Source organism: Saccostrea cucullata, unplaced genomic scaffold (assembly GCF_032062105.1).
Source record: "Saccostrea cucullata isolate Sc308-1 unplaced genomic scaffold, CSIRO_AGI_Scuc_v1 ctg616, whole genome shotgun sequence".
In the NCBI taxonomy this organism is placed as follows: Eukaryota; Metazoa; Mollusca; class Bivalvia; order Ostreida; family Ostreidae; genus Saccostrea; species Saccostrea cuccullata.
Genome location: NW_026929709.1, coordinates 1 through 127,076, shown reverse-complemented (window position 1 = coordinate 127,076; position 127,076 = coordinate 1). Strand labels below are relative to the sequence as shown.

General features: G+C 33.7%; 10 protein-coding genes and 4 long non-coding RNA genes across 15 annotated transcripts; 7 read left to right on the top strand and 7 right to left on the bottom strand.

Annotated features, from left to right (window-relative positions):
* The first annotated feature begins 3,691 nt into the window (after positions 1–3,691).
* LOC134281906 (uncharacterized) lies at positions 3,692–10,071 on the top strand. 2 transcript variants are annotated; one of them, XR_009995190.1, is made up of 4 exons: positions 3,692–3,778; positions 4,765–4,818; positions 5,113–5,223; positions 9,708–10,071. It is a non-coding gene; the product is annotated as an uncharacterized LOC134281906 (long non-coding RNA). The 2 variants fall into 2 exon arrangements; XR_009995189.1 differs by having other exon boundaries at positions 5,033–5,223.
* Positions 10,072–11,518: 1,447 nt separating this feature from the next.
* Positions 11,519–12,570, top strand: LOC134281915 (uncharacterized). The gene has a single exon (XM_062764340.1). It carries the CDS (start codon positions 11,519–11,521, stop codon positions 12,521–12,523), a length of 1,005 nt encoding a protein of 334 aa, XP_062620324.1. The 3' UTR covers positions 12,524–12,570.
* A 9,038-nt stretch (positions 12,571–21,608) lies between these two features.
* On the bottom strand, positions 21,609–27,804 carry LOC134281905 (uncharacterized). The gene is made up of 8 exons (XM_062764332.1): positions 27,635–27,804; positions 27,442–27,483; positions 26,833–26,898; positions 26,319–26,396; positions 25,861–26,162; positions 23,022–23,252; positions 22,611–22,779; positions 21,609–22,321 (listed from the first exon to the last, which is right to left on the bottom strand). Exons 2-8 carry the CDS (start codon positions 27,473–27,475, stop codon positions 21,639–21,641), a joined length of 1,563 nt encoding a protein of 520 aa, XP_062620316.1. The 5' UTR covers positions 27,476–27,483; positions 27,635–27,804; the 3' UTR covers positions 21,609–21,638.
* Positions 27,805–28,502: 698 nt separating this feature from the next.
* LOC134281914 (uncharacterized) lies at positions 28,503–29,672 on the bottom strand. Its single transcript, XM_062764339.1, has 5 exons — positions 29,654–29,672; positions 29,480–29,538; positions 29,135–29,372; positions 28,744–28,863; positions 28,503–28,648 (listed from the first exon to the last, which is right to left on the bottom strand). The coding sequence occupies exons 1-5, from the start codon at positions 29,670–29,672 to the stop codon at positions 28,533–28,535; spliced, it is 552 nt and encodes a 183-aa protein (XP_062620323.1). The 3' UTR covers positions 28,503–28,532.
* Positions 29,673–30,636: 964 nt separating this feature from the next.
* LOC134281904 (zinc finger protein 813-like) lies at positions 30,637–32,126 on the top strand. Its single transcript, XM_062764331.1, has 3 exons — positions 30,637–31,156; positions 31,773–31,826; positions 31,977–32,126. The coding sequence occupies exons 1-3, from the start codon at positions 30,833–30,835 to the stop codon at positions 32,061–32,063; spliced, it is 465 nt and encodes a 154-aa protein (XP_062620315.1). The 5' UTR covers positions 30,637–30,832; the 3' UTR covers positions 32,064–32,126.
* A 7,429-nt stretch (positions 32,127–39,555) lies between these two features.
* Positions 39,556–40,803, bottom strand: LOC134281913 (uncharacterized protein F54H12.2-like). The gene has a single exon (XM_062764338.1). It carries the CDS (start codon positions 40,801–40,803, stop codon positions 39,556–39,558), a length of 1,248 nt encoding a protein of 415 aa, XP_062620322.1.
* A 16,842-nt stretch (positions 40,804–57,645) lies between these two features.
* On the bottom strand, positions 57,646–59,315 carry LOC134281903 (prostaglandin E2 receptor EP4 subtype-like). The gene is made up of 2 exons (XM_062764330.1): positions 58,545–59,315; positions 57,646–57,948 (listed from the first exon to the last, which is right to left on the bottom strand). Exons 1-2 carry the CDS (start codon positions 59,301–59,303, stop codon positions 57,727–57,729), a joined length of 981 nt encoding a protein of 326 aa, XP_062620314.1. The 5' UTR covers positions 59,304–59,315; the 3' UTR covers positions 57,646–57,726.
* A 7,552-nt stretch (positions 59,316–66,867) lies between these two features.
* Positions 66,868–70,054, top strand: LOC134281902 (ashwin-like). The gene is made up of 4 exons (XM_062764329.1): positions 66,868–67,008; positions 68,454–68,647; positions 68,924–69,338; positions 69,557–70,054. The coding sequence occupies exons 1-4, from the start codon at positions 66,883–66,885 to the stop codon at positions 69,617–69,619; spliced, it is 798 nt and encodes a 265-aa protein (XP_062620313.1). The 5' UTR covers positions 66,868–66,882; the 3' UTR covers positions 69,620–70,054.
* Positions 70,055–72,239: 2,185 nt separating this feature from the next.
* LOC134281901 (uncharacterized) lies at positions 72,240–73,203 on the top strand. Its single transcript, XR_009995188.1, has 3 exons — positions 72,240–72,339; positions 72,637–72,723; positions 72,994–73,203. It is a non-coding gene; the product is annotated as an uncharacterized LOC134281901 (long non-coding RNA).
* A 2,418-nt stretch (positions 73,204–75,621) lies between these two features.
* Positions 75,622–83,187, bottom strand: LOC134281922 (snRNA-activating protein complex subunit 1-like). The gene is made up of 2 exons (XM_062764347.1): positions 82,103–83,187; positions 75,622–76,128 (listed from the first exon to the last, which is right to left on the bottom strand). Exons 1-2 carry the CDS (start codon positions 83,112–83,114, stop codon positions 75,830–75,832), a joined length of 1,311 nt encoding a protein of 436 aa, XP_062620331.1. The 5' UTR covers positions 83,115–83,187; the 3' UTR covers positions 75,622–75,829.
* A 2,778-nt stretch (positions 83,188–85,965) lies between these two features.
* Positions 85,966–87,134, top strand: LOC134281900 (uncharacterized). The gene is made up of 4 exons (XR_009995187.1): positions 85,966–86,183; positions 86,294–86,349; positions 86,778–86,929; positions 87,061–87,134. It is a non-coding gene; the product is annotated as an uncharacterized LOC134281900 (long non-coding RNA).
* A 468-nt stretch (positions 87,135–87,602) lies between these two features.
* Positions 87,603–89,937, bottom strand: LOC134281899 (uncharacterized). The gene is made up of 2 exons (XM_062764327.1): positions 89,471–89,937; positions 87,603–89,361 (listed from the first exon to the last, which is right to left on the bottom strand). Exons 1-2 carry the CDS (start codon positions 89,591–89,593, stop codon positions 88,480–88,482), a joined length of 1,005 nt encoding a protein of 334 aa, XP_062620311.1. The 5' UTR covers positions 89,594–89,937; the 3' UTR covers positions 87,603–88,479.
* Positions 89,938–96,723: 6,786 nt separating this feature from the next.
* On the top strand, positions 96,724–101,632 carry LOC134281921 (uncharacterized). Its single transcript, XR_009995192.1, has 3 exons — positions 96,724–96,836; positions 97,579–97,653; positions 101,429–101,632. It is a non-coding gene; the product is annotated as an uncharacterized LOC134281921 (long non-coding RNA).
* Positions 101,633–109,178: 7,546 nt separating this feature from the next.
* Positions 109,179–123,075, bottom strand: LOC134281929 (replication protein A 70 kDa DNA-binding subunit-like). Its single transcript, XM_062764366.1, has 10 exons — positions 122,883–123,075; positions 120,556–120,736; positions 119,730–120,057; positions 119,516–119,655; positions 118,632–118,707; positions 117,810–117,944; positions 116,731–116,820; positions 111,084–111,146; positions 110,182–110,406; positions 109,179–109,234 (listed from the first exon to the last, which is right to left on the bottom strand). Exons 1-10 carry the CDS (start codon positions 122,954–122,956, stop codon positions 109,179–109,181), a joined length of 1,368 nt encoding a protein of 455 aa, XP_062620350.1. The 5' UTR covers positions 122,957–123,075.
* Positions 123,076–127,076: the final 4,001 nt, after the last annotated feature.

The following is a 127,076-nucleotide window of genomic DNA, read 5'->3' as shown; positions in this document are numbered from 1 at the left end:
CTACTCCTTCTACAGTTTTGTTTGATTTCAATTTGAATTGGCATACAGATAGACTTCCTTGAGATACACAGTAGGGGATCATACTTTGATTCTGACGAACGGTGTTGTCATTATTATTAAAAATTAACATTTCTGTGAAATTCATTTAAAATGCATTTCCTACAGTTTTGGTCTGATTTCAATATAACTTGGCACACAAATAGACTAAGATATACCATGTAATGCATCGGAATTTGACTTTATTCTGGTCTTTGCCATAGACATTGGAAATGTAATATATATATGCAAAGTGTAAGATTTTCATGATTCCAATAGTATTTCACATACACACCTGTTTTAGTTATAATGCAAAAGAGCCAATCATTATACTATATATATATAAAGTAATGTAATATTGTAATGAAATAAACTTTATTTATCCTAACCCATTTAAACTTATTTATTTAATAAAAAATTATCGAAACTTAAACAGCATCTCTATTTTAAAAAGAGCCTTTGTGCATTTTAAAATTATCGCTTTTATCGGAAAAATATTCCGGATTTTCTTGGACACTGCTATTCATTCTATACTATTGGGAGCAAGCAAAAAGAAAGGTAAAATAGGAAGTAGAGACGTAAGGAAACGAAAATATTGTAAGAGAATTAGCAATTACTATTTTCTTAATGTGAAACGCATGCAATTATCTGTCGGATCAAAACGTAATACAACAGGGTACACTTTGTAAAGAATGAAATTCAGATCCACTTATCAAGTGGGGTTATACTATTATCCCTTTTTTATTCGCAAGAACATTTATTTCGCATTATTACATAACCAAGAAAGTTTTATTAGCAATAATCATCATACTTAAAAGATATTAATTTAAATTAATAATACTCATAATCAACAATATCCAGACGTGCAGCATAACCAGAATTTTTGAAAATTTTTTGCCACTTAAGATACTTCATACCTTTCTGGCAGAAATAAGGTGTTGCGATAATTTGGTGATCTTTAGCTATCAGGGACTATATATGGCCTTTACAATACCTCACTACAGTTACTCACTAAAAATAAGTTCTAACGACACAACACAGACTGATCATCGCAGGGTATATGTGCTGTTAGGTCTATATAAAACATATTTATTGTTCCCGCTTTTGGTAGTTTTAAGAATAAAAAGAGTCCAAAATAACTTTTATATTTTTTTATACTGCTCACAAAACACAAATAAGTTAGGAACAAAAAGGAATATAAAATTAATGGTATAATATACATGTATAACTATTGATGACATTATTTCATCACATATTATGGACCCTTTAACAAACAATATTGTAAATATTGTAAAATATTGTAAATGCACGAAAATCACTGCATTAAGGAAGCACTAATCACTACACACTAAAGAGTTCTATTTGTAGGGTAGTTTTATGCCATTATAGTTATCTACCCTTAGAACTAAGATAGAAAAAATTATTATTTACTAGGGATGGCAATTGATTACAGAAATGCTAATCGGTTAACCGCAAGACGTTCCGACCGATTAACCGGTTAGTTGTATTATTTACAGTTAAGGTAATTCCACCCTCTTATGATGTCAAAGGTTTTTGCAAAAACTGTAATTAGCTTAAATTAATACCTAATAGAACAATATCCTTTGAAAGAATGTTTTACAATAGGTGTAATATTGTTAAGCAAAAGAATGTAAAAATGCATATTTTCTTCTTTTTTTTTTTAATCAATTATTTGATCTATGAAAATGTTGACAAGGGCAGTAACTCCTTCTAAGGTTTCTTCATTAAGGCATTTGCTTTATTGTACTTCTAATGTAAAATAATTTCCCTGATATTCACAATTCAAAAGTATCTTATAAGTAGGAAGTATTTAGGAACATTCAGCATCAGAATATGCATTTTAACCAGTTTTTACATATTTTTCATAATACTGTTTACAAAAAAATGTGCGATTTTTTTATGTTGACATACACTTCTGTTTATTTATGTTTCGCATCTTAAATAATATGGTGACCTATACATTTTTCCAATAATTAGAAAATTTAGAGTATGTTAAATGAAAATAAATGCAGTTTTTATACTTTGAACAATTAAAAATTGTGAGGGTGGAAACATCTTAATTACACAATTTATGTTGGACTAAAATGTTCTTAACATTATTAATATGTGATCAAGAATACGTAATTAAATTCATTATTTCCATTAATTTATCCATTGGGAGCAAGCAACAGTGATTTCTGTTTACAATTTGAACATTTTAGGACGATTTCCACCTTTGTTTGGACTATCATGGCATTCTCGGCGCTATATATACTAAAGTGTCTGTCAAATGGTGAATAGATTCTTATTGGTGAAGAAATTAAAAACATCAGGAATTTAAAATTGTTGTCGAGAACGATGAGACGACTTTAGCGGCACCTCTTTGCAGGAGGAGACAATGTTATTAGTTATTTATGGCACGTCAAATTCACAAAAATGAGCCAAACATAATTTCACAGTCAATAATTAAACTAGGTTTATCGGTTGTAAACTATAGTTTACGGACTGTAAACTATAGTTAACAACGTTAATCTACATTTTACATCTGTAAACCGTAGTTAACGCAATAATCTATGTTTCATAACCGAAAACTATACGTAACACCGAAAACAATCATTCGAGATTGCAAAACATAGATTATCTGATAAATACATTTTCACGATTTGTAAACTATGGTGTACAACTCTTAATTATGGCTAACAATCTGATAAGTATAGTTTCACGATTTGTGAAACTATGATTAACAACTCATAACTATAGTTTACGATTGTAAATGTAACGCTTCGGAACGCCTGCCTTGTGTTGAGAACAAAAACTTCGATGTAAAGTTTTATAATTTTATTCAGTAATACATGAACAGCGAAAATAAATAACAATGTTTGAAATTCACACAAGTCTCAACCCTCGGGACATAGATCTAAGACCAAAATCAGTACAACTACTGATATAGAACTGGGCAACTGGCACTATTTCCAGTAAATTTATGATTTAAATAGAAATTCCCCCGACCAAAATAAAACGTAAAGGCTCTCTATAAATGACTTATAATTAATTTACAAATAAATATTCCCGCTACTAGTTCAACTACTAGCACGCAGCAGAAATATTTCCTAACTCCTAAACTGGGCTAAAGAAGATAAAAATAACTAGTTCACAACTAGTAATTATAAATAAAACTAGTACAATTACTAGTAATAATTAATTTAGCCTAACCTAACATTACACATTATGTACTTCAGTCACACAGATACTGAAATAGTACACACCTTAAATTACTCTGGATAAAACTGGCAACCTTTCTCTAGGTCACAAAGAAAACGAGAGAGCAAACGATATTCAGCATCTGGGTATTTATAGAATTAACAAAACCCGCAATAATTCATAACCAATCATAACTAATAATTCCATCCCGTAAATAATAATCAGCCAATCAAATATAACTATCGTCCCGTAACGAAATCTCACTCTCGTACATCGTATGTAAAATTATTAAAATACGTAAATAAATTAAATACATTCATAAAACATAAAGTTACACTTTTAAAAGCTCTTTTAACACTGTTTAACATTTAATTTAAAAGAATTTACAATCAAATCTTCCGCCGAAATAACTCCAGTAAAAATAGAACACCGTGAAGCATCACGGGAAAATACACAAGTAAACAAAGTATGGCGGCGGCAGAAGTTTCAGTGAAACGTGTGTACTCGAAGACCATAAAACATCGATCACACAAGAAATAAGGTAACTTTAAGATAATCCTGAATTACAGCGCAACTCTACAATTACGTATGAACAATTAAGCCAACAAAAAGCGTGTAATTAAATAACAAGACGAAGTCTGACATTCAACACATCGAAACACAAGAAAAATGGCATAGATCTTCGCTACATTTAAGCAGTTGTCAACCAACATTTAAGACATAACTCTCGCTGGACATTTCAACATTCCATACAAGAATTGATGAATGAATTGAAAGTATGCATGCTTTAGAAAAATGCCAAGATAAAAAAAATGAGATTCAAGAAAAATGGGGGAGGGATCGTTACATTTTGCCCCTCTCTAAGAGTCCAAGTCCCTTTGGACTCAAAATACAAACAATAAAATTCAAATACAACAATTAATTAAGATAATTAATGACATGTTACTACTATTATACACTCGATACACATATACTTAACTTCCATGAACAGTACAGCTAATCAATACACACAAGGGAGACTACTCCAAATAAATGCTGTACTTCACAAAAATTACCTCATAAAATTTTTGTCAACTTCTCAAAAATTCACATTTGTAGTAGTGATGAAGAAATAAAAAATCATAGAAATTTTACAGAATATAAAATTACAATGCCAGCCTTCATGCATATCACAAATCAATATGATAGAAACTTTATACATAAACACAAAATGCCAAATCAAAACATGGAATTCACCATAATCTTGAAGACAAATGAGCAGAGCATTGTATACAGTGTGATAAGGTAAGTAAGTTAAAATGTACATGAATGATAATAATTCAATTAATATTCATTAACTGCCATTTAAAGAATGAGTTTATCTTACAAAAACAATGGATGTACAAGATATTAGCAGCCTCTCTGTTAAATTCATCATAAATACTTGCAAATATACAGCGTCCTGATAACACTAATGCTAATACTTTAAACACTTAAGTTCTATAAGTATAACTAATAATGTATAATCTTTCTTATTTTCATTCACAGGATCACAGAAAAGAGAAATGGACACTAAGGTCTCAGCAAGCAAAAATATCAAAGGTAAATAATATTACAGAAATGAATCTCATTATCATCAGACTTAATGCTTGAAATATCAAAAAAAAAAAAAAAAATTACACATAAAGTCCACAAATCAATCTCATTCCCAACCTTATCTCCAAATTTACAACAAATATTGACAATGCATGAAATGAATACTTTCTTAACTTACTTATACTTATTACTCAAAATTACCAATTTAATTTTGTCCTAGAATCACATCCTATGCTGTCTCCTGCTGCGGAACGGAACGTCTGGTTGCTGGAGAGTATTTGACCACTTCCTCTTTTGTAGGTTTACTTCCTGCCAGTTTCCACTTAAGCACTGGACCAATACCATTATCTTCCATCTGGAGACATTGTAGACTTGATGAGTTGTACTTTGACATCCATTGTGTCCCTTCAGGTAAATTTTTAGAGCTGTCATGCTTTCTTGTCATCACACGAATAGCACCCCCCTGATTAAGGTTTTCTTGAGTTTCCATAGTCTCAGCTCTCTTTCTGCACTTAATACAAGGTCCACATTTCAGGCTTTCTAAACTGTCACCTTCTGAGCAGCTACAGTCGGCTGGGTTCGGACATCTTGATAGACCGTCGGCATTACCATGCTGTGTACCAGGCCTATACTCAATTTCAAAATTGTAGGCTGACAATATTTCAATCCAGCGAGCCACTCTTCCTTTAGGTTCTTTCAGTTTATATAGCCAGACTAATGCTTGGTGATCAGTCCTAAGGATAAATCTTTGTCCCAAAAGATATTGTTTGAAGTATTCCACGAAATAACGAACAGCTAGGAGCTCTTTATCAGTTACACAATAGTTCCTTTCAGCATGGTTTAGGGTTCGACTCCCATAGGCTAACACTTTCTCACGTCCATCTTGTACTTGGCTCAATACAGCACCAATGCCTACATCACAGGCATCTGTGTCAAGAATAAAATGGCCTTGGTTTGGGTCAGGATATCCCATTATATCGGGCCCAGTAAGGATCTTCTTTAGTTGCAGAAATGCTTTCTCGCATAAGTCTGTCCAGCGGAAAGAATGGTTCTTTTGTGTAAGTTCAGTAAGAGGTTTAGCTATCACCGAAAACCCTTTTATAAATCTCCTGTAGTAAGAGGCAGTTCCAAGGAATTGTCGTACTTCAGTAACATTATTTGGTCTGGTCCAATTCAAAATTTTCTCTACATTCTGCTTATCTGGTAAGACTCCATCTTTAGTGACTTTATGTCCAAGAAAAATAACTTCATCTTGAAAAAGGCTACATTTCTCAGGTTTCAATTTTAAACCTGCATCTGTTATTCTTTGAACCACCTGGCTAAGTCTGGACATGTGTTCATCAAAATTTCTGCTAAATATCACTACATCGTCCAAATAAATAAGACAAATGTCCCACTGGAGGCCATTTAATGCCATCTCCATAAGTCTCTGGAATGTACCTGGTGCATTAGTCAATCCAAAAGGCATGGTTTTATACTCGAAATGACCATATTTTGTAACAAATGCTGTTTTTGGTATATCTTCAGCCTTGACTCTGACTTGGTGATACCCAGCTGTCAAATCCAGAGTGGAAAACATTGAAGCTCCTGCAACGGAATCTAGACAGTCTTGAATTCGTGGGAGTGGGAATGCATCCTTAACTGTTAAATTATTTACAGCTCGATAATCTACACAGACCCTTATTTTTCCATTTTTCTTTTTAGCTAAGACCAGTGGAGAGGACCAAGGTGATGTAGAAGGTTGTATTATGCCCCTCTCTCTAAGGTTCAGAATGGCATCTCTCTCCTCATTGGCTAGTGCTATTGGAACTCTACGAGGTGGCTGTTTTACAGGTTTACTGTCACCAGTATTAATCTCATGTTCAACTAAATTGGTTTGTCCTAGGTCCCATTCATCTTTTGAAAATGCATCCTGATGGTCGAGCAAGAATTTCCGAAAAGCTTCTTTTTCTGACTTATTTAAGGACTGGGAAGAGCCTTCATAAAGCTCACGCAAATGATCTGGAACCTCACATGCCTCTCCAGGCGAGAATTCAGTAGATCGACAAAGGCTTCTTAGGTCACTATAAACCGGTCCAATTACATCTACTATTCCCCCATATCCTTCAACAGTACCCACCACTGTGTCTGGATAAAGTGTTTTTCCTTCATCAAAAGGGTTCATAACTCTCAGGGGTACACTCAGTTTCCCTCTGATGTTCAGAACTGCTGGGGCTAACAGTAAGGAGGTCTCCATAAGATCTCCACTTGGCACAAACATAAGGTCCTCTTCAACATCAACCTCACATTCACGCTATACAAAAGCCGGTATTATTACTTCTGTATTCCCAGGTATATCACACCTCTCCACACAATGGAGGGTAATATCTTTATGCACACCACGTTGTATGCATGGAATATCATGACCTTTGAACCTTATCAGTCCTTTACTCAGGAGAATATCTGCTTGACCAATATCACTATTCTGCAGGATGTCCACTCCAAGTAACACTTCATCTTGGATATCAGCTACTAAAAGGATTTTCTTGAGGGCCAAGGAACCAAGTTGCAATTCGAACACTCCTTTCCCATAAACATGAATGGTACTTCCGTCAGCTCCTCGCAAGTGCGACTTTCCTTGAAGTCTGGGTCTGTTCACGTCTTTGAGTTGTTCATACACTTTGTATGAAAGTATAGTATTGAATGCACCAGTATCTGTTGTAATGTGGACATCTAAACCATTTACGTTTCCCTCTATGTACACACCATCTGCATCTGGTATTCGATTAGAAATAAAACAAAAATCTTCTGATTCATCAAAATTATCTGGTTGTCGGTCTGTTGGTGGGTCTAAACTGTTCGTCTGTCTGTCAGTTTCTTCTGTAGCCGGTCCTTGACCCACAGGAACGGCTAATGCCTGTTTAAAGGTGCCTTTGAGACTTGCAGGTCATTAATTCTCTTTGGGCAGTCCCTTATGAAATGACCTTCACCTTTGCAGTAAAAACAGCTACGTTTGTGTGGTCTGTCCAGAGGAGCTGTCTGACTGGTAGACATGTCTGGTTGAGATGTACCAATAATAGGCCTACTTGGCTGTGTCCCAGTGTTGCTCTGCTTAGTCAGGTTGTCGAGAACCTTTGCCATCTCATCGATTTGTTTCTGCAAGGCTTCGATAGTGCCACCTGACCCTTGTTTGTTTCCTTGGCTGTACTTTATATTTCTGACACTTTTCTTTTTCAACGACTTGGCTTTAGTGACTGTCTTAGGCGTGGCTTCTGATTCAGAATCACTGTACAGCGACTTCACCTCTCTGACATGTTTCTTAGTTGAAGGCCGACCTGCTTCTTCATAATTTATAACCTGTCGTACAGCTTCATGTATATCTGAGGGGTCCTTGACGTATTCCACATGAAACTGGGCTTCTGTATCAGCCAGACCATCTAAAAATTTCCTGAGCAAGTCTTCCTCTCTAGTCTTTGAGTCTCGCTCCGGGTGGGCTTTGACATACAGGCGCTTTAGATCAGCCGCAAAGTCCTCGACTCGCTCACCAGGCTTCTGAACTCTATTATTAAATTTTGCCAAATATGTTCGACTGGTTTCGATTGCACGGAAACGATTGGTCAGTTCCTTCATAAGTCTCTTATAACTGCTTCTCGACTCTTTCGATAATTGGCCATACACAAAGTCAGCTGCATCTTCATGTAGTCTGGGCAGTAATTGGTCCAGTTTGTCATCTGTTGTCCAGTGGTATCTGTCTGCAACTTCCTCAAAACGACAAAACCAGACAGACCAGTCTTCTTTCCCTGTGTACAGAGGAATCTTTACATTGTGATGCTTGGCCTTTTTCCGGTACACAAAGTCAGACTCTTGCGATGTTTCTCTGTCGCTACTCAAACACTCATGAAATGCACTACACGTATCTGATTGTCTGTTGTCAGGGTTGGTCCTTTGGTGGTCTTGTTCAGAGAGCTGTTTAATTTTCTCTTGTAAATGCTCTACCATCTCCGTGAGCTGGATAAGTGCAGTTTGCTCGTTACTCGTACTGGATAAGGCTCTTGCACTTCTCATGGGAGCAGAGAGGGTCCGATTCTGCATCACAGGTACAGAACCTGTACACAAACTCACAGGTACAGAACCTGTACTTAGACCAACAGGCACAGAACCTGTACATGTACATAAGCTTACAGGTACATTACCTGTACAAGAACTTACAGGCACAGAACCTGTACACAAACTTAGAGGTAAATGAGTTCTCATGCAAACGCTGTGAGCTGATGTTGTAATTGTGGGGAATGGGGTAAACATATGGGCGCTCTGGTTTTGATGACCATAAACAGGACCTTGAAAACTCGCAGTATAAGGAACTGCATATGAGCTTACAGGTAAGGTATTGTAATAATTTGTACCTGTACATGAACTCAAAGAAGTGCTGTGTGTATGAGAGTTCACAGGTAACCCAGATACTGGACTTGCTGTCTGTGTAATGGAGGGGCTCATGAGAGTACCGGTACTGGAGACTGCAGGTATATACATACCAGGGACAGCTGTCGGCTCTCTAGGAAAACCTGTACATAAATTCTCAGCAAAATGTGAGCAAACAGGTACAAAAGGCATCTGAGTTGTGGGACCACAGGTGTGAAGATGGCTCATTTTAGGTGTAACTACACTGTGTGCTGTCTGTGGCTGCTCTGTAGTAGAACTCACAGTTACAGACACTGTATCTGAGTTTCCAGTAAAAAGTGTAGATTCTCCGTCTCTCACAACGTCTGCCTGAGAACTCACAAGCATTAAACTTGTATCTGAGTCATGTAAATTTGCTGACTGGGAGGCTTCTTTATTTGAATGAACAAATGGCTTAGTTCTGTGCATGTCAGCTCCTTCACACGGAAATTCACATTCGCTTTCATTTTCTCTTGCAGTTTCTACGGAGGAGCACGAAATCCGTGAGGTAGATCTAGATTCTTGAAGACCACGACGCCTCCGTCGACTTTTACGACCTGCCATTGTGATTTATTTTTATTCGATGTTTGCTTAATAAAATTTTTGTTTCTCAAACACAGACAAAGCGTTGTTATGATTCGATCACAGGACCCGTAAACTTAAACGGATCATTCGATCACAGGACCCGTAAACTTAAACGGATCCCGCCGTGGATGCCAAAATTGTAACGCTTCGGAACGCCTGCCTTGTGTTGAGAACAAAAACTTCGATGTAAAGTTTTATAATTTTATTCAGTAATACATGAACAGCGAAAATAAATAACAATGTTTGAAATTCACACAAGTCTCAACCCTCGGGACATAGATCTAAGACCAAAATCAGTACAACTACTGATATAGAACTGGGCAACTGGCACTATTTCCAGTAAATTTATGATTTAAATAGAAATTCCCCCGACCAAAATAAAACGTAAAGGCTCTCTATAAATGACTTATAATTAATTTACAAATAAATATTCCCGCTACTAGTTCAACTACTAGCACGCAGCAGAAATATTTCCTAACTCCTAAACTGGGCTAAAGAAGATAAAAATAACTAGTTCACAACTAGTAATTATAAATAAAACTAGTACAATTACTAGTAATAATTAATTTAGCCTAACCTAACATTACACATTATGTACTTCAGTCACACAGATACTGAAATAGTACACACCTTAAATTACTCTGGATAAAACTGGCAACCTTTCTCTAGGTCACAAAGAAAACGAGAGAGCAAACGATATTCAGCATCTGGGTATTTATAGAATTAACAAAACCCGCAATAATTCATAACCAATCATAACTAATAATTCCATCCCGTAAATAATAATCAGCCAATCAAATATAACTATCGTCCCGTAACGAAATCTCACTCTCGTACATCGTATGTAAAATTATTAAAATACGTAAATAAATTAAATACATTCATAAAACATAAAGTTACACTTTTAAAAGCTCTTTTAACACTGTTTAACATTTAATTTAAAAGAATTTACAATCAAATCTTCCGCCGAAATAACTCCAGTAAAAATAGAACACCGTGAAGCATCACGGGAAAATACACAAGTAAACAAAGTATGGCGGCGGCAGAAGTTTCAGTGAAACGTGTGTACTCGAAGACCATAAAACATCGATCACACAAGAAATAAGGTAACTTTAAGATAATCTTGAATTACAGCGCAACTTTACAATTACGTATGTACAATTAAGCCAACAAAAAGCGTGTAATTAAATAGCAAGACGATGAGTGACATTCAACACATCGAAACACAAGAAAAATGGCATAGATCTTCGCTACATTTAAGCAGTTGTCAACCAACATTTAAGACATAACTCTCGCTGGACATTTCAACATTCCATACAAGAATTGATGAATGAATTGAAAGTATGCATGCTTTAGAAAAATGCCAAGATAAAAAAAATGAGATTCAAGAAAAATGGGGGAGGGATCGTTACATAAACTATAGTTTTCAATCGTGAATCTATATTTATCAACAAAATCTATTGTTAACGCTTTATTACAGACAGATAAACTTAGATCAGCATTTGTAACTATAGTTAGCAACCGTTAAATATAGCTTTACAGAGGAAAACTATAATAGTTAACGAATTGTTAACTATATAACTATCATCGTATAATATGCCATAGTTTCTTATAATAGTGATTTTGAAGCTGTTCATCAAATATAGACAAAATTTTAATTAATTGTGTCGTTTGGTCCAATGAACTCTACTCACGATACCAACCAATGTCGGACTCTAGATGTGCCAAGGACACCAAACGTAAAAGGTCTTCTGAATTAAGTTTCACTGAACACTTATCATCTCGAAGACGTATCACGTCTTCCTCATCCTTGCCAGACATTTCTAATCTGTCAGCCGAGATGGCCACTAACTTTGAGCCCAGTCAATCAAAAATCCCATCATCCTCTCCTTTGACCCCAACATCTACAGTCTTAAGTTCATCACCTGACCCAAACAAAAGTAATGGCTCTTCAACAGCTATAGTTGACTCCAACGGGGAGATACAAACATCCGCCATAAATGAACTAATTGTTAAGGCCGTTCATAGTCAGGCTTTCATGGGGGCATTTGCTCCACTTATTGCATCTGCTATCACTCCCCACATCCAACTTATCGTTCAAAGTTGTCTCCAGCCCATCCTAAGTTCAATTAAGGAACAGCAAAAAGATATAGAAGAGCAAAATGAGGAAATAAAAACCTTAAAAGAGAGTAATGATGAATTAAAACGTAGAGTAGATGATTTAGAGTATGGGCTAGACAACCTAGAGCAGTATGGTCGCAGACCTTCTCTACGCTTCCATAATGTCCCGTTACCTGAGCCAGGCGAGGATGGGAAAAGAGAGCCACTCGACACTGAATCCGCAGTTATCCAGATCTGTGCAGGAATGGGTGTTACTATCACTCCTGATGATATAGATAGATCTCATCCTATTGGTAGCCCAAAACAAAATAAAATTCAAATCATTTGCAGATTTAGAAATTGGAAGGTCAAAAACAGAGTTTACAGCGCAAAAAAAGAATTGAAAAACAATGTCAATAAAATTTTTGTGACGGAAGACTTGACCAAGTATAGACAAGCCTTAGTTTCTAAAATCATACAAGCAAAAAAATCAGAAATCGTCCATAGTTTCTGGACCTACGACGGGAGAATTTTCATTAATTTTGAAAAGAAGGGACACCGTTACGAAGTACGTTCATTCGAGGATCTTGAAAATCTCCTTAACGGGTAAATGAATTATAAATAACCAAAACATGTGAGACATTCATCAAGACTGCCACTTACAATCCCAAGGATACAAAATATCAAAATATCAATTTACGTATCATATTATATTATATGTAGCTATTAAGCACTACATTTATGTAAATATAGCACTATTCACCCACTTGCTCTCCTTTGATTATGTCATTTGGTTTCTTTTTGTTCATGGTGATCGGTCGTTCTTTTGTACATATGTCATTTATGACTGAATCACATAGATTTCCATTTTTGTTTTGTACTTTATTTTTTTGTCTTTTTACCCCCATTTTATTTTGTTTTTGTTTGTTTTTCTCCATTTTCATGTGTTCACAGTCTTGTATGTATGCTCCGCCCAATTTGCGATATTGCTGTCACAAATTATACCTTGCGGCTTTACGATCTATTTTTAAAGAAAAATGTATCAATATTTTAATCAAAGATAGGTAATTCTATCGAGCAATATCGAGCCGCTATTGGTAACTTTTACTGCAATAGCAGATGTACGATCCAAAAGGTGTTCTTTACTTTTTTAGATGTCAAAAATCTACATTTATATTTGATAAACTCTAGCAAGAAATGGTTTAAACTACAAAAAATGTGTGGTATTTTTCAAAACGTTTTGCATCTGCAATTTTGGTTTCAAATTATTTTTTTCTTGCATCTTTTGTCAGGGGACATTGAAATAAATCCGGGACCTACAAATGATCAAATACACAGTCACATTGGATATATTTCATTTAAACATCAGAAGTTTACGACATAAGATTGAAAATGTAACAGCATTAATCACGGATTTTGATATTTTACGTTTCACGGAAACACACTTGGACTCAAGTATTTGTAATAGTGACATTATGATTGAAGGTTATGATACAATTTTTCGCAAAGATAGAAATTCTAATGGTGGAGGTATCATTATCTATGTTTCTTCATGTTTTCGTGCTATTCGTCGCATTGACCTTGAACCCATGTCAATCGAATGCGTCTGGATTGAAATAAGTGAACCTACCTGTAATCTTTTCCTTTGTTGTATATATCGTCCACCCAATAGCGAAAAATCCTTTTGGGACAAATTTTTATGGTCAGTTGAAAAAGTATCAGATATATCCAACAAATTTATAATTGTAGGTGACTTGAACGTTGATTTCCTTGACAATACTCGCACACTTCCTATTAAAGACATCATGCTGAATTATCACTTGACAAACACAATCAGCGAACCGACACGATCTACATACACTTCGAATACTCTTATTGACCCAGTTTTGATCAGCTCAGACCTTGTAGCACTCCACTCAGGCGTGATAAACACAGAGAGTACACTAACTGATCATAAAGCAACTTATGTTTTTTTAAAATCTAGTATCATCAAAAGGCAACCTTATGTTAGGAAAATATGGGATTACAAAAATGCTAATATAGAAAAACTTAATAACCTTATAGAAAATGCTGACTGGGAAAATCTTATTTGTAATGCAGAATCAACTGACGAAGCTACCGAAAATTTTTCAACCAAATATTTAGATCTCGTTAGGGAATGTGTACCGGAAAAATCAGTATTAATAAGACCTAAAGACAAACCTTGGTTTGATTCACTATTAAGGAAAACCCATCGGGAAAAACATAGATTGAGACGAAAAGCACAAAAAAGTGATAAACAAAGTGACTGGGATAATTTTAAGCATATAAGAAATAAATTTAATAACATGAAAAAACATGCTATTGAAAATTATCAAAATACTCTTGAATTACAACTTATTGATTCAAGTAAAAACAACTCTAAGCTTTACTGGAAACTTCTAAGAGAAACTTTTAAAAGTAAATCAACCACAGACATCCCCCCTTTACAGTACACATCTGCATCAGGTGATGTTAATTTTGCTTTTTCTGATGAAAATAAGATACAGGTACTCAACACTTATTTTGCTTCAATTACATGTGTTGATGATGAAACGACTGAATTACCTAAAGAAAACATTGAGTGTAATAGTGCTTTTGATAATATCTTTATTTGTGAACAAGAAATTATTGATATTTTATCTATATTACCTGTCAATAAAGCCATTGGAGAAGACTGTATTAGCCATAAAATGTTAAAATCAACAAAATTATCTGTTGTTAAACCTCTGTGCTTATTGTTTAACCGTTCATTGAAAGACTGTGTTTTTCCAAAAAAATGGAAATTAGCTAATGTAATCCCTTTGTTTAAAAAAGATGATCCTGCAGTTTTATCTAACTATAGACCTGTTTCATTGTTAAGCTGTGTCAGTAAAGTGATGGAACGTATTGTATTTAAACACTTGTACAACTATTTTCACTCTAACAATATTTTTTATAAATACCAGGCCGGTTTCTTACCTGGTCACTCTACTGTATATCAGTTGTTAGAAACATATGAACATTGTTAGAAACATTGATGAAGGCAAATCCTGCTGTTTGATTTTTTGTGACTTATCTAAGGCCTTTGACCGTGTTTGGCACAAAGGACTCTTATTTAAATTAAAAATGTATGGTGTAAAGAAAGATATGTATAGTTGGTTAAAAAGCTATTTAGAGAATAGAACGCAAAGAGTGATATACAAAAACCTGGTATCCCCTACTGATTCCCTTTATGCAGGTGTTCCACAAGGCTCTGTATTAGGTCCATTGTTATTTTTAATTTATGTGAACGATGTAGCTGACAAGATGTCAAGCTTTTGTAGACTTTTTGCTGATGATAACAGTTTGCAGTATGCATCTAAATGTGTCAAATCTATAGAAGGTCATCTGAATAATGATCTTTTATCTCTTGAAGAGTGGTCTAAAAAATGGTTGCTAAAATTTAATCCCTCTAAAACTAAGGTTGTATTTTTTAACACAAGAAAAAACAAAGAATTTCCAAAACTCCTTTTCCAGGAAGCCAATTAGAATATGTTCAAACTCATAAGCATCTAGGGGTAACGTTTTCATACAACTTAAGTTGGTCATCACACATTGAAATCTTGCTGTCTAATCCATACAAAAAATTAGGTCTTTTGAAAAAACTTAAGTTTAAAATAAATCGAAAAAGCCTTTCACTTATGTATACTTCATTTATCCGTCCCCAACTTGAGTACGCTTCAGTTGTATGGGGTGGTTGTCTATCCATCGATTCTGAAAAATTAGAGAAATTGCAACTACACGCAGCTCGTATTGTTACTGGACTAACTATGATTGCCTCTAGAGACTCTTTGTATTTTGAAACAGGCTGGGAACCACTCAGCGACAGACGCAAGATCCAAAGATTAAATACCATGTACAAAATTCACAATGATTTAGTACCAGATTACCTATTTGAGATTATACCTGATATGCGATGTAATGCTTCTGCATATACAACAAGAAACTCACAAAATTATAGTATACCTGTATGTAAATTGCAAACCTACAAATCATCATTTGTACCAACTGTAATAAATGAGTGGAATTCCTTACCGCTAAATACCAGACTTTCGAGCTCTTTGTCTGTTTTCAAAAGTAAAATTAAACAAAAAATAACAGAAGCTCCGCCATATTTTAATTTTGGTAAAAGACGCAACAATATACTGCATACACGGCTTCGGCACAATTGCGTGCTAAACGCTGATCTTTATAGATGTAATATAATATCTAGTCCATTATGTTCCTGCGGTAAGGTAGAAAATACACATCATTATTTTTTCTCGTGCCCTAACTACAACGAGGCTAGGAAAGAGTTTTTCGATAAGTTTTTGAGATTTAATAAAGTCCATATTGTTGACATTCAGACTTTACTCTGGGGGGATACATCACTCAGTATTGCTGAAAATGAGTATCTATTTTCTATTGTACATTCTTATATTCAGCATTCTGGTAGATTTAACTGATTGTACACTTTATTTTTTTTAAAACTATTTGTATAAACAATAATGTAGCAGTCTATATATGTCCACAATGAGAGTTTATTTAATTTACTTGTTATTTATTTTGTACAAACTGTTGAACACTTCTAATTCATCCTGTTATAATATCTCACGTAGGGAGAGGGCGATTTAAGTTTTTAGAACTTGTGCCCAATCCCATTGTATATATTTTGTGCAATAAAATATGTTCAAACCAAACCATAGCTTTACAGAGGAAAACTATAATAGTTAACGAATTGTTAACTATATAACTCACGGTTTGTAAACTATAGTTTACAGTCGATATACCTAGTTTATCAACTGTGAAACTATGTTTGGCTCATTTTGTGAATTTGGCGTGCCATAGTTATTGGATACACTAATTGGCATTTGCCCGAAATTCTATCCCATGTATATTTCAACAGTGAGGGAAAGCAGTGTAAAGAACTTTACCCCACCTCTGTTGATTTTTCCGTGAAATCCTGGCTTACGATTGGTTGAAGTCTGTCACGTGAAGGCAGTGGATAACTTATACCCGGTCAGTTGTAAATCCATACCCGGTCGATGTATTACGTCACAAACACAAACGTGACGTCATAATAGGCACAGTATAAGCGCGATGAAGCATTTAGCAGAGAAAACCATTTATAAACCACAGATAAAACGTAAATGTTTCATCGGTGGGGTAAATTCGTTACATAGTCTTTTAGTGACAGGGTATGGGATGATACCTGGTTAGTAAATTTCATACCTGACTCGGCTCCGCCTCGCCAGGTATGAAATTTACTAATCAGGTATCATCCCATACCCTGTCACTAAAAGACTATGTAACTAATAATATAGGGTTTCTATTATAGTTTGGCCCCCGTTTTTTATACAATTTAAACGCCAATAAACCTCAATGAAATTGATAATTTTTGAAAGATTAGAATTTATACTTTTCTTTTATGGTTAAATTGATATGTTGATTTATGTAATATGCAGAGAATTAAAGGCTTAAAGTGACTAAGTTTACAAGAAAACACCTAAAAGTGGCATTTTTAGCATCGTTATCGGCGATTTTAGGTATGTGCGACGCCTTGAACAAGAAAGATATTTACACACGTAAAAGATATTTTCAAAGAAAGTCTTCATTCAAAAAATTAATCTTGTTCATAAAGTCGCACACACTTTAAAAAATTAAAAAAAACCTTGAGAAAAATAGCACTTTCTGACTCGCGTGACGTCACAAGCATGTACGGAGAAAGACGACGACGTTTTTGACATGTGTTAAATTTTTTTTATTTCGAAGGTAGCATCATCTATCGATTGCTTCATGTATATTTTCGACATAAAGTTCGAGACATATCTATTTTAGAAACATATTTGTGATTAAAGAATATATTTTATCGGGATCGACATATTGATCTGTTGATGTGTGGATCACAAGGAAAACGATGATCGAGTTTGATCTTCGAATCGCTTGAACTTCGTCTACTGTACATCAAATCAGTTCACAGAAGAAATATATACACAGTATACATTTTGTAAAATTATTTTTTCATGTTAAAATACGTTCATTGTGTGTGCATATTTCCATATCTACTTTATACGTTATCATTTCTTCCCATATCCGATATCGTTCATTGTTTACCTGTTTACAAGGCAACAAATGTACGGCCAACCAGACGTGTAAAAAATTCAACGTTATTCTAAGAAGTTCGGAGCATTAGTAATTTTAATAAAACCAACTAAAATAATTTTTTTCTATAAATGTTGAGTACAAATACACAAATAGAAATAATATTAATATTTCTATAATTTAATTTTATTGCATAATTAACTTATTTATATGTACAAAAAAAAAATAATAAATAGGCCTAAATGAAAATAAATAGTAAGAAAGTTTTGAATCAACATTTTATTTATACGATAGTCAAAACAAAACAATAAAAACGCATCACATTTTTAATTATAAAAATTCATTCTAATTCAATTTCTGAATTTTAGGGTAAATGTGTTATTATAAAAACTATCATAGTGTGAATTATTAAATTAAATAGGTTTATACTTAGTTGTATAACGAAGGACCCATTATACATGTACATATACATAAGGTCATATATACCCTTTCTCTAAACATTTTTTTTACTGATTACTGCAGTAACACTCAACATGATATTGGTTTTTTTTTTACCTCAACTATTTTTTTTAAATATTATAATAATTATTTCCTTTTTATTTTAATTAACTAGTTAAAACATTGTGATTTCTCTTCCGGACTGTACAAATAGGGAGTTTTAAAATGCATTTTTTTTAGTGTTGAGAAAGTGGCGTGTGTCATTGCTACCTTCGTAGTTTGTAATACAGTCAAGGTTCTTACCCGTGTAGTTGTATTTCTTCTCGGAAAAATCTCAAAAAAGTACACTGTACCAGTTGAAATTAATTTTTTTATCGAAAAGGCAAAAGACTAGAAAGTTATTGATTACTCAGTATATTTTATCGATTGCACCCTTCCCCCTCTATGATATCAAAACAAGATTCCGATATTTCACCAGGTCTATTGGTGCACCTGTGTGGCGCAGTGGTTAGATCATTTGCCCATGAGTCGCAGAGTATAGCGCAGAATATCCTTAAGTACAGGGTTCAAATCTCACTTCGGAATCGAGACATAATTAGATTTTGAATATAAAAAATAGTTCTCGAAAGCGAAGGGTAGATAAAAAAAAATCAAACAAACAAACCTGTTCATTGAGTTTGTGTATCTCCTCAATGGCCAGTTACATGAATTCGTATTGTTTTCTTTAACAATTTTATGTTTAATTTTAAAAACCTTATATCATTATGCCTTTTGAATTTTTTAACAATGTATTTTAGGCAGTATTTACACGATCTTCCCTTTCTGATACTAGAATTTGTGTACATGTTAATAGGAAAAGGCCATCGATTTCAATGGAGAGAAAAATAAAAATGATTGATAGATTGTTTTCAATGTCCCTGTTGAGAATTTTTCTTTATATTGAGAAACCACCACTTGCAGATGAAGGGCAACAGATTCTAACCTATATTCGGCACTTAGGACAATTGACCAGCGAGAAATCTTTTTTTGTGCCATCTCCAACTACACACGGGACCTCAGTTTAAACGAAGGAACGGCCTCCACGTCCCTTGGTGGGATTCTATCCCTCGACGTAAGGATTGACTCCTTACTTCGCGACTCTATAGAAAGATGTTTAACTACTGCGCCACGCAGGCGAAATTTTGGCAATAGAATCATAAATTAAAAATTCATAAATATGAAAAAAATATAAGTCAATATGTCGTTTCACTACTTATTTCTGCACTTCAGATATGATCATGCGGTGCAACATTTTTATGTTCATATTGCAAAATTATGCTGAATGATACAGATGTTTTTTTTTTTTTAATAAATTCCTCCGTGAAATGATAATTGATAAAATCCAATTAATGCTTAGCATTTTTCATATTTTCATCTGCCAGTGATTTGAATTTTATAAATGATTATGGTAGAACAATTTTTGACAAGACTTTGAATTAGAGATTTAATCAAATTATAAATCATATGTATACATGTACTAGAATATAAACTTCTATTTTTTCTAAGTTACAAAGTTATTATCGGAAAGAACTGCATTAACGGACAGACTTATTGTAAGAGAGGCAAGTTGATTCCTGTCAACAATCACGTCCCTCAAGTCAATACCAAGTTTTTGTTAATATGTTAAATATTTATGCGCCCGAATTTATTTGGGGCGTATATTTTTTTTTGTTCTATCTGTCTCTTTGTCTGTTTATCTGTTTGACTGTCTGTTTTTCTGTTTGTCTGTCTGTTGTCAACTTTAACCTTCGCCATAACTTTTGAACCGTTCGAGATAGAGACTTCATATTTAGAATGCATACTCCACTAACTAAACACTTTCAACTGACACCAAGGTCAATGACCTTGTGACCTTGACTGTGAACTTTATGCTAAAAATAGTTTTTTCCCTCGAACTTTTGCTCTAACTTTTGAACCATAGGAGATAGACTTTATGCATACTTCACTAGACTTTATATTTGGTATGCATACTTCATTAGTTAAGTGCTTTCAAATGACACCAAGGTCAAAGACCTTGTGACCTTGACTGTAACCTATATGCTAAAAATAGCTTTTTCGAACTTTCTTGCCGCTGGGCGCATAGAGTTTAACAAACATATCTTGTTTTCTTTATTCCTAAAAATATAAAGTTTAACAAAAAAAAAAAAAAGCGGAAAACAATGTTTAAAAAAATTAACGATTGCTTTTGTTTGGTAAACAACAACAAAAACTGATCTAAAGGAATACGTTTGTAAAAAATGGTTGCTATGGCAACGGAATTGCCTATCAATTTAATATAATTCTAAGTACAAAATCATCTAAGGGTATCCAAAATATAAATATATATGGAAGATTTTATAGATGCTACCAAAATTACAGATCTTTTAATTGTCAATAAAGCCATAATTTTAGATATAATGGAATAAGTTTAAATATAGTTTCCATGGTAACGGAATACCTATATAATTTAAAATATATTTTCTTTGTAAAATAGTCACTATGTCATATCCCAAAGTATACATACTATCATTAACTTAAGACAATATAGTTGGTATCAAAATTAAAGATTGGTTAAATGACAATAGATGTCATTAGATGCCAGATTTAGAGGTCTGAAGGTGTATGAATTTGACGACGGTTTCCATGGCAACGGAACGCCTGATCAAATTAAATTATATATTTTTAGTAAAATCCTTGCCTTATCCCTCTCCATAGTAAAGATAAACATTTTCTGAGTGGGGGCCTTAAATGGCCCTTACTCTATATACTTCTTTCAGAAGCTAATTATGTAACGTCGAGAATGCCACGCCTTATACTGAAAGTCAAAGCTATACTTAAAATTGTCCTACATGTAACTGCAGAAATAGACTGGTACCCTATGTTGAAAATGAACAAAATAGTCTCAAGATCCAAATCTCAATAGTTTTGATATACCGTATTTTCATCCAATTAAAAAAAAATGTTTGCTAGTGTTTAGAACTTCCTTAACATTCTTCTCTTCTTTAAATGTAAAATACTTGTTTACGAGCACAAATAATATGTCAAATACACAAGAGTATTACCGTGACATATATATGCAGTGATATATTTAGAGAGGTTTCCAAAATACTTTATACGTGTTTGCTGCCTTTGTAAATATTCATTCTTTGCTAATAGGTAAGGCTTTTCAATTTTTCTTCAAACTGACATCTGAACCAGTGTAAATGTCCAGCATATATAGCACCTTTTAAAATGACAAGTTCTGCTTCATCTGGTACTACAACAGCTAAATTGTTTAAATCACAAAAACGTTTGACTTCATTTTGGAATAATTTGTTGTTTGAATAACCTCCAACCATACAGAGAAAAGAAATCTCACTTAAATTTTTATCTTTTTCGAAAAATTCCTTTAAATGCTGGCTTAATAACATTAGAGCTGGTTTAAAAATAACGACACGAAAAACTTCTGCATCAATGTGAAGTTTGTGGTTTTCAAAGGTAACTCCCCTACTGTATTTCTGTCTTGATTTTGATTCCACGTGCTCCTTAACAGAACACTGACTAGTATGTTCTTTTACAAGATCCTCCAACTGGGTCGGGATCGGTAAGTAAATTTTCTGTGTATTGCTGCTGATTTTGTGCTTTTCTGTCTCGAAGTTATGCAAAAGCAAAGAGTAATCTTCCACATAATTTGTATGGAGGTCTGATATGATATATTCCCCAAACAAAGATTTCATGAACCGAATAAATCTCTCCCCCGGACCGTCTGCTTCCCAGTCAAAGTATCTCATTTCTATGTTCTGGGACCGTTCTTGTCCTTCTCTCCCTCTCAGTTTTGTTATCTCACATCTCTCTATGAAAATAAAGTAATAAAAAAGACATTTATATTTCACCATTATTGTTCATGTGCCTTTTTTCAAAATTTTACACTTTATCGCTTGAAAACAAAGACATGATTGTATTCTTTAATTATTTCTTCTTGGATTCATTTTGTTTTACAAATTCAAAAACAAATTTAAAATCAATCGAATAGAATTCAACTGAAAAAATTCTGAATGAAAATAAATTACTTAGCATAATGAGTAACAAATTAAGCAGGTGAAATGCAGCAATAACACGCTTTCATGAATAACAATTCATACCCCCGCCTACATCCAAAATGATGAAGTCTTTGTTGTAGATGTCCTGAAATACTTTACGTCCGGTCTCTCGTTTAGCTAAAGGCAGCAAATGTTTTGGCATGACTTGAAGAAAGGGTAAAACGGTCTGCACTTCACTTACCATGTAGAGCGATCGCTCAGAAATTCCAGCCTATCGGAGGTGAAAATAAAATTATATAGTAAATTTGGTTACTTCTGACGAAGAATAAATCTGGTATATGCAAGGCGCACTGTACAATGCGTTGGGCCAAAATGACCAAATTACCAGAACATTTCTTATTATTTGACATAATCTAAACAAAACTATATTAGTAAACTAGTACATTTATTTTTACATCAGCTGACTATTGGAATTTTTGCAATATGGTACTTATAATCAATGACATTTCCTACAGCGTGTGCTGCACTCCGCAGTACAGAAACAAGGTCTTCGTCCCAGGATACAGGGTAAGTGACAACAGCGTTAACGTCTTCCAATCGAACGCCCTCAGTTGTGTCCTGAGTTCTGTTGAAAACCTCCTTGATGCGTTGTAGAATAAGATTTAGAAGGTATCTGATGAATATTGTCAATATGTCTTTCAGGGGTTTCTCTATCCCGTTCTCTGCTTTAACCACCATGTCTCCCTTTTTACAAAAGAAAATACTTAAAGTTTAACATCCATTTAGTTTACGTGTCTCTCGATACTGGACCTTCTCAAATGAAACCAATAACAATGTGGCTGACATAACGTCTTTTAATATAACTCTTTTAAACATCGACATTTGCGAGAAATGTTGAAAGCATAAGAAAGGGCTTGTCACAAGGGATACAATGTGAAATATGAAAGCCCTACATCACCAACCATTCAAAAGTTATGAACAAGATTAAAGTTTTCCAAAAAGTAGACAGACAATATTTAATTAAAGTCAATATGTTCATGATGTTATAAAGAGAAAAAATGGTTGGTATCCAAAAGAAAGATCTTATTACAAGAAATACTCAAGTAATGAATTAATCCCTATAAGCTAGACAGTTCATAGACCAATATAAAAGTTTTCTAAAGTTTCAAGATTTGAAATGTCTTCTACATGCAATATACTTTGGTAAAAGTTTAATTTCACATGCAATACTTTCGTTTAAGTTTAATTTCACATGCAATTTTTATTACAAACTCCACTTGAAAAGCAGACTGGTATATAGTGATCGGGATGTCGTCCGTCCATCTGTCTGTTACTCACTGGGGTACCCATTTCTTATCCGCAACTCCGATTCTACCACTGAATGACTAGATTTAACTAGACTTCACAGATTCTTTGTTACATGGTGCCATTTTGACCTCGGTCCTATTTTTCTTTTTGATCCGACACATATATCATATATTTTGGGTTTCATATAGCAAAGCATGGATACTTTATATTCTTTCTAAAATATTAAAGGGTACCCATATCTTATCTTCAACTTCTCTTATACCACTGAAAAAAATAATACTTTCACAGATTATTTATTACATAAAGTGATTGTGCACGTCTGATTTTACTTTTTGACCTGACACTTATCTGGGGTCTCCCAGAGCAAAACCGGCGTTTATAATCACATGGAAGGCTGGGGTATCATTTAGTGAGCTCAGTGCTCACAGTACCTACAGTCTTTTTTATTGCAATAGGTCTAACTTCTAAGATATGACCATGCAGGCAATAAATATTAGCATCTAAAGAAATTTCACAAGGAATAAACATTAAAATTTTGATATATGAAAGCCCAGAGCCATCAATCATGCAAAAATTATGTTAACGACCACACAAAATTTATTCGGAAAACAGACATTTGCGGATGGACAGATGAATACCCCAAAAGCTACTTACAAACATGTATGCATTCGAATCTATGATCAAATAAACACATTGTTCAATATATCTGGTGATGACGACAGAGATAACTAAATTTGGGACATCTGATTTTAAAAATATGATAAATCAATCCTCTTTCAGAGTTATAAAATTCAAAATAAAATTAGTATATTGTTAGTGTTTTGTATATGAATAAAACTTGCTTGAGATATGTATACAGAATTCAAAAGTATGCAAAATTCTTATCAATTCTTTGTAAAATTTTACGGTTATAACGAACTCTGATACCCAGAATAACAAATTTACTAATACAGCGAACTGATTTTGTGTCCCCTAGAGATTTTAAAATATAATGAAATTTACATCTTTTATAACGAATTTTCAAAGATATTATAATTTGACAAATTATCTGTCTTTATTTTTAGTAAAGCAACATGAGCTGCAGATTTGATGTCGGAATTTTTGTTGCAAAATTGGAAATAACTATTTACATGTATAAGCTTCGATTAAATCAAAATTATATTATTATCGTCCTGTACAATAATGATTTCTTATTTAAAACTATATATTGGATTGTATAAGCCTTTTGTCTGCTTTGTTTTAGTCCAATCGATCATAAAGGTTAAAGTTACATACAGATTTATCTAGATAACACATTTTAACAGCAAAATATTTTTTTCAAAAATGCAGCTCATATTGCTTTAGTGTTTGTATATAAAATTCACATTAAAATAAAACCTTATTTATCCAAGGTATATTTTGTAATAATTGCTTTTGTAACAAATTCGATGGTAATACTTGAAGGAAAACGTGCATATTGCAAATTCGCTATATAAAGTAATACAAATTCGATATAACGAATTTTGCGAATTAAATTCACAGGTCCCCAGGATTATAACCGAGTTTTACTTTAGTCATATCTATATCATGTGAATTTTAAAAAGATTAATAATTAGATGGAGAACAATATGCTGTTAACTCATTGCTAAGTCTGTGTGGATTGCCATTCCTATTTTAAATATATTTGTTTTCTGAATGCTATTAATATGTAAATCACACTTTAAACATGGGTAAAAAAAAACACAAGTCCCCGCATATTAACAAAACATTAAATTAAACAAAAAATAAAAAACTTGAAAAATTTAAATATCCTCTTTTTATGAAAGTTACACAAGAGCTTTGGCCATAAATTAGCCTAAGGCTAAAATAGCTGCTGCTGATAGAAAACAGACCTATTGGATAGATCCTTTAAAAAATACTTATTTAAGTGTCCAATTTAGTTTTCTTAGCAATTCTAAAATAGTATTTAATACGCTGTAATTATAAAACTAATAATACATGTACACATGTATGAGTATTTATAATTATAAGTAGTGTGCTTTTTACTGGGGGTTATATTTTGTACCTTTTTTTCGTAAAATTGGTGAAAATGGCAGAAGAACAATAACTTTTCTCTATCCCCTGGCAAGGCCTCTTCATATGTTTTTCTGGCATCATATCCATATAAATCTTCATTATTTTCAGTGCGTTGTAATACAGCAGTCAGGATCTTTGTAGTTAGCGCATTATCATTAGTAGTAGAGAAGTTCTTCTCGATGTCAAACGGGTTAAATATTGAAGAAAACCCATATCCTGAGTAGGTTGCTCCGATGTCTATTGCAGCTATGAACAAAACTCGGCTCCTTGTTCCTTCGTATTCAGGTATGGCTGAATAATAATAATTTTATAGTTATAGTAAATTTGAACGATTCATGCTTTAAGGAACTCTTTCACATTTTGAATACTTATGTAAATGTTTGAAGATTTTTTGCTCACATTAAAAGACTACCAAAAAAGTTATGAAAGTACATAATTAAGACTAACGTTCTTCGAGTTGAATTTGTATGTCTTTATGACGAATGCCCTCTGTCTTTGGTGTCGCCATCTGGGAAGAATCTAAGCCTAAAAATAATTTACATTTAAATAATTTTACGTTTTTTATTTACATGTAAAATTATGGAATGAAATCTGTGGAGATAAGGAACAGTATTCAAGTTACATTAATATTTTTCATAACATTTTATGGATTGTTAATTTTAAACTTTTCCTATTATTTTATGTTGCAGAGAAGTGCCCATCAACTACATGCAGTAAAAGTATTTTAATTTAATTAGGTGTACATGTATATTATACCACAACATCATAGAAAAAATTGATAAATTACAACTTGTACTTGAATAATAAAAATATTAAAATTTTCTTAAATTGTTTTCTGTATCATCATTTTTAGTTTGTTTTCTTGATTTCATACAACTGTACATTGTATTTCTCGATCTGTTTGCATTTTTCTCTAGTGTCTTTATCAGAAAATATCTTTAAAACATTTTATAACTCTTACTTGAACATCCTGAAAAATTTCTTGTGAGAATCTTTGGCGACTCCATTAATGACACTTTCTCAGGATCTATTTATAACATATTTACATGCATTTATTTAACAATGTATAAAATTTATTTTCTGACTACTGGGATAATACCAAGTTTACTCTTCCCCAAAAAGGCAACTATTTCCACCGGATGCCCCCCGGGAAAAGTTGTTGAGGGGACGTTTTACTTTCTATTGTCCCAAAAGTCAGTAGATTACTAAGTAAATTACTAGTACCTGTCTCGCACTATCCGGATAAAACACGAGGGAAATTGAATGCTGTTGATGATTAATTTATTTCATCATAGACAATGAGCAAAAGAAATTATTTCACAGTAAAAAAAGATTATTCATCACATTTTAAATACCTGGTAAGAAAATACACAGAGGTATAATAAAATGATATAAATACTGAATGCATAAAAAAGAAAAAGAAAAAAATTAAATTAAAAAAAAAGTCCTGGCCTTTTGAGATCTTTACATGACAAAAATGTTCATGATTAGTATTTGTCCAAATATTTAATTGTCACAGAAGATGAAAAACATTTATAAATAAGGCACTTCTATTTCTACAGAACAATACCTTTGCGATTTTTTTCATCTGTATCAGTTTGCATTTGTCTATCTATGGAATAATTGTTTAAAACATATGTTAATTCAGAAATTAATAATGCTATATACCGGCATATTTTGTTTAATTCAGCAAGGAAAGAAATAATACATTTCTTACTTATAAATACAGCAGATGATTATTAAGGTAAAATTTTATGATATACTTAAACATGGTATACTCCTCAGAACTTGTGTTTTCCACAAGATTATACCAATTATAATTATTAGAAGTAGCAAGGCAACAGCACTGCTAAATATGATATCTTTGGTAATGCTAGAAGTATTTTCTTCTTCCTCATTAGATCTACAAGGAAAACAAACACGTTTTCATACAAAATTTCTCTTCTTTTTTCATTTCATCCTGAAAACCATTGAGGAGCAAATATCACTCAATTATCAATTCTTCCTTGCATTACATGTAAGTATTCAATCTTATTCTTGTACATATGTACCTGCTATCTACATTAAAATAACTAAGTTGTTGGTAGGGTTTATTTATACACATTGTTTACTATTTATAAATATAAAGAATATCATACCAATTTAACAATATAACATTTCGAATATACATTACATATACAATGAATTATACCAAGTGAAGTATTTCAAAGGTTTAATTAGGGCTGGGCAATAATATCGATATTTCAATATATTGCAATACAATGACAAAAAATATCGTATCGCAATACGATTTTGTAATATCGATATATTGGCAATATGCTTAGATTAAGTAATTTTATCATTAAATATAAAAATGGACTTATGAAAGTTTGTTATTAAGCCAAACAGTACGACAGAAGTTGCTTTGTGGGAACATTTGAGAGCATAACTTTAATGAAATTAACAATTTTTTTGTCATTGTTGGTTACTTATCATAGTTATGTACATTCTGCATGTAAATTAAAAGTAAATTTAGGAAGAAAATGCCATTTAAATTACATTTAAAATATTGCAATACATATCGCAATACAGTTACAAATATCGCAATATATCGCAATACGAAATCTCGGGCCAATACCCAGCCCTAGGTTTAATGATTATTCTTGGACTTGAAATAATTTGTTAAATAATCAGTTGTACATACTGTTTATCCAAAGAAGTTGATTGCTCAAATGTTGTTGGATAATTTCTTATAGGAGGTTTCACCTTAATTTTTGGTAAGGAAAAACATCCTGCAACTGAAAGATAAACATCATTTCATTACAAATCTATCTAACATTAATTTAACAACATTGCAATAAATAAACAACAACATCATCGCATAAAAACATACATTTGTAAGCATCAGTTGATGAATATGAAAAAGGACATTTCTCCTTAGCTGTAGAACAAGGTGCATTTGTATTCTCTTGAATTATATCGCCTTTTATATTAAATTCAGCACAGTTTCCCCCTAAAAGTAAATGACAAAATAAAGGAAATAATTGAAATTAGATGTAAAAAAAAATATATTTACAAATTCAAAGTACATGTAAATATATTGCCCTTATCATCTGTAAAAATGAAATACTGTTTCATGATACATGTAATTCTTAACTCAAAATATTAGCAATTTAACAATATTCTTTCTTAATAAACTTAAAAACGATGCTTCGTCAAACACATTTTAATAGCTTATGCAACATGTGCAAGGTTTTAATGAATAAAGAACATATAACACATACCAATAATGTTCACAGCTGGAGCACAGACCTCTAACAGCTCAGTTAAAAATGTATCGAGGACACAATGATATTCCCATTTCTTTTCGTCATATCCGGGACATCTAGGAGCATATTGAGAACAATTCATTGTTACAGATGATCTCTTCCATTCTTCTTCGGTTTCTGGGCACATTAGTGCATGCTTTACTGTAGAACTGGGTTTAAGGCATTTCTCTTTGCTCAAAGAATCAACAAAATGCTGAAATTTTAAACGAAAAAGAACATTCATTCAAGTTTAACATAGACAAAAAAGTATGTACATGTATGTTATAAAACTTTGAATTTAAGTTAAAACTTATAACTTACCAAAAATCCAATAAAATAGATCAAGATTTTCATGACTTGCCACTCCACTCCATACAGACCTGTAAATAATTTTCAAAAAAGTAATCGGCTATGAAAATTCAGAAATACATTTTTAATTGATTTGTTTTACTATTTGGCTTAATATAGTTAACTATGAAAGTGTTGTAATGATACTTTTTTCATTCTTGGGCATTTTGATTTAATTACTAAAAGTAGTATAGAGTGAGACTTTTTATGCTACTTTGAGGTGCAAACTGATTTGAGGTGGAGAGGTGGGCTTTAAAGGTGGAAGTATAAAGTAAATCCGGATGCTAATAATGACTATATGTAACTATAGGGAAGCAAACCCGGATGATTTTTTACTTATGATTACCTTATACACAAACGTTAAGTCCTATGAATATATTGTATTTCTTTAAATGTTATGACGAGTTGAAGCTTACTATGTCAGTTCAGTTCAGTTTTATTGAAGTCTGAGAGACATACATCTCATAGACATAACAATATGTCAATAGTGTATTAAGATCCTAAACTGTGTCTATTATTGAAATGAGACGTATATTTATTGCTTTGATTCATAAAAGTAGGTTTGATAAGAACGGTTTCGTGAATGTCCTGTACATACAAATGAAACGAAACATTTTAACTATATGAGGCCTAATTTTGAGTCAAGATACAAGTCTATAACCAGGCCTTAAAAGATGATAAACATGTATTAAGTGAAACCTCTATTTGCTTAAAAACTAGTCATTTAATAAATTTTAGAGAAGAAATATTCAAATAAAGAGATACGGAGAAATTGGAATTGGAGAGATATAAACTAATACTAAACAATATTCAATTCTGCCATCATGAGAGACACAAAAATTGACGAATTATATTTATTTATAAAAGTAAAATTCAAATAATCTAGGAAGATCGGTGGAGAAAGAACACTACGACCACCACCACCGAGATTATTAACATGATTGGAGAGCAATAAATACAAACAAATGCAACTGGACAAAGAAAAAAAATTGATTTGATTCACAATTTAGTCAAATTAAAAAAAAATTATTCAAAATTTGTTTAAGGATTTGTATTTACAAATAAATTTCCTTTACTCATATCCGTTGTTATTTTCCGAAATAAAGCTATTCCGGTACTGCATTATAACGTATTACACAAACAAGGATCAGTTAGTCGTCAGTTTCCGTTAATAACGATATATACATGAAATTTAAATTATTAATTGAACAGAAACACATAAGAAGAGAAACTAGTGATACGGAATTCATTTTGTTATATATATAACGAACGTTAAAATATGTTTGAACTAATTCGGAAAACAAATGTTATCGACAAATTTTAGCGATGGAGCATCCTTGTCCTCACTGCAACAAAAAATTTAGTAGTGAATTCGCAAGAAAACGCCATTTGGACATACATTTAAACAAAGTGAAATTGAAATGTAATTTTTGTGGAAAAGAAATAAATCGGAAAGACAATTTCGAACGTCATTTGAAGACATGTGAGAAGAGTAAAACGTGTTCCCATTGCGCGAAATGTTTCAAAACTTCCATTCAACGGCGTATCCATATACTTAAAGAACACAGGGATAAGTTGTTGAAATGTGAAAGGTGCAAAAAAGAATACTTGTGTGAAAAGGCTCATCAGCAACATATAGCCAGATGCAAGGTAAGAATTATTTACGAAAATTAAAACACGTAAGTGTGATCTTGCACTCATTTGGGTCTTGACTAAATAAATACGGGGTTCTCCAAATAATAGCTTCATATTTAATAAATGTGGTACTTCTAAACTTGCAAAGAATATTTTATGTTTCTTGCTTTTAGACATTAAAATCAAGATAATTATTTTATTCATTTGAAAAAGGCATATTACCCTCTTTATTTTGTTGTTCTTTTTTCTTTTACAATCAGAGAAAAAATTACTTTTAATCGACTTTAAATCTAGTAATACCGTACTTCAAAAAAGGAAGCAATAATGACAAAACAACGAGAGAGAAACTCAGACATTTTGACAAGTGTCAAGAACAATCTGACAATTGTGACTTTAAGTTCTATAAATAAATAATTTAGAAAAGTAAAATATTTTTTTACTAATATAACTTTTATATATTTAAGAATAAATATAATCAATTTACCAGTAAATGGAATCAGACAAACGATCGGAGAAAAATTGAAGTAAACACAATATTCTTAAACAGGTACATCTAAAATTTTAATTATATCCTCACCCGCTTTTATTTTCCAAAGTAAATTCTATTGATGTAATTTTTTTTGTTTAACAGAAATATCAAGATATTCCAGGACCTAGTTATAAATCTGATGAAATTCAACATGAGGTATTTACTAGGTTAAAATATCCTTCTATTTGAAATTAGAGAAAACAATTTTAAATAATCCTTTATACTTCTTTAAGAAGAAAACAAATTATGATATCTTTTCGAAACCAATCGAAATTTACAGTATTCATTGGGTTTTTTAAAAAACAGAATAATCAAGATATTCCAGCAGCTAGTTACAGATCTGATGAAAAGCAACATGAGATATTTATTAATAAAAACATGTTATTTAAGTAATTTAAGAAAGCGATTTTAAATAATTCTTTATGTTTATACACGAAGAAATCATTTATGATAATTTTTTTCCATTCGAAGTTAATCGAAATTTAGAGCATTCATTTGATATTTTTAACAGAATTATCAAGATATTCTGGGACCTAGTAACAGATATGATGAAATGCAGAATGAGGTATACCTATTAACATGAATTATTTACAGAGAATTTTTAAATGATTATTTTTATTACAAAAGAATTAAATGAAATCGGACCTATTCAAAGATTCACTGATAATCAAAAGTGCTTATTTCATTACAAAAATTATTTCAATAATGATTGAGTAGTTTTCTTTCATTTTCTAACTTTTTATCTAAAAATAAAAAAAAATAAAAGTTTTTTTTTGCTTGTATTTCAGGTGCCCATTGAACGATACACATGTAGAACTTGTCATCTCAGATTTGATTCGCGTCGTAATCTCTTTGTTCATCAGATGAATGAACATTTTCAAGTGGGAGAGGGAGGATTACAAGCCAGACCATGGGGAAATGGATCCCCTCCTTGGAAAGAAGGTGGAATAGTTGATCAAAGCCTGAAAGAAGTATATGAAAGTAATGCCCCAATTATATTACGGCGTCATCAAGAGGGGACTGTTTGTAGTATTTATAATTTTCCAATAGATAATCAGTTTTCTGTAGGGGAAATAATGCAAGCAGCCAACGAAATTTATGATCGACAAAATAGAGCTTTCAGATTGAATCTAGAATTTGGTCTCATATTAGTTAATACAGAAACAAGAGAATATAGATATTTTAAACCCCATCATAACCATGAAGTTTTTCAAAGACCCATTTACGTGTCACAGCGCAATCACTTAAATCGACTGCAGCAGCGAATGCAACGACTTAATATTACGAATTACATATTACGCCAACGACCCGACACAAAATGGAAACCCTATTTAATAACCAATGTTCGCATTGTCATATACCATTTGAATTTTGTTTTGGGAAATGAGGAAGTCATGTTACCTCCTCACATTAGTCAATCAAAATCTATTATCAAGCTGACAAAGGACCGGAAAGGTCAAATATATACAGATAATTTGTGTGCGTTCCGCTGTTTAGCGGTTCATCAAGGGTACTATCCTTCGGGCTTAGAATCTCGTACACTTATTTTATTTCAACAATGGGTGTCATTTCAAAATGCTCACCAAAGAGAAGTGGATTCAAATCCTAAAACATTCCCGGGTATCACTTTGAACGAAATTGCTTATATTGAAAAATGCTTCAAAATCAATGTTAATGTCTTCTCATTGAATGAAAGTCAATCAGCACAGTCTATCTACAAATCCATGTGTAAATTTTCGGACACCATTTATTTAAATCTTTACGAGCACCATCTGTCTTACATCTCGAATTTTAATGCTTATGCCAAAAAATTTCAGTGCAAAACATGTCGTCGTCATTTCAATCATCTCAAAAATATGAAACGACATCAGCGTGTTTGTTCGGGAAAAACAAAGAGAAGATTTCAGGGAGGGTTTCATTATTCTCCAAATACCGTGTTTGATAAATTGGATCAATTCGGTATAAGCGTTCCCGAAAAAGAAAGAATATACGAGTGGTTCTTAGTGTATGACTTTGAGTCTATGCTGGTTCCAATGTATACAGAAAGTTCTGATTCTCAGCAATACACAGAAAATCACGTACCTATCTCTGTTAGCATCTGTTCTAACGTAGATGAGTACACAAAACCACATTGTATCATTGAACCAGATATCAACACTCTGGTCAAGAACATGGTTCAGTGCATGACAATGATTGCTAATAGGGCTGCTGAACTAGCAAAAGAAAAATTTGCCTACGTGTTCGAGGCTCTCAGTGACCTTGTTTTCGACAATGTAGACGAGGACATGGCCGAGTACCTCGAACACGAAGACGATGTCAATAAAATGATTGAAGATGAAAAGAAAAGCATAGAAAAGTTGAAGGTGGAAATGGAAGAATATTGCGAACAGATCATTTGTATCGGTTTCAATTCCGCCAAATACGACATCAATTTGATCAAAAGTTATCTCATCAAACATCTTGAGCTAGGTTCGACAAATGGCACATTCACCGTCAAGCGAAATAATGCTTATGCCTGCATAAGTACTCGTAGGTTTAAATTTTTAGATATTACACAGTATCTGAGTCCCGGCATCAATTATTCAGGGTTCTTGCGTGCTTTCGATGTACAAGAATGTAAAGGGTTTTTTCCCTACCAATTTCTAGACTCTGTTGAAAAATTAAATCACCCCGAACTTCCTCCACATGAAGCTTTTTATTCGTCTTTGAAAGATTCAAATATTACAAACGAAGAATACGCCTTTTGTCAAAAAGTGTGGGAGGAAAAAAATATGACATCATTTCGCGATTTTCTGGTGTGGTATAACAACCTCGACGTCAAACCTTTCGTGCAGGCTGTGACAAATCTACAGAAGTACTATTTCGAACGTCAAATTGATATTTTCAAATGTAGTATTTCGGTTCCCGGTCTAGCGCGCCGAATGTTGTTTGACAGTGGGAGAAAAGAGGGGGCCAGTTTTGCATTGATCGATCAAGCCAACGAAGACTTGTATGATACCATTAAGCAAAACATTATTGGCGGACCGAGTATCATATTTAATCGCCATCACGAGGTTGGAAAAACTTATATTCGAGGGAATTCCCAGAAACCTTGTGGTAAGATTATTGGCTTCGATGCTAATGCCCTGTATCTACACTGTATAGGGAAAGAAATGCCCGTGGGTTCTTTTGTGCGCCGTAAGGTAGACGACGGATTTAAACCACAGAAACGCGATCGATACTCTCTAGCTTATGATTGGTTAGAGTGGCTGAACCACAGTGGTCAGTACAAGATTACACACAAATTGAATTCCGGAAAGGAAAAGAAAATAGGTCGCTTTCCGGTCGACGGTTATGATGAAGCTTCCAACACTGTGTTTCAGTTTCAAGGCTGCTACTGGCACGGCCACCGTTGTTGGTTAACGCGTCATGTTCAAGACGACAAGCTGATGAATGGTCGCGAAAAGAAAACTCGCAAAACAACACTTTATCTTCAAAGGAAAGGTTATAAAGTAGTAGAAATGCGCGAATGCACTTTCCGAAATAACGTTCGGTCTAATTTGAAATTGAAAAAATTCTCAAATTCGCGTAAACCTAATATGAGTCAAGGTTCTTTGTCTTCGGAAGACGTAATAGTTGCCGTGATGAGTAATAAGTTGTTTGGCATGGTCGAGTGCGACATTCGCGTACCGGATACCTGGCCTGCTCACTTCAGCCACCCCACTATGACCCCTTATGAGTTTTTTTCAGAAATGAGTCCCCTCTTTTGTACCACCGACATTCCCTTTGACGTGATAGGTCATCACATGCAAAATCATGTAAAGCGCTTTCACCTTTCTACAAAACCTAGGCGATTACTAGTCGGGGGAATGCGCGCACGCCAATTATTAATTGCTACTCCATTACTGAAGTGGTATATAAGTCATGGTCTGGAAATCACAAAAATTTATCAAACCGTGGAATTCACGCCACAACGATGTTTTCGATCATTCGTAAGCGATGTCAGTAATGCTAGGCGTGAAGGTGACGTAGATCCTTCTAAAGCAATTATCGCAGACACGCGAAAATTAGAAGGTAATAGTGCTTTTGGATCCACCATCATGGATCAAGAAAAATTTCAGGTCGTCAAATATGTTAGAGGAGAAGGGAATGCCATGATGGAAATAAATGAGCCTCACTTTAAAAAATTAACAACTTTGATAGAAGACGAGGAATTGTATGAAATAGAAAGAAGTAAAAAGAAATTGAATTTGAACTTGCCCATTCAGATCGGTTACTTCATCTTGCAGTATGCAAAACTGCACATGTTGCAATTCTACTATGATTTCATGGATAGATTTGTAGACCGTGCAGACTTTGAATACTGCGAGATGGACACCGACTCTGCCTACATGGCGATATCGGGTTCCACCTTTGAGTCCGTGATTAAACCTGAACTACGACAGCTTTACGATCACGGTCTCAACGGATATTGTACAAGCACCCTAGAGATCGAGGCGGACTGCGACCGACATTGGTTTCCTCGCACTTTCTGTAAGGAACACGCAAAGTACGATCGTAGAACGCCTGGTCTCTTTAAAATTGAATATGAAGGGGACGAGATCATTGGTCTTTGTTCCAAGACTTATATCGTTTCAGCTCGAAAGCAAGTGTCGCTTTCAAGCGCCGTGATAACGGCTGGGCGCTTACTTAAACGAGCTAAGAAATGTAAATCAGTGAACAGGCGGAAAAATATCAAACAAAGAGATATCACCCATTGTAAATTTTCATGCAAAGGTGTTTCCAAGAAAAGAGTAAAAGCACCCCTAACCACTTTTAGAAATGTTTTAAAGACTCAAAAACAAGCTTTTGGGATAAATATGGGTTTTAAACTTCACAATAACAAAATCTGCACTTATCGTCAAGTGAGGAATGGTTTTTCCTACTTTTACTGTAAAAGAAAAGTACTAGCTGACGGTGTGATTACAAAACCATTAGATATAGAACTGTGTCCCTTAAAACCTAAAAAGATCGATGATATCGAAATTGACGACTTCGATTTAAATCTTATTCATCTTCTAGAAGAAGTCGAATAATAGAAGTCGATATACAATTAACTATCAAACATGAGTGAATAAATTTGAAGTTTTAGGCAATGGTATAGGGAGGACTTCATTAATAGGTTTTATTGTTGTTTATTATTTTGTTAATTTTTTTTTTAATTTTTTTTTTCAAATTACTCATAGATATATCATTCTATTATTAAAAGTATATAGCGTTACTTGTTGTATATAATTAAAAGTTGCTCTCAATATTGTTTATAAAATTGTGCCCTTCTTTCATCAGGCGTGAGTCAGGCATAGACCAAATACATTGTACATATTGTATATAGATTTATGAGAACATATGTTACATCCTATAGTTGTTATTTACATATACATAATCATATAAAAATAAATGTTGACAAACAGATTTTGTATTGTCGTGTTTTTGTAGTTTATAAGTCATCTTTTATATTATTCAGTAAGAGTTTATAAGAAGCATTAATGTAATGGTGTTGTTTTTTTTTAATTATGGAAAGACCTAATAGCACTTCAACAGAATCTTGGAGGTTTCTAGGGAGTAAACTCCCGAAATCGGAAATAGTATATTTCTGTCAAATGACAGTGGTATATATCATCATAATCACTTCTATAGTTAATCTGTCATTAAAAAACGGCTCCTCTGAATTATGGATATCTTTGCTGAGTAGTGCCATAGGTTATGTCTTACCCAACCCGTCTTTAAAGGCTGATAAGATATAAGAACCCTGCTCTATCGCAGAGGGATTAGAAGAATAATCAAGATGAGTATTCCTTTTCAACCTTGTTCGAGCATGTGTATTAGCGGGCAAACAGGAAGCGGAAAAACAAGATTTGTATATCGGTTACTGACTCAATTAGATGAAATGTATGTTAAGGAACCTCCCAAAAGAATTTTATATTGTTGCGGAATTCATCAGCCTTTATTTGACGAAATAGAGCAACATATTTCTAACTTGAAATTACATCACGGGATACCTTCTAATGAAACAATTCAAGATTTGACTTCCGATCGCCAGCATACATTAATAGTGTTAGATGATTTAATGCATAGAGTCGTACAGGATGTAGACATGGAACTTTTGTTTACACAGGGCTGTCATCACCGACGTCTCAGCGTCATTTTCATAACCCAAAATATTTTTCCAAGAGGCTCTAAATCTCGAACCCTAGCCTTAAATACCTATTATTTAGTACTCATGAAAAACATGAGAAACGCCTCGCAGATATCTATGCTAGGCCGACAACTATACCCAGGACGCTCTAAAGTATTAATAGAAGCATACACTGATGCAACTAAACAAGCTTTTGGGTACCTCGTAGTTGATACGTCACCACAAGGCAACGACAAATATAGACTCCGAACCAACATATTTCCGGAGGAAGAACCCGTAGTTTACACCAGTTTATAAGAATGCCCTTTCAAGTTTATCTTTAAAATGAGTTCCTTGGTTAGAGACCAGAAATCCTTTTTAGAACTTTTACTACAAACATCCCCCGCACAAAGAAAGTTGTTACTGAGTTCTGTGACGAAACCACAATTACAAGTGTTGGGAGAAATAGCTGCGAACGTCATACATAGTGTTATTGTACTTAACCAAAGTGAGAAAAATATACTTAAAAAGCACAAATTATTTCTTCTAGTTTTGGGGGATAAGACGGCGTCGCGAAAAAGCAAGTTACTTCTCTTAAAAAGAAAACATCGGATCGTTCCCGTTTTTCTAAAAATTGTAAAACCTTTCCTAAGAAGATGGTGGACGTAATGCAAAAATCTGTTTTGGTACCATACGACAAATACCAACGTCTGTTGTCTCTCCAAGAGTCGCATCAGGAAGTTTTTAAACAAAATTCTACAGAAACACCCAAAAACAAACCTGAAGATATGACTAAACCTGATGAGTTACAACAGGAGACAAACAACCAAAGCTCACAGACTGAGAATTTGGTGGATTCTGAAACTATAGAGGATTTTTTGCGTACATCTCCTGAGCCTTTAATGAAAATACAGCCAGCACTCCAAAAGACTTTAAAAATCGCAAAAAAGATTTTGAAATCCGCAAAGAAACCTTATTCTCGATACAGACTTAATAAAACTTGGATTCAATTTTAAACCATATTCACTGTTCTATTATTAATCACCAATGCTGCATACTAATAAAGAATTATATATAATTTTTCATTCTTTTGTTATTTATTCGTCTGGATTTACAAGTAACACTCTATTGTAGAAGATTATTCTAAAGAAATAACCCAATTTCGTATGTGAATTTCATTAAATGATAATTACTAATAATTTTTAGTCAACTCTGTGTTTTTTTCCCGAAATAGTTACTTAGTATGAACTCAACTTGAAGGTTTCTGTTAGCAGCAATTAAGACACAAAATAATTCTATTCATGTTTCATTTTTATTAACATATTAAATACCTAGTATTATTTTCAAATTAAAAAATCAACGTAAAAGGAAAATTGTTCGTATAATTTTATTGATGTAATTGTTTTACATAGTCAGAGACCAAACGGTCGTTTTCATGCAAATGTGATACACTAAAATCATGCATAATATTTTTCATAGAAAATCCCACATTTCTTTTAGCAATGAAATAAATACAATAATGTCCACACACACTAGACGTTTCTGATTGGATTCTAGAATTGGAGTATTGATATTTAGGGCCATTAATTGTCAAAATGTATCTGAATCTGGTGTTGTAAAATTCCGGAGAGTTTCCTAGAGAATCAAAAAAATCTGCTGGGCCTCTTAAAGGAAAATGGATAGCGACCCAATGCTTTCCTCTTCCTCCGCAACTGTCATATCTCGACAAATAAGATTTCAATTCAAAGTTATTCATTTGAATATGATGCTTCGAGATTGGTCGATGTGGAGAACTTGTGGAAACTTTCCATATAAAATTAATGTTACGCTCTCTGGTAATGGAAATGCGAATTTGAGTTCTAGGCGACAATGCCCTTTTCTTCTTGTGTTAAAATCTATGTAGGGATTGATGTCCAATACGTAAAGGGCATTGCCTTTTGGGTATTCTTCACGTTCAACATAAACGTTTTCTCTACCCGAAACTAAGGTTTGGTAAGCTTCCAAGTAAGTATCGGCATTATAGTTGGGTTGTAAAGGTTTGGCGGGAAAAGACTGTCCGTCCACGTAGAAAGCTACAAAATTACAATCAAAATGTTGAAAGTTAAAGGGTGACTTCTTATAACTTCCACTAAAGGCACTGCTAGAAACCAGTCCCAGAATGAGGGTGGAGGGAATTTCTCCCTGAAATACGTCGTCCATGGTAAAACCGAATTCTCCTTTAGCGATGGAAGCTATTTTCAGATTAGAAAATACGTAAGGATATATTGCAGGAGACTTTTCTAGCATTTTGACATGGGCCATGGTCAGGGCAGGATTCGGTCTCTGGATACATAGCTTAAAACTCGCATCGACAATCTGAACTTTGTAATCTAAACCAGACACTGACATCAGTTTAAAGGCATCTTTACTGGGCCACAATTTTAGCGAAAGTGATACTCCGTTTAAAATTAAACGTTCCTGCTGGAAGAGGTCAATCTGCAGGGGGCCTTCCAAATCTAGTATTTTGCCTTCTTGAGTAAATACATAACGTAGGTACAATCCTGAATTCAGGCCCTTGATAGGATCGGCATCGTCGGGATTGTTGGAGTCCTTAATAAAAAGTTGAGAGTATCGCACTCCGTAGTTGTCAGCGGAGGTAGTCAACAGAGTATCGATGTAGGCCTTGTAAGGATAGTTTGTGCCCAACTGAGATACAGGGGTTTGCTGTAGACTGGTGTCTACCTGAGCAAATATGGTGTGTAAAGGTAGATTCACCAAACCCACAGCATCTTCTTTCGTGATAGGATTGTTCAAGGAATTCAGTATTCTCAATTTGACTTTTAACCGACTATTTCTAAGATCCATGTAACCCGTAGAGAGTGGTGGTATGTTAAATTCCAAAGCAGAGTACTCTGATATTTGATTGATAGGTCTAAATTCCACCCATTCTCTCGTTTGAATGGTCGTATCGACGGGAGGTGATTCAAAAAGGGAGAGTTGATTTAAATGATTTTCATCCATGACTAATCGTCGAATTGTGTATCGAATTTAGGTTTCTTGGTCCTAGGTTTATTGTCGCGTTTGCCAGGCGGGGCTAAGAATCGTTTCCTTCTTATAGATTTATCCTCATTCGGAGAGTTGTCTTGTTCGCGCTCTAATTCTGATCTGGCCATTTCGATGGCCTGTGCTACTGGTGTCACAAGCTTTACGGTGGGTTTATGTTCTTGACTGGGAGGTACTGTTCGGTTATGAGAACCACTTCCTACAATGTAACGCCCCTTGTAGTCCGGTCGAACTCTTCCAGCAGAAATATCTTCAAAATGGCGAACCCATTTATCGAAGTTCGGAATGTATGGTACCCATTGCATTTTCTTGTAGTCGTATACTTCTACTGATCCCATAATTTCTTTTTACGCAAACACAGAGTACAATTGAAAAAATTAACTTGAGAATGAAGAACACTCAAGTCTTTGTTTCTTATAAATATTCTTATTTGACTGATTTCCTGTTTAGAAACTGTCATGTAAAAGGGATTTGTGTAGGTTATCTGATTAATTCCTCTTTTTAACGTGATGGCTCTCAAAATTGGTAACATCGTATTTTTGACGTAACTATCGCCTATGATGTCACAACATACATACAATTTAGCTGTACTAACATCATCGTGTATATCAATGTTTAATTCTAAAATGGCACATTCCCACGAGTCATCTATCAAGTAAGCTTTGGGCAGCGTCACAAGAAAGTCATCAGAAGTGTTGGAAGGATGGAAAACGGTAGAGTCTCTGCTGTCTATGAAAAGATATACGGCCATTGCTTCTTTTTCGTGTTTTCTCCTTTAGGTTAACCAACTTCTTATAACCTTAGGACTCGCTGTTCCTGATGGATAAAATAAGTATTCTAGCTAAGTAGTAGTCTCTTAGAAGACTGGGAATCAGGGTATGATGCGTCAGTAATGTTCTTTTCTTACGGGACACCGAAACTCTAGAACTTGACAGAGTCCTCATGACTAAGTTGTGTTGACGGAAAAAGCTGCGGTCGTGTGATAGTATGGGTATTGTTCTATCAAGCAGATGTCGTACAACATCACTGAGAGCGGAAATCTGTCGTTGATTAGCTCTCTGTATTATGACACGTTGTCGAATGTAATTCGCATGCCCGAGTTCTCTTAAAAAATCGGCGTTTTGCATCACGCGAGATTGCTCCATTTTTGAACAGTTTTAATTATAGTATAATCTAAGAATTCTTATAATATTTCAGCGACGATCGAGGGATGTAACTATTGAATTTCTTGGGCCAACCATACCATTTAACCAAAGCTTGGTTCCCCTTGTATTTTATTATCTTTTCGATTCTATACAATGTGTCATCTGTGATTGTTACTTTTTGCAATTCTTGTTGGTAAAAACTACCTTTTATGTCTTCTCCATCGATATCCTGTATTTCGTAAATCGGTATACCTTGTTTGATAGAGCGAGATTTCACGACAAAATGCTCTCCACTCCATCGTTCATCGTATTCTCGATCAAACGCTCCTCGCAACCGAGAAATGCGAACCATGTCACCAATTTTAAACTTATATTGTACGTTCTTTACGTGTTTTGACTGCGTTGAATTTGAACTGTCACTGCAAGCATAATCGTAATTCTTCATCCAAATGTAGGGTTCATCGCTCTTTTTCACTTGGTTTGGAGCCATTTTGATGTAACGATGATAAGTAGAATTATAACTTTCGGTGACTTTAGGTAAGATGTTCACCCATCGATGAGTCTGGTGTTTTGTCATGTATCGACTCAATCGAGATTTTAAAGTTTTTATAACTCTTTCGGCATAGTTTGCTTTCATTTCGTTTTGAGTAAAAAAGTGAGTAATACCTTTCTGTTTCAGTAATTGTTGAACCTCTTTACTGACATATTCAACTCCTTTGTCACTACGAAGTTTTGCAGGAGGTGTAGAGTGTAAAAACACAAATTTTAATGCTTTAGTCATCTCAGAACCCTTCGTAGATTTTAAGGGAACAGTCCAAACAAATTTTGAAAAAACGTCTATAAGTACTAGAAAATATGCATATCCGTCGTTTTCCTTTCGATAAGAAGTCATGAAGGCTGTGTCTGCGTCCCTCTGGTATCCAATTCCCGGTACAATAACTTTCGCGCGTTTGAATTTTCTATTGATTTGCTTATGTAGAGTAAAGGTTTCTTGCTTTTGTAACCATTTTTTGATTTTAGATCGACTGAGTACATATTTTCCTTCCTTTCGAGCAGCTCGATATAGCTTCTCCAATCCACTAAGAGACCCGGGGTGCTTTGCATCGTAATAGATGGATTTTAAATAGTCTTCGTACGTCATCGTTATGATTATGGTATAAATAATTAGAACTAAATAAAACTTTTCTTCTTCTTATAATGAGGTTTCTATTTCTACTATAGTTGGGTACACAATCTCATCTAGATCCTTGACTCGTTTTATGCCAGTAATTAACACGCTCCCACTTAAGTGACATGTAAAATGAATATCATTTCGTCGCAACATTACAGCAGGAAATAATTCAGGATCATAAGAAAATTTTAAGGCTGGAGAAATTGAATTTACATCTAAACGATTAGATAGTTTGTGAAACGCGGAGGCGGTGACAATATGTACGTTAGTAAGTACGACGTCATATCCAATTCGTTGAATGTAGCGAGCATACCTTCTCAGTCGTTTTAGTCCAGTATTAAAACTATCGCATGCTCCGTTGCAATTTATCTTTCCATTGGAAAATATTAAACAGTTCCCTCCTATTTTTCTATGTTGAAAAATAACCCCTGGAAATTTGAGAGGATCATACCGCACGTTAACTAAACGGTATGTTAGTTGTTGAAGATTGATAAAACAATTCATGTCTCCTTGGTACACGACGTTTGTCAACCTCATTATTCCTGCAAATAAATTAGCCATGACTTTTTGAGATATATATATCCTAGTTGAGTCATATGATTAAATAACAATGAAGATTCATAAACGTTTGAATAAACATGTTTATTACATCTGTATGCATAATTATACTTCTTTACATATTTTACTCACAAGCAATATATCTACATTGTTTAAACGTCATTTGTGAATGTTCCCTTCAGAATCTTGATCATCTTTTTACAAATGATACATAAGCAATAATGATGAATATTAAGTTATGAAAGTCTTTAAAAGCTGTCTTCTTGCTTGTCTCGTCTCTTCTCACCAGTTCACATACTCCAGCGGGTTACAAGTAGGACATCTGAGCATGCCTAATTGGTTTATATGATCCTCGCGCAAAAAGCAAGGTACGAGCGATTCAAGTTCCGGAACGACTTTTTCTATTTCAGCTACACACTTTTTCAGTGTTCTGTACTCCACAGGTCTAAGACATATCCCCTTTTTTGTTGGCACGAGTATATCAGTATTTGGAGGTTTCCAATACTGCCGTATGTTCACACACGGATTGTCTTTATGAACTGAACAGAAAATGTTGGAGCCCATGTGGTAGTGTAGATCTTCGTTATTGTTTAAAGCTGTATCAATCATGTCGAGAGCCAGTGTGAATGTTTTAAAAAGGTCCAACCTTAAACTAATCCCTTTCTTTGTGGCATAGCGATCCGTTTTCCATTCGCGAAGGTCTACTCTTTTTTCGTTGTTTTTCGTAGTGTATACCTCAATGAAGCGATCATTCTCTAAAGCTAATTTACAGCAAGAAGAAAACATGTTGTCACCTTGAATGCTAGCGATTAAATGTCAAAATACTGAAGACGTTTACGGAAATAAGTAACTTTACAACGTCATATCCGTTCTCAAAAATCCGGGTTTGTTTCCTTCATTACCTCATTTTCATCCACGTTTAACATCCGGATAACATCTGTGGACACGTTAAGAGCAAAATCACCTTAGATATGTGCACCTCAGAAAAGACGCTAATACCAAGCAAAGATAAAGCCAGTTTCCTTTCCTTACATTACAAGATCACTTGCATTATTGCGTAAACGTAATGTTTTGTAAAGAGAGTCCAGGTTCCGTTACTTTTCCTAAAGAGCTTTATAGGAAAGATATAAATATAAAATCTTTAACGAATGATCTCGTTTCTCACAACGTATACTTGACCCTCATATTTCGAAGCAAATTCTTTTATCATGAGATGATATTTGAGCCATTTTCCCCCAGCTAGGCCACATCCAATTTTATATGGGAAAGCTATGCTCTCGTAGTCTTCTTTCGATAGTTCATTCAGACATTGCTTAAACCAGAATTCACGTTCAAGTGGTAGGTCTTCATAAGGTGGTATTTTGCGGTATTGTGCTGTACGGCCCATGTCCCACTGACTCAGAAAACACACTACATCTGGTGAATGACCGTTGGGTGAACGCAGAATCTTAACAGTTCCAGGGGTCCCTCTGTCCTCGGGAATAGCAAGGTTGTGCCCTCCTACTCCTCGTCGCGTTTTGTAAATATCTGCCCATGGAAATTTATGAGCTATGTACTTAGAAAGTCCGTGAGAACGAATAGCTAAACAATTCACTTGGTGTATGATTGCTTTAACAGGAGTCGTGCAAATGTCACCAAAGCTATAGACAAGGTGTTCGCTATATTGCTCCCATTTCTCCGTGTCTCTTTTTATTTCTTCTTTTAAATTGATTAAATGACTAGTTCTTGAAAAATTAGGTTTCATTTTCACCTAGTTTATCATCTTTCAAGGTTTGGTTATAAAACGTGTGTTTTGACTAAGGCTACATGTTAAAAAATTTTCGTCTAATTTGTATGTACTGGACATTCACCGTTCTTATCAAAACTACTTTGGTGAATCAAAACAGTAAATACACGTCTTATTTCAATAATGGACACAGTGTAGGATCTTAATACACTATTGACATAGTTTCAACTCGTCTTAACATTAAATATATTCATAGGACTAAACGTATGTGTATTAGCTAATCATAAGTAAAAATCATCCGGGTTTGCTTCCCTATAAATACATATAGTCATTATTAGCATCCGGATTTACTTTATACTTCCGCCTTTAAAGTCCACCTCTCCACCTCAAATCAGTTTGCACCTCAAAGTAGCATAAAAAGTCTCACTCTATACTACTACTAAACATGGATGTCAGCCAAAGCAAATCCTTTCGAAGTAAGGTTCAAAAACTCAGATGTGCAACGGTTGGAATGTAGAAAAGATGTTCAATGGACACCAAAATATTGAAACAAAATTTTTATAAGAAAAAATAGTGTACATTTTAAACCGAAAGTAGAATTTTAGCTAGCTGCCAAAATCTTTTTGTGTTTTAACTTTGGACGTTTATATATTAATCGTTCATAGAGTTAGATGGAAACAGTCATTGAACTTAAAGTTGTTTTCATGCAAAATTTACCCACCATTTTTTGACATAAGTCTGAATATCTCTTTTTTATTATTCCAGCTTTATCAGGTACACTTTTCTGAGTTGCGTAACTTTGATCAAAGCTGTGGAGGATCTAAGGGTTGCAACACTATCTCCTTTCTGATCCTGAAAAAGTAAGAAGTTCCAGTGATAATTGGTAACTGATGGCAATGGAATACTTTGACATTTATCTGATCTTCTGAATTGTTGTCTCTTAATTTGTATAACTGTACATTGAAGTGCATGTTTGTGTTTTGGTAAAAGGCGGGAGTGTGGATATAAATGTATTTTCAACACGTCTTGAGTCCGTGAAAGTTCCAAAAATGATTCATTGACTTACTGGCACTTTAAAACTTAACAGGCATTTTACTCATCAAGTGCTTTTGAGTTGTTGAGTTACAAGACAGATATAGAAATCCAAACCTTTGTCATGTAAACAAGCCCCGAGCCATGCTTTCGTTTAAATAGGTTAAACATGCTGATATGTGTTAGTCAAAACAGATTCTTTCAATAAAGAAGTTAATTCTACATACGATACAATTAGACATTTTCTAATGATTTGCTGAATCTCCTTTTGTTATAAATATGATATTTTCTACATTTAAACAAAAACAAGGCACGATCCTTGTTTACATTATGAAGAATTCTCAGTCCTGTATCTCCATGCAGCCCTTCAAGCATCAACCTCTGCTGAAAGGAGTGCCGGCTTTTCCAGCACCCACAGCCCCACCCCCCCTCACCCCCCACTGATCAACCTCAGTCCAAATCTGAGTCCTACATGTAAATCAACAAATGATGTTCAAAGTTTTGCTGATCCTTTGAATTGCCTTAGTTAGGAATTGTAAAAATTAAAATTGGTTTTTAAAAAAAGCAGTTTAAAATGTTTCCATGGACCTTTAAGAAAAGTTTTGATGTTAATAACCTGATCCGTCTATCTATCTATCCTCTCTCAAAAAGACCCCTTTTATACCATTCACTTACAATACAAATCCTCATATGGAATGTACGTAGAGTCCAGCTTCAGATGTTTAATAAAGTGTCAACATTTTTTATTGATTTCTCATCCTGGGGGTCAAAAAGCATCTTTTCTATTAAACACTCCTCAAATATTGTTCACAGTAACGATATGTAAGTTATCTTTTGGAATATATTTGGTGGTGTTCCGGAGATGTGCAGTGAGATATGGTTATGAATTTTCTTGTTTATCCTGGGAGCAATTCAGATCCAATGGATCTAAAACGGAGGATTTTTCTAGTTCCTAGGATTCTTCACAGTACAACTTAATGTAATATTGCGTACTTAGCCGTATGCATATAATTTTGAATGTTATCACTGTAATGTCCTGCGGATGTGCAATATAGGGCTTGTAAAACTTCATTTTAGTCCTGGACATTGGACCGATGTTTAAAGCACGGGTCACTGAAGTCCTCTTATATTTATACAGTATAGAAAATTCATCCTCATATTAACCTTCAAATTTATTTCTGTAAAGATATAAGTACCGTTATTATAGTTCTCATTATTATCATTGCTTCATACATGTTCTATTTGAATAACGGAAACATAAGTTCTGGTACAATTATCAAAATTTATGAAAAAAAAAGATATACCATTGAAATAGTAACTATTGGAATTTTCCGTCCTTGTATTAAAATTTTCATAACATTATTATTTCCTCATTACGAAAATGAATAAAATCATACGCTTCTACTAAAAATGAACGGGTTTTTATTTTTTGGGTTCTTTGCTGTACTGCGGGGTTCTGTCTCATCTTCCCTGTGCACCGGGTAAGGAAATTTGGCATTTTGTTCAATGTTGATAATGTTAATTTATTTCCTAGAAATTATTTTCATTGAAGTTTACTGAATATAGTATGTTAAAAATATATATTTATACTGATTCTTCGTTTAGAAAAGATGGTCTGGTTTGTTGCGCGGGTTACAGAAAACATGAAATCACGCAGCAGTGTATAAGTATTGTATAATTCATTATTATTAATAATAAGGTATGAAATTCTTACCTAAAGATCTATCCCGTTGGAAAGTTTTAAAATTATTCATAAATTCTGTCTTAAACATGTTAAAGTAAATTTCTATATTTTTTGAACAATTTTAGATGAAGATCGTAAACTTGCTTTGTGAAATTGGTCAGTTATTCATGTACATAAAAACTTGACAAAAATGCATAACCTTTACATTATTTGTACTTTTTGAGCCTATGAGTTTATCCTACAGAGTGTCCTGAGGGTTATGTCGGGGAGAACTGCACACAGCCCTGTATTTATCCTACCTATGGCTTTAGATGTCAGAAAACATGCAGATGTGTGAAGGAGATGTGCAACTTCTCTGTTGGCTGCTTCCTTCTACAAAGTATATGCTCCACATTATGTAAAATATTTTTTTTTTCGCAGATTAACCAAGTTTATAAATTATCAAGGTTTCTGAAATCGTGTTTAGGTTCAATTATGAAAGCCATCGTCGATATTTTAATTGGCAATCACTAATATTTAAGGTTTTCCTCGTTATTATTTATTTTAAAGGAAATTCATTTCATTGATATGTAAAAAGTTCGAATTCTAAAGTATAATTCCCTCCTCGCCGAATTTTAAATATAAAGAAATTCCATCGGTCTATATACTAGGGTTTTCAATAATTATTTTATACATAAAAAACTATACGATAAACGAATAATTATGTTTAACTTTTAAAATGTTTCATTTACATTTTTTCAATATAATTTTAAAACTTCGAACAAATCTAAGCTAAATAATTGGTACACTAATACAATGTTTATAAAATAGTCACTGAATTAATTTACAGCCGCATCACCGTTCACAACATTCACGAAAGAAGCAACGTCATTACATGCCATAATGTTAACAATGACTACAAGTTTTGAACAGAGATCAAGATCTGCTACTGAAGATAATTCTATGCTGTATGTTACCAGTCTATCAGGAGGAGAAAATCTATCACAGGAGACCAACTCTAACGGGGACTTGTTAATAGGAATTTTTGCACTATGTTCGACATTTGTATTCATCACTCTGGCGTATATTTTCTTTAGACTTCTTAAGATATTTTGTCACTGTAGAAGACACTCCAGTGGCAACTCGACAAAAACAAAAACCAAAGAGGAAGCACATTACCTGGATATTTTGGAAGAGAAAGAAGTATTTGTGCAAATGCGAGGACTTCATAACGAAAGAATGCTATACAATGGATTGGCCAGATCTTCCATCAAGTATTTGTCAGATAAACAGGCATTCTGTATTGAAATATTTACCAAAGAAGACTCAGAAATTGTAAATCCACCTTTATATGCGGCAAAATACGAATCAACAGAGTGTCAAACAATTGATGATGGTTTAAGCAGTGACTACCGAGAGCAATGTGAAAAGAGTTACATTGTGCCCCTAGTTCATTCTGTCAGTGGAGACCGTACACCTTCTCCTCCTAGAGACTACCTGACTGTTGTGGGAAATTAACTTTGTTGGAAAGTCTTACGAAATATACTTTTCAGATACAATTTAGAGAACAGATTGAGAATGTGAACAATTTTAGTGTATATAAGATAATTCATGCATCTTATATCTTCTTTCATGTTTGAATGATTCAAATGGATTTATTTTTCAGAGTGTATTTTGTCTATAGGGAATGACTTTGTACCTAACATCAAAAAGGAAAAAAAATATCAGGAAACATATTCTTCATAAAAGTATCGCACATCATTAGTACATATTTTGTCATTTTTGATGTGAATAAAACATATTGAAGTCTTTAGAAGTACAAAAAATGACATTTTTACCTAGTCATCAAATCAATTACATAATACGTAGATGTTTGTTTCATTTAAAAAGAATTATAAAAACTGGAATATGATAATATAAAAACAAAATTGAAAAGGAAGTAAGGTACAGTGTTTAAAGATAATGGTAGTTCATAACCACATTAGATTTTTCGATGTTTTTGGAGGTCGGTGTTTGCTCTGCTCCTGTTGTATTGTTCTATGGATTCTTTGATCTTGAATACTGTTCGTTATCTCCATATGTTTCATTGAAAACGACAATGGGGTTGATCTCTTAGCATTCAATACATCGTTGTAGTTTATTTCCTTTGATTGTTTTCTTGAATTATTTTCTTTCTTTAAATCCATTACATTTCTTATACGTGTAGATTCCAAGGCGAATTCGATAACTGCTTCTCATCTACAGGATAAGATAATAAACAATATCTCTAATTGTCTAATTGTGAAATTCCAAGTTCTAAATTTGCTTTGATATTTGAAATATGAAAAAAAAATTGAAGAAGCTTCAATTTATAAATCAATTCTTTAAAGGAGTCTCCCAAAGGGTTGGGCAAACTATATCTTGGGAAGAATCTTGCCACATATTCAAATAGTTTCCTTATCTAATATCTTGAGTGTCATTTACTTTCTTCATATGCGGTAAAGAAAGTGTTCTTAATATCAATATGATCTGATGAATATAAAGCATGTGTAGATAGTTTTCTGTCAACATATAAATCATTGTATTCCGGGCAACGATAAAGAGCTGTATTGGTTTGTACATTCAAGTGTCTTCTGTGTTGTCATGTTTGGGGATATTGATCAATAATGTACAGATTTTCCTACTTTAGAATAATTTATCGATTTGCATTATCAATTCAAATCAAATATACTAGAGTTAATATTACAATGCCTCAAACTTGGTGCCAGTGGATAAAAATCTCTGCTGTATCTGCGTGCTTTGTATTTGGTACTGTCTTGTATACGAACATATCACCTCAAAGTGTCGGTCTTTATTAAATAGTTAAATCGAGTGCAACTTGTTGTATCAATTTGTCTTAACTTGAACATCAGTTAGTAATTCACCTTTTGTACACAAACTTTAAAAAAAAATCAAAACAAAAAACGAATCGTCGTTATCGCAGGAAATCGAACTTTCTCTCCGTTGGTAGTTACTTTCCCTTTTGCTGCTCCGTCGCGTTTGAAGAATACCTGTGATTGCTCATTCACACCAAGGGGTGCAACATGATATATGTTTCGAGGTTACCTGTGCACTCTTTAACAACCCTTGAAGTACTTGAGTGGTATATTGTATGTCTCCTAAGCCTCTCAGCGGGAGAGCTAGGGTGCGTGCTTATTATAAAAACGACCGAAACAAAAACTTGGTCATCACTCTGAATCTAGCAGACCAACGACTCATACTGAATTAAATCCAAGCATTTACTCCAAATTATGTCCGACTTGACGCTAATCTGTCCACCACAAGGGAAATCTCTTGCTGATGATTTCGCAGAACACATCAATAACTGGGTCGAGAAAAGGATGCAACAGTCGATGTCCGACATCGAATTCAAAAGACAAATGTCCGTGGATAAGATGTCTAAAGAACAAAAAGACCTTCTGAAAGACATTGCTAAAATAAGAAATGTGAAAGAAAGTGGAAAAGGAAGAAAGAAACCAACTACGTTGTTATCCGGTCCTACTTTTCTTGCTTCAGAGAAGGCGCGGCTCCAAAAATTGAAGGAAAATATGAACAAAGACAGTTATCGTTCGGATGGCAATAGTTCGGATGACGGTTCTAGTGTATACTCACTGGAAGATGATGAGGACGAAATTCCGTCACCGAAGTCCAACTCTGTGTCGAAATACAAATCAAACATCTCAGTTTTGTCATCCAAAGCGAAGAGCGCCAAGAAGTCGTCTTATGAAGATAGACTGCGAGAGGCCAGAATTGACAATCTTCAGAGGAGATATTCAGCGCAAATTCGAACCGAGCCTATAGTGAATGTGAACAGGAGACTGAAATACGACAAAAAATGATAGCTGTGTGCTGGAGAATGTTATGAACTTATCAGTAACTGGTGCTGCGGTCAGGTGACTTCGAATGGTGCTCACAAAGTGAAGCCAAACAAACCCAGAATGTGAATCAATCTTATAAGGTGCTACGTGATGTCAGAGTTGGTCATAAGAAGACTAGTATATAAAACTACTGAAACTGCTAAATTGATCTCTGTATATTCAAGTGTTTGACAAAGTTTTACAACTAATTGTGCAATAATTAATCACCCTCTTTGTTCAGACACATACTTTGAGTGGGATGTATTTACACAGATGTGATTAATCTTTAAATTTTCTGTTGAATTCTTGATTGTGTAAAACATGCCAGTTAATTTAATAAAGTAATCTTTAAAAAGTAACATGATTTTTTTTTCATTTTACAACTGTCATTTACTATTTTTTAGTTGAAAATTAAAATAAGTACACGGCTATACTTATTTTAATTTTCAAATAAAAATCACACAACTATAAAGTTAAGGGCTCAAAATGATCTTCCAATTTAATTAATACGATTTTCATTAATTCAGTATTGTATTGTATAAATTAACCTGATTTGAAAGGAATCATGCCTCTAGTATTCGAAACATTAATAAATCTGATATCATTATTATTATTACGATATATTACGAATTCTGACTGTGTGCATGTGTAGTTCCAATCTTAAATATTCAGAAGCAATATTTCTCTACCTTTGGAATGTTTGAAAACCAAGGAATTTTGTGTGCGGATTATGTAATGAAAGAAATTTTATTTAAAAAAAGTGATTGAGTTTAAAAGGAAGCACACCAAAGAAACTTTTACCCAGATTTACCCTGAAAGCTTACTGTAGCATACCCTTTTATTTGTTGGTCTTTAATCGAGGACATATTTTTCAAAAATAGCAGAATTAAAAACAAATAAACAAATGAACTCAATAAAAAGAATTGAAACAAAATATAAATCGAATGATTCCTTGGCCTCATTTTAAAGATGCAGTCTGTTATCACAACCAATGGCATATCAAGAGAGTCTGACCTCTCTCACATTATAATTTTCAATGCCACTTAATTGATATAGAACATGTCAAAGGGAGGCTGTATGTGGCCATAGATTTCCTTACAAGGTCCTTTTAGAAAATTCGGACCAAAAACTATAAAAAAGGAGAGGGTTTACCCACTTGCACCTTTGCAGGTTCATACTTAGATTTCCTAAAAACGTTTCGTATTTTGACTCGTGAAAGCTATAAATCTACGGATTGACTTAATAAAAGGGCTATATTTCTTGTACAAACATATTACAGTCTCTTTTCATTATTTTTAGATAATTGGTTATAAGAAAAGACTTTTCACTCAGAAGATTTATACATGATATCAAAATGATATCTATGAGAAACTCACATTACAAAAAGAAATATTGAGGAGGAATGCGAAACCAAATGTTCGTTTAATGAATATGACATTCATTAGGAATATCGCTTAAGCATGATGGACGACCAATATTATAAGGTCTGCATGATTATTTGTAAAATACTTTACTGTTTTAATTTACTTAACATAGATGCATTAATTATTTTAAATCATAAAACACGTCAAGAAAATTCAGATAAGTATTGCATATAAGTTTTGTTTTTGCTAAAGAAAATAATTAAATAATCAAAATAAAGAAATTAAAATGTGAAATGGTCAACACAAAAAAGGAAAGATATTTTCTTGAAAACTAGTACTAGAATTTAATTTTTAAAAAAACTTATTCTATTATGTAAAATCAGATTACATAATTGGGTTTGGCCTATATAAGTCCTCTCCAAGGTCAAGGTTACAAATGTTAAGAATTGACTATGATTTACAATGATGGAAAAATTCCTTATAAGTTTCATGAATTTCTTTTGTTAACTAGAGATGCGAAAAAAGAAAAAAAATAAATTAAATTATACAGAAGAGTTATTACAAAGGTTGTATACAATATAATGACAAGAAAATAAAAGAATGCAAACAAACAGCAAAACAGAATAAGTAAATAAAGAAAGTGCGAAGAACAAATATGCAAAGAAAAATACAGAACAGAAGGAAATAGTAACATTAAATGATAAATAAATTTTGATCATGCAACAAAACTGAGTAAATAAAAAAAATAACAATAAAATCCAAGGAAAAATACAACAAATTTGTTACTTTGCATTAATTTACAGCAGATCTAAAACTCTGAAGCATCTTGCAAATAAAACTATTTTTATATTTTCTCTGGAAAATGCAAAAAAAAAAAAAAAAAAAAAAAAAAATGATAATAAAGCCAATGTCAGTATTTATATGTTGAACCTTAGTATATAGTTTAGTTCTCCGTAAATGGTATTTTAGAAAGAGCTCCTAGTCTTGCCCTGAATTGGAAATTAATCTATGGCGAATCCCAGCTTTTCAGAAATTTTTTTATAAAAAGCTGTTTTAAATGCATGCATACTAGTGTTATTTCATTTTATATTTATAGCCCTCCTGTTTTTATAAGATTAAAAATATGTGTAAAATTGACTTAAAATTTTAATAAATAATAAAATGAATTTTCCAAGCCTATTTAGTAATTACATTTATATATTTCATGAAAGGTTTAGTAAATACATGATCATCTGTATATACTGAAGTTCCTGATTCAACATATTAGATGTAATGATAAAAGTAGAATGCACGCACTTTCGATTCTTTCTGGGTTTTCATTTGTTCTTCAAAAACATATTACTTTAAGTACACATAAAACATGTTCTCAAATTACTCTGTCAATACCTGCTACTCCGTTATATAAGTACGATCATGCTTGTTGCCTGGCAAGGCCGTCCGCGAACACGCTTCCAAAATGTCCCTTTCACTGCAGGGGAGATTTAGAAGGAATTTCAAACTAAGTATTCTTTCTGCATTGTTTCTGTAACACGTAGTTTAAAAAAAGGAAACAATAGAAAACAGATAATCTAGAAAGCATGGTTAGGCTTTCCTAATTGGTCTTCATGCTTTGTAGTTAACTTTGAAACTTTCTAATTTTAAATTTCTAAAGGGTTCTAATGTTTTCAAAGCTTGCAGAAAACAATATATAATGCATTATGTTGGGTGTCTGAAAGAAACAGATTGCGTGTTATATCGCAGGACGAACGGAAATTGTAACGTTATAACGTCTGACAGTTTGTTGGAGTTTTGTTCTTTGTGAGAATATTATTGTGTTACTAGTATCCATTCTGCTTATTAGAAACTGGAATTGTGTAAGGAAAATGGTTCCACTCAAGTTGTTTCATTTAAACAAACTACCCAGCTCCGTAATGCTTCCATCCATTTATGTTGAAAGGAAAAACCAGTGTGCGGACGTCCAGCTACGTAACACAGCCAAAATACTCTCAGACCAGAGGCAGAAGTACATCAAATCCTTGAGTAAACGAAAAATAGCACTTATACTGGAGATGAAAGAAATGAAAAGAGTGAAAACAGAATCATTAAAAGGTATGGATTCCTCGGAAGGGAACACAGAGGAAAGTCAGATGGGGCCTTCAAAAATCACTCTTACTAAATACTCAAAGATACGACCAAAGATTCGGCAAAGAAAACTTGGGAACTTAAAGCAGAATATCACGGCAGAGGAGTTTCTACGACTGGGATTTAAAAACGTAAACAATGATAATGATGATGAAGACGATGAAAACAACCGAAACAAACATAAATACACAATCAATGAGCCGGAAGTACTGGAATTCGAAGATATCAAACCAGAATTACCAATCGAAAAGACAGAACAAAAACAGTTAATCAATATGGTAAGGCGTTTTCGATTAAGCTCTCTTGGTAACCGAACTATTCAACATATTTGTAAAGTGCAAGAAAGAAAGGATATAAGTAGAGCAAATGCCAAACGACAGAGACGTAAAAGCCAGAGAGATACCGATATTAACTCTGATGGGTGCTCCTCTGACAGTGAAGATAGCATTTTTGGAGATGATCACGTGACTAATATTCATAAATCTCGGCTCTTATTACGGGCAAACACTGCTGGAAATCTTCTGTCCAGGCGGAAGCACAAGGAAACTCGACCCTTCTCATACAGAGAGAAAACAACCATTCTCAATTTTTAAGCATTTAATTCATTTTTTTTAAAGACTTTGCATTTGAATGAAACAAATGTTACCTACGGTGCATTTTTACTAAATTTCTGTTTAAATCGAGCTTTCAACGTTATACACATGTAATAAAATCTGAACTATGGGAGAGGTGATGGAAGTTTCTGATGTGGGTACATGTATAATAAGCTGTGTTTGTGATCAGTGCATGTCAATTTTTTTTTAATTTTAAGAAACATGATTACGATATTGTTTCTTGAGCGTAATAAATGACTATGTTACCTTTTATAAGACATTTGGTGCATATTCAAATTTGCACTTGATCCTTGCTTACTTTATTGGAATAAATGTCCAAAGTAGATCGCTTTAATTTATTTCTTGCTATTGACTTTTTTTGATACATTATATTACGGGATTAAGCCAATGTATCTAGCATTTTCCTAGGTACCAGTACATGAAAATATGTTTTTTATGCTAACACACTTTTTTTCTATTGTAAAAAAAAATGCATTGTAATAAATTTTGAGATCGATTTGATAATCAGTCATAAATGATACCAATGTATTGTGATCAAATCTGCAGAGGACAAAAAGGACAAACCTTAAAGTCCTGATACCAAATTTTTTTTAAGATGCCGATGATGTCTGTTTTTATATATACAAATGATGCTAATGATTTCTGCAATCTATGCTGCACGTCGATGCGACAGACAAAATAATAAATGAAACGTAAAGAAAACATTGTTGTATCACCTCTGTAGGTGCAGCATAGCCATAACAATGTTTACCTTTTACCAACTTCTCAATTTTTATTCCTCACTCTTACCACTGTATAATATTAGTAGCCGTAAATTCTAACGATTCCGGTTCTTACACTCTCCTATATCGGACAGAACGTAATTTCTTTAAATAAATTAGGTAATGATTATTTGATGGGAAAATAAAACAAAATAAGATAAATAACAAACAGTATACAAGCTCAAAATCCATTTAATCAATACAAACAGAAGAGCTAACACGAACCTTCGAAACATCAGAAGTAGGATCAGATGCCATGGAGAAATGAGCATCCCTTGCCTACTTGTCACATCCGCCGCGAGTGCCCCTTGACATGATCAGGTAAAAACGAAAAAAAAATCATTAGACAGTCAGTGTAAAAACAAGTAGGAAAACGTCATTCAGCATTTGACTTAATAATAGATTGAATTTGCTGGTAAGGACATCGTAACAATTGAACTTGCAAATGATGACTGTAAACGTGGCTGTTGATATGCTTGTTTCATTAACTTGTTTGTCAAAACCTTGCCTCGTTCACAAAATGTTTGCACATAGAGTATGCTCTTGCAAATCGAATTAACTGAGATACATAAACCCAATATACATTAACTGAGATACACAAACCCAATACTCGTACATATGGTAAGGGTACGAAACTGACAAATGTAACAACCACTTAGGCTTAATTAAAATTATTTTTAATTTTACTTATAATTTTCAAAGATGTTATCGTCAACAAATTATTTTCTAAATTTAAAACAAAATATTGATAACGTCTCATTTCTGCACATTCTAACACAACCACAACCACAAATAGATCGACTGCTCCTGTGTCGATCAACAACAATATTTCTTGTTAATGTTTAATCAAATTAATCAAGTGAAGTATCGCTAGATTTATTTTCTAGCGTTTCCTCTGATGAGGACCTACAGCAATAATAATACATCCTTACAAACTTCAGCAGACTCTCCTTACGGAGTACGATGTACAGCCACGGGTTGATGATGGAGTTCATGTAACTCAGTCTGATCAACCATAGCTCCACTTTACCATTGCCCTCCACTAAACCTACAACGTGGAGAAACACGTCCAACTGTGTGGATAGAAAAGATCATGTCATCATCCTTATAGAAAATACAAATTATTGTTTTCTGAAAATTAATTAATTCTGATAATACTTATTCAAAGTAAATCATGCAGATGGCGATTCTTGCTTCTCCAGGTTGTCAATAAAACACAACAAAGTCCTACCGGTATATCTTTTGTAAACTGTACATTAAAAATTTCGATAATCTATGTTTTAAGAGTATCTTTTGGTAGAAATTAATTAAAATTGTGTTTAAACAGTGACAGTATATCCCATAATAATTCCACAATATTGATGGCACTGGTATACCTCAAAATGGAAATCGGATACAGCGCACAAGACTGCAAGCGATCTGTTAGAACTGTACAAGCAAAAATGCAACCAAAGATGAAAATAGAAGTCTGGATTCCTGTTTTGGGGAAACCAGCTGTTTTAAGAAACACTCACAATTTCAAAGATATAAGAAACTGCATGTAAAATGATACTGGAAATGCGGTTTTCCCCTTACTAGGTACATATATTAGTATTTAGTTAAATCATATTTCATAATATTAGTTGATTTTAAGGTTTGACTGTAACTAGTTTTAACTTTTGGAACTTACAATGAATGGACCAAAAAATGCCACATAAACAAAAAGTGCCACCACGAGGAAGATGGTCACGTGAGTATCATAGACCCCAGTCACCCGGTTCTGTTCCAGCAGTCTAGCTCTGTATTCGTTGTCTTTACACGATAACACGACCGAGGCAATGTTGGAGAAGGAAGTTGAAATGATCACACATATTCCACAAACAGAGTAAATAAGGGAATTCACACGATTTCCAGTGGACGTCTGTGTAAAATCTATAAAACACCATGAACCGGGAAAATAGAGCTGGCTGTTTCCGAGGCCGATAAGATGAAGGCTGCAGACAAGAGCTACAAAACACCAAACGGCACAAAGGACGCCAAAATATCTCAAACGAATACACCTAGCTCTTCGTAAAAACTTTGTCCGTTTGAGACACAAATAGCGATCAATGGCCATGCAAGAAACGATGGCGCCAGATGATAACTGTGTAAAGGAAAATGTGAAGGACACGGTATCACAAAGAGGCTTAGTGTAGCACCACGTGAAGTTACTGGTATACCTCAAAATGGAAACCGGATACAATACACAAGACTGCAAGAGATCTGTGAAGACTAAACCAGCAAATAGTATGTAGAAGGAGTGCCACTGATGGTACCTACTATTAATCAGCATCAGAAAAAATGCTATCAAATTCCCGCCTATTACCAGACAGTTTTCTACGTGAGTTGGAACCTGACTGGCATGCAAGTCAGTTGTTTCATTGCAAACGGCATAAGGATAATAAGTCATTTCTGAATGCCGCATTAAATTATTGAGCTTGAAGGTACTTAAAATATATTTGCAACATATAATTTCCGGAATGTATAGCATGTGTATATACATGTATATATTAAACTATTCTTATTTGTCAGTTAAGTATTAACAAGTGTCACATGGCGATCAAGTACATGTATTGGTTACAGATAAGATAAACTAATTGATTAAAAAAATCAGGAAATCAACTAAATTTTTACATTTAAATGTAACGAATATAACTCATTTATAGAATTTTAAAATTAGCTAATGACAATACCGGGTACAAGTTTCTATTTTAATATTGATTAGTTTGATTTGATTGATTTAAACACATTTTATTGTAATTTTTAAATTACAAAGGGGAAAATTACACATTTAAATTGTCTCGGTTAAAACATGAACTTTTAAAGTATACAGTATTTGCAAAAGTAAACAGATCGATGCATTTTGAAGATATATAACAAATTCATATATCGGTACACTAATTAACAAGAAAATCTACCAGAATGCTTGGTAAATGTTTGAACACACGAAAAGAGAATTCATTCTCTGCAACATTCAAAGAATTCAATGCATTGTCATATTGAAAATCATGCGTTTGATTGCCTTGATCCTTTCTAATGTTAAAAAAATATATAGTAGAGAAAATACTGGTTACATTGAATTTTCAAAGACGAACCGCGTTCCCAAGAATTCGGAGCATGGATCAAATCACAGTCAAACAAAAAAAATCCTCAGCGCAAAATATAAAGTAAATTGATGATGATATCTTCCTATAAGAATATAGGCCACAAGTCTGTCCTTTAATCTTCTAGAAAGCGAATAGTGAAGACTCTGTCCGCCTCTGTGACCTTTTCCTGACTGAATATTTACCCAGCACTATTGCTGGTGACCATGATATACGTTAAATCCCATTATCCAGTTTAATCTGATAAATATGATAAAGTTGTTCCATTTTTCAAGCCTTGACAATAGATACTTTGCATGTGCTTGATGCAAGTGTCTTTTCTTAACCAAACTGGCTCGTTTTATTGTTATTTTCAGATGAGACACATACATTTATATCTACGATTTCTTGTGTCTTTTATTAATTTTTTTTCAATATGAAGTTGAAAATTCAACTTAAGATTAAAAATAAACAAAGACACGAGGATGCAAAATGCATGAGGTTCTGTATTATATCAAAGAGACATCTATTTATTTTCATAATTACGTATATTTGATTTATGATTAGCATAATTTCGTCATAGTTAAGACTTTATTATTTTTAAATTCACAAAACTTTAACAAAATATTATAATGATTATTTTCAGATACAGTATTTAGTTATGTTTCATTTTCAAATGAATTATGTGTTATAAACTTATTTCAAGGTTTAAGCCCTAAATGAAGGCTCTTTTCATATTTGAAAATTTTAGCTTTTGTTCAATTAAGAAGGGTACATTGTTTTCCTACAATTTATCTACATGTATTTCTTGTTATACGTGTGGTCATTGGAGAGGGTAAAAGGTGAAGATAACACAAGTGTGATCAGTGTCATAAGTCCGGTAAACAACAAATTCTTAACAAGGCAAAAATCACGAGTGGTGGGGTGGGCTCATATAAACCGTCGCCAATCTTTGGAACAATCAGAAGGCAGCATTTGAATTTTTGGTCACGTGACCCCAAACTGGAAGGCGGGAAAACCCTCCGATTTTTGAATCACCTACATTTTTGCATAGCACTGGGGTCAAGTGCAAAATAAAAAAGTTCAGCCCGGGGGTGTTCCGGGGTCATCAAGTGCATATTAAGAAAGTTTTCCATAGGTTGTCGTGTGACATATCAAATGGAAGGCCTCGAAGAGTAGAGTATGTAAAAGGGTTCAGCGGTTACAAACTTGGTTTCTAGGTATTCAGAATTGTTGCCATGGGTTTATTAAGTAAAAATTACTTTTATCAGACACATAAGATATTGACATTTTCTAATTTATTATCTATTCGTTTCCATTATAACTCTATACAAAAAATGCCCAAAATAACCCTTGTTGCATTGTTGCTATGGAAACTTGCTGTTGCCATGGAGATAAATAATCTTGAGTTAATGATTCATTTTGACCAGGTTTCCATAGTAACCAGGATCCAAAACATTTTTCATTTTACATACATGAATCATAGTGCAAGAGAAATCTATATGTGGAAAATCATCGAATTCTGAGAACCACCATGAATCTTTTTTTTTTTTGTCTGATTTTTAACAGGTACTTAAATGCAGTGGCAATTATTAATTAATTATGTCTGCATTATATATTTTCGAATATTCGCTGAGTACACATATAAACTTGTTTATTTTAAAGTATTCTTATATATTTGCCACCGAAGTATTTATACAGTTGACACGCGGGGCGATAAAGTTTGAATTTTGAACACCAGCTTGAGCATGGAAAGTTTACAATTTCTCAACATTTTAAAAATTTTTACTATTCTTACATGTATCAAGGGTAGACCCAAAAATATACCAATCCGGGCACTCTCTTTTGTCTCTGCCATGATCCTGTATAAGTCAAAATTTGATTTAAAAATGAAATGATGTAAGATTTATTAAGTTAATTTTTAGAACACGTGTTCAATCCCTTTCATGTATGTATACATATTGTCAATAAAAAATGTTCCAAAAAATTGTGTTTTATTATTGAAATTACTTATTATTGTTGTAAATTATTTTAAATTATTATTTCAATTTTATCGCAGGGTCAATTTTTCGTGATATGGGATTTAATTTTAATATTTATACTTCTTGCGATGCAAAACTTCCATATATATGAGTGTTATCTCAATGCCAGGTACTACCTGAACGCTCTCTAGAATTCTGATGCTGTTAACTTTAAGGAAGAAAAACTGCATATTTATTAACTATAAGGTCCATAGGCGTAGTCACAGGGGGGGGGGGGGGCACTAGGCCCCCCCCCCCCCCACTTTCAGATCGGGGGGGGGGGGGGGGGGCAAAAGGGGGGGGGGCAGAGTATGTCTGTGCCCCCCCCCCCCCTTTTTAATGAAGAACAAAATCACAGCTATTTTGAAGTAATAATAAACCTCATTTTATGGCATTTTTTTTATGTTCAACAACTGAGTAAGCATTTTCTCTTGAAGTAATAGTTGTAAAAAATAGTAATGTAGTATAGTCAATCAATCAATTCAATTTCTTTATTGATTCACCAAACATGTTGGCATACAACCATGTTACATATAAAAGACAAGTAATAAAATACATACATGCAAGTGTATGGATCAGTGAAGTCAACAATGCAGAGTATAACAACTTGAAGATTAAACATAATCATTATGCAAGCAATATAGTATGAACAGTGATGAGCTAATAAATGCATTAAATAAATATATTATAATTGTGCTTTATTTTTGGAACGCAATTCAAAACATTCATATAAAAATTCACACAGCCTTCTAGAATGAACTGCATTATCAGGATTACATAATACTTTACAATGATTTTCTTTCAATATGTTATCGTTTAAATTACAGATGTTCAAAGAACAGTACTTTTTTCGCAAATCTATATATAAGGGACAGTCATATATGAAATGTATTTCACTTTCTACAACAGTTTTACAATAGTGACAAAAACGCGATTCTTTTGGGATACAAGGCTTTGAATATCTGCCTACTTCAATTTCCAAAGGATGTGCAGAAATTCTCAGTTTTGTTAATTTAGAACGTATAGCTTTATTTATTGGATATTTTAAGTAGTCTTGTAATTCATAATTCTTTCTAATTTGACTGAAAAATAATAATTTACCAAATTTGGAGAATTCAATGTTCTGGAGTTGCAAATTAACATGTTTTATGTAAAAATTCTTCAAGCAGCTGCTGAATGTGTTATCAGTTATATCTAATGATGGAAGGTTAAGTTTCTTTTTTAATTTATCAATCTGACTTTGCCAATTATCCTTTACACCATTACTATATAAGTTGTCATCTTCTAAGGAAGCAGCAATAAGAATTTGATTTCTAGTGCTATTTTTATTCTTAACATTTTTTAGTCTCTTATAGTATTTAAACATTGAGATGATAGCTTTGCAACAAATAGGGACTGTTCCTAGCTCATATTTAATGGCTAAATTTGAAGCTTTTCTCTGTACACCCAAAATATCTTTAAATATCAAATGCTGTATCTTTTCAAAAGGTAGTTGATCACAATTGTTTATATTAATATTAAAGTCTGAAATCCATATTTCAGAACTATACAAAATGATAGGTTCAATAAGTGAAGTATATAATTTCAAAAGAGTTTTTACAGATAAGTTATTATGAAAAGGTAATGAGCGTTTCATTGCATAAAAAGCTTTTCTTGCACGGTCAGCTAGTTGTTCAGCTGCATACTTAAGCTTACCATTATAAGTAAAAATAATTCCTAGATATTTATATTCATGTGCAAGATGAACTATTAAATGATTATAATAAAAACAATATTGAGTTGTGTCAATTTTCTTATTTGAGAAAATCATTGCTTTAGTTTTATCAGAGTTAACAGTCAATTTTGATTTTAGGCAATATTCTGAGAGACAGTCTAATGAGTTTTGGAGACCTTCTTTTGCAGTAGAGAGGAGAATTAGGTCATCTGCAAAGAATAAATGTCCAACTTCAATATTTTGTAATTCAGGAGGACTTGTGTTATAATTAATTAAGTGTGAGTAGAAGTCATCAATAAATATATTAAAAAGAATAGGGGAAAGATTATCTCCTTGTTTAACCCCGCGTGTAGCTATAAAATGTTCACTATAGTAAGATTCATCTTTACAACAATATTTAGTATTTGAGTACATATTATTTATAATATTGTAAAATTTCCCACCTATGCCCTTTTGGTATAGTTTGTGTAACATTAAAGTACGATCAACTGTATCAAAGGCTTTAGTAAAATCCACAAAACATGCATAAATGTTTTGTTTCTTCCATTTTAAATATTTATTTATAAGGGTTTTTAAAATATATTTTTTGTTTGTTTGTTTATATATATCTGTGGTACGGTGGTTTCTTCTGAATCCAAATTGATAATTACTCAGTAGGCCATTTGTTTCCAAGTATGAATTTAGGCGGCATTGTAAAAGTCCATTAAAGAGTTTCCCCATACAGCTTGTAACACTTAATCCTCTATAGTTCGATGGGTTACATGGGTCACCAGATTTATAAATAGAAGTTATTTGTACCAAATTCCAGGCTTCAGGTATTTTTCCAGTAAGAAGAATTTTATTAAAGAGCTTTGTCAATATATTTAGAAGTGTACTTGAGCCACTTTTAATAAACTCGTTGAGAATTAGATCTTGTCCAGGTGATTTACCATATTTTAGACTTTTAATGCCAAGTTTGACTTCACTGCATGTGAAAGGATAGTCAAGGGGAGTAAGTTTCTGAATTTCAGATTTATCTACATATTCACAGGAGTTACTGCCCTTAGAGCACAACAAGTTTTGATAGTGATTTATAAATGCTTGAAGTCCTGGATTGGAAGAATTTGAGTTTTGTTTAATTTTATTTTTGTTTAGGACCTTCCAAAAATCTTTTGAATTGTTCTGATTTAGATTGTCGATATTGTCAGTTACTGTCTTATAAAGACATAGTATAGTAATTAAATCGTCAAGACCTGCCCCCCCCCCCCCCGAAATAGGATTTTCGAGTTAGGGGAACTTTCAATTTGGTTTTTTTTTTTTTTTTTTTTTTTGGTTGTCAAAGAATTTCTGGAGTTGAACTCCCCCACTTTTAAGTTTGTGACTACGCCTCTGAGGTCCCTATATATGTGATGCACCAGGAATCTGTGCATGTGTCCTCAGGCTGCAGACATCGTTGGGCGAAGTGCAGAATGAAAGTAACAACCTGGTTCAAATCCCTCTAGTTTGTGAGTTGTTGTTAATCACAAATCGAGCCGATCGTCCACATTGTTGTGTCATATTAGCCTCGAGCTCATATGCACTTGTTTCTGTAATTTTTTTAAAATTATCTTTGTTAAACTAGGGGTTTAAAGAAATGAATAATTACAGATCTAGAAACATTAATATAAGTGACTGTGCTCTGGATCCTGGATGTTGTGTGCTGTGGTACACTCGCTGGTTCCTGGGGATTTGAACAATTAAGCTGGTGCATAAATCTACAGTTTACTTGACAATGTACATTGTATATATGCTTACATCGATGTAACTTGCAACACTTCGTTTTCAAATATAACAATTTAATGTATAGGAGAATATTTCTTACATTAAAGTTTTAGGATTCAGAGCTCAGAAAATTATCATCCTAAAACTAGCTATACTGTGAGCATTAGGCTCATAAAATTATACCCCAGCCTCTCATATGATAACAATGGCAAAGTCCATGTTTTCCAATGGGAGACCTGAAATATACATGTCATTTAGATCAAAAAGTAAAATGGAATTGAGGTGCGCAATGGAACTAAGAACGGATATTCTGTGAAAGTATCATTAAATCTCATTCCTGGTACAACAAGTAATAAAGATTCTGTGAAAGTATCGTTCAATTTCATTACATGCTATTATGGTACGTGTATAAGAGGAGTTGTGGATAAGAGATGGGTATAATTCCAAAGTGAAAGCAGATAACGGACGGACATACTAACCCCCCTGCTTTTCAAGCGGGGGTATAGTTTATTTCACAGATTCATTCAGAGCTATTTTATATTTTACCTTATTAACACATTAAGAACATCTAATATTCCCTAAAACAGATATAACCCTCTAGTGAACCATAATCCATAATGATAGGCGTCGGAAACAGATTAAAAGGTATATGCTTATTCAAATGGTGGAGGGGAGGGGCTAGAGTAAATCAAAGTACTCAGAAGTACAGAGAGCCGGGCTCATTTACAGAGTAGAATGGATTTCTTACACGAATCACGTTTATATTCTGATGAAAAAAAATATTTTAAAACTATCAATATAAATGATAAGACACTGACAGTGAGTTTTTCAATCCTAATACCACGGTCCGATTTTGTCAGAATCAGAATTAATCTGGTACCGCAGCAGAATGTAAACAAACAGGCCAGTCTGGTTCCCTCTTCTGCTTTACCTCGTATGTGTAGAGAACTACGGTAACACTGATTATCAAAAATCCTTACGCTAATGACTTATGAAGTTTGACTTATGAAGTTTTCAAAGTCATTACTACTATTGTTTATTTTATATAGATAAAACTTCGTTTTATTTTTGTTGCTTTATTTACCGTTTGTATTATCTCAAAAGCGGTTGAGAGTAAGAACTATATTTTTGCACGTAACTTTAAAATGGCGACTATGGGGTCAACATCCTGCCTTGAACAGGATCACATAAGCCGGCAATTGCTCTTTGAGCAATAAGCCCGGCTAAAAAGTGAAGCTCCAATTTTCAATACCTATATCATGTGTATCTTTTTTTAAAGAATGGGGATATAACACACCCACACACCCACACACCCACACATCCACACACACGGTTCCAATTCCGACGCCCATGAGAGAATATGCCTTTCATTCGCATCAACAACAAAACATCGGGATCGAGATTCCATTAAATTTAATCCACATAGAGGAAATGCAGGCTGAGAACATGGAATCGGAGAACGAAGTGTCTGAGTCAGCTACTCGGACAAGAGATAGCCATGATTGGTTATATCCAGAACTGTTGTCCGAGGAAAAACTTGTACAGATTCTCAGACAGGTTGGAGCTCATATATAAAAAGCAGGATTTTAAAATATGTCGGTACCTGGGCATCTTCATACATGCAGACGTACTTCTGGAACCCGCAGTGCTTTTTTTACTGTATTTGACCATATGGCTAGCGATAAATTACTGGATCCTGTTTATTAAAACCATTTTTCTTTATAGTTAGACATAATTATGCGGTTATTACAATTTTTGGTTAATTGATGAATGTTGACTTAAATTGCATCGATGCAGATGAACCTGTACCCATTTGAACATGTTGAACTCTGACACAATCACTAGATTTAGCAAGATATCTTGAGTCACCTACATAGCTTTATTAACCTACTTGAAGAAACTTCATTTAGCTGCTAAATAAATCACTGTATATGTACATTTCTTAAATTGCATTTTTTTTTCAAGCGAGCAGAAAATCACTATTTTTTTTTTAAAGCAATTTGAAAAACTGCATTGAAATACCTAACCAGGGCTGCATGTACCTAAACGAAGTAGCTAAATAAAGCTACAAAGATAAATAAAGGCAAAGAGCTACAGATCTATGCATTGTAAAAACCTTTGATTTACCCCACCAATTTTTTTTTTTTTCGCTCCTTTCAGGTATAATTTTTGGTAGTTTATGATTTTTTATGCTTTTAGAATGGTATCTGATAATTAATCATGTATTTGAATCCAATTATTGATACTTTATATACCTTTCAACACTGTCTTTACAAAAACTTTTCTGAGACACTAGCCAGTGGGGCTAGTGGATTTGACATTATTACTCATTCAGTGGTCTGAAAAAGTCCTCTAACGGATTTGGAATGGTGGTTTTAAAGATTCCCATTCTATGTCCACATCCTAAAATGGCCCTTCTTGAACTGTTGAAAGGTAAATATTAATAATTATTTAGGAAAAGGAGTTAAATGTATGGTTATAATTATCGGATATCATTTATAAATAAAGATGGGAAAAACATAAAATACTAGAAATAATACCTGAACAAGTGAGCGACAAACAATTGGCGGCATAAATCGAAGGTTTTTACAATGCATGGATATGTAACTCTCTGCTTTATCTGTCAGAACTTTCTCAAGCAGAGAGCTACAGCTAAGGTAATTCTAGCTAAGAAGCTAAATGTACTGGGCCTGTTGAAGTGACCGTAGTACTAAAATGAATGAGGCCTCAATTGGGATGATATTCCAAATATAAAGTTAACAAGCGTTCTTATCATCACTTTAGGACCGTAATTGATTTTTAACCTTACACACTGAGAATGTGGATCATATTTACTATAGACACAGGGCATTGCAAATGTCAAAAATGTGGTACCTTAAAACTTCCATGTAGAGATGTAAAAAAGTACACATCTATTGTAATTGCATGCCTGGGTAATTTTTGTATTGAGAATTAAGGTTCCATTTCACATTTTTTTCACAAAGTTTTTCCTTTGTTAACAGAGATTTATCAGACACAAAGATTTAACACAGTTGGACAAAGAGCAGCTGGTAGACCTGTACTATAAATACATCATCCCCCTCCCCCAGAGGACATACAGGAACAACCGGCGGGGCCGGGAAATGACAAAGAGACAGATTGTACAGGCAAAGAAAAGAAAAAGCAGCCTGAATGAAGCTGACAGTCCTGATAAAAAGTAAGATTATTGTTTTTAAGCAGTCATATGATTAGTGAAGTATATGTACCTCTGTAACATGGTAAATAATATATAATTCACTGCTTAAACATTATGTCAGTTACAGGTGCCCTCATCATGTAGTATTAAAATTAATATTTCAGATTCTGTAGATGATCTTTCATTTGAATATTAAATGATAGACACTTTGAAGTTGTTTATAGATATTTTATATATACCAGTAACTCTGAAGTATGTAACATTATATACAATATCATAATGCATTAATATTTGTAGGAAGGTGAAGAGTGCGGGCAGTGAATCTCGCTTCCTGACTTCGTTTAACCTCCCTTCATCAGGCTCAGGGGAGCGGATCAAGCCACCCCCCTCGTGTATTAACTTTGAAAAGAAAAAAATCAAGCTTAGCTCGGGCAGCACTTCATCCAAAGCAGCAACAGTGACAAAAAAATTATCAGAAGAGAAAACAAAAACGTCTTTAAAACTTAAGCAAAATGGAGGTAATTCAGAAAAGACTGACAATTCAGAATCCTCTAAAGCTACAGAACATACAAAGTCCGCTTCATCTCCAGAGAAAAGGACCATTAAGTTGATAAATAACTTGTCTTTATCAGCATCAGAGACGGCAAAGAAAAGTAAAGTTATTAAGGATGATGTGCAAGGGGGAAAAACTCCAGACAAACCTGAGGCAATGGTAAGTTCTAACAGTATCAAGGTTTTCAGAGTATCTTATCAAGTTACAGAGGAAAGCAAATTTTTAATAAATTTATATTTTTACATTTAAGTCTTACAATATATTACATGATTTTTTAAAAATATATATAGTTTGCAACTGGGTCACATGCTTTGTTTTATTTATTACAATATATTTTTATTTTATTATTTATTTATTTATTGTTTGTTTGTTTACAGGACACTTCACCTGAGAGCTCCTCAAAGAAGACTTTTAAAGTGAAGAAAGTTTCATGGCCTTGAAATGAACAATGAATAATTTATGATAGATTTTTTTAAAAAGGATATATTGAATAATGAATAAATTTGTAAGATTATCCAATATTGCTGAGAGAATTTAGAAAATACATCTACTACACAACTAGTGATCATTTTTTCATGATTGTACATCTGTGTGATTGATGATCTAGAGAGATGATTTGATCTCCACTTGGTTCTTTGGCTAAACTGGTACTAATAGTGCCTTAATGTCAAGAATTTTCAGCCACATGAATTGTACAAATTTCTAAATGTCAGGGTCAAATCAGGTTTCTGTATAAAAGTTTTGTTCAGTGCTTATTTCCCTCTTCTTATGGCCCAATCTGGTTAATTCTTCATTGAAAATAAGTGAATTAAGTCCACTCCAATTTTTTTTCTGTGTTAAGTGTCCATGGAATATTGGTTTTGAGGTTATGGACGAATTTATACTATCAACAAATGCAAAGCTTTGAAACTTGATTTACTCTGTTGGGGTCAGCATCTCACTTTTTCCAAGTGCCTGTGGTGTACTTAAAAATGATAATTTCATTACATGTAAAATAGTAAGTAATTCAGACTTTAGAGAAATGTTGACATAGAGATATGATTGTACCTAACTAACACATTGTATGTGAAGGTTAATATTTACTAAGTATGCCCCATTTAAATAAGGAATTATTCAGGGAAAATGTCATTCAAATAAAAAAAAAGAAATATAGGAGGGGATGCTTCAATTCCAAATACACTTTTTTCACTTTAAAGGTACTTGGACACAGATTTGAAGTCAATATTTTCTCTGTAATATTACGACTTAATTTTAATAGCATTTCACACAAAAATTAATTAAAAATCTTATTTCATTTAAAAGTTATTAAAACTTCAAATTTTTTGATGGGTTTGATTGACAGATCCTTGCACTTTCACAAATTTTAACCTTATTCTTAATCCTTAGGAAAAGTGGCAACCTTGATGTGTATTAATGAGAAATATTAAAACTTTTTATCCAGAAAAATAATTTTATTCAGAGTAGCAATATTAGAAAGCAAAACTCCTTCACAAGTATCTTCATTCCGAACTAAGAGTTGCATACAGAGTTTAGCAAATCGAGCATACTCATGTTATATTCACAGTTTTTGTAAACAGGGCATGAGTTCTGTTATTGTTTATGTTTACAATTCGCCAGGTGCATTCAATCGTCACAGTCTGCTTACCACAACTGCACGGACTGACAGTATATTGTGTGTTTGTTTTGCTTTCGAACATGTCTACTCTTAATTTTCTGGATCATAGGATTAATATTTTTCATTTATACAAAACGAGATTGTCACTTTTCCTAAGGATTAAGAATAAAATTAATTTGTGAAAGTGCAAGGATGTGTCAATCAAACCAGCCAAAAAATTTTAAATTTTAATATCTTTGATATGAAATAAGATTTTTTAATTAATTTTTGTGTGAAATGCTATTAAAATATATAAGTTGTAATATTATAGAGAAAATAATAACTTCAAATCTGTGTCCAAGTACCTTTAAAGTGTTCAATTTCATGAAAGGTACACTCCGACCAGGTTAGAGAAAGAACAGTCATTGAATAATTTTTTTTTTTCAAATGTAGAAACTTAATGAGGACTTCTTAATAAACCCGAAATTTTCACTTGATGAATAAATAACAAGTATTTTTTTTAAATATTAATCAGAAGATTTTAGTCATCAGAGCTGTTGTGGTGACATTAGTAGTTAAAACATCAACCTAGATTTTTGTTTGGACTACAGTGACATTTCTGATCAATATAATGAAGCACATGACTTAAATTCCCCCTGGGTTAATTGTTTTTAAATCATTGTAATTATGACAAAATGCCAAGAATGTTGCAAGTGTGCCCTACTGATTTCATGACATAATTTTGAAATTCATCATTGATGCATGCACATTCCCTCAACTCTTCTTGGAAAACCCCCTCGGCATATTAGTCCAACAGCTGCTTACACCAGTCATGACAATCTTCTCAATATTTTTTTAAAAGAAAACAAAAACAAAAATACTTCAGAGTATTGTTCATTTATTTTGCAATCTAGATTAAATGAAAATATTTATATCAGCTGAAAAGTCTTGTTACAATGAATACACTTTTGAAGGATGAAAGCCCTAGCTCCAACTGTTCAAAAGTTATGACCAAGGTTAAAGTGTGGTATTCTTTTTGTAAAAGTAGGTCAAACTCCAAGGTCAAGTGGTCAAATTTGGTGGTACCCATAGCTCCACTGACCCAATCCATAGTTATGGGTAAGGTTAAAAGTTGACAACAGAGAGACGAACAGATAAACAGACATACAGGACAAAAACAAAATACCCCCGGTGTCTTTCGATCCGGGGGCATATATATTATGAAGTAGTAATAATTAGATTAAAATATTTGTTATTCGTTACAAACGAAGTGGATTGAAAAAAATACAATATTATTTATACGCGGCCTATAATCGTTCTCTCAATAGGTCAAGGTACCGGCTTACATTGTAGCAACCTTGACCTTTTTTATTAATATAAATTAATGCATCAGTACACTGCTGGCAAATTGGTAATTAAACAATATATCATTAGTCATGTGCTTTCGGTTTTTGCACGAAATATATAAATTGTTCAACACACTATACAACCAATGTACAATTTGAAAGTGCTTTAAATGATAGACAAATTTTAAAATAATAATTTTTGGAATTTTCACAACTACAGGTGGGTTAACATTGTCGTATATTTTCAGTACGCTTAATTTAACTCATCGGTTAATATTAAAAATGTTTGGAATTTGATGAGCAAATTGTGCCTCGGGTATCATACGGCAAGTTGAGCTGGATGATCTGATCGATACCTGTTATACTTAAAAATTAAAGAATATGTGGAAAAACAGACATAGATGGAAAATAATGTACTGTATCAACTCTTACAGCACTAAAAACAAACTGTTTCCATGCTTTTAAATTTTTGAAAAGTTAAATTTTAATTTGCATTCTTTTGTGAATTCTGTTCTAGTCGAAGAACCCGGTATGTCCTTGACCGCATGTCTCCTTGGCATCATGCTCACAGCTACAGTCCTTTTGGATGGCCTTCCAGTTTCTAGTAAGTATACAGTAAGCTTTCATGCAGCTGCTGAAGTTTGCATCTGATATCCATATGTGCATGCCAATCTGATTAAAATCAGATCCTTAATTTGATCCGTTCACATAGATTGCTACACATGTAAGGGGATCAAAGTATCTGATTTTAATCAAATTGATGTGTATATGCATTCATACATATAAAGAATTAAAAATTCATTTTGTTTATCAGTGGATTACCCCCCGATTACACAAATACACATGTATATAATTGTATATTCTTATATTCCAGAGCCAAATGGACCAGGAAAAGCAAAATTGTTTTCTTACGCCGAGTTTGGTTTTTGTCTGGAGAAGCATCTGAATGGATCCACCGTCTGTACAGAATTCGCCATGGAGTGCATGGATTATTGTAACTCACTACAACCCGTGAAAATTTGACTTTATAAAACTCTTTCAGAGTTGTCCATCTTTAATACTGATTGAAATGATTCAAATCGTTGCATATGAATAAAATAAAAAATATGACACTCTTCTGCAAACATTTAATTAAAAATGGAAGGATGGCATAAGAGGTGAAAGTTGAATAAAAAATATTTTTAAGGAAAGACAGTCTACAGAAAATATTTTCATTATGCAGGAAAAATCCTGACAGTCTATTACACCATTATACCCGATATAATATATTTCAAGAGTTTTATACTTGATTATCATCTACATGTACATGAATGCATGGCTCTCTGTTGTAGAGTAGGATTTCCCCTAGAGTACTCTAGAAAATGAAAATCTCACACTGGCTCTTACACACTCACTCAGAGTAGGATCTCCCCTTCTTATAGACAATATAAACCACACCCGCAATATTTTGTACAGTGTATAAAAAATTAACGACAAACTGATTTTTAAATGGTAAATGAATGTTTTTCTACTTATGTAGTGACAATTTTTTTAGCATAAATTGAGTATAAATTTCAAATCATGGAGTCTCAACACAAATATTTCATTTTTTATAAAAAAAAAATTGTACGTGTAAAAATTCTCTGAATCGATGTTTTGGCAAAAATTAGATATAGCTCAACATCTTTATTCGTTAAGAAAAAACATTTCGGACTGAAAATATTTAAAAATTGAAAAGGTCGTAATTCCGTAAAAATTATTGAAGCGAAATAATATGCAAACTTGAACTTTAACTCATCACGATACACCCCCAAACCAAAAATAAGGTCAATATCTTCAAACATTCAAAAAAAGGTGCGGAAAACCATTTGGGACAGACAGAGGGACAGCCTGACAGACAGACGGACGGACAGACGAAGAGCAAACCCATATAGTTTCATCGATTTGTTTGATCTAAAGAAATGATTTAACAGTTGCTGAGAAAAATGAGATTTAAAATTTTTATTTTTCGTGTACGTATGTTTAATACATCTGGTCACCATTTTTTAAAAGAAGGGTGTAACAATGAATCGCCCTTCCCCCTTCAAAACATAAGTACAACACAGCATTTATAATTGGGGGGGGGGGGGGTAATTGGCTCTGGGGGAATCACACTCTATACTACACAGAATAGGATTTCCCCTCGGAAAATTGACTCTGGTGTGGGATTTCCGTAAGTGAAACTCTGCTCTATATTAGTTTTCCGGGAGGAAATCCAACTCTAGAGCTAGTTTTCCGGGGAAAAACATTTTGAGGAGGAAAGCCTACTCTACAAGACCCCCAATAATTTTGCCAATATATCTTTTTCTTGCCTGTCAAGGAATTTTTGGTAGTTGATAGTGTCCCCAAATGATAATGTATTGCTGTGCTCCCCAAACTGAAATTGCTTCCTACTGGCCTGAAATGTAGAGTTGAATGAAATCAGGGGCCAATTTTACATAAGAATTCTTTAACGTGGGGATCCGGGTTAAAACAGGTCCTCAGTACCCCCTTGCTTGTCGTAAAAGGCAACTAAATGGGGCGGTCCTTCGGATGAGACCGTATAAACCGAGGCCCCGTGTCACAGCAGGTGTGGCACGATAAACATCCCTCCCTGCTCAAAGGCCGTAAGTGCCGAGCATAGGCCTAAATTTGCAGCCCTTCACCGGCAATGGTGACGTCTCCATATCAGTGAAATATTCTGGAGAGAGACGTTAAACAGTATACAATCAATCAATCTAACGAGTAAGACTAAGTTAATTTACGCTATTTTAAATTAAATTAATTATAACAGGAATTTAATCTTTTTAAAAAGAATTTGAGGAAATATTTTTAAACTAGGGATTTCAATTGGGATAATTTTGCAAAATTTCAGTCAGCTAGAGTTTATGGTCTTGGTCATGAATTACTAGTACATGCATTTTGCAAAATAAACCTCAGGCCTCAAGACCATAGACTGAGAACAGATCTGAGTCAAATATTTCAAATAACAAATATTTTCAATTAGGCCAAAAAAATAATAGTCTTGTTTCCTGCTACCAGCCTGAAAAAAATAGGGTAGGTAGGTAGGGAAATTATTAATTTTTATTTTTCTTTTTTATTTAATTTTTTCTGACGGTGTTTCTTTAGATATGTTCTAATACAAGATCAAATTAAACATGTCATAGGTCAATGCTGCCTTTTAAAATAAAATTTCATGTCTTAATTTTGATACACAACTCAAATGGTATTTTTATGAAAGTCTTTATTTAAAACATAGAATTTTTATGAAATACCACTTGAATGTTTATTTTTTTAAGTTTTGGAATAAACATGAAATTCCAAAAATGACAAAAAAAAAACTATTTTCAATTATTTTTATTTTTGGCCTTATTAATTATGAGACTTTTTAGGGAGACGCAGATTTTTGATTATGGACAACATTTCCAGTTTTATACCATTTCAAGCTATTTTTTTGCCTTCCACCATCAGAGCTAACAACCAAAGTCCGTTTTCTATTTAGGAACTTTTATTGTGTATGGATATTTTTGAATGCAAATACATCATGTATTTCACTTTAAATATCATTCTAAAACACAATAAAAATATGAAGTTTAACCTTTACAAAAAGATGTTACATCTCAGCAATAGGACTTCATTACTGATTGACATTTATTGCATCTCCTTTGCACCTGGCCTCTGCGTTTGGTCACTATGTATAGTTAAATAGGTAGCTATTGAAGACTATTCCTTATCTGTGCCTTTTTTGGTCTGCCTGGTCCTTTTCTCTCCTTAAACTTGACCTTGAACTTTGATTGCTGAACGTTTTCCCTTCTCTCTAACTCGGCTGTCATTTGAGGTCTGGGTCTGGACTTTTTGGATTTCCCTCCTTTTGTTGTTTTCCCTTTTTTCGCTGACTTTCCATGCTTGGCTGTGTTGCTTGGCTCTTCCTCTGTTAAGGTGGGCATGCTCAGTAAGAAACTGCCAGCATCTTCATTGTCATTCAAAGATTCATCTTTGATTTCTTCTTCATCTGCAATTAATAAATATATTATTTGATTAAAAGCCCCTCACAACAGAGTTGGTTATTAATTTATATGTACTGTAGAAGTACTTTCTTCCGCGTTGTATTAATTTAAGCTATGTACCCGGTCACTCATTTTCCGCGGAAATTTGTCCAAGTGTACTTAATATAAATACGAGGGTTGATCCAAAAGTTCGTGGAATTTCATCATATTTTATTTATTATTCAGTGGAATTGGTTGAAAATTACAAATGAAAATATAGACACTTGATGAATAATTTAAATTAAAAAACATTTTAAATATCTTCGATAGTACCTTTATGGCAGTTGCCATAGAAACGGTTGTTTGGAAATGCGGGGGAGACATTAACGCGTTTATTGTCATATAAATTCTTAATTCCTGAAATAAGAATTAAACCGCCCTATGTGGAATATAAAACGAAAATTATGTCATTATTACGATTGCTTGATCTTTTATAGACCTTTGTGCGAGAGTTTTACTAATTTCACTGGATATTTAGCTTATAAGTTGATGATTTATTGCTCATCTTTAAGTTGTTAGATAACGTCAAATTTCGGTCAAGTCATACGTTTTGTGAAAATCCCGGGATCACTCTATCTTAAACGCGTATATTATTGACATAGGCTTGGGAAAAATGCATTTAGTTACTGGTTTTCCAGTGGCATAAGAAATTTAAGAAACATAGAACTTCCATGGACGTTAATAAAAGGTGTGGTCGCTTTTTAGAGGCTCTGTTTAAGTACATATCCCCCTAAACAAATTAAAAGCGTTAATGGGCGTTGTCGGCTGCCGTACTGTTCTCGACATTGCTACTGAAATTGGAACATCATATGGAAAGATGGGTAGTGTTTTGAAATATGAGTAAAAAAATGAAGATAAGTTGGTGCGAGAGGATACTCAGGCTTTTCTTGAGAAAAAAAATGGAGAAAAGGGCAGCATTTCGTAGAATTGCGTATTAAAATTGGACATTTGGGCGAGATGCTTCTATAACATGACGTGACATATCTAACTTGACATTACGTCGAAGTCTCCCCCGGGTTTCCCAACTATCCGTTTTCAGAAAGCTCGTGAGACCTTATTGGTAATTGGAAAGTAGTGAAATTTTCCAATATTGTTGCATTATGACTCTATATTATGAATATGCCTATTGATTGATTTCATCAAATTACGATAAAATTTTAGAAAGAAATTCCACGAACTTTTGGATCAACCCTCGTATAAGGCATATAGTGACAGTCTAAGAAATCCGCGTAATTTTCTACCCACGGATTAAACAGAAATTGAGATTCCGCGGAAATGACCCCATGGAAAAAAGTACATCTACAGTAAATTAAACATTTTTAAATAAGCGTTTGGAAACAAAGTGAAAGGGGGGAAACTAAACCTAAGACAATTACCGGTAACATTCAGAGGACAAAGCCATAATTTTTAATGCCTTTATTATGTCTATCTTTGCAAATAAAGGAGGATAAGACCCCCCACCACCACCCAGCCATCTGGTTATGAACTTCTGATGCCTACTATGTTAAAATCATTAAAGGATGTTAAATTATCTCAAGTCAAATTGTAATAAAATCTGAAAATGTTGGTAGAAAAAAATTCATATAATCAAGAAATTTTCATATAATCAAGCTCGCCAAATCATTGTAAATCTTTTCAATACCTGTTATTTCAATATTACTGTAACATATATTTATGAAATAGATAGTTGACTGTTGAGGGAGGTAAATTTTTGTTGCACATGCTGCATGTGTTGCATGAAGAGACTCATGCATTCATACATGTATCTTCTATCGTGTCTATGAAATATTAAATTTTGAACTAAACTATCCATTCCTTGGTGACTTAAAGCTGACATGAATTCTTAAAAACGCAACATTTTCATCTATGTACGACTTGTTTCATACCAACTATAGCCGTATTCCGCCATATTTCTTTCAGATACCTTGTCTCATTGTAACGATATGCGCTCGTTACACTTGATTTTTTGGAGAGAATTAAGAGCCCTCTCCGATTTTTTTTTTTTTTTTTTTTTGGGAGAGGGCTACAACTCCTTAGGATCTCTATAATGGCGCAGAATATATATCACACGGATTTCTCAAATTATCAGTAAACGGCTATTTTATTATTAGCTCTTACTGCTCCAAATATGTAATTATGCAAAACATAAATCGTTTATTCACAACGACCCATATATCGGTTATTTTTCGTGTGTGTCACCAGCTTAACTTGAATTTATCCGCCATGTTTACTGACCTTGATGGATTGTATTTTGGGACAGCCAATGAGAATTTAGGTTCTATAGGAGCGGATCTACTAGGAATTCCCTTATTTTAAGCATACGTATCGCTGTTTGCGCAAAAATAACACTTGAAATGGTTTTATTTATCGATGTTTTTGTCTTAAAGCACATCGTTTATAAACATCGACATTTGCTTTATTTGGTTGTTCCAAATTTCAAGCGAAAGTCTTTTTATATGAACTGTCATGGCTGCTGAATATTGCAGCTGGGAAAGACACAGATTTATTTTACATGGTTTTCGAGTTTAACAGGCTATGTTGTTGACAGTGAATAAAAATTCCGTCTTATAAGAAGTAAGTTTAATGTAAAAATAATTTATTTTGCCTCCAATCACCCGTATCAAAAAAATATATTTGCACCATTACGGAGATCCTAAGGTGTTGTAGCCCTCTCCAGAAAATATCAGATAAAAAAAATCGGAGAGGGCTACATTATTGCAGCTACTCCGATGGTAAAGCATATTAGAACACAAGATGTGATCAAGACATTTCAAAAACAAAATAAACAGCATAATAATCATATTTTTGAATGATTATTGATTTGAATCAAAAGAAAAAAATGCAAGTTTGGAAGGTAATTTAGAGCTTTATTTTTAATGCTTTATGCAGAATAAACTTGAAATAAAAAAGCAATAAAATTTGCAAACACATTTTGAAATTATATCATGTATATGGAACAAATCAACCAAGGATTTAGCAGGCATATCTGTGTAAACGTACCCATACCTGGTAATAAGGTTACTGCATCGGTTCGAAGATGTGCACAAGTCAAGTGAAATACAAATTCCATTTATTGAAATATGGTAAACTCTCCAATAGTAAACACACTGTCATTACTCCGTACACAACCTTAGCACGACGATACACTTAGTCCGATGATCATATTTTGTTCAGGGAAAATATCAAAAGTGGAAAGAGAAGTTATTTGGTATTTGCGCGGCTGAAACTGATGTTCATAAGTTATAATTGTGAATTGTTTATCTACACGTAGTTCTAATATACGTTCTATACAAAGTCATGTATATAGTCTGCAGTTGGTCTGCAAAATTCATTTGTCAATTATAACTGATTATTTTAGTACTAATCTCAAATCTAAACAAAGTAATTTGATGTAGCTATAATTTACTTCAAATCTTAAAAGCAATTAACCAGAATACAAATTTTTATGTGTACATCTATACATTCTTTAACACATACACACACGGGTAAACATTTAGGCATTTGATTTTTTGGACTGTAAATGACATGACATTTAAATATTCTAGGAAGACAGACATTTCTGCCGAATTCAGTTTTGAGATTTTTTTAAAATGTGTCACTTCTCACACATTTTGAGGAATGTAACGGTTTTATAATTATGTTGTTAAGGAAGTATCAACCCTGCCTGATAGTCTAGGCATTTTTTTTAATATATATATATATATAAATAATTTCTGTAGGTGAATTTGGGAGATAATTTTAAAAGCTAGGGTGGAATTCCAATATTTATTATTTATTCTTTTGTATATTGAAGTCTGTAACCACCCGTTGGGGCAACGATAGGCAACGATAGGTATAAAATCCTACGCACTTTGGGCTATACCATTTATTATGCCTTAGGACAGATCACGGATTTTTTTCAGGCGGGATGTCGAAACTTCATAAATTGAATAATAAATTTACTTTGGACAGGAAATTAACCCAAACGCCCAAATTGAAAGAGAAACTAGACGTACATGTATTATGAGCAATGAACTCACTAAATGATACCCCCTGCCTCCCATATGGTTATAATGGCAAAGTCCATATTTCGCTAAAACCATACGTGTCAGATCAAAAAGTAAATTAGGAGGTGCATAATGGTAATATGTAATAAACTTAAGATTCTTCGAAAGTTTCATTAAATATCTCTAAGTGGTGTAAGAGGATTTACGGACAAGAGATGGGTACCCCAAAGCGTAACAGACAGACGAACGGACATAACGATTACCTCCCACTTTTTCAGGCGGGGGATATAATAAAGGTGAAATATAAATCACAGGAATGGGAACATTGGGAACTTTCTCGAATAAAATTTTAATGTGTCGAACTTGGACAACAGACAAGAGAATTTTTAAAAAGCTAGTTTTACATGTAGGTAGAATGTGGAATTCTCCTTTACTCTCTCTTCCTATATGCTTTTTCTAATAATCATTAATTATTTATGTCTAGAAATTTAATTCACATTAAATTCTATTTTCATTATCATTGTACCAAAGAATTAAACTCGTTTATTATACATGGTATAATGTTTTTGACCCGTCAGTCAGTCTTTTTTTTTTTTTTTTTTTTTTGGTCAGCGCAACTTCTCATAAACCACTGAACAGAGTTTTGCCGAACTTTGCAGATATTTATAGGAGACAATGTGTGTGTAGATTTGCACATCACCAGGAAATTCCGAATTCTTTATTTTTCCCGTTTTACATTTAAATTTTGGCCATATCTTGAATATAGAGGTCTTTGTCAGCACAACTCCTCATAAACCGCTGCACACAATTTCGTCAAACTTTGCAGATATTTAGGACACAATGTGTATAGATGTGCATATTACAAGGAAATTACGATTCCTTTATTTTTTTCTGGGAATTTCAGCACTTTGACTTTTGGGGGAGCGTTGGGTATGTGAACGTTCACATTTTCTTTCATAATAAAATTATAAATAACTTTAAATCAAATTATATTAGGTCTAATAAAGCCAATACACAGTATTTATTTGATAATAATTGATCATAAAGAAATCCAATCTGTTTCAGACGTTTTTCTTATATTATTTTTATGAGAGTGTTATGCATGTTTCATTACACCCCCCCCCCATATCACGGGAAAATATCTTCAAAAGGTGAAGGATTCGTAATAATGCCTGCTTTTTTTTATGAATTTGATGAAGTTAAACCATGTACTTAACCGTAAATTTTATTTACAACATGTACAGACAAGAGTAATGTTTATTTTTTAAAAAATCACTTGCATTTTTTTTTCAATCAACCCCACTGAGCTTTCAACCTTTGATATTTTCCCTGACCAAATAAAATGATCATGGGCCACGTGTGTCCAAGCATCTTTTACTGTTGAGTTAGCAATGGATTACATGACTTCTGAGATGCATTTTTCAATAAAAGTAAAATAGGATAATTCTTTCGACATGTGCACATCCCTGTAACGATAGCAGTAGTCAGGTAAATGTTTTTATCACTGCCTTTGACGCGTTTTCTCGACCTGCAAGGGTGTTTGATGTACATGTATGTATTCCGTGTTCGTTTATTTTCTATATTGCAGCAAATGCATTCAAAAATAATTTAATTCTCAGTATAGTTCTATTTTTTGTTGAATTTTTACTTTTCAAACATGTATTTGGTCAGTTTATGAACTTCTAAAAACTTTGTTATCGGAGATGTGTACATGTCGACAGTCAGGCTTACTCAAGTGAAGCAATCGTACAAGGCTATATATAGCAGGTACAGGTGACCAAAAATTTTCAATTAAATATGGCGGAATCAAATATATATGGCGGACAAGGCGTACAGGAATGTAGTAAGTCGTACAAAGATGAAAAATGATGGCTTTTTAAGAGTTCATGTCAGCTTTAATATGCTTAAGATAAAGAGAATTAAGAATTAAAAATCAAAAAAATATATATCACACCTTCATTCTGGCTGCTTTCGTGGTCTAACTCTTGTTTTCTGCTTTGTACAACTCCATATGTCTTCTTCCTCCTTTTCTGTGGACTTTCCTCTGTTTCACTGATATCTTCTTGAGTTTGTCTGTGTCTCCTTGACCTGCTAGGTTTTGCCAGCTTTTTATATGCTCTAGACTTCACAGAAGACTGTCGAGATGTCCCTTCTCCTAAACGCAAAAACACAGAATAGTCCTCATCACGCTCACCATCCGACTCCGTCTCTGGGGCGTGTTTTCGTGGGTGGAGGGAAGCTTTTCTTTTATCCTGATAGGTAATTAGAGCTTTTGTAATGCTTGGTACTAAGTCCTGCTGAATAACATCCAAGGATTTAGCAGGCATATCTGTCTCATTCTCGCCACGGGCAATATTTTTATGGTTCTCCATGGCAACCTTCATGTGATGATAATGTTGATGGACCGCTGCCAACTGTTCTAAGACGTCGGTGGAGAACAAATCGTACAGCATGCTCTGCTCCTCTTTAAATTCCTCACGAGTGGAAGCATCATCCACGACAGTATCACTCTTATTAGGGTACACATGGGATTCTGTTGCACAAAATTCAAATGCGTCAAAGTACCTCAACTTATGAAAAATAAATTCAACATCTAAATGTTCTTGTGAATGAGCTTCATTCTGGAATTCCAATATTTGAATCCAAGTGTCTGAGGTAACGCGAATTTTTCGCTTTCTAATGGTTGGTTGTATAGTGTATATTCCAAACAAGATATACAAAGCACCGACTCGAATCTGAAAACTGTATGGAGGTAAATAAAATTTTAATGCAATCTTTAAACACTCGTCTATGAAGTCCTGTAATTCTCCTTCATCTTGGCGCCCTGCGTAAATCTGGGAAAATTTCATGTCTCTCCAAATTGTAGAGAATTCTTCATATCTAACGGAGTCCGTTTCTGTAAACCGTTTTAATAGGGCTTCATAATCTGTCCTAACCCCCTTTCCTGGATTGTATATAGGCTTCATTGTCTTTAAACAGCGCTAAGCTTACACTAAAAACTTAAAAATACTTCGACTCTGTAGTCTACTTTCTCTTTTACCTTTTGCTGTTACATTTTTAGTAAGTTGTTCCAAAGTAAATTCGTGTATAGAAAATATAGTTAAACTGTTTTGACTAAGGCATTTATAAACAATACACTGATAAAGTCAGATACAATATACAACATATACATAAAGAAGAGTAATTCTCCCATTTAGTATATTGGTGGTATTTTTAAGATTTATAGGCATAAACATTAAAGTAGTAGATTAATTAAAATGTAACTGAATTATTAATAGCAATAAAACTTAATAGCGATTATTTAGCACATAGGCCTACCGTTTCGTGATTGAGTTCGACTTTCCACTCGGCGGGCAGAGTTTTGACGCTGTTTACGGAGCTAAATGAAAAACAAGACATGCATGCCATATATGGTTGAGTAGATAAATTATCATAGAAGACAATGGTAAAAAAAAAAGTTTGCCAGTGCATTTAATCTGAAAGTGTAGATGATTGCGTTTCTGAACAAGACATGCATGCAGGGGCATATATGGTTGGGGGCCTGGCCCCCCACTTTTTTCCCAACCTTACCTGTACTATAGCAAATGTTAATTGAAAACCTGGTTGCCCCAGTTTTAGAATGTACCGAAAATGAAGTATTAAATTGGTACTGAAAGTAGTTGATGCCAAAAAGTGCATTTAATCCCCACCACCACCACCACGAAATAGGATATATATATTTTTCCCTGCGCTTGTCAACTTTTTCAGGTAAGTAAAAAAAAATTTTCTCCGGCTGGCCCCCCCCACTTTCAAAAACGATGCTACGCCACTGGTGTAAATCGGAGTTAGATACCTTGTGTTATTATTATACTATAGGTTAAAAATTTATTTCCGAAACAAATGCCTGTGGATAAAACAAGCTAATTTTCCCCATCATGTGCGCACTTAATGTTTTATTATTTTGTTGAAAAGAAGTACTGTTGCTTTACAATAAAAAAAAAGAAGACAAAATCGGGCGCGGAACTTTTTTTACAGGGGTGGGGGGTCCAACAATATTATCAGATGACAGACTCATACAGCCGGTGTAATAGTTTTGACATGTTTTAAACAGACTCAATCAACGCGCGATAATAAACTCCTCAAACCTTTATAAAAATTGGAGGTAGGAGAAATTAAGACAGTTTCCTTAATTTTTTTTTTTTAATACAGAAACCTTTTAACTCTGAAAATCCCATGCGGAGCACCCCTCCCTCTCCCGACCACCACCACCAAAGAAAAATAAATAAATACAAGATGTGTTTGTGAAACACTATGCGCCCGGCGACAAAAAAGTTCTAAAAAGCAATTTTTAGCAAATGGGTCTCGGTCAAGGTCACACAATCATTATCCTTGTTGTCAGTTGAAAGTGTTTAATTAGTGGAGTATGCATACCAAATATGAAGTCTTATCTCTCACGGTTCAAGAGTTATGGCGAAAATTAAAAAAAAAGAAGCTATTTTTAGCATATAGGCTACAGTCAAGGTCACAAGATCATTGACCTTGGTGTTAGTTGAAAGTGCTTAATTAGTGGAGTATGCAACCAAGTAAAGTCTATTTTTAAAAGGTATGGCATTCATATTTTTAGTGTAAAGGTCACAGTCAAGGTCACAACGTCATTGACCTTGGTGTCGCTTGAAAGTGTTTAATTAGTGGAGTATGCATGCCAAAGATGAAGTCTCTATCTCTCACAGTTCAAAAGTTATGTCGAAGGTTAAAGTTAACAACAGACAGACAAACAGATAAACAGACAGACGAACAGATAAACAGACAAACAGACAGACAGGACAAAAACAATATGCGCCCCGAATAAATTCGGACGCATAAAGATTAATTTGCCACCATGTATGCTATCTAGCCATAGCTATCGTTCGATATTGAATCCATAAATCGTTATAATTAAAGGAGATGTGTATGGCACGCCAAATTCACAAAAATGAGATAAACCTAGTTTCACATTTGATAAAATAGGTTTATCGACTGTAAACTATAGTTTACAAACCGTAAACTATAGTTAACGATTCGTTAAGTATAGTTTTCATCTGTAAAACTATATTTAACGGTTGTTAACTATAGTTTACGAATGATAATCTCTGTAATAGGCGTTAACAATAGATTTTGTTGATAAACATAGATTCACGTTTGTAAACTATAGTTTACAATCGTAAACTATACTTAAGAGTTGTTAATCATAGTTTCACAAATCGTGAAACTATATTTATTAGATCCTTAACTATAGTTAACGGTTTGTAAACTATAGTTTACAAATCGTGAAACTGTATTTATCAGATAATCTATGTTTTGCAATCGCAAATGATTGTTTTCAGTGTTAAGTATAGTTTACGGTTGTGAAACATAGATTATCGCGTTAACTATGGTTTACGGATGTAAAATATAGATTAACGTTGTTAACTATAGTTTACAGTCCGTGAACTATAGTTTACAACCGATAAACCTAGTTTATCGACTGTGAAACTAGTTTAGCTCATTTTTGTGAATTTGGCGTGCCATAGATGTTGACAAAATGATACATGGGCAATATGCCTATCCATACGCCCGCTTTCTTTCTTTCATCAACAATCTGGCTCTCCCTATTGCACACGTCAACAATTTCTTAATGGAATAAAAATTGATTTTCAGACAAAGAAAAATGACTTTATTTACACCTCTGTATACAGAAGCGCCAGATTGTGTGTTTGTTTAATGATGTTATAATGGCTTGCGTACGGTTAGGGTGAACGTGAAATATTGTTTTGTCAACTTGACAACTTGCGGTGTGCACATGCACGTCAAGGCTCTTATACATTTTCCTTTGTCTGTCTTTAATTTTCTGTAAATAATATTAATGTCGTTATTAGAATGAGTAATATTTAACATACGCACTCCATGTTTTTGCATAATTTTTGTGAACTCTACGATATTTTATTTTATCAACAACAAATATAATTGCACGTATAAATATAATGCTCGGATTGAAAATACATTAAAAAGACATCTCTGAAACGACTTGAACAATTAAGGTAAGTTAGAATTTCTTCCTTTCTGCTTTTCAGCTAAAAAAAAATTTAAAATTTAAGCCATATGCATTGATGTAATGTTTTTTCTCAAACCTTTTTCTTTTCTTTTGCAGAATCGAGATGACCAAGTACTTATTTTTATATATAATAACTTGTCTAATAATGTTTGGTAAGAATTTTATTTATTGTTTTGTAAGCTTATTATAATTCATTATCTTTTATTAAGATCCTTAATTGATAAGATTTAAAGTAGTCCGATCCTTAAACATGTCTTAAAAATCAAAAGTTGGGTAATTGAAAGTACTCCCAAAATGTTTCTGAATCCTCAGAGTTTACTCATGATATTTTTTCAAAGTTCTTCATTATTTTATTTATGTACTTCATGGGGGTAGAAATTTCTTTTTTTTTTTTTTCAAGACCGTATAGAAGTATTCAAAGACTCTTGGATAATACCAAGATGCAAAAAAGATTTTTTTTTTTTAAAAAAGGATGTTAATCTTAAGTATAATTTTAAGCACTTGTTAAATAAATGGCATCCATTCTATACTATGTAATTCAAAACCCTGAAGTTTCTTTATCTCCCATACCATCTTGTAGTACGTGAAGTGACGGGGAATATGGAGGCGGTCAGCTATTGTTTTGAGCTTCTCTTTGGAATGGGTATACACTATGATCACTTTTGTGAGGAGTATGGCGACATCTGTGACATATTTTGCTATAAATAAATTCCTCAACTATATGTTAACTAGGTAAGAAGTAGAGAATAATTTGGTCAAAATATCTATTTGAAAGATCTATTTAATAAAAAATAATTAATTTGATCAAAAATGCTAAATATGAAAGCCGTGTTTCTTAACATTTTACATGCTCTTTTTTTCAGTTTGATTCTTCTATTCGTGTCAGAAGACTGTAATAATTGTACAAGCAGTAGAAATAAAAGTCCCAGACAACGTGCATTTGTTTTTTTTATTTTGGAAACAAGATCAGAAGCCATACATAAGTTTTAAAATTTTCTCCTTCAAATACTAGTCCATGTATTATTATACCCCCCGCTTGAAAAGCGGGAGGGTATATATAGTAATCGTTAATTCCGTCCGTCTGTACGTCTGTCCGTCCGTTCGTCTGTTACGCTCTAGGGTACCCATGCATCTCTTATCCGCAACTCCTCTTATACCACTGAGTGAAATTTAATGAAACTTTCACAGAATCTTTATTACATATTGCCATTGTACACCTCCTATTTTACTTTTTGATCAGACACATATTTTGGGTTTCCCGGCCACGCCAAAACATGGACTTTGTCATCAGTTATAACGATATGGGAGGCGGGGGGTATCATTTAGTGAGCTCATTGCTCACAGTACCTCTAGTTTAAATGTACAAACATATCTATATTTCTTTTAGTCAGCAGTCCGTAATAGCAAAGTAAAAGGAAGCGGATTCGGTTTACAGTTCTCCTGATAATTAAAATTAAACTAGTTCTGGTTACAATTCATAACATTTTAAAACTATACCGGGTATTTAGAATAAAAATGCTAGGTGCAGTGACATATATAGCATCGATCGTTTTTGAAAAGGGGGGGGGGCAGTGAAAAATTAACCTACCTGAAAAAAAACTTGTCAAGCCAAAATAGAAAAAAACAACAACAAACAAACGAACTCGAAAATCCTATTTCGGGGTGTAAAGGTATAACAATGTTTTTAAACAAATGTTTCTCGACGAGTCAGATTCAAGTAATTTACCTGAAAGTATATAAAATAAGTTGTTATACCTTTAAAAAATTGTTCCTATATAAATGTATACGAAAAAAGTCTAACATTTCAAATGTTTTGCTGAGCGGGCATAAAAAATCGATGTTTGACCGCTGAGTGAGATGTTGGACAGGTCGATGAGATGTTGGACCGCTTATGTCACAGAATGGGCGGAGCTTAATCTCATTTTCATACGTTGTTAATCAACAGCGAGGAACCTGCGTTTACATCACTAAAGACAGTACAAAATACATGTACATATATGTAAAAAAAATTTAAATGAAAGGTATAACAAAACATTTATTGGCTATGTTCTCGGGCAAAATGCATTTTGTCGTCCCTCGAACCAAACTGTCTGCTGCCTCCGTCCTAACGGTATAGTCAGACAGTTTGGTTTTTGGGTCCGACGAAACAAATCTTGCCCTCTAGCTGCAGAACTGTAGCTCTCCGAAAAATGTATTGACAGACAGGATTGTCAATATATTTTTTCGGAGAGCTACAGTTCTGCAGCTACTTGCCCTCGAACTGGATCACTAAATGTATAACATCAGACATATTCACGACAAAGGTAACCTAAGTAAAACCAAACATTATCTGTACCGACTCTCTGCGAATCAACAGGAGAAAATAATTGTAGTTCCACATCCGGTTTTAAATGTTTCCGGCCCGCTTTACTATACAATCCATAGATAATTTGCTGATCCGAGTTCATTATTTTAAGATTTAAGAAGAATTCGACAGATCTTTTATATAATTTTTCAAACTTCAGAAAAATATTTTTGGTCGCTACTAACATGCCTCCTCCTACCCAAACCTCGTTTTCTTTGAATATAGACTCCATAGATATATTGCTACTAAATTCATTAATTTTGGTCATACAGAGTCGGCCTTTGTCTATATATGGCGGTGGATTTAGTCGAAAATAATGCTCGTCACAGACGATATCACGAAAGTAGCCAATATCTAGCCATGCGTAAAACTCTGTACGAAAAATATCCCTCTTCAAGGCGTCTGCAACAACGGCGAACTTAGTGTGCTGACATGCAGAATATTCCGGAAGTACCGTATTAGGGTAAAAATTTGGATAGTCTGGCTGTTCAAACACTGAACTAATATTGTTTACGATTTGGAAAGACCAGAATTTTCGCCGTTCTATAATTATGACTTTGGTTTTATTTGGAAAACTTTCTCGATATTTTTCCATTATCATTTTAAAGTTCAAACAATCGGTGTACACAACCAGCGGGTTGACCATCCTCTGAAATACAGAAGACCAGTCCATGTAATCGATGGCCGAGTATTCGAGTGACCCGTTCCCTTTTCGAAAACTCCCGAGGTCCCAGAATGCTGTTATGATTGTCATATTTTCGTGTATTTTTATCGTCATCTCTGTGGTCAATCTCTGTTTCCCAAATATTTGATATTTCATCTGAAATTGTGAAAAATATTAACATGTTAAAATCGAGTTTTACATAAGGAGTGAAAAGGGCCATATAGTTTTTACTGTAAAGGAGTAATATTGAATTATTTCATCATACCCAGGTGAGATTTGCCCGTAAGCTACATTTACTGGTGACGTTTACAAGAATCACCATAGAAACAGTGAAGAGAGCGACACACCATAGCAATGTTTTTCTGGATTTCTGGACTTGCTTCCACATTCAGTCTGCGAAATAGTACAAATATACTCAGCATGTCAAATTCAGTATAAGAACGCCTAACAATTGATATAAAACATTACAATCCAATGATAGGTTATATCAGATAACAAGGTCGTTATAACTACCATGGAATTTATGAAATGACGACGTTAACCAGGGTTGTTGAAGTCCCTGTAACATCAACGTATCTGTCAATAGCCTGCGACGCTTACAAATTGATCGAACTCGGAATTTGCTTTTGAGTAGCGAATAAATTGGTGGTATGAACGTTATTTACAAAGTTTTTTAGTGATGACAGGGTTCGGAGTGATACCTGGTTGCCAGGTATGAAATTTACTAACCAGGTGTCATTCCGAACTCTGTCACTTTCTAAAAAAAAACGTTGTAATTAACGTTAATACCCACAAGTTGTCAAATGTAATACATGAATGTGAATATCAACGACTAAAGTAGCATATTTTAAAATTAGTAGTTTTAAACTTACTTACTGATCATAAATTTATACTGAGAAAATTCAAATCGCTATATACTCCTCACAGTCGGACTGATAATTGTGAATACGCCAAGCGATAATTATGAGTAACTACAAATATACATATATAGCCTTAAGCAATCTGAATGAATTGGAAAGATATATATATCATTAATGAGCATATGTTACAATAAACATGAGGGAACCGCAGTAAACAACATTTTATAGGATTTAGACAGAAGATTTACATACGTTTAGAAATTAGGAAATTTTTTATGCCCCCGTAATCGAAGATCAAGTTTTTGCCCTGTCCGTCCGCCTATCTGTCTGTTGTCCGGAAAAAATTGAACCTTGACCATTACTTTTGAGTGCATGGAGCTATAGATTTCATATTTCACAGGTGTATTCCTTGTGACAAGACCTTTCTTAGCTAGGGTACCGCCAAATTTTACCTTGTGACCTTTGAATTTGACCCATTTTTATCCAGCCGTGGCCATTGATTTGAACCAGTGGTGTAGTTGCTTTTATATTTCAAGTGCATTCATTGTAAAAAGACCTTTTATGAATATAAATAACTTTTACCTTGGGGTTTGACAAACTTAAAATTATTCTTGGTAATAACTTTTGAACAGTTAGTACTGTTCATACTAGTATTTCACAGATGCATTTTTTGTGACGATGCATTCCTTTGGATACCAAGAATTTTGTTTTCGGCCTTGACCCAGGAGTTGATTTGCATACATTTAAAGTTTCCAACATCTTTCTCGGTTATAACTACAAACAAGGTAACGGCTTTATAACCCCATAAAGCGATTTGCTCATCACGTGATGGAACTGCATGCTTTTTCGCTGCTTTTTGCTTAGTTATACACCTGGCGAGGATGCTGAGATTTCTTATTATTGGTTATTGTCCCCCGCTTTCCCGAAAGCGAGGGGACATTAAATCTCACTCGTTCGTCAGTCTGTAGCTGTCTGTCACAAAAACTTTAACCTTGTCCATAACTTTTGATTTAGTGAAGGTATGAATTTTATATTTCACAGGTGCATTTCTTAGGACAAGACCTTTCTTTGAATACCACTAAATTTGACCTTATGACCTTGGAGTTTGACCCACTTTTACACACAAATTCCAAACTCTAACTTTGACCATTACTTTTCAACGGTACTAGGACTTTCATATTTCACATATATATTCTTTGTGGCATTCCATTCATTGAATACCGACAACTTTGACCTTGACCTTGGAAATTTCCATACTTATGAAAAAACTTTAACCTTGGCCATAACTTTTGAACGGTAGGTACTAGGACTTTCATTCTGTATACATTCAATCCTTGTGAGAAGACCTTTTACTGGATACAATCAACTTTGACCTTTTGACCTTGGAGATATCCGTACTTACAAAAAAAAAAAAACAACTTTAACCTTGACCATCATTTTTGAATGGTAAGGGCTAGGACATATGTAATTCCTGTGGCAAGACCTTTTATAGGATACCAACAACTTTGACCTTTTGACCTTGACCTTTGAGATTTTTGTACTTATGGAAAAACTTTAACCTTGACCATTTCTTTTGAACGGTAAAGGCTAGGGCTTTCATACTTCACATATGTAATCCTTGTGGCAAGACCTTATATACGATACCAACAACTTTGACCTTTTGACCTTTGAGATTTTTGTATTTATAAAAAATTAACCTTGACCATAACCTTTGGATGATAAAGGCTAGGGTTTTCACACTTCACATATGTATTCCTTGTGAGAAGACCTTTAACCCTTTGACTTTGGCCTTCTTTTTAAAAAACTTTAACCCTGGCCATACCTTTTGAACTGTTAGGGGTAGGACTTTCATACCTCACATATGTAATACTTGTAACAAGACCTTTCTTAAGAAACCCAAAACTTTGACCTTTGACCTACTTTTCAAAAACTTATCCCTGGCCATAATTTTTGAACAGGTAATGTTTGGGCTTTCATACTGCACATTCGTACTTTACGTGAGAAGACCCTACTTTGGGTACCAATATATTTAATTTGCATTTAAGAAAAGTTTAATCTTCGCTATGTTGCCATATGGGGGCATCAGTGTCTCACAAACACATCTTTTTCCTTATAAATTTTGATTGAGAAGAGATAAAATTTTTATATTTTTTGAGATGTGCATTACCTATTTCAAGATATTTGCTATGCTATGAATTCTGGCCCCTTGACTTTCACGATTGACCTTACTTTTCAAAGAAATAAACTTCGGTGATAATTTCTAAATGACATCTGCTAGGGCGTTCATATTTTACAAAATATGCCATAAAAATGACATCTCATCCACAAAGACACCGAAAGCAGGGGGCCACAATTCTTTGAATTTGCTTGTTTTTATTGTATCGAAGTTCAGGGAAATAATAATATGAGGAATTACTGTCTGTCTGGTTTTTTAATTTTATGATGATCAAACCAAACACTTTACATCTTCAGCATTTATGCAAATTATCGGCACTAGCAAAATTTATTGATCACAATATAAAACCAAAAATCTAGACAGTTACTCCTTATTTAAAACAAGAGACCCATGAGCCACATCGCTCACCTGAGTACTGTGGCTAGCATAAAAGCAGACATTAGTTTATTTTTGAAAAGTAGTCCCAACCATTCCTTAAAGGGGAGAGGGTATGATTTGCACAAACTTGAATCTACACTACCTAAGAATGCTTCCATATAAATACATGTATGACCAATCATGGCTTTGATATTCTTGAGAAGATTTTTACTATATATTTCTATTTTAAACTTTGATTGGCCAGTATGGCCCCGTCCAATCCCCGGGAACAAATTTGATTCTACACAAACCGAGGATGTTCCATAAAAATATACTCAATCATGGCTTTGCTAATCTTGAGAAGAAGATTTTTAAAGAATTTTCCTATATATTTCTATGTAAAACTTTAGTCGGTCATTGTGGCCCCGCCCTACCCCTGGAGGTCATGATTTGAACAAACTTGAATCTACACTACCTGAGGATGCTTCCATATAAAAATGACCAATCATGGCTTTGTTATTCTTGAGAAGAAGATTATTAAAGAATTTCCCTATATATTTCAATCTACTAGTATGTAAAACTTTGGTCGACCATTGTGGGGGGGGGGGATAGGTGTTCTGTCCTCAAACACCTGTGATACCAACTTACAGATCCGCGTTTTCAAGTTCGGACCCCCCTCTGGATCCGCGCATGGAGACTTTTGAAAACAATCTAGAATTCATAACAGAACAGTTATGAATCATTTTTCATGATTTTTGATAAATCAACATTCAGAATAAAGAAATACAAGAAATGTGTCATCAGACCTATTAAGAGGTCCATGGGTAACATGAAAATTTAGCTTAAACAAGAGGCCCATAGGCTTTATAGGTCACCAGAGTATCATGTAACAACTTTTAAACAATTGAATTTGGTAAAAAAAAATGTGTTTTAAACCAAAAGCCATGAATTTCACAATTTTGAAAGAAGCACCATTGTTTATCTTAACTATACACTTAGCATGCTTACTTTATTTACTTAATACCCAGAGGTAGATCAGAGTAACAAAGAGAAATGCATTTCCGCTTCATAACCAGTTGTGCACCTACCCCACAGGAACCAATGACGGTGGGGCCACATATTTCAATGGAAATTTTATCATAAATTTTATTTCATTATAAACTAGAACTGTCCAATAGGGACAAATACCCCCGCTGTGTTTTTTCAGAGTAGGTGCCAATTCACAAATATTTTATGGATCTATTAAAAGGTGTTTACTATTGTCTTAAAACAAATCAAGTGAAAATATAATTGCGGTGAAAATATAATTGCATGCTCATTAATTTTTTTCAGTTTATGAATCTAAGGTGCAACCAAATAAAACATCAATACTAATACACTGTAACAGTTTTTTTTTTTAATTTCATTAAAAAAAGAAATTGCAATTAATTGTCATGCTACGCCGGAAAATAATTGTTGCAAAAAGAAATATTATACAGAATCAAATTAATCTAAACTTTATATCAAATTCATTTTAAAAATAATAAAGTGCCCAACACAGCATGATACTCCATTCAAATATTGTTCATTCAATTAATATAAACAGTTTTGAATGTGAGGAAATCATGGCAACCTTTAAAAGGATTTCCATAATTTTTTTTTTCCTTTTGATATTTGTTTAAACATCTCCTGTGGTGTAAGCATTAATTATAACAAATAATCATCAAATGGTTGCATTATAGCTTGACAAATGCTCCTCCCCCACAAACAAACACATATGCATGTATCTTTCATGTGGGACATGATGCTCTGAAATTTGTAACTTGATATTTTAATTTTTTAAAAATATATCAATTTAACTAATTAGTATTAAAAACTTAATCTATAACAAATTGATTTTAGAAATAGAAGGCTGGCCATCAAATGACATATGCTATTTAAACTGACCAGCAGTTCCTCTGTCTAATTCCCAAAGGACCTTAATCAGAGATAACAGCTAACAGAAATGATTGAGAGAGCTAGCTTTCTACATTGAACTCATTAATTAATCTTTGACTGGATGCATGTCCACTGATAAATGCCAAGGGATGCAATTTTCTGTTATCAAAATTCTCCTTGACCAGTGCTTGATAATTATACCCTTGGGAGAGGTAGATTATCTCTTATAACATTTGATATGGATTGCTGTAAAGTATATAATGAAAATATATTATTTTCTTAATTTAACATTTTTTAAACAGGGATACAGAAACACTCTTACATTTTTGGGATTGTGTAATTCAATAGTAAAAGACAGGTTTCTTTTTAAAATTTCACTTAAATTAAAGGTCACGGTGACCTTAAAATAGGTCGTGACACACCTTCTACCCAAGATGCATAAACTGTTCAAGTTTGATGATTGTCAGTCTAATAGTTTTCTAGTTATGAGCCAAACAAAACCATAAAATAAAAAAGAAAAAACACCTGTAAAATGCAGAAAAATTACCCAATCATGATGAAAATACCAGGTGCACAACTTCATATGGTGAATAATAAGTGTACAAATTTTCAGACAAATCCATCCAATAGTTTCTGAGAAACGGTCCGGACAAAATCTTGTCTACAGACAGACAGACAGACAGACGGACAGACGGACATGCTGATTCCAATATACCCCCCTAAACTTCGTTTGCGGGGGTATAATGATTGATTAATACCAAAGAGCAGATTTCAAAGCATTAGTTTATTTTCAGACTATGTTACCCCCTCCCGTGGTACCCCTGACCCAAGGGCCCTGAAATTGACCATTTTGGAAGAGGCACATTTCTTCATCATAAATATGTACTTAGATCATTGGCATAATTCCCAGGAGCAATAAAGGAAAAAAGATTTCCAAAGAATTCATGCATTTTCACAATATAAGATCATTAAAGCCTCCCCCCTAATGCCAGAACCCCTGAAGCAGGGGCCATGAAATTCACAATTGCGAAGAAGCATCCTTCCTCATCATAACAGGGTACGTAGTTCATTGGTTTAATAGGAGCAGAGAAGAAGACTTAAAGAATTAATGCATTTTCACTATATAATCAATAGAGCCCAGCCCTAACACAGGAACTCCCCACCAAGCGGCCATGAAATTCACAATTTTGGAAGAGGCAGCCTTATTCAACATAACTATGTACTTGGTTGGTTTATTTAATGCCCAGGAGCAGAGAAAAAGATTTTCAAAGAAATAATGCTATTTCACTATATAATCTATTTAGCCCCGCCCTAGCACTAGAACCCCTGACCCTAGGGTCATGAATTTCACAATTTTGGTAGAGGACTCAATGCTCATTACAATCATGCCAACGGTTAGACTGCTTGATGTCCTGGGGTAAAGAAGAAGATTTTTAAAGATTGCATTAATTCTCATGGTTTAGGCCCCATCCCTCAGGCCCCAAGGGGGCAGGGAAATCAAATTCAAATTTTTGTTCCCCTTCACCCAATAATGCTTTGTGCCAGAATTGGTTGAGCGATTGTAGAGAAGAATCTGAAAATGTTCAAATGTTAAGACACGACACATGAAGGACGAAAACAGATAGCAATAGGTCATCTGAGTTTACTCAGGTGACCTAAAAAGCATTAAAAAGTTTACGCTATTAGGAAAATGTTTCCTTTTCCTTTATTACATGTACAAGAACTCAGTTCATCAACTGTGCAATAGCTCTAAAATATCATTTACTGCAACCATACACATGCATCTAAAATTGTTGCAAATTATAAATCAAGATGTGTTTGTAAAACACCGGTTTCCCCGTATGGAAACTAGGTTGAACTTTCTCAAACGCAAATCAAATATGTTGGTACCCAAAGTAAAGTCTTCTTACAAGAAATACACTTGTTAAAAATGAAAGCCCTCGCACCTCCTGTTCAAAAGAAATGGCCAAGGTTAAATTTTTTTTTAAGTAGGCCAAATTTCAAGGTCAAAGGGTCAAATTTGTTGGTACATTGTATGTAAAGGAAGGCCTTGTCACAAAAATTACAGTGTGAAGTATGAAAGCCCTAACCCTAACTGTTTAAAACTTATATCCAAGGTTAAAGTTTTTTTTAAGTTGGTCAAACTACTATAGGTCAAGGTCAAAGTTGTTGATTTCAAATGAAAGGTCTTGTCACAAGGATTACATTTGTGAAGAATGAAAGGCCTTAGTCTCCACTGTTCAAAAGTTAGGGCCGTGGTTAAAATTTTGTTAAACTGGTTCAGACTCCAAAGTCACAAGGTAAAATTTGATGGTACATATGTAACATATCGTATAAAGGCAATTAACACGAAAAGAGTGAAATGGCTGTGATTTATTTGAAGGGGGGAGCATATTTTTCTGATTATGCCCACAGTGGACTTTACAGATTAGTCACACATTTATGAAAAAAGTGTATTAGCTTTAACAACATTAAAAAAGAAGGTTTGTATATCTAACCCATTGTACATATACATGTATAACATATCGTATCAAGGCAAATAACACGAAAAGAGTGAAATGGCTATGATTTATTTGAAAGGGGCGGGGGGCATATTTTCCTGATTATGCCCACAGTGGACTTTACAGATTAGTTACACATTCATGAAGAGAGTTGAATGTATATAATACAGAAATTGTAATAATATCTACTGGCCTTTTTGATGAACCATTTGATTAAGACTTTCCCTCGGTGAAAAACCTAGGTGGATTGAAATGCTTTCATGAAAGTTGCATTTCAATCCAATGTTTTCTCAGCCGTCTGCAATACACTCAATGCCGACATCGGAGAAAACATCAATGTTTTCTCGGCCGTCCGCGTTTTATACGACGCGGACGGCCGAAAAAACATTGGATTGAAATTCAAATTTCAAACTGCATTTCAATCCACTTCCGTAAACCGAAATTCTTTATGCCTTTTCTTGGGAATATTCTATTAAATAAGTGTTTTAGCTTTAACGACATTAAAAAAGAAGGTTTTTTTATATCAAACCCATTGTACATATACATGTATACATGTACCTAGAGAAAGGTCTTGTCAATAGGAATAAACGTGAAATATGAAAGCCAAATTCTCAACCAATCAAAAATGAAAGAAAAAGTGAGCAAGCTCACATACCCCACGCTCCCCCAAAACTCAAAGTGCTGAAAATCCCGGAAAAAATGAAAGAATCGGAATTTCCCGGTAATATGCACATCTACACATTGTGTCCTAAATATCTGCAAAGTTTGATGAAATTCTGTGCAGCGGTTTATGAGGAGTTGCGCTGACAAACTGTTCATCACTATATTCAAGATATCCCCAAAAATCTAAGTTGTAAAGTGCGGAAATTCCCAGAAAAATAAAGGATTCGGAATTTCCTGGTAAAATGCACATCTATACATTGTGTCTTAAATATCTGCCAAGTCTGACGAAATTCTGTGCAGCGGTTTATGAGGGGTCGTACTGACAAAATGTTCATCTGTATATTCAAGGTATGGCCAAAAATCTAAGTTGAAAAGTGTGGAAATTCTAAGAAAAAATAAAGGAATCGGAATTTCCTGGTAATATGCACATCTACACATTGTGTCCTAAATACCTGCAAAGTTTGACGAAATTCTATGCAGCGGTTTATGAGGAGTTGTGCTGACAAACTGTATAAAAGGTATGGCCAAAAACCTAAGTTTTTAGTGCGGAAATTCCCGGAAAAAATAAAGAATCGAAATTTCCTGGTAATATGCACATCTACATATTGTGTCCTAAATATCTGCAAAGTTTGACGAAATTCTGTGCAGCGATTTATGAGGAGTTGCACTGACAAACTGTTCATCTCTATATTCAAGGTATGGCCAAATGCCTAAGTTGAAAAGTGCGGAAATTCCCGGAAAAAATAATGGAATCGGGATTTCCTGGTAATAAGCACATGTACACATTGTGTCCTAAATACCTGCAAAGTTTGACGAAATTCTGTGCAGGGGTTTATGAGGAGTTGCGCTGACAAAAAAACAAGAGGCCCAGGGGCCACAGCGCTCACCTGAGCACATTGGCTAGGAAAAAGCACATATCAGATCAGAACTGAAAGTTTACTGGGGGGGGGGGGGGGGGCTTGAATTTTAACCCCCCAAGGGGTTCATGATTTGAACAAACTAGAATCTACACTACCTGAAGATGTTTTCCATATTAATTAGTGATGGGGAATCGGAAATAAATCAGAATCGATAATCGGTAATAATCGGCTGGGCATAATCGATTAATAATCGATCATAATCGGAATTTTGAACTTTAATGAAATTAATATAGAAAAGTTAAAACTTATTCAGATTTCTGTCAGACTTTTACAAAAAAAAAACCATTTACTTACATAAAATATTCAAAGATGTTAATTGAAATTTCTTTTTTAAAAAGTGGAAAATAATATTTTGTTTACTTTAAACAATATAGGACTATTGAAACAGAAAGGGATTTTTTTTATCAAGTCCATGTAATGGGTATTTTACTGATATTAGCCCACCTTTCATTTAATACATGTAGCCTACGTATTTATTTCTTAAAATTAGTTTTAATTAGTTAAAATTGCAAGTTTTAAAAGTAAGTATCCAGAAGTTAGACTTGTGTTTATGATTATAATTAAAATAAAGATTGACTAGACTAATTATGTTTTCCTTTACTTGCAATATAACCGTTTCCTGGTATTAGTCTAACCCCATATTTAATCATGGCGGTAAAAGTATCAACAAGACACGGGATCCTTCCATGTTTTCAACATTCATCACTACTTTTATGCTCTTTGCACTTGGATTTGGTAATAAAATTAAAGTATAACAAATTTATGTTTTGTTAGCGATGTCGGCGACATTTATTTTATAATCGATTAGTAGCATCGAAGAGCTTCTAACGACCGACAATCGATTGTCGCCGACAATCGTTCCATCACTAATATTAATATCACTAATCATAGCTTTGAAGTACTTGAAAAGAAGATTTTTAAAGGTTTCCCTATAAATCCCTATGTAAAACTTGGGTCGGCCATTTTGGCTCCACTCTAGCCCTGGGGGTCATGATTTGAACAAACTTGAATATACACAATCTGACAATGATTCCATGAGTTTCATCTCTCCTGGCCAAGTGGTTCTTGAGAAGAAGATTTTTAAAGATTTTTCCTATATCTTTCAATGTAAAACTTGGGTCGGCCATTTTGGCCCCACCCTAGCCCCGGGGGTCATGATTTGAACAAACTTGAATGTACACTACCTGAGGATGATTCCACATGAGTTTCATCTTTCCTGGCCCAGTGGTTCTTGAGAATAAGATTTTTAAAGATTTTTCCTATATCTTCCTATGTAAAACTTGGGTTGGCCATTTTGGCCCCACTCTAGCCCCGGGGGCCATGATTTGAACAAACTTGAATCTACACTACCTGAAGATGGTTCCATATTAATATCACTAATCATAGCTTTGAAGTACTTGAAAAGAAGATTTTAAAAGGTTTCCCTATAAATCCCTATGTAAAACTTGGGTCGGCCATTTTGGCTCCACCCTAGCCCTGGGGGTCATGATTTGAACAAACTTGAATCTACACTACCTGAAGATGGTTCCACATGAATGTCATCTCTCCTGGCCCAGTTGTTCTTGAGAAGAAGATTTTTAAAGATTTTTCCTATATCTTCCTATGTAAAACTTGGGTTGGCCATTTTGGCCCCACCCTTGCCCTGGGGGTCATGATTTGAACAAACTTGAATCTACACTACCTGAGGATGATTCCACATGAGTTTCATCTTTCCTGGCCCAGTGGTTCTTGAGAAGAAGATTTTTAAAGATTTTTCCTATATCTTCCTATGTAAAACTTGGGTCGGCCACTTTGGCCCCACCCTAGCCCTGGGGGTCATGATTTGAACAAACTTGAATCTACACTACCTGAGGATGATTCCACATGAGTTTCATCTTTCCTGGCCCAGTGGTTCTTGAGAAGAAGATTTTTAAAGATTTTTCCTATATCTTCCTATGTAACACTTGGGTCGGCCATTTTGGCCCCACCCTAGCCCCGGGGGTCATGATTTGAACAAACTTGAATCTACACTACCTGAGGATGATTCCACATGAATTTCATCTTTCCTGGCCCAGTGGTTCTTGAGATGAAGATTTTTAAAGATTTTTCCTATATTTTACTATTTAAAACTTGGGTCAGCCATTTTGGCCCCACCCTAGCCCCGAGGGTCATGATTTGGGCAAACTTGAATCTACACTACCTGATGATGATTCCACATGAGTTTTATCTTTCCTGGCCCAGTGGTTCTTGAGAAGAAGATTTTTAAAGATTTTTCCTATATCTTCCTATGTAAAACTTGGGTCGGCCATTTTGGCCCCACCCTAGCCCCGGGGGTCATGATTTGAACAAACTTGAATGTACACTACCTGAGGATGATTCCACATGAATTTCATCTTTCCTGGCCAAGTGGTTTTTGAGAAGAAGATTTTTTAAAAATGCCATTAATTTTTCTCTAAATCATAATTATCTCCCCTTGAAAAAGGGCGTGGCCCTTCATTTGAACAAACTTGAATCCCCTTTACCCAAGGATGCTTTGTGGCAAGTTTGGTTGAAATTGGCCAAGTGGTTCTTGAGAAGAAGTCGAAAATGTGAAAAGTTTACAACAACGACAACACCGACAACAATGATGACAACTCCGACAACGACAGACAACGGACAAATTGTGATCAGAAAAGCTCACTTGAGCCTTTGGCTCAGGTGAGCTAAAAAGGACTGACTGACTGATTGACTGACTGACTGACACTCTGACGGACGGGTCAAAAACATTATACGTCACGCAACTAGTTGCGTGGGGTATAAAAACATTATACCTCATGCAACTAGTTGTGTGGGGTATAATTATGGACAAAGTAAAAGTTTTTGCGGACAAACAAAGATTAACTGACAGACAGAAGGACAAAGCAAAAACTATATACCTCATAATAAAAATAATGCTAAATCAAAAATGAATCTAAAAATAAAAAACTATAAAATGAAAATAAATATACAATGACCAAATTTGTATATAATGCATCAAAAATTACAAAATAAATTTATATGACCACGAATCATATAAATGCATATATGTAATAGGTAGCAGAATATTTTTTAATGCTCAAACATTTATTCAAGCATGCATTCCAGATATTAGATTGATTGGTTGATTGTATACTGTTTAATGTCCCTCTCCAGAATATTTCACTGATATGCAGATGTCACCATTGCCGGTGAAGGGCTGCAAATTTAGGCCTATGCTCGGCACTTACGGCCTTTCAGCAGGGAGGGATCTTTATCGTGCCCCACACCTGCTGTGACACGGGGCATTAGATATACAGATGCAACATCACAGAGAAAATAGACAATTTTTGGCTATGATAGCAATCCTAAATCCTCCTATTATCAAAGAAGATTATTTACATGCTTGAAAATGGTGATTAACTTTCGGCACAGAAAAAAAATGTAAAACAGAATAATTACAAATTAAAATTTCAAAGCCTAACTTTTAAGACAATAGGCTCATGGGTCATAGAGACAACATACCCTATAAAAGGAAATTTTAGCAGGAGGCAAATTTAGCAATGTCCTCAAAAAATGGTTTTATATTTTTAGCAAGATGCAATTTTAGCAAGTTTAAAATGCTCACTAAAGAAGCTATTACAAATAAAAAGTGAATTAATTTTTAGCGATATTCAATTTTAGCGATCTCAACATCATCGCTAATAATGTCAAAATTACTGTAAACCAACTTTTATTCGCGGCGACTTTATTTCGCGATTTACCAGGGGAAAACTAGTTTGCGACAATTAATTTTCGTGATCAAGCCGATTTTGGATCTGTTATTAGTGTACACAGAGACTTTAAAGACCGATTCACGGCGAGAAATATTCGCGATGACAAGGCTCTCGCGAACTTCGCGAAAATTTCTCGCACGCGAATAAAAGTTGGTTTACAGTAATTCCTCGATGAAATTTCTGCTTATACGGTATCATAAGATTCTCAGGCTATGGCTATTTTAACTTCAGCTACTTAGTCTGAGTGTTGACAAAAATGACTATAGATTGTTGAGACAAAACAAACCAATGTCAAACCATTGCATATCTTATTTTTTTCTGCATCCTATCAGCTTCAAGATAAAGTACATGAACCAGCATTTTATCAGTCTCGTTAATTTGTCTATTTCCTTTTCTGAAATGCTCCGATGAAGTAGATGAAATGCACTGAACACATTCATTACACTTTTGCTAGTGTGGCACTCCTTTATGTCATTTCTAAATCCATCACAGACATTTTATCCAGCTCATAAAATGTTCAAGTCCAACATGATTGATGGCAGACAAATTCAGATGCCTGTAATCTATATTTATTTACGCATTTTTGCTTTGACCTCCAAGTCCTTGATATTCTTCTCCAGCTTCTTATATGACAGCCTCAAGATTGCCTTAAAAGAGGTAAAAAGCATAAAAAATTTGTCAAATTTAGACTTTAATTTCAAACATATAACTTATTACAATGTATTCATGTAAAAAACTTTACTCTTTGATGGCCTTGCTATAGACTCAGGTTTAATGATTCAAACAATCTTTAAGTTAACAAGCAGATTAACTCAACAAACTGTGACCTTACTTTTCTTCATGTATGTAAACAAAATCTGGTCTTCTGCACGGACACTTAAGTTTTTGTTGATAATTATTACTTACAAATTAGTTTAAAGAAATAATATTTCTATCTATCACAGTATGTATATACATGTACATATAATTGTTCTAACCTGTGATAAATCTTTCCAGAACATCTCAAAGACATCGTTATCCAGGACATCAGTTTCCTTTGTAGCATGATCTACTTTGTTTCTATAGATTCTTATTCTCTCCATATCATCTGTTTTCTCATTATCACCAATTTCAGGCTTCTTTATAAAATTCAACCTTTTGTTGGGGATGTTACCATAGTAACAGTAATAGTTGATTTACCAAAGTTTCTCATGTAGCTTTGCCGCAAGTTTATACATCAAGGTGACATCCAGTTGTGAAGATTTAGCAGGTGGTTTCTTTAAAAAATGCCATTTTTCGTTTAAACATGTTGAGAACTATAAAACATAGCAACCAATTTTTGCCTGATTTCAGTTTAGGGTATCAATGACTTTTATCATAGAGAGTTTGGAGAAATTCTGAGACTATGCGTGCCACAGCTCCTATATAAAATTTCAAATCATTACAGAGAATGGCTCTTAATTAATGGAAATGTAACAGGATGAACCTGAATCATTTATTTAACTGAATGGTGACTGAACGGTCTGGAAAGAGTCCTGACTGTGTGAGATCCTGTGGTCTGTAACTTGATCTGAAAAGCCATATTACGTCTGGCTGACAGGTGCTGATCACCAGATCAACCTTGATGCTACAGGTCTCATTTGATCTGCTGATCCATCCCTGTCAACTCAAAGTGATAGGACTCTTCAGATCAAGTTACTGTTATATAATAATTAGGAATGGCAATCAATTGCAGAATTGCTAATCGGTTAACCGCAAAATGTTCCGACAGATTAACCCGTAGTCGTATCAAGATATACATTTTCTTTTTATATACACAAACAGGCTAAAAAGACATTAGAATTTTTATTCTGTTTATTATTTTGATCGTGGAATTTTATGTACAAGAAAATCTTGGATTCGGACATGTCACCAGAGAACAGGTTATTCAAGAACACACTCGACCTCTAGCCCAAACTATACCTTAAGACTACAGTATTTTATATCATTTCACAGATACGGTGGGTTGTGGAGTCAGCCAATGCCAGAATCAAGCAATGGCATTATCTAGGGCACATTCTACCCTCTAACCAAATACCTTACATAGGAGACTTTGTTAGGATTGTATGTGCCATTAGCAATAAGTAAGTATTTATTTGTATGATATATACTTGACATATAATTCACAATCTATAACAAGAAGTCTGTTAGCCAGTGCTCATTAATTTAGTTACCGGTAATGCTTACTAGTAATATCCCCTCTTTAATGTGAATTTGAAATGGACAGATGCACAGATAAATAGGAAGTTGATATCGAATTTGTACAAAAATAAATTCTACCATATGGGATGCCCAAATAAAGAGATTTTGAAAATAAATTGAATAAGTGTTGCTGATTTAAATATAGTTTCTTAATGCATTCTCAGTGTATTAAATGTATATTGTTACTTTCAGATACTTAAACCTCTGGCTTCTGGTGACACTGAGGAGGATCAGGCACTTGGTGCAAAGATGGTTTTTCTATCCAAGCAGGTTAATACCCTTCAACAACATGTAGAGGACAATCATCTAGACCGACAATCTGTCTGTTGGAGTGAGATCGACGATCTGCCTGACTTCCCCCACCTGGACGAGGATCAACTCAGATTCCTCACTTGTGGAATATACCATGCTATGCGAAGGAGCATCTTGACGGCAACTGCAGTATCCAAGTACACAGAGAGGAGCCAGGCCTTCTACGTGTCAAACTACAAAGTAGACATGTATCAGCAAGAAGCTACTTGTTGTGGGTTCAGTTTGATGCCGGTAACATCAAGGCGTGGTACTGTAAGTGCAGGGCTGGGGCTCGTGTTGTGGGCATGTGCTCACATGTTGCCGCAATCCTATGGTACTTAGGATATGCTCGCCATCACAAGGATGAGAGACTGGGTGTGCGGGACTGGGGGGAAGAGGCCACATTGGTGGATATCTCTGATAGTTCTAGGGACAGTGATGAACCAGAGGAGTAAAAGTATGGAGGCCATGGTTGTAACACCTGTAAATAGTATTATTGTAACAGTACAGTTAAGTGATACACAGTTGAAGGAAGGCCAGGGCATATTGCTTTGCTGTTTTGGAAGGGGGGGGGGGCATAAGTGTTTTACAAACACCTCTTGTTTATTTATAAATCAAACCAGCATATAAATATATCTTTTCTCTTTTTAATTTGCTAAAACTAGGTTCATGAGAAGGACGGAAAACTAGCAGCATGTTTTTTTTTTAATTAAAAAAAGTATATTATTAGGATAAATAATTTGCATTACAGAAAATATGCATTGTAGCATGTGTAGTGATATTAATATTGTTCATAATTTGTAAACCATGACAGTGAGTTTCAGTTTTGCACTTGCATTTGATAAGGTATAGAACAATATATAACAACTAGATACGATCTCGTTGCGAGCAACGAGAGGTCTTCCGTCCGATTCAGGAAAAAAAACCCTCGTAAAATCAAGCTGAAAAGTGATTCAAAATTTTGGTCACAAGGAGGATTGAACTCAGGTCGCCAACGTGAATGCACTTTTTTTCTCTTTTATCCCTAACACGCAAACCATTATACTATAATTGGGAGCACTGCTCTAAATATACTTGTGTATACTTTTGCAACAGAACATTTGTCTAAGAATTATAAAAGGCGGACCACTATTCATAATTTCACGCCAAACGCCACGAGTAAATATTCGCGCCTTTTCTTTGGACTGATCTATTAAATACGTGTGATAGCTTCAATGAAATTAAATAAATAAAACGTTCTTATGGCCTTTATTTTATTTCGACGTTAAGAAAGTATATTTAACACGTTGTACACATTACATATCGTATCTAGCCCAGTTACACTAAAGCAGTGAAACGGAAATTAAGTTTCAAGATTGACACTCAATTGCAACGTACTACTACGTGAAAGTCCATGCAATTTTTCACATTTCATGTATCCTTATGTCAGAATGGTTCAATCAAACGCTCAGCTGCCTCCATAAACCCCTACTTGCGAAATGGCGGAGTAGACAGAGACAGCCGCCATCTTGGGCCCGCTTCAGATTTTCAAATATTAATATCTAGAGTTCAGATTAACCAATACTAAAACAACTTATATAGTAAGCATCAATGGAAAGGTCACTATTAATATTCCAAAAATAAATGAAAAATATTGAAGAACAAAAAAGTTAGAAAATGCACTTTTTTAAATTCGCATCTCCTAACGACAGGAAGTATTGACGACGAACGAAAGGTCGCGTCCTGGATAGTGAATATCACGATCTATAATCCCTGAAAGTTTCATGTTGATATCTTCTACCGTTCTTGAGATTAACCGTGGACAAAATGTCATTTTAAATTCAGAAAATGTCCCGTAACTTGGCACCAGAAGAGAATTTTCAAAAAATCTCTCGGAAAAAATAACTTCAGATAACAACACATAATTTCTGTAAATTTCATGAAAATCCACCCAGTAATCTTCGAGAAATCGCGTGCACAAAATTTGGTGTACGGAAAAATAATAATAACTAGATGTGAAACTCGTTGCGAGCAACGAGAGGTCTTCCGTCCGATTCCGGGAAGAAAACGTTAAATGGAGCTGAAAATGTAAAAAAAAAAAAAATATTTGCACAGAAAGGGGGATTGAACGCAAATCACCAGCATGAAATTCCAACGCTCTGAATATTACGCTATTGGGACCTCTACTCTAAATCTGCTTGTATATATTCACGAAACAGTGCTTCTCTCTAAAATTTATCAAAGGCGGGTCACTATTCAAAATTCAGCGCCAAACGCCACGAGTTAATCTTCGTACCTTTTCTTTGGAATGTTCTATTAAATAGGAGTTATAGCTTCAATGAAATTAAAAAAATGAACGTTCTTATAGCCTACGTTTCGAAGTTTAGAAAGTATATATTTAACACATTTTACAATTTCCATATTGTATTTATGCATGTAACACTAAAGCGATGAAACGGTTATAAATTTTAAACTTTTTTTTTCAATTTCCTGTTTATCCCCAAAGTGAACTATCCCGATTAGTTAATCGAAAAAGGTTGAAACGTTTCGCCGAAAAACATGGCTCGCCCTACATGTACAACAGTCTAGGAATCAGATATCATTTATGCTCAATAACTTGAATCAGGTCTTTGAGACAAGAATGCTAAAATAAACTCCATGAAGCGATCTTTAAAAAAATTGTTTTCTTATTTTTGTCTTATTTTAAGTTTAATATGACACAATTGTGCATAGAAAAACAGTGGTTGAGATTTATACTTGATATTGATATTGATATAATTGACATTCTTTTTTGAAAAAGTATTATTTATTAGTATGATAAATTTAAGATCTGTTTTTCCGTAGTGCACAAAAGATATTAGGTATCGAATTTCATTTGCACATTTAGTCTTTTCTTTTTCTACTTTAAGAACCAGCCAAAACCAATTATAGAAGACGTTAGTTTCATACAGAACTGCAACGTAACTACGACGTGCCAATCCAAGTATTCCTTTACATTTCATTTATCCTTATGTTACTTTCGTTCAAGCAAACGCTTGGCTGCCTCCGTAAACCCCTATTGCGAAATGTCGGCGTTGAAATGGACAGCCGCCATTTTGGACCCTCTTCAGATTTTTGAATGCTAATATCTAGAATTTAGATTTATCAGCATTCAAACAAATTATATAGTAGGCATTATTAGAAGGGTTTCTATTTACATACCAAAAATAAATGAAAAATACTGAAAAACAAAAAAGTTAGAAAATACGATTTTTTTCAATTTACATCTCGTAACGACCGGAAGTACTGACAACGCACGAAAAGGTGATTCTGCAAACCACAAAGTCATGATCTATCATCTCCAGTAAGTCTCCAGTTCATATCCTCAGCCATTTTCGATAAAAGTGCGCGACAAAATCACATTTTAAAATCAGAAAATTGTCCATAACTTGGCACCAGAAGCGAATTTTCCAAATTTCTCTACGGATGTAACAACTTCATATAATGACACATATTTCGTGAAAGTTTCATGAAAAACCGCTGAATAGTTTTCGAGAAATCGCCTGCACAAAATTTTGTCAAAAAAAAGAATAATAAGAATAATAATAGGAAACAGTAGAATCACTATAAGGTCTTCCGTGAAGACGAAAGACCTTAATAAGAAGCAATAGAATCACTATAAGGTCTTCCGTGAAGACGGAAGACCTTAATTATATATAGTCAGATTTCTGGTTAGGAATTACCCGAGTTTACTTGTAGCTGTATTTACCTATCATGAAGAGGAAGAATAAATGTTAATTTAAAATTAATGTATATGAATATTTATTGCAAAAAGTGAATTTATTGAATATGTTATTTAATATTGATTATTATATTTAAAAAATGACTGTCATTTCTTTAAAAAAAATTAAGCTGATATATAATTAAGAAATTGACACCAATTACTTTTCATGGTTATTTCTTAATTATGCAGTATGAATTTCTATCTTGTTATAAAAGTAAAGATTCATAGATTGAAATAATTCAGAACTTGTAATTGAAATAATATTAATTTTAGTTGTTTTAATTTGTAATTAATTTTTCCAATTTTCTCCTATAATTTCACCTTTACCCTATCTAACAACTTTGGTCTGTTGATCTAGACAATACCAATTAATTATCATCTCACCTGGTCAAATTCCTGCTTTGTACACATTTTTTCTATGCCTGATATTCAAAATTTCAAATTGACATTAGATCTATTTGATCAAAAGAGGCACAGTTACATGTAAATATGATTTTGTATGAACAAACAATATATCTTAATTAAATTGTAATATACTGAGTACAACCCCTGAATTTAATTTGTTTTCTGTTGTTTGTTAACAAACGTGATACACCTGTGCAGTCATCAGCTGATTATCGTCAACTGAATCACCTGTCAGTATACGATTGTACAATGAGATCTAGAATTGGGACATTTATAACAATTTAAATGAATAAAATACTTACACTTTTGGTACTGGTAATGATAGCTACTGCAAATACCAGGGCTATTTTACGTGTCATGGTCAATTGCTTGTACAACAAGTTTAACTCCGAGTAAATCCGTTTATAACATGATTTATATTGAAGCGGTGTAATGTTAGTCTGTACCATCGGTGTCGATTTATTTCGCTGCTGAGGTCAATAATCCACACTTTCACATCTCATGTCCAGAATTATGTCTTTAATGAATTTTATTTTGTCAATGACTCCTGAGTGAATATATTTACATTATTAACAATATAATTTAGAATTTTATCACCCTTGTGCTCGTCGATCTTCCAACACGTTTTACAGATAACTTTAGTAGAATCTTGGTTGGAACATACTGGACTTAAAACTTTAATTTAAGCTCCTGATTTATACACTTCAGATAAATGTAGCAATAAATAACCACAATGAAAATAATAAATAATTTTATTAGAATTGATTTCTTCGTCCGCAACAACAATAACGCACACTAGGATAATTGGATCATAGCGCACATCGAGCATAAAACAGAATGTTTTTTTTAAAGTCAATTTTTAGAGTTTAACTACACCCAAAATTAACAACGTCTTACAAGAAAACTAAGAAAGATATTTTTAAAAGAAAACCATTTCAAGAAAGCACATATCCCAGAGAATATTTTATGAAAAAATCAGAGAAAAATGCAGCTAGGCCTATTTTCATGGTTTGTGGGTTGAGCTCTTTTCATAGGTATATTTTATTTTTTCCGACTAGCCATTTAGGGATTTTCTAACCGATTAGCATCATTTCGACCGATTAATCGATTAACTGGTTACAAATTGCCATCCCTAATAAAAATATACATGTATATGTATTTTTAAAAATGCTTACCTGGAAATAGTACTTGCATCTGCTCTGGACTCATTTTGTGTTGACCATATTCCATAGTAGGTTTATTGTCTATTAAGAATTGCTCTAGGTTTTGTGGAAAAATCACTGAGTCAAAATAGATTTGAAGAGCATCTCTACCAATTTTTGTCAGTTTTTTAAACATCTTAAAATTCCACTTCCGTATTTCATCTTCTGAGTTATGAGGACATTTACAGTCTGATGAACCTGTCAAAATACATTTTCTGTTTTCTGATAAAAAGTAGACTGAATTTATAATGTAGAAAATTTTATTTCAAATTTGGGGTCATTCATCTTAAAAGGAACATCAAAAATGTACAATATTGATTTTTACAACATGCAATCCCTATCACTCCAACAATAACAATTTTGGGGAATTTAAAATATTTCACTTATACATTTAATCATACTTTGATAGTTTATTATCTCAAAGTTGAAAAACTGAGAGATATTGAAGGGAAAATTCAAAAGGAAAATGTGGTTAGTACTATAAACTCACTTTGAGATATCAATGGTCTTCAAGATATTGATCATGATGTTTGAGATAGGTTCAACTGTATTGGACAATATCTTTTTAAAAAAGAAATTGCCCTATTTCTTCACCATTTGAAGAAATCACAATTACAGCTAGAGTACAGTAAAACTTGTTTAGTACAAACACGAATATTGAGAATTCACAGATATAGCGATGTCATCTTGGTCCCCAGCCCTATAAATTTAACTAATTCCTTATACGGATATAGCTAGGTAATTTCATAGGTTCAAATGAATTCGTTATAACCAATTTTTACTCTATATGATTCCTAGTGAAAATATTCAAAGAGTCATGAAAAACAACTGTATATTATATCATTATGAAAGAGCAAACATAATGTAATCATTACCATTTTCCTTCTCCTCATGTGACCTTTTGACGCCCCTTGTCTCATGAGTGGTTGCTTCTGTACCTGAAATGAGAATTTGTTTTATAGAGATAACCAAGGTGGAAATGGATCAGTCATAACATATAGTTTTTTTTTCTAATAGCAGTAAGTTGTGCATTTTTTACTAGCCATTTTTCTTACATGTATATCAAATTCTATCAACCAATCAAATTGTTGCCTGCAAAGTCATAGTATATCTAGAGTTGTTCTGAATTTGACCTCTGACATGCCCCTCTATGGGATGTTGTTAGATGTTAGTGTAGCGAGTATGCGAGAAGATCTAACAACTAATTCAACTAGAAAACTGACCAGTCAGCAAGGGCCCTGCCATGGGGTAGAATTAAAAGGATGCGCTATACAGAATGATCAAAAATATATGAAGAATAAGCAACAGCAACTGTATTCTTAAAATTTCAAGATAATTCCTGAATATCCAAAAACCTGTAAATAATATTCTTGTATTTACATTAGGCAGTAAAGAACAACTTAACATTGAATGTAAATTTAAACAATAATGAAGCTTGTGTTATATTATACACGCATTCTCAATTTATAGTCTCAATTCGCTATAAATAATGTACCGCGTTTTAAGTAATATAATATTTCAAATAAATTTTATTTTCTGCCAGTCTTACGAACCTTTGTTGGTTGTTGATTAAAATACAACAATTGTTTGTTGTAGCTTGAATGATTGTCTTAGGAGAAAATCACATTTTATAGCAGAAATTGATATTTACGTTACTGTCGCCGATCATGATCGTGTAGTTTTTATTTTAAACCAAAAAGAATTTTTGAATCATTAACATATCTTTTTCTTAGTAAGATTGTCCTACATTTGAGTTATATTTTCTGAATATCACATCCTTCACACACATGCGTGTCACAGATTTTTAAAAATGTTAATATATTTATCAAATTTTGATGTCATCGCAAAATTATAACTTTTCTATTTGGAAATTCAAAAGGACTGGAAGGAATGATGAACTAACTCAATAGGACTAAGTTGTAACTTTTTAACATCATGAGCACCCTTTCTATTGCATGGAAAGGTAAAAAAGACACTGTTTATCTGTGTTTACGAACAATAGCCCCCTTTTTCTTATAAGTCCAATGGTTAAAAAATTCAACGATATTTACGTGTTAGTATTTATTCACAAATTAAGTAAGAGAACTACACTGTCCCCTATGGGCCAAATTGCCTTACACTCAAGCACTAGAATATGCCTTTAATTAACAGTGGAATAATTGAACAATGGCATTAAAAGTTACGATAAATCTCAGAAAGATATTTACGTTACCGATATTTACGTTACCGATATTTACGTTCCCATGTTTTAAAGTAAATAAGTATTAATTTCTAAAGCTGTTTGAACAGATTTGCGAGTGAATCTTTATGATGTAAATACTAAGAACATGAAGAAATATACACTGTTTCTTAAAATGTCATTTTTTCTGTAACAAGAGTGCAGAAATGCAAATGGAAGTGCACATGCAAAGGTGAACATTTTTACTCAATATCTTGTGCATCCATGTGATTTGAAAATTGAATTGACATAATATTAATCACAAGTAGAATCGTGGTTTAATGATTGAATCTTTCCATTTTGAGCAATTGGTTAATATTGCATAGTTTCAAGTGTAATGCACGTTATCATTCGGAACGTAAATCTGAAACAAAACTTTCTTCAAGTCTGTATTTTGCTGTTTGTTTGAACTGATAGTGATCGTCAACTTTAAAAAAATGGTTATATACACTTGAATTGTATACCAAGCTAAATATTTTGAAGAAAAAAAATCATTTTTGTAGGAAATATAATTCCAGAAAATAGGCGCTGCGTTGCATGCAGTGGGGGGGGGGGGGGGGGGGGGGGGGGGGGGGGGGGGGTGTTTTACATCGGGTAAAAAAAGAAAGACGGCTGTGGGTGTTGTGTGTCAAGATACTGGTTGAAATTGAATCCATTTCCATTTTTGTTGCTTTGCAAGAAATAAATTTATTAACATGTATAAAATTTGCACCTAATTTTTCCCATTTGCATTGTTGCATAGACATATGACTTAGGAGGTATGCGTCTATGCTTTAATGGTACTGAAAATTCAATTTACGTTATATGAACGTAGAATGTATATTGCTCTATAAAGCACATGTGATGTGCAACTGTAATTACTGACAAACTTTTTAAAGGTGGTGGGCGATCTTTGTTTTATTTTTGAGATTTGACGATAAAGTTTTCACAAACAATTAAGCATTTCTGGTATGTAGCAACAAGGGTGGGGGAGCAGTCCCACCCTGCCCCCTCCTTTTTTCTCCAGCCTTACTTCAACTTCAGTAAATGTTCAGTGAAAGGCTGGTTGCCCCCACCCCCACTAATAGTGATGTACGGAAAATATATTGTAATAATTGGTACTGAATGTAGTTGGCATTGAAAAAAGTTCGCCTCCCACCTCTAGGATTTTCGACTTTGAGCAAGTTTTCTCACCCCGCCCCCCCTTTTTTTTGCCTTGTCAACTTTCCAGGTAAGTAAAAAAAAATTCTCTGGCTACCCCCCCTTCCACCATTTAATCTGTTGATTATTTCAAATGCAGTCATTCACATAGCATCGTTTTTGAAAGTGTATGTGTGTGTGTGTGTGGAGGGGGGGGGGGGGGCTCCACACACACACACACACACACACATACACTTTCAAAAACGATGCTATGTGAATGACTGCATTTGAAAAATATGGTGGAAGGGGGGTATTATAAATTACATGAGTCCTCTATAGATAAATCATTTATAACTTGAATTTTCAATTCAACCCTTTGTAAGAACACAGATTAGAAAATTCAAAAAATTCAATAATATGAAATAATATAATCATTTTTCCCCCGAATATACTTTTATTTTTGTATGATATCTATGTGCGATATTTACGTGATATTTAACAAACACTTCGTAATCAGGTAATGGCGAAATATTTAACCTTTTTATATTCTAAATAATGTGCGTTTCTCTGAGCAGATTAATATAGAATCAATTAATGTAGCATTTTAGGGAATATTATCATTATTAAGCTTATCATCGAATGTGCTAAAACTTGTTAAAATAAAAAGAAAATAATTTCATTTAAATGAAAATTATGTCCGTTTTATTTTTACTAATAATTGAATCAAAGATTGTACACCCCTTTTACAAATGTGCTTAAACGTTTCATAAATGTTTATAGTTAACAAAATTTGATGTGTATTATATTAATTTTGTATTTAAAAAAAAAGTCTTTTGTTTCCAAATATGGCTTTTCAACATCACGTAAATATCTTGGTGTAAAATTAGCCCTCCAACCGCTTTTATTTCGAAGGAGGCCAACAAAACACTGCATGAAGTATGTAAATCAAACTGCGATTTTTAATAACTATACACTTTCATGTTTCAAATGACGTTTAAAAGTGTTAATTTCAGTTCACTAATTTTTTTTACTTTTCCCAAGATCGATTTGTGACTATAAATTGAGAATGCGTGTATATATAAAATCCCAGCCTTCAATGAATGCAGATATCATGAAGGCTTGACCTTAACTTCAAAACAAATAGCAGTTGCAGACAAAGGTTTTCATTAATCTTAAAGTGACAGATAAAGAAAAGCCTACTAAATTTTCTGCAGCAGGCTAGATAATTAATCCCAAGGGATTAATTGTACCTCTCTCATCATTTTCTTTTAAAGTTACAATAAGAACTTTTTTTCAGTATTAATGATAGAATGGGGGTTTTATCCAACTACCTTAAAAATCAATAATACTTTTGAATTTACATAAAGGAAAAAAAGTAAAAATAATAAATATATATCTTCTTTAATCTATTTCTTGTTTTTAGAATTCAATGAAATCATAACTCATTGTGTAAGTTATTCTAACAAAAATAAAGTATAAACATTTATATTTAAATCCACATTTCAGAGTGTTCATAGCATTCCAAATTGACTTAACTTCAAGACAAACTTCATTTGCAGACAGAGGTGGTAATTAATCTCAATGTGACAGATAAAGATAATGCTTTGGATTTTCTTCAGGAGGAAAGCTAATTAATCCCAAGGGACTCATAGCAGCATTCAGTTTACAATGGGAACATCTTCAGAAGTTATCTCTCTTTGCCAAGGCATTCTTATACAAAGTTAGGGAATCTACCCCACCACCCCAGTTCCAAACTAGGGGACATAGATAAACAAACTTAGCATCAAAATATGTCTTTCTGCCTATTGAACTAACATACTAAATTTGATCTTAATTGGGCAACCATAAAAAAGTTATCAGGAAAAAACTAGTGTTGGCAAATCGGACGATTTTTAGTCACCGGTTACTCGCATACTCTTCCGATCGAGTACCCGGTTACTCGGATGATTTTTTGTTATAGTTTCCGTATTTATTATGAATCTCATCCTTTTATATATTGATAGAAGTAAATAATAAATGTTACATATATGAACTTCATTTACAAATACAAACTCCAAAAACACAATACCTTCGAAGAATTTTGATTTTAAAAGTCACTTGAAACGGGGAATTTGTATTGTTTAAGAAATAATTTTATCGACACCTGAAGGAGATATATGTCACGATCGAGGAAAATTAACCTACTCTGTAATACTTTGCAGTTACTGATTATATTTGTTGAGTTTCATTAAGTCACTGGTTATCGAATTATTTTTCAATCTTATTTGATTTAGCATATTTGTAGTTCCACCCGTATACGACAACTCAGATTCACAGAAATTCTTTAACAATATTTCCACGCTTTAGATGTTTGCGGCGGCATCTTGTTAAAGTATGTTCCTCTGACTTACACAGGTCTTAATGGGGCAATTATAACTCAGGTCTTCAAAACTTGTACCCCGTGACAATTAAAGTCATTAATTAAACTAATCAAAACAAATCGATCCTATTTGTGAACCACTAGAGCAAGCCTAACGGTAATTAAATTAGGGAAATGTGTCAATATACATTTACAAATAGCAAAAAAATTATTTCATACATATTTACTATGAAAAATGCATTTTTATCCGAGTAACCGAATAGCAGTTTTACGAACCGATACTCGCATTGTTCGATGGTTAACCGGGTACTCGTTGCCAACACTAGAAAAAACAGAAAATTTGTGGACGGAAGAATGACAGACGGACAGACAGAGTAATTACTATAGGGCACCCGCAAATCCTTGCGGGGCCCTAATTAGACTGCAACATATCGTCATCCTTATATGTAAGTTTGGTGATAATCTGTCCAGTGGTTCTTGAGAAGAAAAATTTTAGCAACTACAACTTTTGTTTTAATTTCCCTAATTATCTCCCCTTGATTAAGGGTTACATCCCTGTTTTTAGTAAAAATTAGAACTCTTCAGTTAAAGAAATTTAACAAAAGTTGGTAAAGGGGTTCATACATGTAAGCTATGGTTCATATTCTAAAATGCACAACACACAAATGGCCATAGCATTAGCTCTTTGAGACTTCAGCACAAAAGAGCTACTTGTATTGTTCTAAAAGCATAATATGAAAAATGTTCTAAAAATATGATGATGTACATTAAAGAAATAACTGTAAACAGAGCTTGTTTTTTACAAATCCTTGCCAGATATTCTTACCTGATTCTGGACTAGATGACCCGTTTTGCTGCTTGGCATCAAGATTGACTGGTGAGACACTGCAGGTGTCAGCACTTGGTTCTTTTCTTTCTTTATTTTAAAAAGATCACATCATGAATATTTTGAACTCTTTATACACAAACTTACTCAAACTAAATTAATGTCATACTACCTACAATACATTGAATAATCAACAATTTATGATAACATAAATGATATGATTATGAAAACTAGTGTTGTCACGATGATCGATTAATAATCGATGATCGGTCGGAAAGGCTGTCAATTTTAGACAATCGATTGGAGATTTTAACAATCGATTAATTGGTATATTTCAGCACATATCTTTTTTATAGTTTTCTCACTTTTATTTCAAGAACTAGCAGACTCTTGTTATCAAAATATATATCTTCCAAGTGTTGTCCTTTACTACCTATTTTAAAATACATTACTTAATATCTGTTTAAAATAAATCATAGGATAATGATAATTGTACATGTATTTCTAAACCGAAGAAACTAAACAACTTGTATAAATGAAAAATATTAGTTTTCTGTATTAGGGGGAATTCACTTTTCATTTCATGCGTAATCACAAGGATTTGCAATATTAAATGTCTTATAACAGTTTAAAAAATTAATTCCATATATAGGCTCATAATTTAGATGATCATGTAAATTAAAACCTGAAGACTGATCTGTCAATGCTTATGTTTCCCAGGCCAAGTAATTCCTAATCATGCAAAAATCTGTATTACTGAAAGTGTTAATTAAACTGCATATATACTGTTTTTAGAATTTCGATCTGTACAATGCACCTTTACCTACATTATTTAAAAATAAAATTCTAAATTTAATATGTAATATAATGCCTATTTTATGCAAATGGCCGATGATCAGTTGGTTAGGGTCAACCGATTCTACCGATTAATCGATTCTGATTTTCAACCGATTTGACAACACTAATGAAAACCCACTGCATATACACAAAAAGTCGACTTCATATGCATGTAGCTTGAAAAAGAATACACACAATATACATACATATGTATTAATATGTTGATATTTAGTTAGTGTCACCTTTGTCTTTAGGAGTTATGGATGCTTTTTTTGACTTTGATTTGTGCCACTCCTTCAACTTCTCCATTTGTGATTTTGCAGATTCTGGCACTTGGCTCTCTAGGTATATATGATCTTTGTCTGCAGTTAAAACTGCTGCAAAAACAAGGGATTTATTCCAATATTGTGAAAAACAGCCAAGGGGATTCATAAAAAAATCTGTTGAAACCAAGATCTCAAAACCTATGATTTGAACAACAAACTTGAATCTACATTACCTGAAGGTATTTGATATTAGTAAGACTAATGATGGCTTCAGGAGACTTTTTTAAAAAAATCCTATTTATGAGAAACTTTGATTGCCAATATTGCCCCGCCCTAACCCCAAATGGTAATGATAAGAACAAACTTGAATGTTCAAATTTTATTTAGTACCGGTAATACCATATGTTTCCATATGTCCAGATTTGTTGCCCGAGGAATGAGATCGTCCATCGGACACTTAATTTGTTAAAGCATTTCCATCTGAATACTAATCATGGTTTACCTGTTCTTGAGCATGTTAAGGTTTTTCTTACAATAAAATCACATATTTTTGTGTGTGGTTAAATTTTCATAGTTTGAAGAAAATTGTTGGTTTTATTTATATCTGAATTTGGTTTCATGGAGGAAGAACACTTAAGTAGAGTATATGAAATTTTCATTTTGTGGTGTCATGAATTCATTGGTCTCTTCATACCTTGAAAACAATGACCGACCAACCAATCAACAGAACAACAGACAGCAGCAAAGCAATATGCCCTCCCTTCTTTGAAAGGGGGCATGAAGAGAAGCAAAACAAACCTTTTTTGCCGTACACTTTCCAGACACATCCTATTACTCCAATGATCTGGTCATTCACCCCTTTTAGGAAGTCTAACTGAAAAAAGATGTATATGCACTGTTATAGACCTTTATATCTAGAAGACAATCAGCTTGATTTTGTCTAAAATTAAAATGATGTAGCAAGTGCTAAATAAAATATCTTCTAGTGAATTTTTTTTTTCATTCTTGTAATTATTCCTTTTAAGTTTGTAAACATGTTAAAACAGCATAGTCCTAAGGTATCCTGAGTGATTTCAGAATGGCTCTAATATCTTCCTTTAAAATTCAATAATTTGTGTAATAAATATGCTTGTTTTGTATTCATTTGAAAATTTGTATCCTTATTGTTCAGCAGAAATTCCAAATTGTAAGTCATGTACACTGACACCTATTAAATATTATCTGCCTAAACTTCTGAACCCCTCAACCAACAAAAGTATAGCATTATTCTGATTTCATGCTCCTCGGGGTCTAACAAATATATGTACAGGGACATGTTGTTAAGCATGTTAAAGATTCCTTTGATAATACTTTAGGTGTTTCAGGGCATAATTTGTAGATAAACAAGATGAAAAATCATATTTTAAACTGTCTTTGCTGACCATTGGACCTGACTGATGTACAGTGCCTCAGGTGTTATACTGGGATATTTCATTTTTAACAACATGACCTTTCTTTGACACATCTACACAAAAGTCTGTTAACCACCAAAAGGTTTCATCTCTATCATGTCTACCTGGGTACCAGATGAATGCTTTGACAAGAATTACTAGAGAAGAAATATTATAAGATTCAAAGTAAGACTTCATATTCCCAAACTTGAGTAATGTCAGTCATTTATCAATTAGAATAGAACGTCTTACATCTTTCTGTTTTTTTGTTGTTATTCCAATAGTTACTTCCCCTGTCGAGTCCATCAGGTCAATATCTTTCACATAAAACTTTTCCTCATCATCATATCTGAAATCTGCTTTGGACAGTTTCTTTACCACGCCCAATATGTCTACAAATTAAAAAACAAATAGCACAATGATTTGTTTAGTATCAAAGTCCACTTCAAATATGCTGACAGCTTACCAAATTGATTCGAGGGCTTGGGTTTTCCATGAATTTCTTTGACATTCACTGGATCAAAATGAACAGGTTTTCTCACAGCGCTTCCTGTGCTCCATTGACTACTACCACTTAAACTAGCTGTGTGACTGCTACTACTTGAACTAGCTGTGTGACTGCTTCTACTTGAACTAGCTGTGTCACTAATGCCACTGTCTTGGGACTGGGAAGGAACATCAACTGGCTCAATTAGGGGTTTGCGCTGAAACTTAAACTCGTACTTCTTGTGGTACTTTTTGTAGTCCTTGTTGGCCACATTTATATCTGCACCAATACCAGTAATGTAGTACTCCTGTAAAAGCAGGTATGTAAAAAGTGCATGTCTTAATATATATTTCAGTGAAAATATATCAATGAACTGATTACCGGGTATAAAAAAAATTCTGCATCTGAAATTCTTAAAAGAATTATATACTAAGAAATAGAAATACTTTTCACAGTTTAAAGAATTGAGTATGAATTTGATAGGTAAACTATTACAATTCATTACCTTAATAAAAATATGCTCTATAAAAAGAATAGAAATCAACATTTGCATGATACAACAGATTTGAATGAGTTGACTATGAAATGGTTGCCATTCTTATAAACTCTGGCAAGACAATTCATTGAATTGCTTGGAATACTGTCCTCAAAAAGTGATCTCTCTTACCAGAGGGATATTACCAGAGGGATACTAACCCTTAACAAAACAAGAAACAACACAACCTGCATGACCCGTCAAGTTAACCAAACTATAATGATAGAAAATAATGTCATTTGTATTGAGAAAAAGTGGAGAATGACTTACCTTATTGTTTTCAAATTCTGACTCTAATTCTTCAGCAATTTTGCCAAAGGCCACTCCTCTTATTTCCCCTGAATCATCTTGAAAAATCACTGCAAATCTCTGACCCTCCCCATTTTTGTTTCTCCAACTTTTCTTTTCCTCTGTGTCTGTTTGTATTCTCACAGTTGCCTTAATCTTCCAGCTGACAATAAAAAAATATGAAAAGCAAATCTTTATTTGATTACAGACTACAGAGTTTGTCCTACTAATTTTAAACTGTCTCAAGTGTTCACAGAATTGGGGAAAATGTTTCAAAAACTCTTCAAATTGGGAAAAATGTAAAAAATACTAGACTAAGTTTCAATGCTGAACAAGAGGCCCAAGCACCACATTGGTCACCTGAGAAACATTGGTCCTGTTATTCTTTGCCTGATTTTCCCCATTGTTATACACACTATGGCCCTACTCTTCCTCAGGGGTCTGTAGTTTGAACAAACTATATATAGAAACCACACTACCTCAGTAAGGTTTCCATATAAATTTCAGCTTTTCTAGCCTAGTGGTAATTGGGAAGAAAATTTTTGAAGATTTCCCAATATTTTTCAATGTAAAATTTTGATTTCCTATTGTGGCCCGATTGCACGGCCATCCAAACCCCTTGAGGAATTCAGAATCTCCACTATCACTGGAGTTTTCCACATAAGTTTCTGAATCAGCTTTTCTGGCCCAGTGGTTCTTGAGAATAAGTCTTTTAAATGACCCCACCCTGTTTTTGTCTCTTCTTGATTATTTCCCCTTGAAAGGGACTTGGCCCAAATCATTTTAACAACATCTTGATTTCCATATTGGCATAACTAGAATTCTTCAAATTAGTAGCTTGTTTGGACATCTGACCATAAGAGCACAACCTCATGGAAATACAAAAAAAATAGTTACATGGCAATCTTGATCAAAATGTATTTGTCATCATTGTTGTGCATATAGCAATTATTAATGAAAAGATATAGAGACATACCTTCCAGTAGGTTAGAGTTGCATTGTATTTAGATATACCATACAACAGATACATACTACTAATTATTATAAATATAATTCGATATCATTGTCATTTCCACAACAGCAAAATGTTTTATTTGCATTTTCGTGAGGATGTATTCATGCATTGACATTCAACAAATTGTTTACATGTTTATTATGTTACATTTACCCTAGTAATCCTGTAAGATTTGTGCATGCATTTCCTCATTTTAAACAATTCTTAAGAGGACAAGGTCTATAAATGTTCCCTAGTCATGATTTGGATAGTGAAATATTAGAAAGTATTTAAATTTTTCTTCACCTAAGATTGTGTGGTTCCTGAGAAAAAGTTTAAAAAGTTGAAAATGTGTAAAGATTACAGACACTGATCATGAGATGGATCACATGCACGGATCTCAAGGGGGGTGGGGGGTTCCGGACCCCCTGGAATTTGCAGAGTTATTAAATTTATATACTAAACCAAGTAAAAAGTGACCTTGAACCCCCCTAGAAAACGCACCCCCCCTTTCAAAGACTTGGATATGGTTAAGTCGGTATGAAAATCCATAGGTATGATGAAGATTTGGAAGTCAACGCCGTCGAGATAACATTTTTCTTTTTTTTCGGGGGGGGGGGGGGGGGTGTCAACAAATTTTTGGGTTGGATTTTTTTTCACTGGGTTGTGATCAAGATGGGACAGACAAACAGCTTGATGAGTGAAGTTTCTGTTCGGGTTAGCTAAAAATGCACATATAAGAGTTATTACCCTTTGACAATGTTATTAAAGTTTTTAAAAATAATTCTGTTAAATATTATTCTAAATTATTTTACTTAATCTTATTTTAAAATTATCCTTTCAAAAGGTATCAATTTTATTAAAATTTTGTACGGTTATGAAATTAAAAGACTTATAATAAAAAGCCTGAAAGTCTGTGAAATTACGTTTTATATGAATCATTTTTTTTTTCAACACGGATAGTTCCTACTTCTAATCACTAATGAAAGGCCCTTAATATGATTACACATATCACAACCCAGTGAAAAAAAATCCAACCCAAAAATTTGTTGACAATATACCCCCCCCCCCCCCCCAAAAAAAAATGTTATCTCGACGGCGTTGACTTCCAAATCTTCATCATACCTATGGATCAGGGTACACAGCAAGCTACATTTTAGTAACGAATTTTTTCTTTCATTAGCTTTATAATGTCAGGGATTAATATAAATTCCTGATCATTTTGCTGATAGTTTTAATACTCTTGAGTCCAGCCTGACGAAGAGTAGCTGAAAACAGCTGTTGAGAGATGAGCTATAAACTTGACCGTACTTACCGTGTTGATATTTTAGAAGTTATCTTGTCTATTTTGTATAGTTTTGTTATTTTGCGTGGGGTTTTACAAGCCATTAATTCGTTCTAGTGATCTTCACTCAAATAAACACCTAAAAACAATATATTTAAAAAATCCAATTTGTATTTTTCTAATTCGGCGGGCAATCGGGTTACCTCGCCTTTTCCCGTCGCATGCAACGAAAATAGGCGAGGTGATCCGATTGAGGGATGCTATTTGGGATGGTATAATGCCCTGATAAATGCAATGTCCTGATGAAATGTCTCTTATATGCTTATAAAATAAAATCTTTCCATAAAATATGACCTTTTTGCAACGAAATTTGTTTCTTAATTAAAAATTACTTCAAGATTCGAATTGCTATGCATAATGAATTATTTGACCTTTCTACGCTTATAAAATTTGATTTTTGGCATTGAAAATTTAATAAGCAAGAACATTATTTTAAAGTCTTAAACTTTTGCTGAATTTGAGCAGATGGGTCAAAGTTATCTTAAATATTCAGAAAAGAACATTAAAAGTTATGGGTTTTTTTTATAAAAATATATTGCTAAAAAAAAAATTCTAACAATAACAGTACTGTATACTGAGTTCAAAAGGGGAAAATGTTCATTTTCATCTATAAAAAAAAAAACTTCCGTCACAAAATATAGTTCCTGGCTTAACCCTACTTGAATGAAATTTAATCACGTTTTTTTCCATGAATATATAATTCAATTTGCATTGTAGACTCAAGATTTAATGTTAGAACTTTAAAATGATACAGGATTTTAGAAATAAAGGTCCAGACCAAAATCTACTCAAAAGCCCAGGATCGAACCTCCTTACGAATCCGAGTGATTTCATCCCTGTTTATGTTCGCCCCTATAGGTTTTGCTGCAGTGAATGGGTTAGAAGGAAATAAAAAATATTTCGTTTTTATTGTAATTAAAGAAAATTAAGTTATAATTTCTTTCACAGAAAAATTTGACAAGCCAAATATGAAATTAGATGTGTCAGATTCTGTGCTTACTTTAAATTTTTTTTTTATTAAATGTTGCTTCACATGAGTACAAAAATAGGTTTGCTAATACAGGGGCGCAATTAGTACTGTATAATGTGGGAATTGCAACAGATTGTTGGAAGACCTGATCTCCAAACATAGGTTATCAAAGATAACGAAGCTCACCTCGACGACTGTTATCAGTTGGAGTGATGCAAATCTCACATCATATTTTTTAAATAGTTAATATTTATCCTGACAATAATATTTGTGCAAGTTCTGTTTAAATAGATCTTCAAGTTCATTGAGGATTGACCTGTTCCAAAAGCATTAACCTGGTCACTCCTCTGGAAAATGTAGATCAGATCTAGCATCAGAAGCAAGTCTCGATTGTCCATCCTCAGATGCATCATCCACGCAAGTTTGGCCCAGCTAGGGCTTATAGTTTCTAATTGGGAGTCACTTATCTAGAAAATGTAGGTCAGATCCAGCATCCGAAGCAAGTCTGGTAGTGTCCATCCTTAGATGCATCATCCATGCAAGTTTGGTCCAGATAGGGCTAATAGTTTCTTGGGAATAACTTGGTCACTCATCTGGAAAATGTAGGTCAGATCCAACATCCGAAGCAACTCTGTATAGCGTCCATCCTTAGTTAACCATGCAAGTTTGGCCCAGCTAGAGCTTATAGTTACTTGAGAATAATCGGGTCATTCATCTGGAAATTGTAGGTCAGATCTAGCATCCGAAGCAAGTCTGGTAGTGTCCATCCCTAGATGCATCATCCATGAATGTTTGGTTAAGGTAAGGCTTATAGTTTCTTGAGAATGGACCTGTTCCAAAAAGCTGTTTTTAAAAATATCGTTTTTGACTGATACATTAAAAGAGAGCTATTAATGTATCAGCAAAACAAAAACAGCCTATGGAGACAAAAGAGTTACATTATTGATGATATATAGTCCATATTTAGAATACAAAAATAGGAAAAAGGTGAGTCGACCCAAAATTTAAAAGGAAGAAAAATGGAAAGGGGGGGTCCATACCCCAGGTGCCTCTGATCCCCAAGCTAGCTAGGGTGGCACACATCTTTAATTTTTTTTCAAAAACAGCAAAGACGTGATAAGTTTATATCTAAATCGTGGTTAGAGCAGGCGATGCTTTAAATATAAATAATTATGATTATGACCCTAGAAGTCTGATAATGAAGAACAGCAGGGTCATATTGACTCAGGTGAGCAACATGGCACATAAACCTTTTGTTCCCATTTAGATTTTTTTTATAACTATGTTATAGCTTTATGTAAAAAGAAGAATAAAATGATACTAACTGTTGTTTACCTTTTTTATATATATACTGAGTATGATACGGTATATTTTTTGACCAATTTTTAAAATGTACATGAAATTCTGCCAGTTGCACATAGTTATGCTCCCCTTTAAAGAAGCCTTGCTGCTTCTGTCTGTCGGTCCACCATCAATTTTCTTTCATTTTCTTCGTGTAGGTTGCACATAGGAAATTTGAAATGAAATTTTGTATACAGATTTATCGTAAGAAAATCTAGGTAAAGTTTTATTTGGGATATGATCGGGACATTTTAGACAAAGTTATGTCCCTTGAACTTAGAAGAATTCCAATTATTTGCAATTTCCGTTCATGTTCTTGCAGAGGTTGCACATATCGAAATGAAATTTGGTATGCGGATTTATCATAAGAATAAAAAAATAATATCTAGGTCAAGTTCCTTTTTGGGTACTGTTGGGCCATTTTGGACAGAGTTATGCCCCTTGGCCTTAGAAAAATTCAAGTTATTTACAGTTTTCGTTATTTTCTTCATAAAAATCCAATTATGGGAGGGAGAGGGGCAGAAGTGTTTTACAAACACCTCTTGATTTATGAGTAATGATATTTGAATCAGCCTAATAAGTTTAGACACCCTTCACGTGCAAGTGTAAAGGATGAGCAGGAGATTAAAGAAGGTTGTCTCTCTGCTAACACAAATGGAATTTTTCTGTAAGATTTGTGACAAGATAAAAAAAAAATAAGGAGATTCAATTTTCTCTATAAGGCCGTTTTCCGGCCTACAGCAACTTCAAAACTTCAAGTAATGTTTTCTCAGATGAATCGTCTGAAGAATAATCCAATTTCTTGATAATTTCCGTTTAGCTTATGATTATGTGGTGTTTACAATGATAATAGGGTCACAAAGTGATGTACAGTGTTCTATTTACCCGTATTAGCGTTAGGGCAAAGGAAAACCCGGGAGGGTGGGGTGCGTTTGGCAACTACTTAACACGTCATAACCACCTTTAACCAACGCCAACACTTGCTTGCAAACTTCCTATATAAAAAGTGACTACTAAATTATGAATTTGGTTAAGACTGCTTATGAAATCTAAATAAAAACTATTCATTTCATTTTAAAGATAATTGTAGGGAAAGCTTAGATGCTCATAATGAATACACTTGCCTTGTTAAGATTGTTTCATGTTTTAAAAATTCCGTTGGAGGACGGTTTTTTTAGTGTGTAAAAGATGAAGAATATAGCCCTGTAATTTTCAATCGAAATTTATGTGTTTTTTTTTTCAAAATTCAAAAATCAAAAGACTAGATGAAGCAAAATTACTGAAGCGATTGCTAGAAATACAGAATCAATACTTATTAGAAAGGTATAAGTACTGAGTAAAAGAAAGTAAGAAACTTTATTGTTAAAAGTAAATTTACTTCTTCTTTGAATATATCTGTTAGTACATACATACATGCCAACTAGAAATGGTAGAACCCATCGATGTTGTAGTAAAAAGATAAACGTTTGTTTTAATGTATATCTTAAATAATTATAATAGGTAATTGTGAAAGATAAGGGATTACCTGTACAGTGCAAAACTGAGTTTTTAGTGGTTAAAATTATTATAAATTATGAGGAAAGGTTTAAGCTATATAATAAAGGAGAAATTGAACCTCTGTGAATATTGACACTGTTGGCTGTACAAATGCACTAGCTAGTAAGCTTGTGCATTTGTACAACCAACTTGTGCCAATATTCACCGATATAAGTTCAATAACCATATATTATAATATTTATATACGAGGTTTGTTAGAAAAATTTGCGGACAAGTTCTATTGTGAGTGTGTTATTTCCATAAAACCTATTTTAAAACTCTCCAGGTAAAAACTTACCATTTTCCAATAAATATAC

Excerpts from the sequence above, each read along its gene's own strand:
- LOC134281915 (XM_062764340.1), top strand. The coding sequence starts at position 11,519 with ATGTCGGACTCTAGATGTGCCAAGGACACCAAACGTAAAAGGTCTTCT.
- LOC134281905 (XM_062764332.1), bottom strand. The coding sequence starts at position 27,475 with ATGCAAACTGATACAGATGAAAAAAATCGCAAAG. Across the intron at positions 23,253-25,860 it reads ACCAATTTTACGAAAAAAAG|GGAGACATGGTGGTTAAAGC; the intron begins GTACAAAATATA and ends TTTTGTAAAAAG. Across the intron at positions 22,780-23,021 it reads TGCGGAGTGCAGCACACGCT|GCTGGAATTTCTGAGCGATC; the intron begins GTAGGAAATGTC and ends CACCTCCGATAG.
- LOC134281914 (XM_062764339.1), bottom strand. Across the intron at positions 29,373-29,479 it reads TCTATTTTATTGGATTTTTG|CATTTTGTTGATTCTTTGAG; the intron begins GTAAGTTATAAG and ends TTAAAATTTCAG. Across the intron at positions 28,649-28,743 it reads ATCAACTGATGCTTACAAAT|TTGCAGGATGTTTTTCCTTA; the intron begins GTATGTTTTTAT and ends TTTATCTTTCAG.
- LOC134281904 (XM_062764331.1), top strand. The coding sequence starts at position 30,833 with ATGGAGCATCCTTGTCCTCACTGCAACAAAAAATTTAGTAGTGAATTC. Across the intron at positions 31,157-31,772 it reads AACATATAGCCAGATGCAAG|AAATATCAAGATATTCCAGG; the intron begins GTAAGAATTATT and ends TTTGTTTAACAG. Across the intron at positions 31,827-31,976 it reads CTGATGAAATTCAACATGAG|AATAATCAAGATATTCCAGC; the intron begins GTATTTACTAGG and ends TTTAAAAAACAG.
- LOC134281913 (XM_062764338.1), bottom strand. The coding sequence starts at position 40,803 with ATGGATGAAAATCATTTAAATCAACTCTCCCTTTTTGAATCACCTCCC.
- LOC134281903 (XM_062764330.1), bottom strand. The coding sequence starts at position 59,303 with ATGACTTATTATCCTTATGCCGTTTGCAATGAAACAACTGACTTGCAT. Across the intron at positions 57,949-58,544 it reads CATTTTTTGGTCCATTCATT|TTGGACGTGTTTCTCCACGT; the intron begins GTAAGTTCCAAA and ends CTATCCACACAG.
- LOC134281902 (XM_062764329.1), top strand. The coding sequence starts at position 66,883 with ATGCAGGCTGAGAACATGGAATCGGAGAACGAAGTGTCTGAGTCAGCT. Across the intron at positions 67,009-68,453 it reads TTGTACAGATTCTCAGACAG|AGATTTATCAGACACAAAGA; the intron begins GTTGGAGCTCAT and ends CTTTGTTAACAG. Across the intron at positions 69,339-69,556 it reads CAGACAAACCTGAGGCAATG|GACACTTCACCTGAGAGCTC; the intron begins GTAAGTTCTAAC and ends GTTTGTTTACAG.
- LOC134281922 (XM_062764347.1), bottom strand. The coding sequence starts at position 83,114 with ATGAAGCCTATATACAATCCAGGAAAGGGGGTTAGGACAGATTATGAA. Across the intron at positions 76,129-82,102 it reads CGAAAGCAGCCAGAATGAAG|ATGAAGAAGAAATCAAAGAT; the intron begins GTGTGATATATA and ends TATTAATTGCAG.
- LOC134281899 (XM_062764327.1), bottom strand. The coding sequence starts at position 89,593 with ATGTGGAAGCAAGTCCAGAAATCCAGAAAAACATTGCTATGGTGTGTC. Across the intron at positions 89,362-89,470 it reads TACGGGCAAATCTCACCTGG|ATGAAATATCAAATATTTGG; the intron begins GTATGATGAAAT and ends TCACAATTTCAG.
- LOC134281929 (XM_062764366.1), bottom strand. The coding sequence starts at position 122,956 with ATGGCTTGTAAAACCCCACGCAAAATAACAAAACTATACAAAATAGAC. Across the intron at positions 119,656-119,729 it reads CAAGCCCTCGAATCAATTTG|ACATATTGGGCGTGGTAAAG; the intron begins GTAAGCTGTCAG and ends TTTAATTTGTAG. Across the intron at positions 116,821-117,809 it reads CATAACTCCTAAAGACAAAG|AAAGAAAAGAACCAAGTGCT; the intron begins GTGACACTAACT and ends TTTAAAATAAAG.